This window comes from Manis pentadactyla, chromosome 12 (assembly GCF_030020395.1).
Source record: "Manis pentadactyla isolate mManPen7 chromosome 12, mManPen7.hap1, whole genome shotgun sequence".
NCBI lineage: Eukaryota > Metazoa > Chordata > Mammalia > Pholidota > Manidae > Manis > Manis pentadactyla.
Window position 1 is genome coordinate 89,236,264 of NC_080030.1, and position 126,198 is coordinate 89,362,461.

General features: G+C 35.7%; 2 protein-coding genes across 15 annotated transcripts in view; both read right to left on the reverse strand.

The window, feature by feature from the left end:
* Positions 1-2,224: 2,224 nt before the first annotated feature.
* SNX14 (sorting nexin 14) lies at positions 2,225-110,041 on the reverse strand. 13 transcript variants are annotated; one of them, XM_036899188.2, is made up of 31 exons: positions 109,918-110,041; positions 109,567-109,726; positions 84,443-84,563; positions 83,195-83,271; positions 83,035-83,113; positions 79,435-79,478; positions 77,559-77,646; positions 71,865-71,949; positions 67,440-67,596; positions 66,399-66,474; positions 65,607-65,651; positions 65,420-65,500; positions 65,208-65,322; positions 47,143-47,298; positions 46,670-46,794; positions 46,121-46,179; positions 36,226-36,252; positions 34,336-34,468; positions 29,500-29,701; positions 24,756-24,839; positions 24,102-24,227; positions 23,274-23,374; positions 21,396-21,507; positions 18,607-18,647; positions 18,356-18,475; positions 16,643-16,766; positions 16,208-16,372; positions 15,939-16,034; positions 5,601-5,692; positions 4,754-4,810; positions 2,225-3,798 (listed from the first exon to the last, which is right to left on the reverse strand). In XM_036899188.2, the coding sequence occupies exons 2-31, from the start codon at positions 109,704-109,706 to the stop codon at positions 3,760-3,762; spliced, it is 2,967 nt and encodes a 988-aa protein (XP_036755083.1). In that variant the 5' UTR covers positions 109,707-109,726; positions 109,918-110,041; the 3' UTR covers positions 2,225-3,759. The 13 variants fall into 13 exon arrangements, with proteins under 13 accessions (XP_036755083.1, XP_036755084.1, XP_036755085.1 ...); XM_036899189.2 differs by lacking the exon at positions 109,918-110,041 and having other exon boundaries at positions 83,195-83,268; positions 109,567-109,871; XM_036899190.2 differs by lacking the exon at positions 109,918-110,041 and having other exon boundaries at positions 67,440-67,593; positions 109,567-109,871.
* Positions 110,042-122,100: 12,059 nt separating this feature from the next.
* SYNCRIP (synaptotagmin binding cytoplasmic RNA interacting protein) overlaps positions 122,101-126,198 on the reverse strand; it is a 29,703-nt gene continuing 25,605 nt past the window's right edge. For both annotated transcript variants that reach the window (XM_036899203.2, XM_036899202.2), the window contains exon 12: positions 122,101-126,198. This exon is cut by the window's right edge. The gene's annotated coding sequence lies outside the window, so the exon portion shown is untranslated.

Consider the following 126,198-nt stretch of genomic DNA (forward strand, 5'->3'; position numbering starts at 1 on the left):
ATTTCCTTATAAATAAATTACAGTGTTGCTCATTTTTTCAGACTTCTGAGCCACTTTTTAAAGTCTCCAAATAAAATAACTCGGCAACCCCCTACCTATTTGTGAGGGTTCCTGAGACGTCTTGCACATCCTGGTTACTGCATACTGCTCTAAGACACTCAAGGCTTCTCCGCGATTTCTTCAGGTTACCTCATTATCACAAATCCATGCTGTACCAGTTTTCTCCACTTTGTGTTGACCCAAAATATGGACATAGTACTCTCTTTGCTCCGAAGAGCAGGCTAGCATAAAGTTGTAGTGTTAAAACAAAGCTTCACTATGTATGCATAATTGGAGGGAGTTAAAATGAAAAAGAAAACTTGTAACTCAATGAGAGACATCGATGCTCCTAAAAAGCGTTGGCCAAACTCACATGGAGTCCCTTTTGGGGTTCCTTCTCAGCTCGCTCACTGTTAAGCACTGAAGAGCCCAGTGCAGTCCTTGGACGGTTGCTCTTTTCTATTGATGCTTAATCTCTCAGTGGTTTCATTTAGTTTCATTACTTTACATCAGGATACTGCTGACTCCTAAATTTGTATCTCCAGAATGGATGTCTCCCCTGAACTCCAGACTCCTAAGTACAAGTGCCTACTTGGCATCTCTAGCTGGGGTGGTTAACAGGCTTCTCAGATTTTACATGTCCAAAAATGAATTCCTGATCTTTCCCTTAAACATGAGTCAGTCACAATCACCCTCATCTCAAGGACCCTTCATCCTGCTATTGCTCAGGATGAACCTTGCCCAAACCCACAACCCATCCAATGGTAGATCCTGTTGTGTTATTTTAAAAAAGGCTTCCACTTCTTTACAACTTCCCAAGAACTATTCTGATTCAAATTACTGTCATTTCACCTGGTTGCTGCAAAAGCCTCCTAAATGAGCTTGCTGTCTCTACTTCTGTTCCACTTTTGTCTGTTCTCAACATTCTCAATACAGAAGCCAATGTGATGCTATTACAATATAAGCAAGATCATGTTGTTCACTGCTTCAAATCTTTCCATCACACTCAAAGCAAAAATGACAGTCATCACAATGACCTACAAGAGCCTCTGTGATCTGGTTTCCCACTACCTCTCTGACCCTGTCTCCCCTCCTCACCATGATGTAGCGACACTGTCTCCTTGCTATTCTTCCTACAAAACAGGCACGCTCCCACTCAACCCTTTGTGCTTGCTATTTCTCTGTATGTGGAACATGAGCCCCCAAATATCTGCATGGCCCAATTTCTTCACCTCCTCAGGTCTTTTCTTCAATGTCCCAGACTACACTATTTCAAACTGCAACCCTCCACACATACCACTCTATTTCCCCTCTCAATTTTTCTTTCTTCTGAGTACTTACACTACTTTCTAACATGTTAGAAATACTATTTTCTTATTTATTTTGTTTACTGTCTGTCTCTCAGTTTGAATGCAAGCTTATAAATGCAAATACATCCCTAGCTTCTAAAACTGCTTGGGCACATAGTGAGTGCTCAATATATATTTGTTAAATAAACTGAATAAAAATGCATAGTTCCTTCCCATCTCTGCCACCTTTCTCACTCAGTCCAAAAGCCATAAAATCCTTTTCTCCAACATCACCCCTCTGGAGAAAATACTCAGTTAAGAAAATAATTTCTCTCCCTAAAGAAAATACCCTTTCATTAAGCAGAACAGTTTGATTCCTTAACTATAACCCCTCTGCAGGCAAAAGGCCAATTAAGTCTTCCCCAAGGATAGCTGCCTTTCTCCAAAAATTAACTTGTATATCCTCTCCTCCCCGTTTCCTATTATGGAGGAGATTACAATTTTCCTAACAGTGTCTCTTTTCACTTGCCTCTTTTGTTTTCCTACATCAAGGATTAGCAAACTACAGCCTGACAGCCAGATCCTGCCGGTGTGCTTTATGTAAATAAGGTTTTTTGTAAAACAGCCATATCCATTACCTGGGGAAAAATAATACTTTAATATAATTTGACAGAAAAAAAATCATGAATATTAACAAAACAATAGTGAACTAAAAAAACTGTTTCCCACTGGACTTAATAATAACCATCTTCCAGAGGTCCAAAAGTCTCAGGTTAAAGATTTCTCCTCTGTGTACCCAGCGCTGTTGAAGAGATTACTGAATACAGTAATGCATATTCTTTGAATATGGAAGTATAGTGTACTAGCAAAACCTAATTCATCTGCTCATGCATTCATTGAGTCAGTCATTTTTATTCTAATGTTGACAATATCTGAAATTACAACTTCTGTATATATCATTATACAGTCTAAGAACTGTGGCAAATCAGACCTCTGTTTATAACTTCTATTATAAAATCTAATGAATTTTACTAAGTCAATAAATGATAATTAAAGTGCTTGCCTTCAACCATTTCTCAGAATCTTCTGGTATCTGAAACTATTGTACTTATAACACAATCATATAATGTCCCTTATAAATTTCAAAGTGTCTTTCTATCTAATTTCATTTTATCCCTCCAGTTAGGTGAGATGGCATTAAAAAGGCTTTAAAATACTTTATTTTTCCAGTCCACCATGACATTTTAAATAATAATGTTCAAAATGCTATGGATTTAAATGTGAAGAGTTAGCCTTGTTAATTTTCCACCTGTCCCTAAGAAATTAGTAAATTTTTAGGGCTTAGTATTAAAGCATTGATTCACAGAAACTTATACATATTCTAGAATTTTCAAGGAATTAAAAATAGAACTACTAAAAAAACCTTCTAAAACACCCAAGGACTTTTTAAAACCTTGCAAAAAAATAAGTGAACAGCATCACTAAATGGGTTAGTTTTCCAAACTGTATTAAGATCTCCATTACCCAGTTTAGTGCCTAATACACGGTTGAAACTCATAACTATATTCTGAATGAACACTCCAAAAGTCAAACAAAATGCTGAGTCTTCAAAGCCATATTTGTTTCAAGGAGAAAAGCACAATACAGCAAGGAACTGTAAGTAGAATTCTAAACATTCAATCTTTAAAAACAGCCACTTAAATTTACTTTCTTTAAGGAAGAGAGTTCATTCCATATTTTTCTTTTGGAGAAACAACACACAACACAAACCAAAACTCAAGTTGACTAAACTGTTTATGTATGCTTTTGAAATATAGTTACATGCATTCAGTAAAATGTAGTTGCAACTGAACAATCACAAATATCTGTACTCGTTTTCACACCCAAAAGGACTATAACCTGTCAATACTCCAGCAAAAATAAGAAGTCCCTTGTTCGTTATGAAAAACTGATGAACAATGCCTTCTTTATAGATGCACAGTTAACTATGTAGAAAATGAAAAAAGGGGGGAGGGGTAAAATTCTACTAACATGTATTAACTCTAAATATGAAAGCAAATCAGATCTTACTGCTGTTTCTCCACACTAACCATAACTATTTTCTAAGTGATATAAATAAAAAGGTTATCAGTCTTATCTATTTGCCCAAAGGGGATTATGGATTATCTCTTTAAAAAAAAACAATTAACGAATGATATATGTTCTAATAAAATTTGGGGAACAGATATAAAATGAAAGGCTATGAAACCCAATCACTTTTAATCATTATTAAGTTTGTGTTAGTCTTTATTAAAACAAAAAAAATCATAATTTCAGACATAGAATTACATGATATGTACAAGACTATACAAAAGTAAAAGAAATAAGTACATATATACTACACTAGCAAAGCAGAAATTACAGCTGGTTATTCTATCCCAAATCCAAATGTTTACATCCAGGATGTCACAGAGGTAACTTCCTTTTGTACCTGAAGTAAAAATAAATCTATTTGATAGCAGACAATGAAATAAGGCTCATTTGTGAAGTGCCTAATAGTTCCAGTGTATTAATTCTAAGCTAAGACATAGACATACACACACACACACACACACACTCAAAAGATATTAGCCAGTACATAAAACAGGTAATATTTATGTTTTAGAGATAAGAAAAATGCAAGGTATAGTGGTAGACCTTGCAAAGTTTTCAACAGAAAACTGAAGGCTTACTGATATTATAAAATATCCATCATGGCTACCATGTTTTAATATACATTTAATATTACTATAACTTGAAAGCTTAAAGTTAATAGGTAAAATATCAAAATTTGGTTTCCGCTATGCTACAAAACTGACATTTCATTGCTATACTATAACCTTAAAGTTATTTCATCTGACCAAAGGGATTAGTCAAAAATAAACAGCAAAAAACTGATTTAAATCTTTGCTCAAAACTCAAAAATCTCAAGATTCAATATAATAATAATATTACCATCCTCTAATTCCAATTCACTTTGGGCCCTTGGGTTCATATAAACTCAACTGCTTCAAAAATATTCAAATCGGACTGACACAGCATTCAGTGTTACAGATGACAACCTGAAGAGTTTGGCACATTCTAGTGCTAGGACTTAAAGTCACACCTTCCTCTGAAAAGGCTCTATAGGGCATATAATGTCCCTATCTGACTGTAATCAGGAACGGATGAAGTCAAAGCAGAGGCTATTTAGTTCCTATCCCCCAAAATCCATTCTATGCTTGAGTATGCTAAATAAAGAAAATAAAAAGAACCATTTGTTAAGGTTGTTCATTTTTAAAAGGATCACAGTAACAAGGGTTTCCTTAATTTTTGTGTCCCTAATAAATAAATTAAGATAATAAATTAAAATAAATGTGAACACACCATTAAAAACAGAATAAAATGGCTGTTTTTCAGTTGGTTACCTTATTGAGCTCTGGAAATAGTTCTTGTATCACAATGTCCAATAAAACATAAGTCAGCTAAAGCACCAAAAAAAGAAACAAATATTTTAAGTCATTAGACCAAAAAAACCATAAAAATTTGATAAAGAGAATTCAACACTGAGGTTAACCTCTAAATGGGAAGGAAATAAAACTGACAATTTAAAACAAGCACAAAAGTAGCTTCACTAGTATCAATAATGTTCTACTTTTAAGATGAGTGTTAGATACACACAAGTTCATATGTGGACATTTTATTATGCCTCATAATTTTATGTTAAATATTTTTTATGTAATAAAAATATTAAAGAAACAAGCAGGATATAAAATTGTAACTATATCAAGCTCTCAACATATAGACTACATAATGTTAACTGTAGTTATTTTATGCAATCTGAATAATGGAATTCTCAATTTAAAAAATCTTTATTTCATGAATTTTCTGTATATTACAAAATTTCTACAATGAGTATATTTATTTTAAGTAAAAACTTATAAAGAAAAGAGGTAATCATCAAAAAAGAAACACAAATAAAACTTGTCTTATCTCAATGCTTCAACTGCATTAAGGCAATTCAGTACAGTATTACTACACAGTTAAAAATATGCCAGACACCCCACTGTCTCACTCACCAAACCTGGTCAATACTAGTAAACCTGTTTAATAAATTTTACCTGCTTCTCACTACACTGATGGACAGTGACTGTAGTGGGATGTGTGTGTGTGGGAACTCGATAATATGAGTGAATGCAGTAACCACATTGTTTTTCATGTGAAACCTTCATAAGAGTGTATATCAATAATATCTTAATAAAAAAAATTTTTTACCTGCTTGTTGAGAATTGGCTGCTGTAAGCCATCAAATAGAAGTCTGATGCTTTCATACCTGGCTTCTTCACCAATACACTTGACTATCAGATCTAAACAAGAAAATCACATGTGCAACAATTTTATATTATAAAAGACTCATCATTAACTGGATCATAAAGCAAAATCTCCACCCGGTTTCCCAGATATTATGCAAAAACTGCAAATTAATATTTTTCTATTCCAGTGTTTCTGCTAGAGTCTCCTAGGGAAAAAAAGGGTGCTATGGTCAAGTTGAGAAATGCAATATCCTGTGTCCTCCTTCTGGAGAGTCACAGTGCACAAAGCATATGCAAGCTCTGAGGGATGTTGCAGTGAAGAAATCTGCTTACACTCTTAAGTGATAAAAGATAGTCAGAAAATAACACTTACTGTGGTATCCCACTGGAGTAAGACAAATCCTAAAATTATGTATGTACATTTACACATACACATACAGAAATACATAGAAAAATCCTGTGAGGATTAACACCAAACTAGAGCACATGGCTATTTCTGCACAGTAGGGAGAGAATGGCTTCTACCTTTTACTCTATATATCTTCATGTCTAAATAGCTTAATTATTTTTAAAAAGCTTAATTTTTAACATAGACTTTCCTCAGTTAATATGTCCACTTTAATTTATTTCTGTACTTTTCTTTGGGGGGGGGCATCTCTCATATTTATTGATCAAATGGTTTGTTAACAACAATAAAATTCTGTATAGGGGACTCAACGCACAATCATTAATCCACCCCTAGCCTAATTCTCGTCACTCTCCAATCTTCTGAAGCATAACGAACAAGTTCTTACATAGTGAACAAATTCTTACATAGGGAATAAGTTCTTACATGGTGAACAGTACAAGGGCAGTCATCACAGAAACTTTCGGTTTTGATCACGCATTATGAACTATAAACAATCAAGTCGAATATGAATATTTGATTTTTATACTTGATTTATATGTGAATCCCACATTTCTCCCTTATTATTATTATTATTTTCAATAAAATGCTGAAGTGGTAGGTAGATGCAAGATAAAGGTAGAAAACATAGTTTAGTGTTGTAAGAGAGCACATGTAGATGATCAGGTGTGTGCCTGTAGACTAAGTGTTAATCCAAGCTAGACAAGGGCAATAAAACATCCACGGATGCAGAAGACTTCTCTCAAAACGGGGGGTGAGGTTCTAAGCCTCACCTCTGTTGATCCCCAATTTCTCACCTGATGGGCCCCCTGCAACTGTGCCTGTCTTAGGTTGTTCTTCCCTTGAGGAATCTTACCCGTCTCTGGCTAACCAGTCATCTTCCGGGGCCATACAGGGAAATGTAAAGTTGGTAAGTGAGAGAGAAGCCTTATTGTTTGAAAAGGTTAGCTTTTTACTTCTTTGCAGATTTATGCCCTGTGGCTTCTATGCCCAGCATTTGTCTTGAGGTATCTTTACCACTTGGAAGAATTATGATACTTGGTAAATTCGATATGAGGCACGAATTCTATTTAAGGGTTGTAATTAGGAAAGAAGAAGAAAAGCTATAGAAGTAGCAGACGGAAGAAAACATGGGAAGATTGATTATTTCTTTGACATATCTTCTTGTAGAGTAACTTAAGCATGTATAGGTTTTAAACTACTAATTAAATTGCACAGACACATTAACATAATAGGAGTATAGTTACATAACCAAAGCATACCTGTAATTACCAGCCATCTCCAGTGAAACCAAGAAAACCAGTTAGGCACCCTAGGCATTTGTGAAAATTTATCTATGATATGATGGATGTCCAACTGAACTTGAACAGTCTGAGAGAAATCAGACAAATTAAAACAACCCATCCTGGGGACTGTTCACATCCCATATGTTCTTTTAACAGTAGATAGTCTGTAGTTGTAAGATTTTGGAGCGCTACAACTTGCACTTCTCCTAATTCTTGGTTGAGTTCCAACAGTATAGATCCAGTCAAATTTGTTGTTTTACTGTATGCACAGGCCAGCTTAGATATCTTCTTCTTCATTCCCATGGCAAGTCCAGGAACCGGTGGGATGAATGCAGCTACAACTGTAGCAGCGCCTGGATCTTTGTTGAAGTTTTTTGATGATCATCTTCTGGTATGACGCTTCCAGAGAGTGCTGATGTTGGAAGCTTTTCTTCATATCGTATCTTAGTTCATTTTCTGGGTAGCCAAATTAGGCTTTGATCCTCTGTATAAACACAAACAGACCCTTTGCCCACACATTGATATGCCCTTATACCATTGTGTAGAACTCATTGAAGGTCAACACACAGGAACTGCTTTTTTTTTTTTTTCTTAAGAGAAAGGAATATTATCAGAAAAATGTACCTCCATAGCCGATCATCTGACACCCTTTAAGTGACCAAAATTAAGGATATTAAAAGCATGCATTAATCGTTGATTTACAGTTAGTTTTATCCTATCACGGAGTAATCCCCCTTTTCTTTTTTTTTTTTTTTATCATTACTCTACACTTACATGAAGAATATTATGTTTACTAGGCTCTCCCCTATACCAGGTGCCCCCTATAAACCCCTTTACAGTCACTGTCCATCAGCATAGCAAAATATTGTAGAATCACTACTTGTCTTCTCTGTGTTGTACAACCCTACCCTTTCTCCCACCCCCCCATTATGCATGCTAATCTTAATATCCCCCTTCTACTTCCCCACCTTATCCCTCCCTACCCACCCATCCTCCCCAGTCCCTTTCCCTTTGGTACCTGTTAGTCCATTCTTGGGTTCTGTGATTCCGCTGCTGTTTTGTTCCTTCAGTTTTTCCTTTGTTCTTACACTCCACAGATGAGTGAAATCATTTGGTATTTCTCTTTCTCCGCTTGGCTTATTTCACTGAGCATAATACCCTCCAGCTCCATCCATGTTGTTGCAAATGGTAGGATTTGCCCTCTTCTTATGGCTGAGTAATATTCCATTGTGTATATGTACCACATCTTCTTAATCCATTCATCTACCAATGGACATTTAGGTTGCTTCCAATTCTTGGATATTGTAAATAGTGCTGCGATAAACATAGGGATGCATTTGTCTTTTTCAAACTTGATTGCTGCGTTCTTAGGGTAAATTACTAGGAGTGGAATTCCTGGGTCAAATGGTAAGTCTGTTTTGAGCATTTTGATGTACCTCCATACTGCTTTCCACAATGGTTGAACTAATTTACATTCCCACCAGCAGTGTAGGAGGGTTCCCTTTCTCCACAGCCTCGCCAACATTTGTTGTTGTTTGTCTTTTGGATGGCAGCCATCCTTACTGGGGTGAGGTGATACCTCATTGTAGTTTTAATTTGCATTTCTCTGATAATTAGCGATGTGGAGCATCTTTTCATGTGTCTGTTGGCCAACTGTATTTCCTTTTTGGAGAACTGTCTGTTCAGTTCCTCTGCCCATTTTTTAACTGGATTATTTGTTTTTTCTTTGTTGAGGCGTGTGAGCTCTTTATATATTTTGGACGTCAAGCCTTTATCAGATCTGTCATTTACAAATATATTCTCCCATACTGTAGGGTTCCTTTTTGTTCTATTGATGGTGTCTTTTGCTGTACAGAAGCTTTTCAGCTTAATATAGTCCCACTTGTTCATTTTTGCTGTTGTTTTCCTTGCCCGGGGAGATATGTTCAAGAAGAGATCACTCATGTTTATGTCTAAGAGGTTTCTGTCTATGTTTTCTTCCAAGAGTTTAATGGTTTCATGACTTACATTCAGGTCTTCGATCCATTTTGAATTTACTTTTGTGTATGGGGTTAGACAATGGTCCAGTTTCATTCTCCTACATGTAGCTGTCCAATTTTGCCAGCTCCATCTGTTGAAGAGACTGTCATTTCGCCATTGTATGTCCACGGCTCCTTTATCAAATATTAATCAACCATATATGTTTGGGTTAATGTCTGGAGTCTCTAGTCTGTTCCACTGATCAGTGGCTCTGTTCTTGTGCCAGTACCAAATTGTCTTGATTACTATGGCTTTATAGTAGAGCTTGAAGTTGGGAAGTGAGATACCCCCTACTTTACTCTTCTTTCTCAGGATTGCTTTGGCTATTCGAGGTCTTTGGTGTTCCCATATGAATTTTTGAATTATTTGTTCCAGTTCATTGAAGAATGTTGCTGGTAGTTTCATAGGGATTGCATCAAATCTGTATATTGCTTTGGGCAGGATGGCCATTTTGAGGATATTAATTCTTCCTAGCCACGAGCATGGGACGAGTTTCCATTTGTTAGTGTCCCCTTTAATTTCTCTTAAGAGTGACTTGTAGTTTTCAGAGTACAGGTCTTTCACTTCTTTGGTTAGGTTTATTCCTAGGTATTTTATTCTTTTTGATGCAATTGTGAATGGAGTTGTTTTCCTGATTTCTCTTTCTGTTGGTTCATTGTTAGTATATAGGAAAGCCACAGATTTCTGTGTGTTGATTTTGTATCCTGCAACTTTGCTGAATTCAGATATCAGTTCTAGTAGTTTTGGGGTGGAGTCTTTAGGGATTTTTATGTACAATATAATGTCATCTGCAAATAGTGACAGTTTAACTTCTTCTTTACCAATCTGGATTCCTTGTATTTCTTTGTTTTGTCTGATTGCCGTGGCTAGGACCTCCAGTACTATGTTAAATAACACTGGAGAGAGTGGGCATCCCTGTCTAGTTCCCGATCTCAGAGGAAAAACTTTCAGCTTCTCGCTGTTCAGTATAATGTTGGCTGTGGGTTTATGATATATGACCTTTATTATGCTGAGGTACTTGCCCTCTATTCCCATTTTGCTAAGAGTTTTTATCATGAATGGATGTTGAATTTTGTCAAATGCTTTTTCAGCATCTATGGAGATGATCATGTGGTCTGTTTTTGTCTTTCTTTTTGTTGATGTGGTGGATGATGTTGATGGGTTTTCGAATGTTGTACCATCCTTGTGTCCCTGGGATGAATCCCACTTGGTCATGGTGTACGATCCTTTTGATGTATTTTTGAATCGGTTTGCTAATATGTTGTTGAGTATTTTTGCATCTACGTTCATCAGGGATATTGGTCTGTAGTTTTCTTTTTTGGTGGGGTCTTTGCCTGGTTTTGGTATTAGGGTGATGTTGGCTTCATAGAATGAGTTTGGGAGTATTCCCTCCTCTTCTATTTTTTGGAAAACTTTAAGGAGAATGGGTATTATGTCTTCCCTGTATGTCTGATAAAATGCTGAGGTAAATCCATCTGGCCCGGGGATTTTGTTCTTTGGTAGTTTTTTGATTACCGCTTCAATTTCGTTGCTGGTAATTTGTCTGTTTAGATTCTCTGGTTCTTTCTGGGTCAGTCTTGGAAGGTTGTATTTTTCTAGGAAGTTGTCCATTTCTCCTAGGTTTCCCAGCTTGTTAGCATATAGGTTTTCATAGTACTCTCTAATAATTCTTTGTATTTCTGTGGGGTCCGTCGTGATTTTTCCTTCCTCGTTTCTGATTCTGTTGATTTGTGTTGACTCTCTTTTCCTCTTAATAAGTCTGGCTAGAGGCTTATCTACTTTGTTTATTTTCTCGAAGAACCAGCTCTTGGTTTCATTGATTTTTGGTATTGTTTTATTCTTCTCAATTTTATTTATTTCTTCTCTGATCTTTATTAAGTCCCTCCTTCTGCTGACCTTAGGCCTCATTTGTTCTTCTTTTTTCAATTTCGATAATTGTGACATTAGACCATTCATTTGGGATTGTTCTTCCTTCTTTAAATATGCCTGGATTGCTACATACTTTCCTCTTAAGACTGCTTTTGCTGTGTCCCACAGTAGTTGGGGCTTTGTGTTGTTGTTTGTTTCCATATATTGCTGGATCTCCATTTTGATTTGGTCATTGATCCATTGATTATTTAGGAGTGTGTTGTTAAGCTTCCATGTGTTTGTGAGCCTCTTTGCTTTCTTTGTACAGTTTATTTCTAGTTTTATGCCTTTGTGGTCTGAAAAGTTGGTTGGTAGGATTTCAATCTTTTGGAATTTTCTGAGGCTCTTTTCGTGGCCTAGTATGTGGTCTCTTCTGGAGAATGTTCCATGTGCACTTGAGAAGAATGTGTATCCTGTTGCTTTTGGATGTAGAGTTCTGTAGATGTCTATTAGGTCCATCTGTTCTAGTGTGTTGTTCAGTGCCTCTGTGCCCTTACTTATTTTCTGTCTGGTGGATCTGTCCTTTGGAGTGAGTGGTGTGTTGAAGTCTCCCAGAATGAATGCATTGCATTCTATTTTCTCCTTTAGTTCTATTAGTATTTGTTTCAGATATGTTGGTGCTCCTTTATTGGGTGCATATATATTTAGAATGGTTATATCCTCTTGTTGGACTGAGCCCTTTATCATTATGCAATGTCCTTCTTTATGTTTTGTTACTTTCTTTATTTTGAAGTCTGTTTTGTCTGATACTAGTATTGCAACACCTGCTTTATTCTCTCTATTGTTTGCATGAAATATCTTTTTCCATCCCTTGACTTTAAGTCTGTGCATGTCTTTGGGTTTGACGTGAGTCTCTTGTAAGCAGCATATGGATGGATCTTGCTTTTTTTTTTTTTTTTTTTTAATAATTATTTTTTTATTGAAGGGTAGTTGACGCACAGTATTACATTACATTAGTTTCAAGTGTACAACACAGTGGTAGAACATTTATATACATAATTCGAGGTTCCAGCTATCACCCTACCAAGCTGTTACATTATCTTGACTATATTCCTTATGCTATACATGGATCTTGCTTTTTTATCCATTCTATTACTCTGTGTCTTTTGATTGGTGCATTCAGACCATTTACATTTAGGGTGATTATTGAAAGGTATGTACTTATTGCCATTGCAGGCTTTAAGTTTGTGGTTACCAAAGGTTCAGGGTTAGCTTCTTTACTATTTTACTGTCTAACTTAACTCGCTTGTTGAGCTATTATAAACACAGTCTGATGATTCTTTATTTCTCTCCCTTCTTATTCCTCCTCCTCCCTTCTTCATATGTTGGGTGTTTTGTTCTGTGCTCTTTTTAGGAGTGCTCCCATCTAGAGCAGTCCCTGTAAGATGCCCTGTAGAGGTTGTTTGTGGGAGGCAAATTCCCTCAACTTTTGCTTGTTTGGGAATTGTTTAATCCCTCCTTCATATTTAAATGATAATCGTGCTGGACACAGTAGCCTTGGTTCAAGGCCCTTCTGTTTCATTGCATTAAGTATATCATGTCATTCTCTTCTGGCCTGTAGGGTGTCTGTTGAGAAGTCTGATGATAACCTGATGGGTTTTCCTTTGTAGGTGACCTTTTTTTCCTCTCTGGCTGCCTTTAATACTTTGTCCTTGTCGTTGATCATTGCTGCCATTTTAATCATATGTGTCTTGGTGTTGCCCACCTTGGATCCCTTGTCATGGGAGTTCTATGTACCTCTGTGGTCTGAGAGGCCATTTCCTCCCCTAGTTTGGGGACGTTTTCAGCAATTATTTCTTCAAAGACACTTTCTATCCCTTTTTCTCTCTTCTTCTTCTGTTACCCCTATAATGTGGATATTTTTCCATTTTGATTGGTCACTCAGCTCTCTTAGAATTCTTTCATTCCTGGAGATCCTTTTATCTCTCTCTGCATCAGCTTCTCTGTGTTCCTGTTCTCTGTTTTCTAGTCCATTAATGGTCTCTTGCATCTCGTCCATTCTGTTTTGAAGTCCTTCCAGAGCTTGTTTTATTTCTGTAATCTCCTTCCTTAGTTCTTGCATATTTCTCTGCAAGTCCATCAGCATGGTTATGACTTTTGTTTTGAATTCTTTTTCAGGAAGACTGGTTAAATCTATCTCCCCAGGTTCCTTCTCTGGGGAAGATGTTGCAGATGTTGAAGCTATCTGGGTTAGTCTTGTCTGGATCAAATTTTTTTGCCTTTTCATGTTGATAGGTGCTATTGACTGTCAGCTGGGAGAGCCAAACTTTCCACTTGCTACTGGCCTTTCTTTACTGGGACAACTGCGACCCCTAGTGGCTTGTGTTGGGCAATTGCGTGTAGACTGGGTCTTTGTGTCTTGCCCGGCCGGTATGGAGAAAGCTCTCTTGCTGAGGGTGTGGCCAGCCTCAGGCTGCTTCTCTGCTATGGCCGCGCCCCGGAGGGGTAATGGACGGGGGGCTGTTTGGCTGTTTACCTCCGTGAGGGGTCTCAGAGCTGTTGCCCAGGGGGTTAGTGCGCCCAGGTTTCCCTGGAATTTCCAGCTGCTGGACTGTGACCTGGGTTGTTTCCTTCCAGCTGTTGCGTCCATGTCCCTTTAAGACTTTCAAAAAGCACTCGCTTTTTTTTGTCACAGGGGCATCAGCTTCGGGACCCGCTCAGAGGTCTTGCTGCCCTGTTTCCCTAGTTTCCAGCACCCCACGCGTGCACTGTGTCTGCGCTTTGGTGCGGATGGCTGGGGCTGGGTGTTTAGCAGTCCTGGGCTTACTCTCCCTCCCTGCTCCGACTCCTCTCCTCCCACTGGGAGCTGGGGTGAGGGACGCTCGGGTCCCGCCAGGCCAAGGCTTGTATCTTACCCCTTTCACCAGGCGCTGGGCTCTCGCACGTGTGGATGTAGTCTGGCTGTTGTCCTGTGTCTTCTGGTCTCTCTTTTAGGATTAGTTGTATTTGTTGTATTTTCAAAAATGTATATGTTTTTGGGAGATTCCCACTGTCCTACTCACGCCGCCAACTTCTCAAATACCTGTATTTCTGTACTTTTTGCATAATTATTATTAACCACTTCTCAGAACAATCCTTTTGGGAAATGTTTAAACACCAATTTTGGGTCAAAAAACTCTGATTCATGTATGACTGCACAGCTGTCATATAACACTGCTGTTACCAAAAAGAGTCAATCCTTATTAAAAATATCTGCTGAATGTTTTCCCCCAAGAGGAAAATAAAATTATTCTTAAGTAAACAAGGTGCTCATATATTTGTCCTTTCTCCTCAGTTATAATGAAACTCATAATGCTGTTCATGGAAAATTCTCACTTTATATGTTTGCCTCTATGAGGTAAATCTAACCCTAACAGGCAAAGAGCAAAATCAATTTACAGTAAGCGTAGCAGATCCTTCATATTTTCAAGACATGTGGCACAACATGGATCTTTGTCAATCTTTTAATTCACCAATCCTACGTAGAATTTCCCAATTAACATGTGTGAAGCAAAATGGACAAAAGTAAATGATTCTTTCAGATCCTTCAAGGGTCACTAAAGAAATGAGGAGTTGAGGAATACAGAAAAATATGCCAATCTTACTCACTAGCTAAATTACTCCTTCCCAAATGGAAGTTGTGAAATAGATATGATTCAAATTCATGCCTCAGCAAAATAACAAATTATTGCATTCACTGGCTTTCCACATCGTCCCTGAGTATCAAAACAAAGCCTGCTAAAACCATGAATGCTAAGGGTCACTGTATTACAAAACAGGCAAATTATCTCATCATTTAACTACAGAAGACTACACCAGAAAAGCTTCTGTCCACTTTTACATTCACACCATGGATTTAATTTAACTATCTTCATACAGAGCAGCAGGACTATTCTGAGACTATTTTTCAATGATAAGAATTTTCTAAAGGACAGTCCTAAGCCCTCTTCAATTCTTACTATTTTCTCCCTGGGCATTATTATCCACTCACACATGACTTCCATTTCTCTATCTGGACAATCATTCCTCCAATTCCAAACCTGGAGATCACACTGCATACTTGACATTTCCTCCTGAATAATGGGTAGGCACTTTGACTCTGATATTTTCTTGGATTTCCCATGTCAGTAAGAGGAGACTACTTCTCATTTACTTAGTGACCCAAGCCTACCTCCTTTACAGGAGAGGTGACCATCCTCCTCCGAGATACTCTGTAACTTCAACATGCCCTTATTATCACATGCATGTTTTTCTGCCTGTTTTCCTGCTACAGGAGACTGAGCTACCCAATAAACTTTTTATATCTTTTTTTAAATCCGCATAGTGCCTGGCACATAGAAAATGTTCAATAAATTTAGAATGAAAAAATGAATTCTGATCTTTTAGTAATACACACTAGTGCAGCTCTTACAGTGTAAGTGGGCCAACACGACTCCAACTGTCCCATAAACATATCACTTTGATGATCATTCTGACTATAAGTAATTGTTGAAAGAATCTGGCTATTGTGTGAGAATAGTCCTGTCTTAAATTTCTTAGTACTAATGTCATAAAAAGCAAATTTTATTTAACTAATGTGTTTTTTTAATTGGTCCTTATAACTATTTCTAAAATGAAAACCCAGAGTAGATACTAGCCTTAATAATTACTATACATTGTGACCTCATAGGAGTGCTAATTAAACTATTTCTTAATATTACACCTGGGATGTAATTCATCATTTCTTCAAAAGTCCGTTTAGCTCGTTTTTGCTTGTCTTGGAGAGAGCGAGGTTCAGTGTTTTCACAGAATACAGCATCTAAAAAGACAAAAATATCTGCTGGAATTTTCACTTACTATATACACAGAGTTATTTCCTCATAGTAGAAATATTAATAAACCAAAGAAAAAGAAGACTTCTTACTCTTTTAGATACAATTAAAATCTTTAAGAGTATACAGAACATGAACAAACACATGGAAAAATACGAACCTCTGAGAAGTGTTATGAGTGAGACCAAACGGTGCTCCTGAAATAGCTGTTCTAGCTTACAATGAAGATAGTAATCCGTATACATTTCCAGGGTGTTTTTAAAGAGAATTCGTGTTCCCATTAAGAGATGATGAAGCCAGTCAGGAACTTGGAAAACCACCCGTCCTAAGAGGTAAGATCATATGAAATTCTTAGTTGTTAAAATAAATAGATATTTTGAACATTTTCCAACGTAAAAAAAAAGTCAGTATTTTATTTGTAAACACTAGTGACTTTAACATGTTCAAGACCAGTTATGTTGAAATCTAATGTAAGTAAAATTTTCAATTTTAAAAAGTTACTAAAGTTCAATAATCAGGAGCATTAATTTCCATCACAGAAGAAATAATATGTCGATGAAAAATAGGTTTTTAGCAGTAACCACATAGATCTTACCTACGTACATCAGGTAATCATAGACACCTTCTACAGTCATCATCTCCATAAAATAATTCTGATTTTGCTTTCTTTCTGTATTCTCAGCACGGTTTGCATTATTCTTAAATAGATCACTGAAAAGCTAAAGTCACAGCTGAATTAATAAACACATACATAATTTACTACACCTGCTCATAACAATCACTAAGACTACAATGACACAAAGAAAAGGTTTGTAAACTTTTTCCCATCAAAACAGATCATCAGATAGGTTAAGATCTGCCTCCAAAATTCCACACATATGCCCAAAATCAAATAAAAAAATGAATGGTCCACCCAAAATATATAAAAGTCTAGATTCATTTTAGACACTATAGATAATTCATTATCCATACGGAACCCCTTTTTTTATGCCAAGAGGAACAAATGAATATATAACCTTTGACAAGATTAATCAAGAAAGAAAAAGACAAGAAAAAGCAGACACAATGTCAGGAATAAAAGGAGACATAACTACAGATGTCAGTGAAAAGAAGAAAGGATATTATTAACAACTTCAGGCCAAAAAACTTTCAAATTTAGATAAAATAGAAAATTCATTGAAAAATATAACCTATCAAAAACTGACTCACAAAATAATAAACCTGAAGAATATTACAATCACTAAAGAAATAAACTTTGTTGTTAAAAAGAAATATTCCCACAAATAAAACTTGAAGCCTAGATGACTTTTCCAACAAGTTCTGTCAATTATTTAAAGAACTAATAATTCCAATTTTAACTTGCTATACATAACTCAGTAAATAGGAAAAGCTTAACATAACCTTGATACCAAAACCTGATTAGGATGGAATGAGAATTAACATTAAATCGCAATATCTACTCATAAACATGATGTAAACTTCCTTAACCTCATAAAGGGTATCTATGAAAAAAGCTACACTATGTCATTTAATGGTGAAACACTGAAATCTTTCCCCTTGTATCTTACTAGGTCCTTACCATGAATGAAACAAAACTGCCATCATTTGAAGATTAAGTGTGTAATTCCAAAAGAATAGACATATTATTAAAATTAATATAACTCTAGCAAGATTACTGAATTTAAAAAATCAATACACAAAAATCATCTGTACTTCTGTTTACCAATAATAAAGTAATGAAATGAGAAAAATAAATACTTTCTATACTAAAAAACAATTAAGGTTTTTGAAGGGGGAGAAACCTGTCCTTTGAGCTCACATAGCTCCCCATGCTGGGCACTAATCTGTCACTTAACTGAGCTTCTTGCAGACAGGGAATATATCTTTACTTTCCCAGTGCCTAACACTCAACAGTAGTCACACAACAAAATATTTCTTTAATGAACAGATGAAATATTTTATAAATCATTAAAAGTAAGTAACACTATGAAACATACATGCATTATGGCAATTAGTTCCTTGAGTATAAGTTGCCAATTTACAACCTAAGAAAACCATTTTTGAAGATTCCCCCAAATACAGGAGTGGTAAAAGTTTGCAAACACCAAATTTAAAGAAACATTTACTCCATTAAAGCAAAGAACCAAGCAACTACATACAATACAGTCCTTACACTGTATGACTAACTTCCATTCAAAGGAAATAACAAGTTCTATCCCTTTCATTGACACAGTATCCTCCCTACAGTGGAAAAGTCATCTCAAGTAAGACAACTTAAAAAATGGCTCTTTAAGGCAATGTGCAGTACCTTCTTGTTGTTTTCTGAAGTGGGGCTGAGAATGGTCAGTTCTGGTTTACTTGGTTTAGGCTTTGGAGATTCACAAGAATTAAAGAAATTCATGATGAAAGTTTCCAAATGCTGACCTTTCTGTGGTGACAGAGATCACAGTATGAAAATTGAAAATCAGTATTACAGCTTTCAATACATTATAAACCATTAAAATTCACTGATATGCTTATAACTACCATGTTATAGAATAATATAAATCAGTTATTCACCTCTTTCATTAGTTTCCCAGGAACAGATTTTATAATTTTCCCTGTAATTAAAAGTAAAATATTAATTTTACGAAGGCATAACACACCTCATTACTGCTCATATGAATACTTCACTAGGTAATTTTAAATACTAAACAGCCAAGTAAAAAGTAAAATCGTAAAAAATATTTATAAATGACCATGTCATACTTAACAGAAATTTGCAATAAACATGGTATTCTTTTTTTTTTAATTTTTATTTTTTATTAAGGTATCATTGATATATACTCTAATGAAGGTTTCACAAAAAAAACGATGTGGTTACTACATTGACCCTTATTATTGAGTCTCTCCACATACTCCATTGCAGTCACTGTCCAGTGTAGTCAGATGCCACAGAGCCCCTACTTGTCTTCTCTGTGTTACACTGTCTTCCTGTGATCCCACACACACCATGCGTTCTAATCATGATACCCCACATAAACATGGTATTCTTAAACATTTACAGATACAATATTTGGGATTTACTTTTAAATAATCCAGTGGGGTGGGAGGTGGGGGAAAGGACTGAACAAGCCAAGAGTTGATAACTGTTGAAACAGAGTAAGGAATTAATTATACAAATTTCTCTACTTGTATGTATTCTTCAAATTTTCCATAAGAAATACTCTGGAAAGATTTTAAGCAAGGGTAATAAATATATAAAGATATCTAAAAGTACGCAAAAGTCAGTCAAAAGAAGGTTCCTCAAAAAACTCAAAATAGAAATACCATTTGACCCAGGAATTCCACTCCCAGGAATTTACCCTAAGAATGCAGCAGCCCAGTTTGAAAAAGACAGATGCACCCCTATGTTTATCGCAGCACTATTCACAATAGCCAAGACATGGAAGCAACCTAAGTGTCCATCAGTAGATGAATGGATAAAGAAGATGTGGTACATATACACAATGGAATATTATTCAGCCATAAGAAGAAAACAAATCCTACCATCTGCAACAACATGGATGGAGCTAGAGGACATTATGCTCAGTGAAATAAGCCAGGCAGAGAAAGACAAGTACCAAGTGATTTCACTCACCTGTGGAGTATAAGAACAAAGAAGAAATGGAAGGAGCAAAACAGCAGAAGACTCACAGAACCCAAGAATGGATTAACAATTACCAAAGGGAAAGGGACTGGGGAGGAGGGGTGGGAAGGGAGGGATGGGGGGCGGGGCGGGGAAGAAAGGGGGCCTTGTGATTAGCATGTATAGTGTGGGGGGGGCACAGGGAGGGTTGTACAACACAGAGAAGACAAGTAGTGATTCTACAACAACTTACTACGCTGATGGACAGTGGCTGTAATGGGGTATGTGGGGGGAACTTGGTGATGGGGGGAGTCTAGTAAACATAATGTTCCTGATGTAATTGTAGATTAATGATACCAAAAAAAAAAAAAAAGTCAGTCAAAAGAAAAAAGTTTTAATAATTGCTACAAAATTTAAATTGGCTATCTGAATAGTTTATGTTCTAAATTTAGATTTAGTATATTCTAATCTTGTCTGCCAAAATTTCTTCTTGATCTTATTTCCAGGTTCCCTTATTATAAAATATCAAACATCTTGAGATTTTTCTCAAGCATTCAGAAATGACTTGAAAAATTACTCAAAATTGATAAATACAACTTAAATTTCTTCCAGTTCAATTGAGAAAAAAAGATGTATGGCAGTAGTTGAATACATAAAAATGAAAAATAAAAATAGAGATTGTCTCATGACATGCAAACTATCCACCCTCCCACCAGGCTATTTTATTTCTCTTTTGGCAACCCCATAAACTTCTCTTCCCTCCTTAGAATTTCCCAAGTTCCTTAAATAACAGCACTTCATTCTGTGCTTTCTGTCTTCTACATGCTCTTCCTTAACCAAATTATTTGCTCCATCTGGTTTCACATACTCTCTAATCTCTACTCCATGCCCGTCTCCTGTCTTATAAAACTTCTCCAACTGGATTCTATAAACTCAACAAGTTCAGAACTGCTCTTATTTAAACTCCCTATCTCAGCAAGTACCAGCATTCACACAGTTGTGTAAAAGAAACCTGGATCATCTTTGATTATTTCTTCTCTTTCAGTCAAATCTAGGCAGTAAGCAGGTTTACCCAATTCTATCTCCTCAACACCATATATAACCAAATGTAAAATATCCTCACATTTTTCCTTGATAAGAAGATGACACACACACACACACACACCAAATTATATTAATTCAACTAAATGTATTAATTTAGATAGATCCAGATGCAAGCCAAATGCCCACTTGTAATATTTATTTAGTTAGTTTTATATATATGTAAGAATACATATATATAAAACATATTCAGAAATACTGCTTTTCTTCCATTTGTCTCTTTAACAATTTTATTCAAACTTTTCCAGCTTATATTAGCTTGGTCTGTATTGAACTTGATTCAGTAAGTGTTCATTTTACGAATCTACCACAATTTACCCATTGATCCTATTGCTGATGAATATTTGTCTTAGGTCCAGTTTTGGCTATTATAAACAATGCTGCTATGAACATTCTGAAATATGAATACAAGATTCTCTAGAGTATATTATCTCAGAGAGGAACTTCTGGGTTATTCAGTTCTTTACCAAACTATTTTTCTAAATGGTTTTCCAATTTATTTTCCTACTAACAGTGTAAAAGAAGTCCTTTAGAGTTTGACAATGGCTTCACTATACAAACTATTTTTCTAAATTAATCTGAAAATACTGATTCTTTTCTTTGAAGTTTGTCCTCTATGTAATTCTTAAAATTGACTTACCAAGATTTACATCTGGTAGTATCTTATCAAGGAACTGTGTTTCTCCACCATTGGGAGAGAGAAAATCTGCCAGAAGTTGACTATTACTCAGTTCTGGGTGCTGCAGAAGTTTCTTGAATGAACAAGAAAAACAGTTTAAAAACCTAGAACTGTGATCATAACTATATTAAAATGATTTTTCAAACCAATAAAACAAATTTAAATCCTCAAAAGCTATTTTATGTCAGAATAATAACAAAAGTACATTTATAAGAAAAGAATAGTACTGCGTAGCAGGTAAGACCTCAGCCTCTACAGTCAGACATGAATAGATTTGAATTCTGGCTCTTCCATATGATAGTCAAGGTGTCCCTAGAAAAGTCCCTAAATTGCCTAAGAATCAGTTTCCTCATGTGTAAAATGAAGACAATACTACCTGTTTTATACTGTTGTTATATTTAGCACAGTACCTGTCACATGCAAGGAAGATTAAGCATTAGCTAATACTATTTCTCAGTTTGTCAACTATAAAACAAATAATACATCATACAATTTTTTTTGATAATTAAAAGAAGTTGGCATAAAAGGTTTTGCAGAAAACTATACGTTGAAATGTGAAATAACCTGGAAAATCTGCTGTCTGCTCTTGCAACACTTATTTTCTTACAAGATAAACTGACTTTTTAAAGCCAGAATTAACCCAGTCTTACCTAATATTCAGTTTTGTAACTAGAAACGGTTAAATAACTTTATGAGCAGAAATATACATAAATGAAATACCAGTACTGCAACCTTTAACTCCATATTATCAGAAAATATTTCTTCTAGAATGAGGTACTCTAATTCTCAGAAAGAGTTCTTAGTGGTTCCAATAACGGGTTAATGGTTTCACCAAAAGACACAGATTAACACTAGTATACGTTATGTTCAAATTTCCTCCCAACAGTTAATAGTTACTTCACATTTCAATTTTCAAGCCACCAAAAAATTATGTGAAAAATATTTTCTGGGTTGAAGTACTCAAAAATTCAAACACAGGAAATAAAATGTTAATATACCTTTACACTGATGAATACTTTTAAATTAAAAAGTACTTATTTTTGGCTAGGTGACCTCCAAATGTGCAATTAACTCTTAATAAATTCCATGCCCATAAATAAGACTTTTTTGTAGAAAACAAAAGTGTCCACTCTTTGGTCTTATGTACTTGATTAAAGAAAGATGGTCATTAACTTTAGAGAAGGCTCAAACAAATAACTTCTAAACTAATTGTACCAACACTGGAAATAATATACCAGTTATATCATTAATATAACACAATATGTACACACACACAATCAAAAAAGGAAATTCAATTCCAAGTGGTGAATGGTAGAAAGTAGGAGATTCCAAGAAACTGTTAAAACACCTACAAACTGCAAAAAGAAAAAGAACTGAAGAATAAAATGGAGATAAGATTCCAAAGTTCAGAAAGTAATACACACAAAATCAAACAAAAAACAAGACAAAAATAACAAAACTACCCAGTATTCTATAATATATTTAAGTCTTTCACACTAAAAGATTTTCTTTCTTTCTTTAACGTCCTACACCAAAAATTTAAACTAAGCACAACACAAGACTTTTTTCTTCTAAGAAAATATCTGGTATTTCATTGGTTATCATTTTAAAAAATATATTTGTATATATGTATGTATGTATGTATGTATGTATGTATGTATGTATGTACATACTCTTGACAATAATTCATTTCCACATGGAAAAAAAGATTTTTAATAAAAGAATTTTAGAAATCCACATTGACAGGTATTTGTAAAGCGAAGCATATATACAAGAGAAAAAGAGACAAATCAGAAAATGCTATGATTAGCAATGTTTTAAATTAAGTTGGTGCTATACCTGTAGATATTCCTGAAACTCTTCTCTCTTTGACTTCAAGAATTCATAATTTTTGGGACCAATGATCCTCTTGGAAGGAAGCTGGGCATCAGGAAATGTGCCTGAAATTAATATATATGTAAATTATTACTATGTTCTTCTACTATTTTAAAAACCTAATTTATAATTTACTACAGCAAACTCAGATTCAAAATGCTGCTTGTAGAGATGTGGCATTATCCCTTAAATAATTTTGGCAAAATCAGAGAGCTTCAAGTCAAAAGCCTACACCAAACAACCTGAATCTACTGATACCCAAAAATATCACTCTTCACTGACACAGAGAAGCTTCAAAAAATTACCATGTGATTGTATTTTGAAATTGGTGGGATTCTATCAGACAAAATCTTACTAAAGAAATACCTACTTTCTTATTGGAAAAAAGGTAGCATTTTGCCAATGCTATATAAGCTTAACAATTAAATTTTGAAACCATGGATACGCTTTCTCAGACAGCGTTGCCTTTTGGAAATTTTCATACCAAAAGGGAAAAACATTGTTGGGAATCCAACAAACTTTAGTTGACACATGTTATTAAGTATGGAGATAAACCATCTTCTTTCAACTCTAAACAGTAAGGAAAATTGTCAGAAAAAGAGTAAGACAAGGATGGCACAGCACCAGATTGGCAGAGAAAAAGAGGAAACTATTTAAAGACAAGTACAAACTGAAAATCTAGGCAGAAAGTATAGACCTTGTATTTTTTATCTTCCTATAATCTCTGTCTCATGAGCTTTGCTCTCATAGCAGAGTAAAGAAAGTTCCCTGCTCCTCTCAATCGGAACCAACCTGAATTTAGATCAGGACCACTCCATAGAGTTGTTCTAAAATAAAGTTTCAGAATACACAAATCGTTTTCACTAACCAACATACAAAATGACTGCAGATACTTCATAGCTATGTCCCTCATATTACCTAAAATAGAAAAAAGAGACTTGAGAGGTGACAGGAAGAACCAAAATGGAAAAGTGCTCTCGTTTTCTGATTGATCTACCCTCAAACGAAATAGTCAAATACAAGTTTTGTGTCTCTATCTAAAATCTGAGAGCTAATTCAAAATGCTATGATGAACAGCAAATATGTTTACAAGGAACAACAGAGCAACTCTGAAATGCCTGCTTTAAATTCACCACATCAAAACCAACAAAAATTAAATTGGAAAGAGAATCTTTTCTAAAATATAATTAAAGAATAGCTACCTTTTAGATTTTAATATTATTTAAAAAGCAATGAATGTACACTGTAAAACTGTGAAAGTATAAATAAGCAGAATAAGATTTTTAAAAGTACGTATGTGCATTCCCATTATCAATAGCAGTGAACACAAGTGTTGCTGTTACATTTCCTTGGTACAAAATGATTTAAAATCAAAGAGTCTGGTTCAACAGCTTTCCAGAAGGCTAGTGCTGAAATGTAATGTTTTAAAGAAAAAGAACAACATACCATGAAACTCTGTTAGTTTTGATTCAAGTACATAGAACTCAAGATATCTTCTATAGACAGACCAATGTTCAGGCTCATGCCCAACTGTAAATTGAAAGAATACACTGAGTAATAAATAATTTTACAAACTACTATTAAAAGGACACAGTATTTAAAACATTAAGTATACAAAGCTGGAAATTCTTCCAGTCTTAATAATTCATTATTTCTTGGAATCACATTAATAACATATTTTATCCAGTATTTTAATTTTAAATTACTTAGAAGAGATTAAAATTCACCTATTTATAGTTACTTCAGTAATACATACATTTTTCTACAACAAAATCATAGAGCTGAAACATCAAAATTATGCAATTTTAATTATCTTTAAACTGTTACAAAAATAATGTACTTCATAAAAATGTCTTTTTTGACTCTTTCAAACATTTACCCATTGTCTTGATCTATGTACATGCTACACATATAAAATCAGTGAGTACTTAAATGTTAACTTTTTTTCACTCATAGGCCATGGCTTCCTCAGAACACATTACATTGTCAGTAAAGTCTGTAGCACTGCAGACAAAAATTATTCTTAGAATGTAAGTTTCAAGATTTTTTATTTTACTTTTATGGCTAAATTATTAGGCCAAACTTTTTAAAATAAAGCACAAAAATTAAAGATAGCTGGCCAAAAGGCAAAAACAAAAGTATAGTCCCAAAATATTTAAAAGTATATCACACATAAATCTTCCAAAAGGAGATAAAAGTTACTACAGGCTTATATCAATTTATTCATATTGTTAGGGCTTTGTATCCAAATAGTCAAAAGTTTTAAATAATCTCCTGAGAAATAAGATAGTGTGGAAATAGCCAGATTTTAAATATTAGGCACAGGAAGGACCTGAACCTAGAGGTTAACTCGAGTCTTTCTTTCAATCCTTTCTAGCACTTTAAATGACAATCAGTAGGAAAAACAGACAAAAGATGCAAACAAAACTATTTCTGAAACTGTAATCAGACTATAATTTCAACCATGGTTTGTCTATAAACCTTTTAGAATATGACACAGAACAGCAACTAGCAAGAGTGAATGGAAACCACAGCAAAATCAAGTAGTTCTAACTCAGAATGGGACAGAGCAAGACCCTGTCTTTCCAAAGATTTGAACTTAACTACAATAGGAAAAATCATAGCTAACTACTCCAAGCATCTTTCCCTCTCCATTCCCATGTTTTATGTTCTTGGAATAGGAACAGCATCTGAGAAAAGTCAAAAACCTAATACCTTGTAAAAAATGAACAGATTAGCAGTGACCTTCACACTTGTCACTTAGTCACTCCGCTCTCAAAAACATTTCCTAACACTCCCCCTTTTGTTCCATCTTTCCTCACAGATCCATCCCTCTTCCTAAGCTCAACCTTATTTTTCTGCTTAATCCCCAAAAGGTGTACAACTTTGATGAGCTTTTGTTAGGGGGGCGTTGTTTATTTTCCTCAGTTCTTGTCCCTTCCACAACAAATAATTGAAGGGCAGAGACACAGTAGTGAAGCAGAGTAAAAGTTTTATTTAAAATTACACACTTAGAGAGAAAATGCAGGAGTCTTAGGGAGGGACCCTGAAAGGTTGAAAAGTTTTATTTAAAATTGTTGGGAGGAATTTGGTTTGGAGATGCAGGGAACTCAGAGGTAGAAGGTGAGGAAGGAATTCATTAAAGTCAGAACAGTGATAAAGGAAGTTCACTGAACTGCCTCTCAGCATGGGGCATGTCCCCTGCTAACTCCTCATGCCAGTGTTACCTGGCGTACAGTGTCCTCTTGGATCTATACAGCATGGAAACTGAGTCCCTACCACCCCGAGGTTTGGGGGAGCCACAGAGCACTAGATGGAGTGAGAATAGCAAAGTAACAAAGACACCACTGGAAAGCACACAGACAAAACATTGTAAATTGAGCAGTGATAAGTTTATTTAAGGCAAAAAGGTGCACACTCAGAGAAAGGGGACTATAGGGGAAACCTCAGAGAAGAGGTACACTCAAAGGTTAAAGTTTTATTTAGAGAGAGAATGTGTGGGTGACATCAGAGAGGTGGTGCCTTGAAAGGTTGAGAAAAAGTGTGGACGTCCTCAGAGAAGAGGTGCATTGAAAGATTGGGGCTTCTCCCTTTAAGGATTTTTTCAGGAATGTGACAAAGGGCTATGGGGTATAGACTTGTTAAGTGGTCCCAAGATGTTTATCTTTGATGAGAGACATTAGGTTCTCTTCTTTTCTATTATAAGTCCTCCAGGTAATACTGCAAAATTAAATTAACATAAGAAATTTACTGATCTGGTTCCTCCCCAGGATCCCTCTGGGAACATATCAATCATGACTGCCTGCCCTGCCCTCAAAGTGGGCTGGGTTATTGTCTGTTTGAAAAGAATATGTCAAGAATCTTAATTCTTAACTTCCTAGGTTTTAAAATGCAATCTTAGCTTAAAGATGGAATCTTTCTTGTTTTTACTATGCTGTTTATATCTGGGCTTGTTTAGAAAATTAATCATGTGCTTGTTTCCTGCCCAGGTTGCAAATTACTTGATTAGGCGCTAGAGGAGAAACAATCTTCTTGATAAAGATTTCAAAATAAAAATTATAAACATGCACACAGAGCTACAGAAAAATATTCAAGATCTCTGGGAGGACTTCAAGAAAGAGCCAACACCACACTTAATAGTGAAAAGCTGAAAGCTTTTCCTTTAAGACTGGGAACAAGACAAGGATGCCCACTCTCCCCAGTTTTATTCAACATAGTTCAGGAGGTCCTACCCACAGCAGTTAGACAACACAAAGAAATAACAGGCATCCAGATTGGTAAGGAAAAGTTAAACTGTTACTGTTTGCAGATGACATGATACCATACATAAAAAACCCTAAAGAATCTGCCCCAAAACTACTACAACTAATAACTGAATTGAGCAAAGTTGTAGGACACAAAATCAATACACAGAAATCTGTTGCATTCTATATACTAACAATGAAGCAGCAGAAAGACAAATTAGGAAAACAATTCCATTCACAACTGCATCAAAAAGAATAAAATACCTAGGAATAAATTAAACCAAGGAGGTGAAAGACCTATACACTGAAAACTACAAGACACTCATGAGAGAAATTAAAAACACCAATAAATGGAAATACATCCCTTGCTCAAGGATAGGAAGAATTAATATTGGCAAAATGGCCATCCTACCTAAAGCAATCTAAAGATTCAATGCAATCCCTATCAAAATACCAACAGCATTCTTCAACGAACTAGAACAAGTAGTTGTAAAATTCATATGGAACCACAAAAGATCCCGAACAGCCAAAACAATCCTGAAAGGAAGAATAAAGCTGGGAGGATTATGCTCACCGACTTCAAGCTCTATTACAAAGCCACAGTAATCAAGACAATTTGGTACTGGCACAAGAACAGACCTATAGATCAATGGAACAGAATAGAGAGCCCAGACATAAACCCACACATATTTGTTCAATTAATATATGATAAAGGAGCCATGGGTACACAATGGGGAAATGACAGCCTCTTCAACAAATGGTGTTGGCAAAACTGGACAGCTACATGTAAGAGAATGAAACTGAATTATTATCTAACCCCATACACAAAAGTAAACTCAAAATGGATCAAAGACCTGAATATAAGTCAAGAAACCATAAAACTCTTAGAAGAAAACATAGGCAAAAATCTCTTGACTATAAACATGAGCAGCTTTTTCCTGAACACATCTGCTTGGGCAAGGAAAACAAAATAATGAGATATCACCTCACACCAGTTAGGATGGCCAACATCCAAAAGAGAAGCAACAAATGCCGGCAAGGATATGGATAAAGGGGAACCCTCCTACACTGCTGGTGAGAATGTAAATTAGTTCAACCATTGTGGAAAGCAATATGGAGGTTCCTCAAAAAACTAAAAATAGAAATACCCCAGGAATTCCACTCCTAGGAATTTACCCTAAGAAAACAGGATCACAGATTCAAAAAGACATATGCAACCCTATGTTTCTAGCTGTACTATTTACAATAGCCAAAAAATGGAAGCAACCTAAGTGTCCATCAGTAGATGAATGGATAAAGATGTGGTACATATATAAAATGGAGTATTTTTTTATATTTATAATTCAGCCATAAGAAGAAAACAAATCCTACCATTTGCAATAACATGGATGGAGGTAGAGGGTATTAATGCTCAGTAAAATGAACCAGGAGGAGAAAGACAAGTACTAAATGATTTCACTCGTCTGTGGAGTATAAGAACAAAGAAAAAACTGAAGGAACAAAACAGCAGCAGACTCACAGAACCCAAGAATGGACTAGCAGTTACCAAAGGGAAAGGGCTTGGGGACAGTGGGTGGGAAAGGAGGGAAAAGGGATTAAGGGGTATTATGATTAGTGCACATATTATAGGGGGGGCACGGGGAAGGAAATATAGCACAGAGAAGACAAGTAGTGACTCTGTAGCATCTTACTATGCTGATGGACAGTGACTGTAATGGGGTATGTGGTGTGGACTTGATAATGGGGGAAATGTAGTAACCACAGTGTTTCTCATGTGAGACCTGAGCATAAGATTGTATATCAATGAAACCTTAATAAAAAATGGATAAATAATAATAATAATAAAAATATTTAAAAAATAATAATTAAAAAAAGGAGAGTTTATCATTCCTGATAAATACAGACTAACGGTATCTTTTAAGAAAGTTACTCATAAGGCTTCCTACCTGCTCGTCTATCATTTCTTTCAACATCAATACAAAACACAGGTATTCTCTCCTTTTTCTCCTTCCTTTCAGAGGAGGAATCTTCAAAAAAGTCTACATACGGGATGCTAATTTTCCATGCAGCAAGGTTTCGGGGAGTATTAGGTGTGCTCACAGCTTCCACTGGAGAGTCATCTTCCATTACAACAATCCCTTCTTCAATCTAGGAAAAAAAAAAATCACCAAGAAAAATTTAATATTTTCAGGGCATTTAAACTTACAGCATATGAGATACAACTATAAAGTAATATGCCCATATAAATACTATAATTCTTTAATACTTTTGAAATTAGTTGATACCAAATTTTCTACTGAAAATGCAAAGATAAAAATTTATAACAAGTTACCAGCATTACCTCTCGGTTTTTGTTACATCACCAAAAATGAAATTTCAATAGAAAACAGACACTTAAGAGATTACTGGAAAAGATATTTCATATACACAAAATATAGAAATATGTTTAACACTGATAATAAAAGGCAAAAATTAATGTACTGAAGTTTTTTCATTTAGGAACATAGTATTTAAAAATTATAACCATTGATGGAGACTGCACAGATAAACTACATTTGTGATAAGGTGCTGGTTACAATATAGGTTGCACTACTACCCTTCTGAAAAGTGTTTTGGCAATACGTATTTATAAAACTTGTAAAAGTTTCAACCAAGTACAGTCTCCGACTAACAATGGTTTGACTTAGAATATTTTTACTCTCCCACTGTGCAAAAGCAAAAGCATTCATAGAAGCCATACTTTGAATTTTGATCTAGTCTCAGGCTAGCAATATGCAGTACAATATTCTCTCTTAATGGTACGCAGCAGTGTTGAGCCACATCTTGCAGTCAGCTACACGATCATGAGGATAAACAACCAATACACTTACGATCATTTGGTACCCATACAACCTTCTGTTTTTCACTTTCAGTATAGTATTCAATAATTCTGTATCCAATTTAGGAGCTACTTGACACTTTATTATAAAACAGGCTTTGTGTTAAATGATTCTGCCCAACTGCAGGTTAATGTTAAGTGTTCGGAGCACGTTTAAGTAGGCTAGTCTAAGCTATGATTTTCAGTAGGTTAGGAGTATTAAGTACACTTTCAACTTATATTTTCAACTTACTTTGGGTTTATCAGGACATAACCCCACGGTAAGTTGAGGAAGATCTTATACTTCACTTCCGGGAATGTATTCTAATGAAAATATTTATTCCAAATAAATTTTTTCTTAACTGTGAAAAAGACACAAGTATAAATATATTCACTGCATCATTAAATAACATAAAATTAGAAAAAAGGTCTGAAAGGGACACAACTGTATAGAACTAAGCCTGTTTTCTCATCTCCTGGCTTCTAAAATTTTAATAATAATATAAATGTTCAAAGTATTAAATATATTTTTAAAACAGTGCTTGAAGAAAATTTATTTTTAAAAAGAAAGTTTAAACAAGTTCTAGAAATACAAATGCAGAAAGAAGGAAAAAACTCTCTCTCCCTCATTAAATTGGAAGACAACCTTTGAATTGGCACATTTTAATACCTGGTTACCTACACATCTCTGATTCATATAAAAGGGAGAAAAATATTACAGATAAAACACACCCATCTTGAACACACTTTTTTAAGGCAATGAGTCAAAAGTTACAGATTTCTGAATAGCCTCATCAGAGCAAACTAGCAGTAGAGAGGAATTTCCTTCCAGAATTCTACACCCTAACTTCACTCTCAGTTCTACTCTTAGCCCACATTGACAGCCGCCTCTCTTGTAAGTGAATCAGTTCTGAACTTGGACAGAAATATATTTTCAGATAGATCTAATTTTATAAAGAGGAATTGGGTCCCTAGGCCAGCATACATATGAAAATTTAATCCATAATTTACATTCATATGTTTATGAGAATTGATGGTATTATAATACTGCATAGTACTTACTGGGCTTACTATATGCTAGGCACTAAGTGCTTCATACATATAACTTCTTTAATCCTTACAACACCCCCATATATGCTAGATGCTACCATCCTCATTCCGCATTTGAGAAAATGAAATCAGAATAAAATTAAGCAATTTACCCAAGGTCTCACAGCAAAGAGACATTGCCACCACATGATCACATCAAGGTTTCTAAAAGAAAATGTCTTCCAGGTCCCAATTTTGGACCACAAACCACTTTCGCCTGACAGTGAGATGGGCAATTTCCCCTTCCCCTACTTCTCTTTCCCTAAATTTCCTAAACAAGACAAAGAAGATTCCTCAAGCTCCCACAACTTAAGACTAGCACAGTGCCCTCTAAATCCATCTTAGTCAGGGTCAGCACCGTATTCACCCCTGCTTTTCCTTTTCAGAGTATTAAGAGATTAGTTTGCCCTCTTCTCCTACTTTCCATTATTATAATCTTTGCTTCCAATTAAGAATTTCTTTCTTCCTTGGGCCACATAAGACAGAAAGAACTCTCCCAGCTTTTTAAAGATACCATTTCTAAAGCAAAAATACAACTTTTATTTCAAAGACTATGTTTTAAAATGTTCACAGTAACATGGATAAATGCTTTTGTTATAACATTTAAGTGGGAAGACAGCAGGATAACAAACTATATGAATCATATAGTCTAATCTACAGGGGTAGGAAGGGAAAGTTATTTTTTAAAAAAGAAAATCACCAAAATGTTAATACAAGTGGTTATTGGGTGACAGGATTATGGGTGGTATTTTACATTTTTTTCCACTTTTCTACATTGTTAAAAAATTAAGACTCTAATATGCTTAAAATTAAAATACATAAATAAACAGCATTTCAAAAAAAGATTCCCTCCCAACAGACACATGAAAAGATGTTCAACATCACTAGTCATCAGGGAAAGGCAAATCAAAACCACAATGAGATATCACCTCACACCAGCCATAGTGGCTAATATCCAAAAGACAAAAAATAACAAATATTGGTGAAGATGTGAAGAAAAGGGAACTCTCCTACACTGTTGGTGGGAGTGTAAATTGGAGCAGCCACTATGGAAAGCAGTATGGAGGTTCCTTAAAAAATGAAAAATAGAAATATCATATGACCCAGTAATCTCATTTCTAGGAATCCACACAAAGAAAACAAATAATTAATTCAAAAAGATATTGCATTCCTATATTTATTGCAGCATTATTTACAATAGTCAAAATATGGAAGCAACCTAAGTGTCCATCAATTTATGAATAGATAAAAAGAGATGTGGTACACATACACAATGGAATATTAGCCATAAAAAAGAATGAAATCTTGCCATTTGTTACAACATAGATGAACCTAGACAGTATTATGCTAAATGGAAATTAAGTCAGTCAGACAAAGACAAGTACCATATAATTTCACTTACCTATGGAATGTAAGTAAAACAAAACAATCAATCAAAACAGAAACAGACTCATTAACACAGAACAGACTGGTGGTTGCCATATAGGAGGTGGGTGGAGGGATGGAAAATAGTGAAGAGGGGAAAAGAAATTAGGGAAAATATTTTATATCTTGATCTGGGTGATGATTACATGAGTGTAAACACATGTCAAAGTTCACTGAGGTGTACAATAAGATTTGTGTATTTTATTGTATGCACCTCAATTAAAAAAACAAATAAATTCCCTCCTCTGATCTACCACCTTTCTTCTACCTACACTTTGGAGGAAAAACAAGGATATAAACAAAAAAAGTGCTATATTTGGATTATCTAGAGAGGAAAAAAAGGACTAAATAACATTTTCTTCTACTTAAGTTATGAAGAAACAGTGAATCTTCTGAACAATTTATAAGTACAAAGGGACAGAGACTCTTCTCTCCCTGCTCTCCTTCTTGATTACTGCGAATCCAATCACTACTATTTATCCCTTTTATACCCAGATTAGTGAATTTCTTAAGAGGCAAAGTCTATGTCTTATCTTTTTTACCTAGTGCTCAGGGTCATTAATATGCAAAATGAGGATCCAAGATCTTGCTCAATAAAGATGTGTTAAATAAATGAAAAGTACAAATGAGACACCTTGAGCTTTTATGGAGCTCACTGATTGGTAGGGAAGACAATCATAAACATGTAATCAAATACAATATGGTAGATGATGTAACATATGACCTAAAGGGGCACAAAGGAAGGAATGTTCAATCCTACTTGGGGACTCAAATGCGGATTTATGGGGAGCAGTTAGATTGCAAAAGTATGTATTTTCTAGGTAAATGAGAAGGAAGGGCATTTCAAAAAGGACAGCATGTGCAAAAGATACCAAGAAATAAAATAGCATGCTGGGTGTAATGTGCATAATCAACCGGGGATCTTGTTAAAATTCAAATTATGATTCAGCAGGTCTAGAGTGGAGTCTGAATTTCTGTATTTACAAGTTCCAGGTTAATGCTGATGCTGTTAGTCTACAGACTAACAGTTTGAGTAGCAAGGGGTTATGACATTTACTGACAAGTCTGTATGCCTGGACCATATGGTTGGAAGGAGATAAGATCAGGATATGAGATAAGATCAGGATATGAAGTAAACGCCTAACAAAAGACGGTAAATTGTTTCCCTGTTAAAAGTATCTCAGCTTAACAGAAACCACTCTGCCTTAGTAACGCAGTAACTTAGGGCTAAGAATTTCAAAAACTAGATAGATTATCACCATGAAACTATAATAACTAATGAAAAAATAGGAAATACAAAGTAAGAAGTAAGATCAGGGAAAGGGAAAATAACAAGTGAACATATCAAATTTCTTATGCAATTTTTAAGTCTGAAGTTATACATACATCGAATTAAAGAATTTTTACTTACAAAGTCATCTTCACCTTCAGCTAAACCATAATTGGGCAACATAGCTCCCTCCATTGTGGTGCTCTTGAATACTCCTTTAATTTTGCTACCTATTCTGCTGATTCCAAATGACTCTCCTCTTTTCTGTGTGCTCCTAAATATTAAACAAAAATGTGTCGAGGTCATAGCAAATTTCTCAACAGTCTAGTTTATTATAAACAATAATAAAGAAAAACAGTTGTGAAAAGGGTAAACTGAAGATACATAGCTACCATAACTTTTAACATAACTTTTGAAATTCTCAGTCATAGATTAAGTCTCAACATCTCAGAAGCCCAAAGTGGCAGAACATTTAAAGTTTAAATGTGGAAGTATGAATAAATGGACACTATGTTTAACAAACATTTGAAATTTACCTTCTATTTAACTTTGCAACATTAACGGAAATAAACTGTTTAAAAGATGAGAGCCCCCTAGTGGATATAGTTCTTATTGTCATACATATTTAGAAAATAGATTAAAAATGTGTTAAGACCAGCATTCAAAACAGAATATCCATTTAGAACTGTATTGCTAAGATAACAGTGTAACAGAGAAAAATATAAAACTATGACCTTCTCAGTACCTCATTTTTAGATGGAAATTTAGCAAAAAAATTCTGTCCTATCTGACTGAAAAATTTTAAGCAATAATCATATAAATACTCAAGAGAGGAATGATGTATAAAATACATCTCGCTTAATGCCAAGAAATAAAAAGGAAAGATAAAATGCCAAAGGGAACGGTTAGCAATGAACATAAGGATAAAAGTAAATGTAGCCTAAGGAATCAGCCTGCTCTGCCGTATATATTAAATGTTTGTTTTGTAATTTTTTTTAAAAAGTGGATTCCTAAAAGCAGAAATAGCTGGAAAGCAACAAGAAAAAAATAAGCCAGAAAGCAACAAAAGCTCCTGCAGTGCAGCTTACTATCCCTTGTTTCGACAAATAAAAACATGATGTTTAGCCAATGGAAAACTCATGCTTACCATGTAATACTGCCCTTACAACAGACGACAAAAATAAAAATGACTATTTTAAAATCCAAGAAAGTTTGTTTTGAATGCTTAACTTAATGGAGAGCTAGTATTCCTACAAGCAAAATTTATTTACTGAAATAATGCAACAATTACAGAAATAAAAGTAAACTGGTCAAGTTTCAAATACACCAGATATATTAGTGACATGTTCATTTTAAACATGTTCAGGGAGCAAGTCCAAATTTATTTTAAACTGGAAAAAGTCTGAATAATAAGTAATAATAGTAAGTAGTAAAATGAGTACTTAAACTGGATTATTTTATTTAAACAAGCATGCAATTAGAGTTTTTTAAAAATCCAGAATCGTAAATGAAATTCTGATAAAGTGTATCTTGGAACAAATAATGACAATGTAAACAAAATATTATTAAATCTCTAGAATCTAGATCAATTATTCTAGTCTACAGAGCCTAGATAAAACAACCGGGCTTTTTGAAATGTGACACATTAATAAAAATATCTCACTTGTGATTATGCCCAGAAATACAAAAAATATTGTATTTTTTGCTTTAAAAAAAGTTCTTTACACAAAATTTTAGAAGTAATTTAGCAAAATCATTAATAAAGTGTCAATACCTTTGAAAAGCAAAATGTTGACTTTTTCATTTTATTTTTATTTTATGATATATATTATGCTTCCTAAAAAGAACATATCTAGAATCAAAGTAGTGATTAATTTTAAAAGGATATTCCTAATCACTGATATAAAGGCAGTAATAACATAGGTGTTTCATTTTTTCCGTTTTAGTTGACTTAGGTTGTTTTGGGTATACTTTCTGAACTTCAACAGAAAATTTATGCAGAGAAGAATAACATGCTATCTCAAAACTTACCGAAAATCGTCCAAACTTAGGCTACCTCTGCAATACCAGATACGTGAAATTATATAAGGAAAGGAGAGAGAGAAAGCCCAGATATTAAACAAGTTTCATTTTAGAACATGAAATAAAATTTAAAAGCTTTAAAAGTTACACAGGTGGATAGCATTCATTATTACAAAGGGAAGAAATCCTTATGAATAACATGATAAGGAAAAGAGAAATAAAGTACAATGGCTGTTTTTAGAGTTTGGGATTTAAGTTCTAGATCATTAAAAAAGTAGTTCTTAAAAACTCTGTAAGTCAGGAAATAATTCTGTATTTTTTGCCATCATTTAGGCATGCCATTTGTTTGATATAGTGGGAAGTATGCAGAGACTCTTTAAAAACTTGGCACAAAAAATAAACTAGTATTTTCCAACACAGAATTCATCCCTGTACTAAATATAATTATGCATGCTTCACACTTACCACTTTGGGTATTTTTAAACGTATGTTTTAAGCTAAGAAGCAAAGTTAACAAAGGATACCTATGTATTTTTTCAAATTTTGCTTTGAGTATGGAATGAAACAACAGATTAACATCAACACACATTAAAATTTTACTTTTAAAATATACAATCAGATATAGACATAAAATATATGAATATTTACATTTTTAAAAATCATTTAACAGCAAATTGGCAATGGTACTCTAAATTTGCAATGAAAGAATGTTAAGAAGGACTTTAATTCTACATAGGTAAATGAATCATTAAGTATCACAGAAGCAGAGTCCTGACTAAATACTTAAATACTAAAGTCAGATCAATATAAAGAAAAACACACTTTTTTAAAAGACCATACTCAGTACTCAGAAATTAAAGAACCTGTATTTTCTTCTTTATTTTATATTTTAAAGCTAGCAAAATTAGTGCCTAAATATGCTGAGGACAACTTAGTGTTCTCAAAGTGGCAAAAAAAAGCATTCCATCTCTGAAACTATGACCCTGACTTAGGTTTAGCTACTCAGTAGATGTAAGATTAAAGAACCATTTCCCCTTGAAAGGTCCTATATAGGAGTTTCATTAAGTTCAATAGCTAGTATGTACTCTAAATATCATGACTTTACAAACAGGGACAAATTCCACCTGCTTCTCAAATGATGCTGGGAAATTTGATAGAAGTCTTGAAAAAGTACTCAAATAAAAGAAGAATAATGTGAATTGGGTGACAAATGCTTTTTTAAATAGCATGGATGGGTTTTTTGTTAAATACAGTCAAAATTTCATGGCTGTAATATATAAATTCTTAGGAAAGAATGATATTTTACAAACCCTTCAGAAAAGTTATTACATGTATACTACTTATACTAAGGTATTATATAAAAATATCCAACATTGAAAAAAATCTGAATCTATTTCTACAACCCTTGGTTATGTGAAAAAAATGCAGCATTTTCTCCCACGGCTAAGGCTTTCACATTTTTTCTTGTACTATCTAAAAATCTACTCTTTTTTCTGAACTATCTACCTTTCCTTTTGAACCAAATCTCCAGTTTATTTATATATTTATTAAATCCTTGCTTAAACAAATTGGAAGGTGTTGAGAGCAATGTGACTATTTTGTAGACTTACAGATTTGATATCTGTGTCAACAGTGGAAATATAACAATGTAAGGATAAATCAAGACATTAGTTATGAAGTTTATAAGTGGATAAAGCTTCTTTCTTCTGTTACCTTTCTTTGGATCGTTTAACTGCAAACTTAACATTTCCAGAAAGCCAGAAGGCAAAGTGAGAAAAACCCCTCCACATTTGTAACCAGTAAGTACTCTAATAAAAACTAGTCTCTGGGAAAAAACAAAAACTAAATTTTAAACTACTGACTAAAATTAGAGTTATAGGGTGGAGCCAAGATGGCGGCATGAGTAGGACAGTGGGAATCTCCTCCCAAAAACATATATATTTTTGAAAATACAACAAAATACCACTAATCCTAAAAGAGAGCCCAGAAGACACAGGACAACAGCCAGACTACACCCACACCTGCGAGAACCCAGCGCCTGGTGAAAGGGGTAAGATACAAGCCGCAGCCCGGCGGGACCTGAGGCCCCTCACCCCAGCTCCCGGCGGGAGGAGAGGAGTCGGAGCAGGGAGGGAGAGGGAGCCCAGGGCTGCTAAACACCCAGCCCCAGCCATCCGCACCAGAGCGCAGACACACAGTGTATGCATGGGGTCCTGGATACTAGGGAAACAGGACAGTAAGAAGTTTGAGCGGGTCCCGAAGCCGGTGCCCCTGTGACAAAGAAAAGCAAGTGCTTTTTGAAAGTCTTAAAGAGACAGGGATCCCACAGCTGGACGGAAGCATCCCGGGTCACAGTCCAGCGGCTGGAAATTCCAGGGAACTCCGGGTGCACTAACCCCCTGGGCAACAGCTCTGAGACACCTCACGGAGGTAAACAGCCAAACACCCCCCCGTCTATTACCCCTCTGGGGGCCCCGCCACAGCAGAGCAGCAGCCTGAGGCTGGCAACGCCCACAGCAATGGAGCTTCCTCCATACCGCCAGGCAAGATGCAGAGACCCAGTCTACAAGCAATTACCCAACACAAGCCACTAGGGGTCGGAGTTGTCCCAGTAAAGAAAGGCCAGGAGCCAAGTGGAAAGTCTTGGCTCTCCCAGCTGACAGACGAGTCAATAGCTCACCATTGAACCTATCAACATGAAAAGGCAAAAAAATTTGATCCAGACAAGACTAACCCAGACAGCTTCGACATCTGCTACATCTTCCCCTGAGAAGGAATCTGGGGAGATAGATTTAACCAGTCTTCCTGAAAAAGAATTCAAAACAAAAGTCATAAACATGCTGATGGACTTGCAGAGAAATATGCAAGAACTAAGGAGGGAGAATACAGAAATAAAACAAGCTCTGGAAGGACTTCAAAACAGAATGGATGAGATGCAAGAGACCATTAATGGACTAGAAAACAGAGAACAGGAACGCAGAGAAGCTGATGCAGAGAAAGATAAAAGGATCTCCAGGAATGAAAGAATTCTAAGAGAGCTGAGTGACCAATCAAAATGGAAAAATATCCGCATTATAGGGGTAACAGAAGAAGAAGAGAGAGAAAAAGGGATAGAAAGTGTCTTTGAAGAAATAATTGCTGAAAACTTCCCCAAACTAGGGGAGGAAATGGCCTCTCAGACAACAGAGGTACACAGAACTCCCATGATAAGGGATCCAAGGTGGGCAACACCAAGACACATAATTAAAATGGCAAAGATCAAAGACAAGGACAAAGCTTTAAAGGCAGCCAGAGAGAAAAAAAGGTCAGCTACAAAGGAAAACCCATCAGGCTACTCAACAGAAACCCTACAGGCCAGAAGAGAATGGCATGATATACTTAATGCAATGAAACAGAAGGGCCTCAAACCAAGAATACTGTATCCAGCACGATTATCATCTAAATATGAAGGAGGGACTAAACAATTCCCAGACAAGCAAAAGTTGAGGGAATTTGCCTCCCACAAACCACCTCTACAGGGCATCTTACAGGGACTGCTCTAGATGGGAGCACTCCTAAAAAGAGCACAGAACAAAACACCCAACATATGAAGAAGGGAGGAGGAGGAATAAGAAGGGAGAGAAATAAAGAATCATCAGACCGTGTTTATAATAGCTCAACAAGCGAGTTAAGTTAGACAGTAAAATAGTAAAGAAGCTAACCCTGAACCTTTGGTAACCACAAACTTAAAGCCTGCAATGGCAATAAGTACATACCTATTGATAATCACCCTAAATGTAACTGGTCTGAATGCACCAATCAAAAGACACAGAGTAATAGAATGGATAAAAAAGCAAGATCCATCCATATGCTGCCTACAAGAGACTCACCTCAAACCCAAAGACATGCACAGACTTAAAGTCAAGGGATGGAAAAAGATATTTCATGCAAACAACAGAGAGAATAAAGCAGGTGTTGCAATACTAGTATCAGACAAAACAGACTTCAAAATAAAGAAAGTAACAAAACATAAAGGACATTACATAATGATAAAGGGCTCAGTCCAACAAGAGGATATAACCATTCTAAATATATATGCACCCAATACAGGAGCACCAACATACCTGAAACAAATATTAACAGAACTAAAGGAGGAAATAGAATGCAATGCATTCATTCTAGGAGACTTCAACACACCACTCACTCCAAAGGACAGATCCACCAGACAGAAAATAAGTAAGGGCACAGAGGCACTGAACAACACACTAGAACAGATGGACCTAATAGACATCTACAGAACTCTACATCCAAAAGCAACAGGATACACATTCTTCTCAAGTGCACATGGAACATTCTCCAGAATAGACCACATACTAGGCCACGAAAAGAGCCTCAGAAAATTCCAAAAGATTGAAATCCTACCAACCAACTTTTCAGACCACAAAGGCATAAAACTAGAAATAAACTGTACAAAGAAAGCAAAGAGGCTCACAAACACATGGAGGATTAACAACACACTCCTAAATAATCAATGGATCAATGACCAAATCAAAATGGAGATCCAGCAATATATGCAAACAAATGACAACAACAACACTAAGCCCCAACTTCTGTGGGACACAGCAAAAGCAGTCTTAAGAGGAAAGTATATAGCAATCCAGGCATATTTAAAGAAGGAAGAACAATCCCAAATGAATGGTCTAATGTCACAATTGTAGAAATTGGAAAAAAGAAGAACAAATGAGGCCTAAGGTCAGCAGAAGGAGGGACTTAATAAAGATCAGAGAAGAAATAAACAAAATTGAGAAGAATAAAACAATACCAAAAATCAATGAAACCAAGAGCTGGTTCTTCGAGAAAATAAACAGAATAGATAAGCCTCTAGCCAGACTTATTAAGAGGAAAAGAGAGTCAACACAAATCAACAGAATCAGAAATGAGAAAGGAAAAATCACGACGGACCCCACAGAAATACAAAGAATTATTAGAGAATATTATGAAAACCTATATGCTAACAAGCTTGGAAACCTAGGAGAAATGGACAACTTCCTAGAAAAATACAACCTTCGAAGACTGACCAAGGAAGAAACACAAAATCTAAACAAACCAATTACCAGAAAAGAAATTGAAGTGGTAATCAAAAAACTACCCAAGAACAAAACCCCTGGGTCAGATGGATTTACCTCGGAATTTTATCAGACATACAGGGAAGACATAATACCCATTCTCCTTAAAGTTTTCCAAAAAATAGAAGAGAAGGGAATACTCCCAAACTCATTCTATGAAGCCAGCATCACCCTAATACCAAAACCAGGCAAAGACCCTACCAAAAAAGAAAACTACAGACCAATATCCCTGAAGAACGTAGATGCAAAAATACACAACAAAATATTAGCAAACCTAATTCAAAAATACATCAAAAGGATCATACACCATGATTAAGTGGGATTCATCCCAGGGATGCGAGGATGGTACAACATTCGAAAATCCATCAACATCATACACCACATCAACAAAAAGAAAGACAAAAACCACATGATCATCTCCATAGATGCTGAAAAAGCATTCGATAAAATTCAACATCCATTCATGATAAAAACTCTCAACAAAATGGGTATAGAGGGCAAGTACCTCAACGTAATAAAGGCCATATATGATAAACCCACAGCCAACATCATACTGAACAGCGAGAAGCTGAAAGCTTTTCCTCTGAGATCGGGAACAAGACAGGGATGCCCACTCTCCCCACTGTCATTCAACATAGTACTGGAGGTCCTAGCCATGGCAATTAGACAAAACAAAGAAATACAAGGAATCCAGATTGGTAAAGAAGGAGCTAAACTGTCACTATTTGCAGATGACATTATATTGTACATAAAAAAACCCTAAAGACTCCACTCCGAAACTACTAGAGCTAATATCGGAATTCAGCAAAGTTGCAGGATACAAAATTAACACACAGAAATCTGTGGCTTTCCTGTACACTAACAATGAACCAAAGGAGAGGGAAATCAGGAAAACAATTCCATTCACAACTGCATCAAAAAGAATAAAATACCTAGGAATAAACCTAACCAAGGAAGTGAAAGACCTATACCCTGAAAACTATAAGACACTCTTAAGAGAAATTAAAGAGAATGCTAACAAATGGAAACTCATCCCATGCTCCTGGCTAGGAAGAATTAATATCGTCAAAATGGCCATCCTGCCCAAAGCAATATATAGATTTGATTCAATCCCTATCAAACTACCAACAGCATTCTTCAATGAACTGGAACAAATAGTTCAAAAATTCATATGGAAACACCAAAGACCCCAAATTGCTAAAGCAATCCTGAGAAGGAAGAATAAAGTGGGGGGGTGGGGGGATCTCACTCCTCAACTTCAAGCTCTACTACAAAGCCACAGTAATCAAGACAATTTGGTACTGGCACAAGAACAGAGCCACAGACCAATGGAACAGAATAGAGACTCCAAACATTAACCCAAACATATATGGTCAGCTAATATTCGATAAAGGGGCCATGGACATACAATGGGGAAATGACAGTCTCTTCAACAGATGGTGCTGGCAAAACTGGACAGCTACGTGCAAGAGAATGAAACTGGATCACTGTCTAACCCCATACACAAAAGTAAATTTGAAATGGATCAAAGACTTGAATGTAAGTCATGAAACCATAAAGCTCTTAGAAAAAAACATAGGCAAAAATCTCTTAGACATAAACATGAGTGATCTCTTCTTGAACATATCTCCCCAGGCAAGGGAAACAAACGCAAAAATGAACAAATGGGACTATATCAAGCTGAAAAGCTTCGGTACAGCAAAGGACACCATCAATAGAACAAAAAGATATCCTACAGTATGGGAGAATATATTCATAAATGACAGATCCGATAAAGGGTTGACATCCAAAATATATAAAGAGCTCACGTTCCTCAACAAACAAAAAGCAAATAATCCAATTAAAAAATGGGCAGAGGAGCTGAACAGACAGTTCTCCAAAGAAGAAATTCAGATGGCCAACAGACACATGAAAAGATGCTCCACATCGCTTGTCATCAGAGAAATGCAAATTAAAACCACAATGAGATATCACCTCACACCAATAAGGATGGCTACCATCCAAAAGACAAACAACAACAAATGTTGGCGAGGTTGTGGAGAAAGGGGAACCCTCCTACACTGCTGGTGGGAATGTAAATTAGTTCAACCATTGTGGAAAGCAGTATGGAGGTTCCTCAAAATGCTCAAAATATTAATACCATTTGACCCAGGAATTCCACTTCTAGGAATTTACCCCAAGAATGCAGCACTCCAGTTTGAAGCAGATAGATGCACCCCTATGTTTATCGCAGCACTATTTACAATAGCCAAGATATGGAAGCAACCTAAACGTCCATCAGTAGATGAATGGATAAAGAAGATGTGGTACATATACACAATGGAATATTCCTCAGCCATAAGGAAAAACAAATCCTACCATTCGCAACAATATGGATGGAGCTAGAGGGTATTAGGCTCAGTGAAATAAGCCAGGTGGAGAAAGACAAGTACCAAATGATTTCACTCATATGCGGAGTATAAGAACAAAAGAAAACTGAAGGAACAGAACAGCAGCAGAAGCACAGAACCCAAGAATGGACTAATAGTTACCAAAGGGAAAGGAACTGGGGAGGACGGGTGGGTAGGGAGGGATAAGGGCGGGAAAAAAAGAAAGGGGGCATTACGATTAGCATGTATATTGTGTGGAGGGCCACGGGGAGGGCTGTGCAACACAGAGACAACAAGTAGTGATTTTACAGCATCTTACTACATTGATGGACAGTGACTGTGAACGGGGATGTGGGGGGGCCTTGGTGAAGGGGGGAGCCTAGTAAACATAATGTCCTTCATGTAATTGTAGATTAATGATACCAAAATAAAATAAAAAAAAAAAACTTAGGGCATGGTGTAAATGAAACCAACTTCCCACAGTCCATCTGAACTGAGGTGTTGGGACACAGGAGTGTGGGTTTCACAGTCCATGGAACTGGGTTTGAGTCAACAGTTCATTCCCTCTTCTAGCCAAAAGATTGTGGGCAATTATTTAATACTTCTGGGCCTATTTCTTCACCTATATAATAGATATAATATCACTTGTTTCACAAGATGGTTATGAGAATTGTATGTATGTACGTAGAGCACTTAAACCAGCACCTTGCTCATGAGTACTTTTCTTTACATTCTGATATCAACCTGTCTTCAAGATTTAGCTTATATTCCATTACACCTCTCACAGTTTTTTGTATAAATCACCTTAATGGCTTCCCACACTGCCTGGTTTCATTGTTATATTTTGTTGTGTGATTCTGAACCACCCCCACCAGGTCATGAGCTCCCTGCAGCAGAAACTAGATTCCATTTCCCCCTGTTCTGTCCTCGTAGCTCTAGCCCCAAGAAGAAATGTGATATGAAAAGATGATTCCAGTGGGGTGTCGGACCAATTTTCCTCCCTGGACTTTTGGATGTTAGAGAGAAGGGGGTCTGCCTTCAAGATTTGGGTAGGAAAATATTTGACTTGCACTTGGATTTTTCTCAAGTATGTACTGTGGTCTACTGGAAGGCTGTACAAGTGGTGCTGAACAGTATATGGGGAGATACTGTTGTATATTCAATACTAAGAAGCCTTTTCCCAAACTGGGTCTATAAGCAGAGGAGGCTTTGCCTCAAGTCATCCATTGGCAATCTTCTCTGTTAAATTCTGTGAAACCATAAGCATTGGTGGGATAATGGGTAAGGTGTAAGGGACCCTCCATGGTCACAGGATGACTGAAATGATTTGAACTTACTAATATTAGTAATACTGCATGCCCTTTGAGCACCTTGTATGCCAGGCACTATACAGACACAGTACTTCATTTAATCTTCACAATAACCATATGAAGTAAGTGTTAATACCATCCCATCCTGCAGATGAGAACCTCAAATGTAAAGGATTCTAAGTTACTGACTCATATTACACAGCTGCACCTACTCACGTCTCAGTGTCTCCAACACCTGTGCTTATTTTCTTTTGCTAAATTCTTTCCATTGAAGGGATTCAGAACATGCCATCCCAAGATATGCTGCTTTGGCATATTGACAATTTTGAGCTGAAGGGACTTGAGAAATAGCAGATATGGGAAGTGCTCTGTGACCTCTTCCTTTTCCTCCCAGAAGCAGATCATAAATTTTCCCACAGGAAAGATGCCTTCTGGCACCTATACCAGGAATAGAAGACCATTCTTATCACCAGAGACTGGGAGTTGATGCTGGAAGGGACATGTGCAAGCAAATCTACTAAGATGACACTTATTATCTTCAGTTAGTTTCCATCTCTCATGTACTTCCTGGTCTCTGTCCCACAATTTACTGCCACTGCCCCAAGCCCCATTGCCTTGTCACATCCTCACAAGTAATCATTCTTTATGTAAAAAGGCATGTAACATTTGGACCTAATGGCTTCTTTCGGGTCTCATTTTCTTTCCAAATGCACCCTTGTATGTGTTTATATATATATATATATATATATAAAATAAATTTGTATGTTTTTCTACAGTTAAAAAAAAAATTAGAGTTATATGTGGATTGCATATGTATGCAGTCCATAATCACCAATAAAGCAGGTGATCAAACACTAATATGTATCAATTATAAGATTAACAAGGCAATCTTGTTTAATTTTCTAAAAGAATTTCAGGCATTTTCAGGTTATATATCTATATCTATATCTATATATACATATATATAGTTCAAAAATTCCTTAGTAAAATGTCTTGTTTACTTATGCAGCAATGGAACCACATATTCACAAGAAAGCAATAAAGACAATGACACTTTCACAGAATGATCAGATTCAAAGAAGCACAAAAACAAAACATACATATGACTGAATATACCTACCTGTTGAATTTTGAATTGCGGGTTGGTGATTCTGCACCTCTTAAAAGTTGTCTGAAATACTTCAAAAATAATTATGATTTATTAAACTAATATTTGCCATTGAAGCATTTTATCCTACTTTCCAGTTTAAAGAAAATGTTATTTAAATCAATTGAATATAATCACAATCAGAGTAAGGATTAAAATATTGCAAATGGAGATATTCAGACCACTTGATTTCCACAGGTCTGTAAATAATGTATATACAAGAAGCATGGAGTTTCTGCTTCACTACAGTACCACAAAGCCATTCAGGCATATGTCAAATCAAGTAGACCAATTGGGTCAAAATTCTACCTAGTCATATATATATACAAACATGGTTTTGGTATTGAGAATTAATTTTACAATCAACTTCTAATCTCCATTAAGTTATGTAGTAGAAAAGAGTATTCACTTTCTTAATTATGTTTTGTTTATTTTTTTATTTGAATTATTCATCTCACAACATCAAAGCCAGTATTAAATTTTGAAGAAAACTCCTCAAACAAGATTACTACTTTGACTTACCTCATCACTGTGGCAGAACATAGGAGTAAAAACATTCTCCAAGAGAGAAAGTACATGTTCATATGCTTCAAAAAGACATCTCATAGTTTGAAGTTTCACAACATCTATATATGGGCCTTCAGCAACTATTAAAATATTAAGTCATAGAAACTGTTTATGACTAGCATAAGTAAGTTATATTAACTTAAAATTCACGACAGTAAAAGACAATTCTAAAACTGTTTTGCAGAAACCACAGCAAGTTATAGAAATCACACTGGATTGAGGAATTAGAACAATGAAGCTCCAATTTAAAAAATATTAGTTATATGAACTGTGAATAAGTTTCTTCATTGAAGCTTTCATCTTGTTAGTAAAACAGAATAATGGCTGCCTGTGTATACAGCTATTGTAATAATAAACAGAAAATATATGAAAAAACTCTGAGAACTATAGAAAAGCTACAGAATTCATTATCATCATCTTTGACTCACTTTTTTGAATCTCTTCTACAATGAAGGGATCAAATCGAATTTTGTCAATACTTTCATCCAAACAATATGTTTTATAAATCTTCTGCAATTCTTCATGAAGAGATTGCATTTCATCATTTGATAACTCTGGTCGCAAAATTCTATCATTGAATTCCTCTAACAAATTAGGAAAGAGCAAGAGCAAAATGAATTATTTTATCATAAAACTACTCATGAAAACTTCATATTCCCAGTTTAATTGTAATCAATATTGAAAGCAACAATTATAAACAACCTGTTCATCACTTTAAGCACTTTAAAAAGATTTAATTGGGAGTAAAACACCCAGATGAAAGAGAAACTCAGTCAACCAAATATTTATATACTTACAAAAAATATGTAAATATTTACATAGATATGCAAATATTCTAAAATTCAGAATAGCAAACACATTTCTAAAATTTTCTTTAAAGAACATACTGGATTAATTTCTTATGCCAGCAGTCTTTAGTATTTTGAAATCTGATTTAGTAAATAACTAAAGGGTTTTTTTAGTTGTAGTCAATTTTTAAAAATATTTCCTTCAATCATGGAGGTTACAGTCTAGTACAAGTGAGTTTTTTTTTTCAAATGACAAGTGATAGCATTAGGATGGCCAAAATATTGACTGTCTTTTTTATTATAAGAGCTGTCACTATGTAATTTACCCCTTTTTAGTTATCCAAACTGAAACAGAAGAAAGGAAGGAGTTAAACAAAACAAAACAAAAAAACTAGAACAGAATATATAAGACATTTTGGGCAACAGCAAATTCTCAAAAGGAAAGGAGAAAAAAAAAACAAGGCAGAATATTGAAGAGATAATAACCAAGAATTTTCAAAAATGATGTAAGACACCAACCCATATATTCAAAACTCTTAGTATAAGTCAGGCATAATAAAGAAAAAGAAAGCTAAACATTATAGTCAAATTACTAAAGATCAAAAATAAAGAGAAAACTGTGAAAAACAAGAAAAGGGACATACTACAGGGGAACAGTCATAAGAATGGGACTGATTTCTAATTAGAAACAATGGCATTGTCCAAAAGACAATGGGAGAATGACTTTAAAGTGCTGAAAGAAAAAACTGTCAACCTAAAATTCTATTTCCGTGAAAATACCCTTCAAAAGTAAAGACAAACATCTCAGACAGACAAAAGCTAAGAGGATTTTCATCCAGTAGACTGGTACCACAAGAAATGCAAAAAAGATTTCTTTCAGCAGAACGGAAATGATAGAAGAAATCTGGTTTTGCAGAAAGGAATAAAGGAATGCAATAAAGGTAAATATATCAATAACTTTAAGAGCTAAAGTGTGTGTGTATGTGTAGAAGATCAGGAACAAAGCAAAATCTATTGGCTATTTAAAGAATAACAATGTACTATGGGTTTACAGCCTACACATGATTACAAGGTATGATGATAAGCACAACAGGTAGGAAATGGGTAATCTGAGGTTATACTGAGATTCTTAACATTGTTCCTAAAGCAGTGAAACATTTTTAAACAAAGTGTGTGATATATCAAAGATGCACAGTGTAACCTCTGAGCAACTACTAAAGAAAGAAAATAAAAAAAACAGAAGAGACATCTTGAGTCAACAGAGACAAAATAGAATACTAAAAAATGCTCAATAATCCAAAGAAAGGCAGAAAAGGAGGGAAAAGAACAAAGAATATATGGAACACACTCAAACACTAAGACAGAAGACCTAATGAATGATAAACATATAATAATATATTAATCATGAAGGTACTACACACCCCAATTAGAAAACAAAGATTATGAAAACTAGATTTTTTAAAATAAGGATTCAATTATATGCTGTTTACAAGAAATACATTAAACACTTTAATCATATAAAAAGGCATACAGTGTAAAACCAAGTGTAATGAAAAAAAGCATACCTTTATGAATTATCAAAGTAGACTTCAAGACAGAAAATTACCAGCGATAAAAAGAGCACTTTACAATGATAAAATGATAAATTTTTCCAAAGGACATACAATCTTAAATGTTTTTGCACTTAATAATAAAGTTTGAAATACACACAAAAAAAATGTAACAAAACTAAAGGGAGAAATAGCAAATCTATTAAAAAATCAGAAAGAACACAGAATATGTGAACATAATCCATCAATTTAACCTAACTTACATTTATAGCACACTATACAACACAGCAAAACATTCTCACACATGCTCATGGAACATTAAGACAAACCATATGGATGGGCATAAAACAAGTTTCAATAAATTTCAAAGACTGAAATCACACAAAACGTTACCTGATCAGTATAATACTAAATTAGAAATTAATCAGGTATCTTGAAAATTCCCAAGTGTTTGTAAATTTAACAATATACTTCAAAATAACCCGAAGGTCAAAGAATAAACCACAGAAAATAAAAAAATACTTCAAACTTAAAGACAGTAAAAAACACAACATATCAAAAATTTGGGATTCTAGCTATAACAACTCATAGAGAGAAATGTATGTTTTAAATGCTTATATTAAGAAAGACAGGTGTACAAATTAATCACCAGTCCTTCTTCCTTAAGAAACCAGAAAAGGAAGTGCAAACCAAACTCAAGGTAAGTAGAAGGAAATAATAAAAATAAAGTGAAAATCAGCAAATCAAAAATATTAATAAATTTTTTAAACCTCTAGTAATATATATTAAGAAAAAGTAAGTACAAATTACCAATAAGGAGGACATCACTACAGATCCATAATAAGGGAACATGGGAACATTAGGAATAACTCGCTAACAATAAAATAGGTGACTGAGATGCAATAAGAGCATTCAGAAAAATTCAATATCCATTCATGATAAAAACTCTCAGCAAACTAGAAGAAGGAAGCTTTCTCAATCTGATCAAGGGATCTACAAAAAACCCAGACTGATATCGTAATTAATGGTGCAATACTAAACAATTTCCCCCTAAGATCAGGAACAAAGCAAGAATGTCAACTCTTACACTTCCATTCAACTTTGTAGTGAGGGTCCTAGCCATTCAAAGACAAGAAAAAAATTAAAGGCATAAGGAAAAAGATATATCCACAGATTACATGATTCTGTATATAGAAAATCCTAAGGGAATCTACAAAAAAAGTTACTAGAACTAGTAAGTGAATGTAACAATGCCACAGCATACAAAGTTAATATGCAAGAAATCAATTCTATTTATATATATTAGCAATAAACATTTGAAAAATTATTTTAAAATTTTTCAAATGGGGACTAGCAATCCGATTCTAAAATTTATATAGAAATGCAAACAACCTAGAAAAGCCAAGACAATCTTGAAAAAAGAACAAAGTGGGAGACCTCAGACCACTTAATTTCAAGAGTTACTAATATAGCTCACGTAATGAAGACTGGTCTTGGTCAAAAAAAACAGACATAAAGATCAATGGAAAAAGAACAGAATCCAGAAATAGATTCACACATATATGGCCAAATGATTTGACAAATGCATCAAAGTAATTCAAAATGGGAAAGAAACATCTCTTCAAAAATATAGGTATTGGAAAAACTGGACATCCATAAAGAGGAAAAAATGTACCTTCCCCCCTACTTAATACCAACACAAAAATTACTTCAAGATAGGTCACAAACCTGTATGAATAATATAAAACTATAGTGCATCTACAAAAAGCAGGCAAATATCACTTAGCTTAGGGTAGGAAAAGATTTCTTAAAGAAGTCTCAGAAAGCACTAACCATAAAATTTAAAATATATACATTGAATTTCATCAAAATTAAAATGGTCTGCTCATCAAGACACTATCCAGAAAATGAAAAGACAAGCCATGGTATGAAGGAAACATTCATAATACTTTCATCTGTCAAAAAAACTTGTATCTAGAATAAAAAACTATAATTTAATGATAAAAAGAAAAGTTAATTAAAAATAGACAAAAGACTTAAATGTTCCCATTGAAAGATAACAGAATGGCCAAAAAGCATAGGATAACATGTCATTTGAGGAATGCCATTAAGTCATTTGAGGAGTGCAAATTAAAAGCCCAAGATATGTACATCCATTAAAAAAGCTAAAATTAAAAAGACAGACATCACCAGTTTTAGTAAAGATATAGAACAACCAGAACTTTCATACATTGCCAGGGGAGAAAAATAGTACAACCTTCAGAAACAATTTGGCCACTACTTATAAAATTAAAGACTACTACTTAGCAATAAAAAAGAACGAACTACTCATCTATACAACAATGATCAGCTGTAAAAAGCATTATCCTGAATTAAAGAAGCCAGGATAAGAGAGTACATAGTATATGATTCCATTTATACTAATCTATGGTGAGAAAAATGAGACCACTGATTGTTTTGGCAGAAATGTGAGCAGAGGTGGCTCATTTGCAAAGGCCCTGAAGAAACTTGCTGGGGTGATTTAAATGTTCCATATCTTGATAAAGGTGTAGTTACATGGATGTATAAATTTGTCAAAACTGATCAAACTGTGTTTTGAAGTTCTATGAGTTTCACTGTGTAAATTATACCTTAATTTTTAAAAACTTGTATTTAAAAGAGAAATTATGTGCATTAAAAAATCTTTTCACAAATAGTTCATAAAGTGTCTCATAAATAACATAATGCAAGATGTTCTAGAGCTTATATCAAAATAAAAAATTTTTGTACTTGATTATTTCATCAAAATATTCCTTAACAAAAACTGTAACAAAGTACTATGGATATGGGCTAATGATTGGGTCTTTAATATATTTTCATTGTAATGATTTTTTCAGTAGTTTTTTTTCTGCTAATAGGATTTGGTTGAAGTTAGTTAAAGATTATATTCCAATATGGAAAAGAGTAGACACTTGAGAGACAACACTTCAGAGTTCTTAGCATATCTAACAGATTAAACTTAGTACAATGATAGATGACAACCACAAAAGCAGACTTGATCTAATATTCAATATACATTCTGGGGGAAAAGATGGTGGAGTAGGAAGGCAATGTGGAAACCACCTCCCCACATACACACCAAGGAAGCAACTACAGCAAGTAAATCTAGCCCTGAAAACAATGTGAAGGCATTTACACCTGGTGAAGAAGACAAGATCACACAGAGAGAAGTGGCTAAGTCAGAACTGATAGGTGCCCATGCCCTTCCCCCATCCCTGCCCACAAGAGGGAGGGAGAGGAACGAAGCAGGGAGGGGATAAACACTCAGGAACTGCACACGTGGCCCAGGAGATCTGCTCTGGGAAGACCAATCTACAATGCACTGGGCTTTGGTGATGAATGGGGCTGGACACTATGCAGAGTTGGAGCACTCTGGGAGGCTGAGATTCCCACTGCTTGTTGAGGACAGGCATGCTCTGTGGGTCCCTCTGAGACCCAACAAAGAGGCAACAGTTTGAAAGATTTATCAGCAACAGGAAGGGTCCCAGAGGAGCGAGGGCTGGACGGAGCTCTCTCCACAGGAGAAAGGGCAGGTGGATGACGTTTCCCCAGCCCTCCCTCAGCCCAACTGGCTGGGAGATCACAGAAGCTAGCCCCAAATGCTCCATCCCCTAACTGAAGGCTTAGCCGTGAGGTGCTTCCCTATACACCAGTGCACTCACCTGCCTGCCTGCTAGCACTAGCAACAGTCAGACTTGCTGCCCAGCAGGCAGAGGAAGTCTTTCTCAGCTTTTCCGGCCCTCTGTCAGCCAAACTGGGAAGGCGCCTGTGGAAGCCAGCTCCAAACACTCTTTCCTCCTCCCTGGTGGCAGAACCCTACAGCAAATGCCACTGCACACCTACTCAGCCCACCCCACTGGTCCAGCAGTACCACCACCGCTACCCAGCAGGCAGCGGGTAACCCCACCCACAACGCTCCCAGCAGAAGCAGAACTGTAGGCCCACAGAGGGTCTCAGTGGACAGAGATCAGCCACTGTTGGCAGACAGACAGAAAGACAGCCCTGCCCAGAGCCCACTAACAGCAACTGGGGCAACACACCAAAAAGAACCAGGAACTGGTGAGAAAAGAGTCTTGAGCTTCTGCTCTCCACAGAATACCTGCATAAAGCCATTACTCTCTAGACCAGGAGGCATAGAGGATCCAATATAAAGGAAGAAGAGCAGAAACCCACACAAAATGAGGAGGCAGAGGAACATTTTCCAAACAAAACTACAGGCTAAGACACCAGAAAGAGAGTTAAATGAAACAGAAATAACCTATCTTAGTGATAAAAACTTCAAAGTAACAGTAATAAATACGCTCACAGATCTGCAGGAAGTAATTTATAACTTCAATGAGAACTTCAACAAAGAGACAGAAGATTTGAAAAAGAGCCACGAATGGCTGAAGAATACAGTAACTGAAATGAAAAAGTACAATAGAGGAAATGAATAGCAGACTGGTGCAGGTAGAGGAGACAGTCAATGAGATGGAAATAGAAGAACAGGGAAACAGTGAAGGTAAGGACAAAAAAAAAGAGCATCTACACCTGAGAGGATGCTATGAGAGCTATGGAACAACTCCAAACAAAACAATATTCACATAAAGGGGTGACAGAAGGACAAGAAATACAAAGTTTCTTTGAAGAAATAACTGCTGAAAACTTCCCCAATCTGAGGAAAGAAATAGACACCCAGGTCACAGAAGCACAAAGAGCCCCTAACACAAGGAACCCCAGGAAGACAACGCCAAGACATATGATTAAAATGAAAAAGATTAAGGGTAAAGAGACAGTACTGGAAGTAGCAAGAGAGAGGCAGACAGGTACATACAAGGGGAATCCCATAAGGCTATCAGCAGATTTCTCAGCAGAAACATTACTTGCCAGAAAGGAATGGCATCCTTTGAAATATTTAATGTATTGAAACAGAAAAACCTTCAACCAAAAATCCACTACCCAGGAATGTTATCATTCAGAATAGAAGGAGAGATTAAAAGTTTCCCAGATAAATCAAAGTTAGAAGAATTCACCACCACTACATCAAGCTTACAGGATATGTTAAAGGGACTTCTGTAGATGGAAATGTTCTTCAGCCTAAGTATTTTTCATCAGTGAAAATAAACCCACATTAAACATAGGAGACCAATTACTTACCAAGCAAGTATGAAGTTTAAAAAAAGTAGTAAAATCAACTATACATAAAACCAATCAAGGGATACAGAAAAAATGCATATTATGACATCTAATACATAATACATGGAGGAGGAGGAAGAACAAAGAAGAAGTACTTTTAGATCGTGTTTCAAGTAGAGCAACCATTAACATAATATAGATTGTTACATATTTATGAAACTATCGATGAACCTTATGGTAACCATAGCCTAAAGCCTATAACATACATACAAAAAATTTGAGAAATCCAACCACAACACTGAAGAAAACCATCAATAACAAGAAGCGTATAAGAGAAGGAAGAAAGGATCACAGAGGAACTATAAAAACAACCAGAAAACAATGAATGAAGTGGAAGTACACACCTATCAATAACTACCTTAAATATAAGTGGACAGAAGGCACCAATCAAAAGAAACAGGGTAGCAGAATGGATAAAGAAAAAGACCCATTCTACATACTGCCTATAAGAGACTCATTAAATACCTAAAGACACATACAGATTGAAAGTGAAAGGATGGAAAAGATATTTCATGCAATAAAGAGAAAAAAGCAGCAGCCATACTTATATCCAACAAAATAGACTTCAAAACAAAGAAAGTAAAAGGAAACAAAGAAGAACATTCCATAATGATAAAGAGATCAGTCCAATAAGAAAATATAACCATTATAAATACCTATGCACCCAACATAGTAGCACCTAAATATTTAAAACAATACTAACAGAACTAAAGGGAGAAATAGACTACTATTCAATTGTATTAAGGAACTTTAACATACCACTTACATCAATGGACAGATCAACCAGACAGAAAATAAATAAGGAAACAGAGGCACTATACAAAAAAACAGATCAGTTGGACTGACCAAATATATACAGAAAAGCAGCATGATACGTATTTTTCTCAAGTGTACATGGAATGTTCTCCAGAACAGATCACATATTAGGACACAAAAAGAGCTTCAGTAAATTTAATAAAACTGAAATTGTATCAAGAATCTTAACAGATCACAGTGGTATGAAACTAGAAATAAATTACACAAAGAAAACAAAAAAGCCCACAAACACATGGAGGCTAAATATGCATCTAAATGAAGCAATACACAGGGAAAATGAAAACAAAAACACAACAGTTCAAAATATGTGGGATGCCACAAAGGCGATTCTAAGAGGGAACTACACAATACTACAGGCCTACCTCAAGAAACAAGAGCAATCCCAAGAAGTCTAAACTCACAACTAAAGAAACTAGAAAAAGAAGAACAAATGAAACCAAGAGTTAGTAGAAGGAGGGAAATAAAGTTCAAAGCACATAAATAAAATACAGAAGAAAAAAACAATGAAACAGAGAGCTGATTCTTTAAGAAGATAAACAGAATACACAAACCCTTAGCCAGATATATCAACACAAAAAGAGGGCATAAATCGAGATTAAAGATGGTGGCATGAGAGGAGAAACAGACACTTCCTCCTAAAACTGCATACAATTAGACAATTTAATTGGCGCAACTACTCCTGAGAGAGCAACAGGAAAGAGGACGGCGTCAGACTGCACACACCTGGAGAAAAGAGCAGACCTCAGAGAACAGGGTAACGCACCAGAGCTGTGGCTCCCTGGAACCCAAGCCCCTCCCCCACCCCAGCTCACCGGCGGGAGGAAGACAAACGGAGCAGGGAGGGAGTGGAAGGCTTGGGACTGCTGAACACCTAGCTACGGAGATCTGCGCTGGGAGCACAAACCTACATTTCATGCTGCTTTCATGAGACTCACATGACTACCGGGTTGGAAAGTTAATACAGGCAGAGTTCCTGGGGAGACTGGGATTCCGGCTGCTTGTGGAAAGCAGGGATCCATATCTGGCTGCTCTGGGACAAAAACTTATACCTGTGTGCCCAGCCCACTAGCTCAGGCAGTGGAGACAGGCACAGCAGCTGGGAGGAGAGGAACAGCTCTTTCCTTCCCGCAGGCACCAGTATCACTTCCCTGCGACCCCCGACACTGCTTCAGGGGCTCAGCAGCTCCAGAATAGAGCTTCTGGACACTAGAGGGCGCCATATACAAACATGAAACGCCAAAGGAATCTTGTCCAGAGTAAAATTGTTAATACAACTCCCGAGAAAGATTTAAATGATATGGACCTCGTGACTCTTCCTGAAAGGGAGTTCAAAATAGAAATAATCAACATCCTAATGGACGTACGGAAAGACATCCAATAACTCAGGAATGAATTCAGGTCGAAGATCCAATCGTTAAAGAACACGATGGAGGGTATTAGAAGCAGGTTGGATAAGGTGGAGGAGACAGTAAATGAAATAGAAACTAGAGAAGAGGAATAAAAAGAAGCTGAGGCACAGAGATACAAAAGGATCTCTAAAAATGAAAGAATATTGAGAGAACTGTGTGACCAATCCAAGCGGGACAATATTCGCATTATAGGGATACCAGAAGAACAAGAAAGAGACAAAGGGATAGAAAGTGTCTTTGAGGGGGTAGTTGCTGAAAACTTCCCCAATATGGGGAAGGAGATAGTCTCTCAGGCCATGGAGATCCACAGATCCCCCTACACAAGGGACCCAAGGAAGACAACACCAAGACACATAGTAATTAAAATGGGAAAGATCAAGGATAAGGACAGACTGTTAAAAGCAGCCAGAGGCAGAAATAAGATCACATACAAAGGAAAGCCCATCAGACTAACAACAGACTTCTCAGCAGAAACCTTACAGGCCAGAAGGGAGTGGCATGATGTATTTAATGCCATGAAGCAGAAGGGCCTGGAACCAAGATTACTTTATCCGGCCAGACTATCATTTAAATTTGAAGGAGGGATTAAACAATTTCCAGATAAGCAAAAGCTGAGAGAGTTTACCTCCCCCAAACCGTCTCTGCAGTCTATTTTGGAGGGACTGCTATAGATGGAAGTGTTCCTAGGGTTGGATAGCTGTCATCAGAGGTAGTAAAATCATGGTATGGAGGGTGCAGCAGCTGATTGCGAGGTAAATGCAAAATTAAATTGACTATCCCTTCCTTGGCTTTGGGGATAGAGAAAAAGTACAGATTCTGATACCTAATATATAAAGAATGAAGGAGGAAGAAAAGGAGGAGAAATAGAAAAGAACCTTTAGATTGTGTTTGTAACAGCATACTAAGTGAGTTAAGTTAGACTCTTAGATAGTAAGGAAAGTAACCTGGAACCTTTGATAACCATGAATCTAAAGCCTGAAATGGTAGTAAGTACATACCTATCGATAATCACCCTAAATGTAAATGGACTGAATGCACCAATCAAAAGACACAGAGCCACTGAATGGATAAAAAACAAGACCTATCTATATGCTGCTTACAAGAGACTCACCTCAAACCCAAAGACATGCACAGACTAAAAGTCAAGGGATGGAAAAAGACATTTCATGCAAACAATAGGGAGAAAAAAGCAGGTGTTGCAGTACTAGTATCAGACAAAATAAACTTCAAAACAAAGAAAGTAAAAAGAGATAAAGAAGGACACTACATAATGATAAAGGGCTCAGTCCAACAAGAGGATATAACCATTTAAAATATATATGCACCCAACACAGGAGCACCAGCATATGTGAAACAAATACTAACAGAACTAAAGGAGGAAATAGACTGCAATGCATTCATTCTGGGAGACTTCAACACACCACTCACTCCAAAGGACAGATCCACCAGACAGAAAATAAGTAAGGGCACAGAGGCACTGAACAACACACTAGAACAGATGGACCTAATAGACATCTACAGAACTCTACATCCAAAAGCAACAGGATACACATTCTTCTCAAGTGCACATGGAAAATTCTCCAGAATAGACCACATACTAGGCCACAAAAAGAGCCTCAGTAAATTCAATAAGATTGAAATCCTACCAACCAACTTTTCAGACCACAAAGGTATAAAACTAGAAATAAATTGTACAAAGAAAGCAAAAAGGCTCACAAACACATGCAGGCTTAACAACACGCTTCTAAATAGTCAATGGATCAACGACCAAATTAAAATGGAGATCCAGCAATATATGGAAATAAATGATAACAACAACACAAAGCCCCAACTTCTGTGGGGCGCAGCAAAAGCTGTCTTAAGAGGAAAGTATATAGCAATCCAGGCATATTTAAAGAAGGAAGAACAAACCCAAATGAATAGTCTAACATCGCAGTTATCAAAATTGGAAAAAGAAGAACAAATGAGGTCTAAAGTCAGCAGAAGGAGGGACATAATATAGATCAGAGAAGAAATAAACAAAATTGAGAAGAATAAAACAATAGAAAAAATCAATGAAACCAAGAGCTGGTACTTTGAGAAAATAAACAAAGTAGATAAGCCTCTAGCCAGACTTATTAAGAGAAAAAGAGAATCAACACAAATCAACAGCATCAGAAATGAAAAAGGAAACATCATGACGGACTTCACAGAAATACAAAGAATTATTAGAGACTACTATGAAAACCTATATGCTAAGCTGGAAAACCTAGAAGAAATGGACAACTTCCTAGAAAAATACAACCTTTGAAGACTGACCAAGGAAGAAACACAAAATCTAAACAAACCAATTACCAGAAAAGAAATTGAAGTGGTAATCAAAAAACTACCCAAGAAAAAAACCCCTGGGTCAGATGGATTTACCTCGGAATTTTATCAGACATACAGAGAAGATATAATACCCATTCTCCTTAAAGTTTTCCAAAAAATAGAAGAGGAAGGAATACTCCCAAACTCATTCTATGAAGCCAACATCACCCTAATACCAAAATCAGGCAAAGACCCTACCAAAAAGGAAAATTACAGACCAATATCCCTGATGAACGTAGATGCAAAAATACTCAATAAAATATTAGCAAACCAAATTCAAAAATATTCATACACCACGACCAAGCTGGATTCATCCCAGGGATGCAAGGATGGTACAACATATGAAAATCCATCAACATCATACACCGCATCAACAAAAAACGACAAAAACCACATGATCATCTCCATAGATGCTGAAAAAGCATTCGATAAAATTCAACATCCACTCATGAAAAAAACACTCAACAAAATGGGTATAGAGGGCAAGTACCTCAACATAATAAAGGCCATATATGATAAACCCACAGTCAACATCATTCTTAACAGCGAGAAGCTGAAAGCTTTTCCTCTGCGATTGGGAACAAGACAGGGATGCCCACTCTCCCCACTGTTACTTAACATAGTACTGGAGGTCCTAGCCACAGCAATTATACAAAACAAAGAAATACAAGGAATCCAGATTGGTAAAGAAGAATTCAAATTGTCACTATTTGCAGATGACATGATATTGTACATAAAAAACCCTAAAGACTCCACTCCAAAACTACTAGAACTGATATCGGAATACAGCAAAGTTGCAGGATACAAAATTAACACACAGAAATCTGTAGCTTTCCTATATACTAACAATGAGCCAATAGAAAGAGAAATCAGGAAAACAATTCCATTCACAATTGTATCAAAAAGAATAAAATACCTAGGAATAAACCTAAGCAAAGAAGTGAAAGACCTATAACCTGAAAACTGTAAGACACTCTTAAGAGAAATTAAAGGGGACACTAACAAATGGAAACTCCTCCCATGCTCGTGGCTAGGAAGAATTAATATCGTCAAAATGGCCATCCTGCCCAAAGCGACATACACATTTGATGCAATCCCTTTCAAATTACCAACAACATTCTTCAACAAACTGGAACAAATAGTTCAAAAATTCATATGGAAACACCAAAGACCCCGAATAGCCAAAGCGATCCTGAGAAAGAAGAATAAAGTGGCGGGGATCTCACTCCCCAACTTCAAGCTCTACTACAAAGCCATAGTAATCAAGATAATTCGGTACTAGCACAAGAACAGAGCCACAGACCAGTGGAACAGATTAGAGACGCCAGACATTAACCCAAACATATATGGTCAATTAATATACGATAAAGGAGCCATGGACATACTATGGGGAAATGACAGTCTCTTCAACAGATGGGAACTGGATCACTGTCTAACCCCATACACAAAAGTAAATTTGAAATGGATCAAAGACCTGAATGTAAGTCATGAAACCATTAAACTCTTAGAAAAAAACATATGCAAAAATCTCTTGGATGTGAACATTAGCGACTTCTTCATGAATATAACTCCTCGAGCAAGGAAAACAAAAGCAAAAATGAACAATGGGACTATATCTAGCTGAAAAGCTTCTGTACAGCAAAGGACAGCATCAATAGAACAAAAAGGTACCCTACAGTATGGGAGAATATTTTCATAAACGACAGATCTGATAAAGGGTTGACATCCAAAATATATAAAGAGCTCACACTCTTCAACAAACAAAAAACAAATAATCCAATTAAAAAATGGGCAGAGGAGCTGAACAGACAGTTCTCCAAAGAAGAAATTCAAATGGCCAACAGACACATGAAAAGATGCTCCACATCGCTACTTATCAGAGAAATGCAAATTGAAACCACAATGAGATATCACCTCACACCAGTAAGGATGGCCACCATCCAAAAGACAAACAACAACAAATGTTGGCGAGGTTGCGGAGAAAGGGGAACCCTCCTATGGTGGGAATGTAAATTAGTTCAACCATTGTGGAAAGCAATATGGAGGTTCCTCCAAATGCTCAAAATAGACTTACCATTTGACCCAGAAATTCCACTTCTAGGAATTTACCCTAAGGATGCACCCCTATGTTTATCGCAGCACTATTTATAACAGCCAAGAAATGGAAGCAACCTAAGTGTCCATCAGTAGATGAATGGATAAAGAAGATGTGATACATATACACAATGGAATATTATTCAGCCATAAGAAGAAAACAAATCCTACCATTTGCAACAACATGGATGGAGCTAGAGGGTATTATGCTCAGTGAAATAAGCCAAGCGGAGAAAGACAAATACCAAATGATTTCACTCATCTATGGAGTATAAGAACAAAGGAAAAACTGAAAGAACAAAACAGCAGCAGAATCACAGAACCCAAGAATGGACTAACAGTTACCAAAGGGAAAGAGACTGGGGAAAATGGGAGGGTAGGGAGGGATAAGGGTGGGGAAGAAGAAAGGGGGTATTTTGATTAGCATGTATAATGTGGGGGGTGGGGAAAGGGGAGGGCTTTGCAACACAGAGAAGGCAAGTAGTGATTCTACAACATCTTACTACGCTGATGGACAGTGACTGTAATGGGGTTTGTGGGGGGGACTTGGGGTAGGGGAGAGCCTAGTAAACATAATGTTCTTCAAATAAATATAAATAAATTTTAAAAAGAGGGCATAAATCAACAAAATCGGAAGCAAAAAAAAGAACAATTACAACTGACACCACAGAAATACAAAGAATTATTAGAGAATTCTATGAAAAATTTTATGCCAACAAATGGGACAACCTAAAAGAAATAGACAAATTCTTAGAAAAGTACAAACTTCCAAGACTGTCCCAGTAAGAAGCAGAAAATCTGAACAGACCGATTACCAGTAACAAAATTGAACTGGTAATCAAAAACCTCCCAACAAACAAAAGTGCAGAATCAGATGGCTTCACAATGAATTCTACCCAATACTTAAAGAAGAGCAAATACCCATCCTTCTTGATGTATTCTGAAAAGTAGAAGAGGAAGGATAAAAATTGCAAACTCATTCTATGAGCCTGGCATCACTCTAATAACAAAAACAGACAAAGGCAATAAAAAAAAGAAAATTATAGACTGATGAATATAGATATAAAAATACTCAACAAAATATTGGCAAAAGAAATTTTTAAAAAACATCAAAAAGATCATTTATCATGACCAAGTGGGATTTATTTCAGGGATACAAGGATGGTACACTATATGTAAATCAATCAATATCATACATCACATTAACAAAAAGAAAGATTAAAAACCACATGATCATCTCAATAGATGCTGAAAAATCATTTGACAAAATTCAATATCCATTCATGATAAAAACTCTCAAAAAATGGGTACACAGGGTATGTACCTCAACATAATAAAGGCCATTTATGACAAACTGGCAAACCCACAGCCAACATCATACTTAACAGCAAAAAGCAAAAAGCTTTTCCTCTAAGATGGGAAACAAGACAAGGATGCCCAGTCGCCCCACTTTTATTCAACAGAGTACTGGAGGTCCTAGCCACAGCAATCAGACAACACAAAGATAAAAGGCATCCAATTTGGTAAGGAAGAAATTAAACTGTCACTATTTGCAGACAACATATTATACATAGAAAACCCTGAAGACTCCACCAAAAAACTATTAGAACTAATAACTGAATTCAGCGAAGTGGCAGGATATAAAATTAATACACAGAAATCTGTCTTATATATTCTTATATACTAAAACAAACTTCTTCAGCATTTTATTAAAAATAATAATAATAAAGAGAGAAATGTGGTATCCACATATAAATCAAGTATAAAAATCAAATGAGTATTCATATTTGAACTGACTGTTTATAGTTCATAATGCATGAGCAAAACCGAAGGTTTCTGTGATGGCTGCCCTTGTACTGTTCACCATGTAAGAACTTATTCACTATGTAAGAATTTGTTCTCCATGTAAGAACTTGTTTGTTATGCCTCAGAAGATTGGAAACTGACAAAAATTAGGCTTGGGGTGGATTAATGATTGTGTATTGAGCATTGACTCCCCTATACAGAATTTTATTGTTGTCAACAACCATTTGATCAATAAATATGAGAGATGCCCTCAAAAACAAAAAAAAGTATACACTTCCAATGGTAAAATAATAAGTAACCGGGATGTAATGAACATAGTCAAGATACTGTAACAGCTTGGTATGGTGATAGCTGGTACCTAGAATTGTCATGTATATAAATGTTGAATCACTATGTTGTACACCTGAAACTAATGTAATGTAATACCATGTGTCAACTACCCTTCAATAAAAAAATAATTATCTAAAAAATAAATAAATAAATAAAACAAACTTCTATACTAAAAACAAACTGAAAGAAGGAGAAATCAAGAAAACACTTCCATTAACAATTGCATCAAAAAGAAGAAAATACCTAGGAATAAACAGAACCAAGGAGAAAGACCTGTACTCTGAAAATTTTAAGACACTCATGAGAGAAATTAAAGACACCAATAAATGGAAATCTATCCTGTGATCATGGATAGGAAGAATTAATATTGTCAAAATGGCTATCTTACCCAGAGCAATTTACAAATTCAATGCAATCCCTATCAAAATACCAATGGCATTTTTTAAGGAACTAGAGCAAATAATCTTAAAATTCATGTGGAACAACAAAAGACACCAAACAGTCAAAGAAATCCTGAGAAAGAACAAAACTGAGGGCATTATGCTCCCTGACTTCAAGCTATACTACAAACCTACAGTAATCAAAACAGTATATTAGGGGTAGAAGAATAAACCCATAGTTTAATGGAACAGAATAGAGAGCCAGAACTATAAACCCATGCATACATGGTCAATTAACATACAATGAAGGAGCCACAAACATACAATGAGGAAAAGACAGTCTCTTTATTAACTGGTGTTGGGAAAACTGGAAAACTACACACAAGAGAATGAAACTGGATTGCTGTCTATCCCTACACACAAGCAAACTCAAAATGGATTAAAGACCTAAATGTAAAACATGAAACCATAACTCTTAGAAGAAAACATAGGCAAAAATCTCTTGAACATAAAGCATGAATAATTTTTTTCTGGACACATCTCCCCACACAATGGAAACAAAACCAAAAATGAACAAGTGGGACTACATTAAACTAAAAGGCTTCTGTAGAGCAAAGGAAACCATCAACAGAATGAAAAGGTAACCTGGAGTGTGAGAGAATATATTTATAAGCAATTTATCCCATAAGGGGTTGACATTCAAAATATATAAATAACTCATATTACTCAACATGAAAAAAACAAATAACCTGATTAAAAAATGGACAGATGACCTGAACAGACTCTTTTCCCCAGAAGAAATACAGGTGGCCAACAGGTACATGAAAAAATGGTCCACATCACTTATTGTTGGGGTAATGCAAATCAAAACCAAAATGACATATCACCTCACACCAGCTAGAATGGCCACTATCCAAAAGACAAGAAATAACAAGTGTTAGTGAGAATGAGGAGAAATGGGAACACTCCTACACTGTTGGTAGAAATGTAAAGTGGTGCAGATACTGTGGAAAGCAGTACAGAGGTCCCTCAAAAAATGAAAGCAGAAATACCATACGAGCCAGTAATTCCACTTTTGGAATTTACCCAAAGAGAACAAAATCCCTGATTCCAAATGATACATATACCCCTAATTTTTTTGCCACATTATTTACAATAACCAAGACCTAGAAGCAAATAAAGTGGCCATCAACATATGAATGGATAAAGAGGATACGATACATATACACAAAGGAGTATTAATCAGGCATAAAAAAAGAAAGGCATCCTGCCATTTGCAACAACATGGATGGACCTAGAGGGTATTATGCTAAATGAAATAGGCCAGGCAAAGAAAGACAAACACTGTAAGAGTTCACTTATCTGTGGAATCTAAAAACAACAAAATGAGTAAAACAGCAGTGTATTCACAGACACTGAAAAGTGACTGGTGGTTACCATGCAGGAAGGTTTAGGGTGGGTGAGTAGGGAGGTTGAGGGAGATAAAGGGGCACAAAAATTCTCAATCATAATGTAAGTTGGTCACAGGGATGGAGGTACAGGATAGAGAATACAGTTAATGATTCTGTAACATCTTCCTGTGTTGACAGATAGTAACTGCACTAGTGGTGGTGAGGATTTAATAATGTCTGTAACTGATGATGAACCACTTGAAAGCAATATAAAAGTGTATATCAACTATGCTTCAATTAAAAAAAAAATCAAATACATTAAAAAGCTTAAAAATGACTTTGGTAAAGTACACAGGTAAGCCTCACCCACAGTCAGACAAATTTGCAACACATGCACTGCTCCTTCCTGTTTCAGAAAGTTCATAAAACGAAATAAGAGATCTTGTTGCTCTCGGATTTGCTTCAATTCTAACTTCAGCACCTTGACACAATATAAGAGGAAGAGTACATTAACACTCTATAAATATGTGATAAAATTGTTTATGTCAAAAGTAATATATCATTGCTATAATACTTACAGATGGCTTTTTATTTCTAGGTTCTGCGAACTTTTGCAAGAATGGAACCAAAGGGGATGGTGGTTCAGTTGCTTTTTCAGGCTTTGAAGAAGAATAATTAAGTAATTCAATAAAATTGTCATTTGAGTTGACAGATATGAATCAATTAATGCAATCTGAAGTGTTTTCTAGTATGTTCAATACTCACTGGACTGTCATCTATGAAGATTATAAGCAAGTGATTCACAGTATCCTAATGGAAAATAATAAACATAGGTCAAAATAATCCCATTACTATATTGTCCCCAGAATTCACAAAGCTTTTACTATATTATGGAAGTTTCTAGAAAAATGAAGAAACAAAGCAATGGAAGTGGATTTGCACTTAGGTAATACAGAAGGACTTTAAAAAATCTGTAATGCAGGGTGGGTCTCACCTTTTGTGAAGATGGGAAAAGAAAAATCACTCTGCTTTTGGATTTAAAACGTTTATACATTATTCCTGTTTCTTCAAATTCTTACTGGATCAAAAGTAAAGGCAACTCAAGTGTTCATCAATGGATGAATGAATAAGCAAAATGTGGTATATATCTACAATGGAATATTATTCACCTTGAACAGGAAGGAAATTCTATGCTACAATGTGGATGAACCTTGGTGATGTTATACTAAGTGAAATAGAAGTCAGTCACAAAAAAACCAAATACTGCATGATTCCACTTATATGAGCTACCTACAGTACTCAAATTCATAGACAGGAAGTAGAGTGGTGGTTGCCAGGGGCTAGAAAGAAGAAAGAATGGAGAATTATTGTTTAATGGGTATAGAGCTTCAGTTACATAATATGAAAAGAGTTCTAAAGATGGGTAGTGATGATGGTTGCTCAATAACATGAATGTACCTTAACACCACTGAACTGTACATATAAAAATACTTAAGATAGTAACATATATTTTATACATTTTACCATAATTAAAGAAAATTATTTTTAAAATCTTACTGGATCAGCTAGAAAATCCAAAGAAGGAAGGAACACTGAGCCAGACAGGATCTCTCTTAAAAGTAAGGTCAGGGATCTGGAAAAAGAAACAACATTGTATAGTTAGTGATTTATATCACTTCTTATCTGAGGATTTTATTAAAATGCAGACTATGATATCAGTAGGCCTAAGGTATGCCCCAAGATTCTACATTTCTAAACAAGCTCCCAGGTAATGCTCATGCTACTGGTTCACAGACTACACTTGGGAGTCCTTAATTGGCTAAAAGACAATACTATTCAAGAGAGAAAAAGCATTTCCTTAGCAGGAGGGACTTGGGTGACCATTAGAAAATACTTCCCACCTCAGAATATTTTAAATGTTTGATATATTTTTTAATTAGTGTTTAAAACTAATGTGTTTAACAGTATAATGACTGTTATTATTTGATATTAATATAATATTTAAATTAATGTAATTTGTTTAAAATTAATATTTTAAGCTTTAAGGTATTTTAAATGTTTATAAATAATTTTAAATAATATTCCAAGCACATCACTAAAAATAAGCCATAGTTTTTTCTCTACAGATTATTAGAATAAGAGTAATGAGGTAACTTTATGGAATAATCTAAACATGCTCCTGCCAGAACAAGGGAGGATAGACTATGTGAACACTTAATTATTCTTCCCAGTGACCTAAGCTTGTCTGTATAGTTTGCTCAAAGTGTTTCTTCCAGGGCATCAAAATGTGAATATCTCTAAAAAGGAACACCAAGGAAGTAACAAAATATAATGATCTCAATAGGAAAATTAACTTTATTCATATTTATCTTGATTGCCCAAGATCAATTCCAAGAAGTTACAAGCAACACAATACATCATGAATACTTAGCACCTAAAATAACATTTCAAGACCTGACAAATTGTATTTCTTAAAAAATTAATCACATCATAGGCTAAATCTCAGGTTTTAGTGTACTTCTATTATGATCAAGTAGAGTAATATACATATGGGCCAATATGCAAATACTGCTACAACATTTTTCAGACTATTTATACCTGCAGTCTGTTGCTTTAGGAGGCAAAATATAAGGAAAAAGCAGTTCAGTAAGTTTCCTTAAATAGTGTAATTCATCTCTTCGACTCCTCAAAGCCACATGAAGTTCTGGACCATATTCTTCTAAAGCAGCTTGCTGTAAAAACTCTGTATTTTCTACTACAGCAATAAAAAATAAATATTGAAAGAAGTTAAACAAGATTAAATAACTTCAGTCACTTCCACTAACAAACAGAAAATCATTTAATGTATATTCATTCTTCTCCTAGCCCTCCTTTCTTTCCAAGTATTCTGAAAGTGATTTTCCTCTTTGCTAGAATTTTAATTTTGTAATAAATTAATAAAAATACCCTTTCCCCCTTGGCAAGTGACTTTTTAAGATTATGTCACTACTTTACAAATTTTAAAAAAAAAAGTTTTTTAAAAAGTGAACAAAAACTATAGAAAACATCTAGCATATACAAAGCTTTTGTTATCAAATATTACATCTTGTTAATCTTCCACAAATACAAAAAAAAAACCTTAAAATTCTTTGTTGTCTTTGCTGTCACATCAAAATCATTCAGATAGCCTTTTAAAGCAATCAGGGTATAGAAATTGGCTTCCTTGGTTAAGTTCTGTATCTTCTGCCCAGAGCATAGGGCACAGAGGTACAGAGCTGTTTAAGGTGGAAGTCTATGAACAGATAATTACATAATAAATATAACCTAATGATAAAGTTATATTAACAAAGTTTTCTTAAAGGGCCAAGCACTAAACTAATATTTTAAAATATAAAAGTAAAATTACTTCCACTCATTTTTTTTATTAAGGTATCATTGATATACACTCTTATGAAGGTTTCATAAGAAAACAATGTGGTTATTACATTCACCCTTATTTGCCACTCCTTTTTATAGACCTCAGAAGACTAGGAGAAAAACAATTCATGCTTTCCCCCATCTGCAGTCTGTGCCACATTTTAAAATAATTGAGTCTGCAAAGGGAATCCTAACTCTAATTCAATGGCATTTATTTTTGACTACTTAATTCTATTTTATTTAAAGAGAATGCAAGCACTTTTACTAAAAAAAGCCAATACATGCATTGTAATGGTGTGAGTACTAAGATGGTAAATGAAAGCTAATATGCCCCCAAGGTACAAAAGAAGAATTGGCAAAGAGGGACCTCTGTTTCATAAGAAACGCGTTTTATTATATAATTATGCAATTATTTGCTAAGCATTTTTCCCCCAAAAAACTGGAGCACAGGTCTTTTAAAGATTTCTATCACAAGCAGATATTTAAAATAAGAAGACTAAGCTACTCTAAATCCCAGCTCTTCTTTACTAACTGGTATGATCTTGAACAAATGATATAAACTCCTTGAGCCTCAGTTTGCACATCAGTAAATAGTTTTTAAATTTACTGATAAATTTAATCTGAAAAGTTACCATGTAAATGCATAAAAACTATAATATTTGGTATGATTAAGCATTCACAGATAATATGTAAGTTAAATCACTAGACTGGAACCTACTCAATGTCTCTCAGATTTGAGAGATTTTTGTAGTCACAGGTAATAAGAAAATAAAGGAGTCAGGCAAAAGATAAAAAGAATATAGTGGGGGGATAGCCTTAACTGGGAATCTAATCAAAATACAGATGCTAGAAAACAGGGTATGGATTAATCCCACTAACCACCTAATTATTCAGCAGTTTTCAGAACAGCTCCAGAATCCAAGAAAGAGAGATATCTAGGGGTTAAAAATGGAGTATGCTCCTTCTGCACAAGTATTATTGAATTTACATTAAACAAATGCTTCTCATATATATGTGTGTTTAGCATTACTAAGGACCATGTAAGTTCAGACATAGACAGAAAACATCTATATAATCCTACTCTCAAGAGGCAAATTACCAAGAGAACACCAAGACAATAAAGATGAGCATAGATAAAGAAGTGAACATTTAAATTTCCTGAGTTATGCATAATTTTGATGCCAAAGAACTTAGAAAAAACAAATTTTGTGCACTAAAGAAATCAAAAATCAAAAAAAAATATTTTACAAGTCTATATCTAGTTCACGGTTGTAATATTTAGGACACTAGAACCTTTGGATAAAATGAGTCTTCTAAGTCTCTGGCTTTTTAATTCTATGGATTTAATTAATTACAATGCTACTTATAAATCCAATCTAACATTTTATGGCGATTTTATAATTGAGGACAATTTTTTACATAAATAGTAGCAAATTAGCAACCCCTCTCTTGCAAAGACTCAACAATAAATTTCAAACTGGCCTGTCTGTATATATAACATCACTTTCATAGAGACAAAATAATCTTGGATGTTACTAAACTGATCAAACTAAAAATTGAAAAAGATGACTCTATTTACTCATAGTCTGAGTTCAAAGTATCTTTAGAACAAAATACTGTATTAATAACTATGTTCCCCATACAAAAACCTGCACATACATGCTTACAGCAATTTTATTTATAATGGCAAAAACTTAGAAAACAACCAAAATGTCCTTCAATAGGTAAATGGATAAACAAATTGTGGTATATCTATATAATAGAATATAAATGAGTAATAAAAAGAAATGAGCTATCAAGCCATGAAAAGATATGGAGTAGCCTTAAATGCATATTTCTAAATGAAAGAAGTCAGTCTGAAAAGGCTATAGTAAGGTATCAACTATATGACATTCTGAAAAAGGCAAAACTGTAAGAGACAGTAAAAAAGATCAATGGTTGCCAGGGATTCATGAAATAAGGAAGGAGGGAGAGATAGGTGAAACACAGGGGATTTTTAGGGCAATCAAATTATTCAGTATGACACTGATGGATACATGGCATTATGCTTTTGTCAAAACCCACACAATGTCCGATACAAAAATAAACCCTAATGCAAACTGTGAACTTTAGTTAATAATAATGTATCAATATTGGTATACTGACTGTAACAAATGTACCAATAATGTAATATGTTAATAATGGGAGAAATGTGAGATATATGGGACTTCTCCATATTTTCTGCCCTATTTTTTGTGAACTTAAAACTCCTCTAAAAAATAAAATTTACTAATAAAAAAAAAACCCCACTTTACCTGTATTTTTTTCTGACAGTAAACTAGCCTTAACAAACTGGTTACAACATTACTATTTTCTAGTGTTTTTGCCAGAGACAGAACAATGATTAAGTTAATTTTTAATTTAAAAATTAAATTATACATATTCAAACTCTTCCACTTTTAACTAATGTTGAAGGTACTACTGCTTTTACTTGTTAAAAATCAGATAAACACAGAAAAAAATTTGAATGTATAATTTAAACTGCTTCTCTTAGCTGAGGAATTATTCATTCCAGAGGACAAGGAAACTAATAATTTAATTTAGCTTTAGCTCTACCTGGAACATAATTTCCACAAATGCACTCTGATTATATTAATTGATATTATGAAGGAGGGAAAGTTGGTCCATGCTCAAATGAGTTTGGGATGTGCTGGGTTAAACAAAATTAAAGCTATTTCTTTGCTGCAGGACTGACTAATCAGAGAGTTTGGTATGCTAGTAGTTACTGGGAATTTTTAGAAGGGGAATACAATATGTAGAAATTACCATAAAATATGACAATGAAACTTCTTCTGCATGGTCTGCACATAAAGTAGTATACTGCAGAACACACGTGGGAAAGCAATGACAAATACCAAATGCAAATACAGGAATCTAAGTTTCGCAAAGAACCAAGTATACAGCATTAGAAATAACATTAAAAAGAACGTCAGTTTGACCTAAGAGCAAGAAAAGCCCCAAATTTAGAGTTCATTCATTCCAGAAAACTTCTGCTGAATACATGCTAAATGTAAATCATGACAGTATAAAGGCCAAGACACACATGAGAAGTTGCCAATAGCTCATCCTGGCTAAAGCATAATCCATAGTCAAAGAAAAGAGTACATCAAAATATTTGACTAGATAGGAAAGAGTTTAAATATAAGTTGAGACTCTATAGCAGATCACTACAAAAATTTTTAGAAGGGATATAACATATGAAAATTGTGGCATCATGAAATTAACATGTTATCAGTATAAAGGATGGGCTTGAATATGCCAAAACAATTGAAATCTTTAAGGAGAAAGGGAGAAGAGATATAAGAGATACATCAAAGAAAGTAATGAAGCCAACAGACTGTTCATTCAAAAAAAAGATGAGAATCATCAATAAAAATCTAAAAGTTAACTATTTTAATATCCACAGACTGAGTTTTCATAATCATTTATATAATTAACAAATTACTGAAAAGGATTTCAATTTAAAAGAATATTCTCACAGCATTTGTGAATTTATTAATTAATGCATCAGTATTTATACTTAGGTATTCAAGGTGAACGTTGGTGTATAAAAACAATCACTCAAACTTTGTAGTAGAAAACTGTTACCTTTCTGACTGGCTTTAACTATCACTTCTATATGCTTCATTGCTGCTTTTAATAGTTTCTTGGTTATAACAGATGGGATATCCACCTAGAAAAATTCAACATTAAAATAAAACTTTTAAAATAATTATCACTAAGCTACAATGGCAGAAACACTATATTTACAATATTGGAACATTTGATCTTAAAAAGGAGAGGAATTATTTGAAATCTTTTGAAAATATAATTTAAAAGCACTTTATATTCTTGGATCATTTTAACTACATCTTTACACAGTTTTTCTACCACAGTAATGAAAATATATCTTAATATGCATTGACATACACACTAAATTTTTCTCACAAAATAGTATCCTTACTCTTACTTTTTAGTGTGTTTGTTTTGAATTCATTCAAAGAAAAATCTCAAGTACTTTATCATCCCTGTGAGGTTGTAAATTTGTGCTTACTAAAGTTACTTGAAAATTAATTTTTCCATTCAGCTTACAAGATAAATCCTGGTCCCAAGATATATGGAAGCATATTTTGGAATAACACAGTTTCATCATTCCTCACAGACACTTTTCAATTTAAAGGCTGGAAACTGTAGTGACTATAGTCGATTAGTGAGAAAGGGTTGAGGACTTATATGTACAAACATATAAGAGACAAAAAAAAATAACTAAAAACAAACTGTAAATAAAATGAATCACCAAAAATCATGTTTACTGGACTTCAACCAGCATAGTCTTCTACCACAGAACTCAGCACACTGTATTTTCCCTTCATCAAAGACATGAGAAAATTGTATAATAATAGTGTTGTTTTGTGTTAACTGTTCAATTCTTTTTAAATTTTACAATAAGGAAGAAATAATCACAGGCTAATAACATAATAAAAGTGGTAGATCATAAACCTCCAAATTTTTATAGTAAAACCTATAGCAGTTTACAGATATCTATGGCTGTGTAGGATCAAACAAGTTCAATTAGAATAGATATTTTTTGCTATAAGTATGCCTTGTTGCAAAATAACATTATTCTTCATTTATCCCTAGCCTCTTGTTACCCAATGATTATAAATTATTTTCACATTTATCAAATGTTTTCATTTTCAAACATTTTATTAAATCTTGTCGTCTGAGAATGCTCATGAAAATTTTAATTTTTTTTCCAAGGGTTTTTTGTTTGTTTGTTTGTCTGTTTTATTTATTTATTTTTTAATTTTGTTATCATTAATCTACAATTACATGAAGAACATTATGTTTATTAGGCTCTCCCCTACCCCAAGTCCCCCCCACAAACCCCATTACAGTCACTGTTCATCAGCATAGTAAGTTCCACTTTAAGACTTCAGAATCAAAATGGCAAAATAATGGGTTTGTCACTAAACCTTGATTAAAAAAAAAAAACTATACACTTTAAATAATTATTTGTTTTCATTTTCCGTGAACAGCCAATTTACATTATTCAGGCAATGGTATCAAAGACAGAATAATGTACTAGCATAAGATGACCTAATCCTTTGCCCATCAACTACCTCTGACACTTTGACAAAGCTACTAACTTTCTATAAAATGGGTATGATAATGACCCATTTATCTCCCAGGATAGTGATGCAGATAAAATGAAAAGAACATACAGCATAACAATCCAGAAAATGGAAGAAAATAAAATTTGCAAGTCATATATCTGATAAAGGACTTGTATCCAGGATATATAATGAATGCTCACAACTCAATTTTAAAAAGACTAAAGTTCCTCAAAAAGTTAAACACGGAGGTACTATTTCACCCAGCAATTATACTCCTAGGTATATACCCAAGAGTAATGAAAACACATATCCCACCAAAAATCCTTGTACACAAATGCTATTAGAGCATTAGTCATAATAGCTGAAAAGCAGAAACAATCCAAATATCCATCAACTGATGGATGGATAAATAAAATGTGGCATATCCATACGATGGAATATTTATTCACATATAAAAAAGAATGAAATACCAATACATGCCACAACATGACAACATGAATGAACTTGAAAACCATAAGCTAAATGAGAATGACCAGTCACAAAAGGCTATAGATTATATGATTCCATTTATATGAAATGTCCAGAAAAGACAAATCTTCAGAGACAAAAAGTAGACTGGTGATTGGCTAAGGCTAAGAGAATGAGGGAGTGGGTGGTTATGGGTGGTAAAAATGTTCTAAATTGATTGTGGTGATGGTTGTACAACTCTGGGAATATGCTAAAAACCACTGAATTATACATTTTAAATGGGTGAATTGTATGATATGTAAAGTATATCTCAAAACTGCCACCAAAAACAAATATATATATATATATATATATATATATAGAGAGAGAGAGAGAGAGAGAGAGAGAGCACTCCATGTATTAGGTGCTATATTTAAATCCACTAGACTATCTCAAAGCCTAACATAACAGAGCTGTTCTACTACTAATTTTTATAGATGAATTTACTATAATGAGTCACCTTTTTGATCAATTTATTTGATTTAATCTAAATTGCAATTTAAATTATCATCAATGAATTGATATTTCTTACTAAACCTTTTATGTCACTTACATGATCTTTATGCCTTGTCAATGTACTATGAAATAATGCTCCCAGAACCTTTTTAAAAACACGATTGTTTAAACTTTTTTCTATTTATAATAATAGTAAATACTCAATATAAAAAAAAAAGTGAACAGAAAAAATTCATGGAAAGAAGCATCAGCCCACTACAATAAGTGCTAACAGGGTAAGAATATATTATGCCCTTAATATACATATTAACAAGCTTTAGTATGTGAGTTTGGTTTTCAAAGTGGAAAAATACCACATATATTATTTTTCATCCTCTTCCACTTGATTATGTAAGATAAATAATTTCTCATGTAAATTAGTACTATTCTACAAAATTATTTTTCACAGCTGCATAGGATCCTATGGTTGGCATGTGTTATATTTAATCAACCAACAGTCCTATCATTGGACATCAGTTTTTCTTTTCAGTTGTCCTTATTATAAATTACACTGTAATGAATCTGAACATACATTTTCACATATATCTCTAATCATTCCTTTAATATGTATTATTTTAAAAATTGAATTAAATTTGGGAGTATAGACATTTTTAAGTCTTTTAATAAAGAAGACAAACTGCGTTTCAGACAAAGAATTACCACAATTTGGATTTGTACAAGCTTTGCCTATTTCCCCACAATGACCACGACTAAATATTACTTTTCTTTTATCTTTCCTAATCCGATAGACAAAAGAAGACTATTTCATCAAAACACTATATTTATTTGAAGTGAGACAACATATTTTCAAGTATTCATTGGCTAATTTATATTTTTCTTCTGTAAACCATTTTTCCATACTTTTTGCACAGTTCTCTACAGTGGTTGACATAGTGTTCATTTTTTTTTTTTTTGGTTTCATTAATCTACAATTACATGAGGAACATTATGTTTACTAGGCTCCTCCCTTCACCAAGTCCCCCCCACAAACCCCTTCAAAGTCACTGTCCATCAGCATAGTAAGATGTTGTAGAGTAACTACTTGTCTTCTCTGTGTTACACAGTCCTCCCCGGGCTTCCCCCCACATTATACATGCTAATCACAATGCCCCCTTTCTTCCCCCTGCCCCTTATCCCTCTCTTCCCACCCATCCTCCCCAGTCCCTTTCCCTTTGGTAACTGTTAGTTCATTCTTGGGTTCTGTGAGTCTGCTGCTGTTTTGTTCCTTCAGTTTTTTCTTTGTTCTTATATTCCACATATGAGTGAAATCATTTGGTACTTGTCTTTCTCTGCCTGACTTATTTCACTGAGCATAATACCCTCTAGCTCAATCCATGTTGCTGCAAATGGTAGGACTTGTTTACTTCTTATGGCTGAATAATATTCCATTGTGTATATGTACTACATCTTTATCCATTCATATACTGATGGACATTTAGGTTGCTTCCTTTCTTGGCTATTGTAAACACTGCTGTGATAAACATAGGGGTGCATCTGTATTTTTTAAACTGGGCTGCTGTATTCTTAGGATAAATTCCTAGAAGTGGAATTTCTGGGTCAAATGGTATTTCTATTTTGAGCTTTTTTAGGAACCTCCATACTGCTTTCCATAATGGTTGAACTAATTTACATTCCCACCAGCAGTGTAGGAGGGTTCCCATTTCTCCACAACCTCGCCAACATTTGTTGTTGTTTGTCTTTTGGATGGTGGCAAACTTTACTGGTGTGAGGTGATATCTCATTGTGGTTTTAATTTGCATTTCTCTAATGACTAGCGACGTGGAGCATCTTTTCATGTGTCTGTTGGCCATCTAAATTTCTTCTTTGGAGAACTGTCTGCTCAGCTCCTCTGCCCATTTTTTAATTGGATTATTTGCTTTTTGTTTGTTGAGGAGCGTGAGCTCTTTATATATTTTGGATGTCAACCCTTTATCGGATCTGTCATTTATGAATATATTCTTGCATATACTGTAGGGTACCTTTTTGTTCTACTGATGGTGTCCTTTGCTGTACAGAAGCTTTTCAGCTTGATACAGTCCCTCTTGTTCATTTTTGCTTTTGTTTCCCTTGCCTAGGGAGATATGTTCATGAAGAAGTCGCTAATGTTTATGTATAAGAGATTTTTTGCCTATGTTTTTTTCTGAGAGTTTTATGGTTTCATGACTTACATTCAGGTCTTTGATCCATTTCAAATTTACTTTTGTGTATGGGGTTAAGACAATTCTCTTACATGTAGCTGTCCAGTTTTGCCAACCCCAACTGTTGAAGAGGCTGTCATTTCCCCATTGTATGTCCATGGCTACTTTATCGTATATTAATTGACCATATATGTTTGGGTTAATGTCTGGAGTCTCTATTCTGTTTCACTGGTCTGTGGCTCTGTTCTTGTGCCAGTACCAAATTGTCTTGATTACTATGGCTTTATAGTAGAGCTTGAAGTTGGGGAGTGAGATCCCCCCAACTTTATTCTTCCTTCTCAGGATTGCTTTGGCTATTTGGGGTCTTTTGTGGTTCCATATGAATTTTTGAACTATTTGTTCCAGTTCGTTGAAGAATGCTGTTGGTAATTTGATAGGGACTGCATCCAATCTGTATATTGCTTTGAGCAGGATGGCCATTTTGACAATATTAATTCTTCCTAGCCAAGAGCATGGGATGAGTTTCCATTTGTTAGTGTCCTCTTTTTTTTAATAGGTATAGAAACAGTTAACAAGGTTTATCTTTATTTTATTTCTAAGGCAGATATCATATACCCATTTATTGTCAGTATATTCAATTCTACTGAATTGTTAACGCAATAGACTAGTATGTGTGTATACAGCCAACACACTTTAAGAATATATAGGCAAAAGCCCAAATATGCTCCAAAATTATTTTTAAGTGTAGACCATAGTCACCACACTTTACCTAGTAAATTCATCTAACAGGCATATGACCTTTTTTTTCCTATTGTCTTTTTATTTCTAATTGCCACAAACCAACATATCCAAGCATTAAATTAAGGAAAGCAAAACATTAATGAATCTAAAGTGATCCATTCTTATATATATACATATATAAATCACCAGTGAAGGAAAAGAAAATACATATAGACAGAATAAAATAAAAAAAAGATTTGAAAGAATCTCTTTAGTAAAAATAAAGCCTCCAATTCCCAAATTTCTCATGATATGTTTATATATACCTTGTGAATCCTTCGAATCAAGACAGATGCAAAAAACCGTAATGTAATTCTCAGTTCATCAACAAAGGACTCATCATCTGTTATATCCCTTCAATTGAGGAGAAAAGCAAGCATTTAGAAGTTCAAAGAAATATACAGCTTCCCTTTCTAGAAACTGAGGGAAGTCTACAACTTCCTCTTTTTTATTTAGGCTATTTTTCTTCTCTAACAAAGAATGCACTACATTTACAGAATAACAGATAGAAATGTACAAAGAAGAAAATAAACATCTCCCATAATTCCAGTACCAAGTCTTAATCACTAATTAGCTAAACTGCATTATTTTCCTGCAGACACCCACATGTACAGTTATATATTTATTATACTAAGATTATTTTCTAAGCATCAAAGAAATTTCCAAGAAGCAAAACAAAGAATTTTGGAGAAGCAATAGAATTAAATTAATGTAGATTTTAAATTAGTTTTAAATGTTTATAGATTAATAATATAAACTAATCCTAAAAGTAAAAGAAAAAAAATGTGTTCTATTTGAAAAAGAAAATAATAAACTGAAACTCAAATGTTTTTAAACAGAAATTTGATGACCTTCTTCTGAGGAGCTACTTTTCATTTTCCTGAAGTCTTGAGGCCCCTAGAAGAATTAGGACACCTTCCTAATCAAAGCAAGAAAGAAAAGTATGTACAGCGATGATATTCTAAATTTAAACATGGTGCTTTAATAAAGCCCCTTGGTAGAATAAGGATGTAACTGTATCAACCATGCTTCTTTCTATTAACCCCAGGAAGGGGATATTACAGCAACAGTAGATATACTGAGGAGAAAATACTACTTTAACATTTAGAAATACACCCAGATTTTATGTCTGAAGACTTAATATGCAGTAGGAGTGAAGAGTCTTGACAACAGTATTCATTTGACAAAAGGCCTCACCCATCAGCTTTATTTAAATGGCAAATGCCCCATTTTTTAGATGGAACTCAACATAAGAAATTAATTTACATAGCTTGTCAGGAAAATAAGACATATAAACTGGATGTTATATTTGTTTAACATATTGTAGAGCAACTCAACTACTAGCATTATTTAATTAGAAAACTCAAAATATATTGAATCAACATAAAATTAGGATAGATGTCACTAAATATTACATATATGTCATTAGATATTATTTAAATATATAATTAAAAACATGATGCTTATGTAAGAAAATGTGTATTTATTAAATAACCTGGACTTCTGATTTTCAAGCTAGATTTTTCTTTTTCTGATCTAAGTATTTTCTATATGCTGCAACACAGAGGGCACTTGTATACCCATAGCACATATGAAAAATAAAGTTACTTTGGAAATAAACATATTAATATTCCAGGGAAATTCTAATGAAATTATCTTTCACTTAGTGAAACATCAATATGAAATTTTCCTCTAAATGCACAGTTTTTTTCAAATTTGAAAAGTGCACAGAAAATATGCCACTTGAGAAATTCTACAAATTACTTTTCATCCAAAAAGCAGCCTAGGTTATTTTCCCCTTTGCTTTCACTAAACTGTTAATTGACTACCTACATCAGTGGTTTTTAACTGGAGCCAATTATGCCTCCCAAGTAACATTTGTCAATCTGAAAACATTTTTGCTCTTCACAACTAATGGGAAAGGGGTGCTACTAGCATCCCCTGGGAAAAAATTAGAGGTGCTGTGAAACAACCTACAATGCATAGTACAGCCTCCTGCACCCACAACAAAGAATTATCTGGCCAAAAATGTCAATAGTGTCAAAGGGAAATCTTGGACGATACTGAAAACATATCATTAGCATGCTTAACTTAATGGTATTCACTATACTAAAGGAAAAAGGTCTTACGGAAAGAACATACCTGTACCACGGATAAACAAAGTTTTCCAACACTAATTCAAGAACCTGCATAAAAATTTTATTAAAAAAAAATCAAATTAATTACCAACTCAAGGAAAATAAACTGTACTACTAATATAGAATATTATCAAGAACCAATTTTATTATCCCAAATACTGACATCTAATATCATACTTTCTTTTGATAAAATGTACATATCCATCTTAGCTAATCATTGCAATGACAAAGAGAACATGAGAAAACACTTTAAACCCAGAACTCCAAAAACAGAAAAATTACTATTAAAATGACACACATTTCTAAATATTCCCATAATAAAACAAACAAAACTCAAATTATTCCTGACTATGAAGCCAAAAATGTTCTATGAAAAGAAGGAAAATAATAGCCCAGTCTTTTGCGTTCCTAACTGTGGGGAAGTTGGGGTTCCAATGGCCAGGATTCTCACTGAACTTAAACTACCTGATGATGTAACTGGCCTGTTGCTAAGCTACTGCTTCCACATCTTTAGGCAATAAGGTATTATTGCACTATACAGAGAGCATGGCCCAGTACTCTGGGCGGAGGCAGAGACGCTAGTGCTCGACCTACTGCCAGGAGAACAAGCCGGGTAATAAACCCTTTTACCCCAAAGAAACATTCTACTGTCATTTCTTTGGTCACACTGAACCCACAGTGAACTTGCCGGGGGCTGAAACCCATTGGCAAGACACTAACTCTCTCTGTAAGTCATTATTCCTGGAATTAAATGAAGAAATAAGTCAGTAAGACTTGTATAAAGTGGCCAAAATTAGGTGTCAGTGATTTCCTTTAAAGGGAGGATTGTGACTAGAAGGGAAAATGTGAGGGACTTCTGGGGTGCTGACAATGTTTCATTCCTTTATCTGGGTGCTGATTATATGGTTATGTTCACTTTGTGAGAATTGTAGCTGTATTAAAATCAGTATATAAGTTACATGTGAAAATGTAACGAAACAAAACAAATCTGGTGTTAAACCTTCCATTTCTTCAGTCTGGGTATAACAGTATGTTTTTTTTCTTGAAAGGACTTGCAGCAGAGAGCAGCAACTTTGAAAAGGACTAGGGAGCAGATGAGGCAAGTATCTAATCTGACAATATACCTAATACACCTTCTCTTGCAGCAGTAACCAAGGTTGCAAATTCTCTAAAGCAACAAGATTTGGATTTTTTACTACAAAAGCTATGCATTAGTGATACCAGCTAGGAAAATAAAATACATATGAACAGGAAAATGATACAGAAAGACTAAAAAACTTACCATTCAACATTTGGTCTTACTTTATTCCCCACATCCAATCATCAAATCCTACTGTTTTATATTCAAAGTAGCTCTTTTCTAGAGCCCCACTCTCCAGGTCCTTATCTTCTTACCTCTACATGGTTGCAAATAGCCTCTAGTGTCCCTGCTTCTAAGCTAGCTCCTTTCCATTCTCCATGGAGCTGCCAAAGTGATCTAAAACATCTATTCGACCACATCATTCCCTTGCATGAAACTCTCAATATATCAAACTACACTATATCAAAGTAAGACAAGTGGAGTAGCCTTGATTGTGAAGGGGCCAGAGAGAACTGTATGCCAGCAGCTGTGACCATTTACCTCCTTTTCACCTCCCACTGCATCCTGTGAGTCACATCTGAAAACTCTAGTCCCTCAGTTTGAGAATCACTGGCTTCCATGCTCAGTTAAACTCCTGCAGCATTGCCCTTTAAGTCTGGACGATCTGATCTCTACAGGGCCATATAAAAATGGTTAAGAACCTAAGCCAAATCTGAGTTTTAGACTGAGTTCTGCAATTAACCAGGTATGAACTTTGAGAAAATCATTAAAACTCTCTCAACCCCAGTTGTAGTAAAATTGTCAATAATAGCATCTACTTCATAAGGTGTGTGATTATATGAAATTACAGTGATTAGCAGAGTGCCTAATATACAGTAAGTAAGTGATAAATATTAGCTACTAGAATATTGTCTCTTCATTGGCCACATCCTCCCTCACACTTTTCACTGAAACATTCCACCTTGTTTCAAAGCCTCTTTTCTTTTCAAAAGCTCTTGCTAAACACTGAAATACCCTTTCCCCACACTGTCAGTCTAGCAAACTTCTAGTTATATCTCCTGACTGCCTCTCACAACAGTTATGTACTTCTTCCTCTGTACTGACAATATTCCTTGTATATTTCTTCCATTATTGGAATTACACTACAACATAGTGTAATTGCCTATTTATATGTCCACCTCCTAAACTGAAGTTCCTAGAAAAAAAAAGCACCATATTTTATTTCTCTTTTTTTATTCTTTGTGCCTGGTCCAGTTCCTGCCTATAGGAAGAACTCAAAAAGTGCTTGAAATGTTATAGTGAATATTTATTGAACACCAATACGTGCCAAGCACTAGGCCAAAAGCTTTCTACAGTTAATTTTCTTCCAAAGAAATAAATGAAATAATACTCTTGCTAGAGGTCTTGTCCTCAACAGACCTCAAATCAGCACTCTCCAACAGAAATGTAGTATGGCAAACTTTCTAGTATCTACATTTGTTAAAAAGAAACAGTTGAGATTAATTTTATGGTACATTTTATTTAACCTAATATATCTAAGATATTATTTCACATGTAATCAATATAAAACATAAGATAGGACATTTTACATTCTTTTTTCCTTACTAAGTCCTCAGAATTCAGTACATATTTTACATACATAGCACATCTCCATTTGGACTAACACATTTCAGGTGTTTATTAACAGCCATATGTGACTAGTGGCTACTATATGGAACAGCACAGTCTTTAATCAAGGAATCCTGGTGATAAAAAAGGCCTTACAGAAAAAATGAAAAAGAAAAATGCCTGAAGTTTAGCGTTTATGCAGCATACTTCCAGCCAAACAAGGAAATAAGCTGAGAAAAAAGACAGGATTCAGATGCCTAATGCCATTCTTCAACTAATTAGCATTCAGTTTAATTCAATACCTATCAGCGGCCAGCAAAGTATCTGGTCCTGCGCTTGGTGCTGGAAACCAATGAGACCCCACATCCCCTGTCTTCAAGGACTTGACTACTTTCTCAGATCAAGAGAGAAGACAAGTCTCAAAAAGAAACAACTAAAACATATCATGTTACCAAAGAGGTATATATAAAATGTGACTGGAACAAAAATAACATGCTGTCTATTCCTTCGTTATGCAGAAACAGTGAAAAGTATCCCATTCCTGGCTCTCCCCTTCCATAGTATCAAAACTGGAGTCATCATACTGGAAGATACACATTTGCCCCTAGCAGCTCAGGTCTCCTTTTGGAATTACAAAATGACTACTTCTATTGCCCTATCATAAAATGACTCTTTTTATAACAGTTAAGCAATAACTAGATAAAGGAGGGCTTTCTCTGGCTAAAATGTTCATTTAAATTAGACATGGGATCCAAAATGTTTTTAGTTTAAAATGCTGCACATTTCACAATAATCAACTATCTTGCCAAGAACTGATTAGGTGGCATATAATAAGATGCTCGGTGATTAAATTTTCCATAGGTATTTATTATCTTCTGCTCAGATATATTTTGCAACATTAATTAAATCAGTTACCTCTGAGAGAGATGCATCAACCTTGGAAGAAATTTTCAGGTCTAGCCATGGCTGGTAGTTTTCAAGTAACAAGGCAGGCCTAAAGAAAATCATACAACTAAATTGCTTGAAATCCAAAATGTAATTGGAAGGATCAATGAATGAAAAATGTTTAACTTACCTATGTCGTTTACATTTCACTTTACCACAAACAGCACAGCTACGACCTTGAGGAAATAATTCTTGGAGTCCTAACTGCTAAAAAAGGAAAATGGGGGAGTGAGAGGAGGAAAGATGAGAGGTCATCTTTACATATCATCTTTACTAACGAGAATCAACTTTTCAAAAGCTTGTTAGTCAATATACAAATTTAGATGATGTTCTTTACTGTTGTCTGCTTTAACACTGAAACCAATCTACTTACTTGCTAAACTGCCAAAGAGAAAAAATACCTGATGAAAAGTTTTACAATACTTAAGCCAAATTTTCAAGCTTAAAATTAAAATCAATTGTTAAGCTTGTTAATTTAAAAAAAGTCAATCTATATTTGAAAAAAATACTTTACTGCAAAGATATAAAAAAACCTATTTTCTATCTCTTCAAACCCTTGAATTCAACAAGGGACAAGACATGTGATGACTAGTAAGGTTCCTGACCAAATATGGGGCACCACTTTCAGCTACGTTTCCTGCGAGTAGAAATACCAATGAACCTGAGATGAGGGACTGCATCAACTTGAAAAATTATCAAGTAAGAATTTAAGATACCTCACTAAAATAAATCCTGATTTATTTGCCAATAGGGAATTTGCCTACCAGAGATAGATCCTACAATATCTATCAAAATTTCAGAAGTAAAAATAAGTTTGTTTAAGCAAACTGCCTAATTATTTCTCTGTTTTGTTTCTAAGGAGCAAATTTATATTTAGAAAATTACCAGGGTTAGGTAATTTAACCCAGAGTTCCCTAACTGTGTCTGTAGTTCCCTGTGTCTGTACCAAAGAATTTCCTGCAAAGCTTTTAAGAAGTACTGATTACAAGATCTTAACCCAGAACTATTCAATCAAAATCTGGTAATGGGGCCCAGGAATGTATAGTTTTTAAAGACTCCCTAGGTGATTCCAACTTTGGGAACTTCTGTTTCAATTTATTGTCCTCATAGTTAATATGTAGTTACAAGACATTCTCATTTGTGAATCCCAACTTTCTAAGAATTTGGTTTTCTTTTTATAGCTCCTCCTAGGAGAACTATGTACCTTAAAAATATACACGTGTAAATTTCCCTCTAAAAATACTCTGATCTGTTCCATCATTAAATAATAGCCAATGCATTTTTTTAAATCACTGCTTTCACATGCTTTCAACAGAGATATCAAACAGCATAGGGTCATATATTATGACTCTTAAAAATAAGAACATACAAATTTTACCTTGGGTTTATATTTCATTGTGAAGAATATATTTGGTAAGAGAGAATCAGGTCCTAATGAGCAGTAGAATGTGACAACCCCAGCAACAAATGACCAGAAGATCATTAAAACATGAAGATACCTTAGAAATAAATGAAAATTATCAGAACCAAAAAAAGTATAACACTTAAGTTGTCCCTTCATTGTTTTAATGTGCATCAATTAAGCATCTACCATATCAGAATTAAGCAATTTCTCTAATCATGAGTTTCTATAATGTATTTATTAATTTTAAGAATCATAGAATGTATGCTATGAAATGTATATTTCATTTAAGATATAAGGAAGTATAATTTCTCAATGTATCATAATTTGGTACCTCGACTGTCATGTTTAACTAGCCTATATACTACATTCTTCAAGAATACCTTCTACTGATATTATAATATTCATACCACAACAAAATTCTGATTATTTTTCATTAAATTAAAAAATTTACTCAGCATCTGTTTTTGCTACATAGTACTAGGCTCTGGGGATACACAGCCATGGTTCATATTGCATAGAAAACAGTCTCGAATTAAAAACCATATGATAACCCTTAAGTGAAACAGGTAATGCTGCGAGTAAAGGGTGAAGTTGGCATAATCAGAACTTCTAGAAAATTAGAGAAGCTCTAAAACAGCTGCTGGAGAGAAGCAGAGAAGGGTATTCTGGGAACTGCTGGGCAATACTGAAGCTGAAGAGTTAAATTAACAGATTTTTTTTTTTTCTCTAGCAGGATTCAGTAACCAGTATACAAACACCAAAAAAGTAAGCAGCAACACTTATCCACTATTTGGATTTTGTCAGGTGAGTGGAATTGAAGGAAAAGGAGTTAAGGATAGTGGCAACAGAGTGGCTGAAGTGATGGACCATGTGATCTAAGCTAGAGTAACTCTAAACTACACAGAAAGTACATGACAGCAGAAGAGGGTCAGTGGGTAGGAAGAAAGCAGGGGAATCAGGAGGCTCAGAAGTCAAGAAGCAGGTGTGACTGAATGAGAGAAGTAGACAATGGTCAGCAAGTTGGACATATGATTTTTAAGATTTCAGAGGGAGAGCTCTTTCTGATGATAAGGGCCACCATATGGTGAATCCAACTAAGAGGCTGAAGAGGAATCACCTTGAGATAGACTAGAGTATTCAGTGAGTTACTCACACAAACACTGAAGTCACCTAGAATGATGGCAGAATTTAAAATGGAGATAAAATCTATAAGCCAGAAGCCAAAGTCTTCTATAAATGAGTACCAATGACCTAGAGATTGATATCAGTGAGAAAACAGACAGATGGCATATATTTCAAAGGAATAAGGGACTTGTGCTTGACAAAGTAACTGGTACTAGACTTGCCTTCCCACCATAAACAACTATAAAACTGGACAGAACATAATCGGCAGCACCTGTTTCCAGGCATTAGAAAACAGGCAGTACAGGACTGTAATCGTTAAGGAAAGAAGTTTGAGTTTCATCTCTCTGACTGCGTACAATTTCGAAGTGCAGCATGGAATAGAAAGGGTTACAGAATATACTGTAAAGACCAGGAAGTTCAGAATTAGGGAAAACAGCACCAAGTAGTAAGAAGAGGTGAAGATGATTAGAGGTGCTTACATTTAAGAGACAGTAACCAAGTACAAAAGCCATGAGACAAAGATTGAGCCACCCAAACAGATGAAATTGCCTGTTCTCCAGGTTCTCAGGGCAAGCTATACTTGCAAAACATTCACAGAAAACCTATTATTAAATGCTCTCACTAAGCACTTAAAACATAAACATGGTTACCACCACTCAAAAAACTGCTATGGCTTAACATTTCCTGCACAGAGAAATAGAAACCTCTTAAACCTTTATGGTTCCATTCAATCTGGCCCCAACTCACTTTCCACCCTTATCCCATTCCTTTATACAAAGCTTTACTCTAACCAGAATAGCATACTTGAGTTCAAGCTTTAAAAACAACCCTATGTCTGGAAACTAACTGAAGTTATAGAGCTATTCAGAGAAAAAAATCATGAAATTCATTTCCATAGCCACTTACTGAAAATCATTCTAAGCCTGACAATATGACTCAGAATTCAGAATGTTTAGAATTCTTGAACAATTATATAGTATATATTTCATATATAATTTCACACCCTCAATGAGGTCTGAGGTAGTATTCTAAAGTCAGATGTTAATATTTATGCAGCAAAACATATAAACAATAAAAAATAACTAAGTCAGAAATAAACAGTCTCATGTATGTTCAGGGTCAAATTTTGTCATCACATAATTAGTGCCAAGTTAGAGAAAGGGTAACTTCTTTAGAGCTTTTTTATTTCAGAATTATACTTTAGGAATTGTAGACCTGTACTTAGGCTAAATGACAATAAATACTACACACAATATGTGTGGGCTATATAACTAAGGCAAGAAATAACTAAGGCGTGATTTAAGAAGGAAATCATAACTTTAAATACATTAACCCTGTGATTAACCATGTGGTCCTCCACCAACTTCACCCCCCAGGGGACAGCTGGCACTACAAGGAGACATTTCTGATTGTCACAACTGTGCGGAGGAGGAAGGGAGAAGTGCACCACTGACATCAAGTGGCTAGAGGCCAAGGCAGCTGCCATCCTACAAAGCACAGGACAGAATTATCAACCTATATCATCAGTAGGGCTGGGGCTGAGAAACCCTGCATTAATCAGAGACAAAAAAATTCTGAAAACCAAAACCAACAAGCTAAGAATTCAGAAAGTTGAAGGAAAAAAATAGCAAATCCAAATACATAAAAAGGAAGGAAACAGTAGAGAGAACAGAAATCAAGAGACAACAGTGACAAGAGAAAAATCACAAAATAGAAGCTGGTACTTTGGAAAAATTAATAAAATAAGCAAACCACTAGCTGGATACTAGCATGTACCAATTATTACTCTAAAAACTGATAAATAAGAGAAAAGTAAACATTTCTCCTGTTTTTCAAACTTGTGCTGTATAGGCTTACCTCATTTTATTACATTTCACATTATTGTGCTTCGCAGATACCGCATTTTTTACAAATTGAAGGTTTGAGGCAACCTTGCACTTAGCAAGTATACAGGTGTTATTTTTCCAACAGCATTTGCTTGCTTTGTGTGTCTCTGTCATATTTTGTTAATTCTCAAAAAATTTCAAACTTTTTCATTATTATTGTATTTGTTATGGTCATCAGTAATTTCTTGAGACGGAATCTTCTGGTGAAGATTATTGTGATGACAACGGAAGATTTAGAATATTACATAAACTTAGTTATAAAGTAGCAACAAGGTTTCCAAGGATTAAATCCAATTTTGAAAGAAGTTCTGTGCGCAAAATGCTATCAAACACCATCGTATACTACAGAGAAATCATTCATGAAAGGAAGAGTCAATCAATGCAGCAAACTTCATTGTCTTATTTTAAGAAATTGTCATAACCACCCCAACCTTCAGCATCCACTGCCCTTATCAGTCAGCAGCCATCAACAGAGGCAGGACCCTCACCAGGAAAAAGATTACTAGCTGAAAGCATAGAAGATGGTTAGCAGTTTTTATCAATAAAATATTTTTTAATTAAAATGTGTTTTTTAAACATAATAGTATTGCACACTTAAAAGACTACAGTGTAGTAGTGTAAACATAACTTTTATATGCACTGGAAAAAAAAAATTCACTGACTTGCTTTACTGCAATGCTTTGGAACCAAGCCTTCAGTATCTCCAAGGTATACCTTTACTTTACAGTAACTAAATAGATCTAATGGATGAAATAAAGCAATTCTACAAAAAATTGAATAATTAATTAGAATTAAAAAATATAGAAGATGAAAGAATGAGCAAATCATCATACAACCTATAATGAAGCAACTGATTCATAGAGTAAATAAATGGTCAAACCAGAGAGAAAGTTAGTTGGGGAAGATAACAGCTATTATTACCTAAATCCACAAAACATGAGGTAACCCCACCTTATATGAAGTTATCCTCTATGTGATGTAATAGGATGTACAGAGCATTACTGCAATATTCTTGCACCCCCCAAAACAAATCTAAAACTAACTGAGCCTATAAATCATATAGATTTATGAAGGTAATGATAAAAGACAGCATGAGGAAAGCATCAACAAATGTGTGAACTAACAACCCACTTTCTTCAACAAGTCAATGTCAAGGGGGAAAAAAAAAGTAAGGAGAAATGTTCTAGATCAGGGTTTAGACACTATGGCTTGTGGGGAAAATGCCACCTGTTTTGGTATGGCCCTCAAGCTACAAAAGGTTTTTACAGATTTAAAGGGCTCTTTAAAAAAAGAAAAGAATATGGAAATAGAATAGAAAAAAGATGGCAGAGTAGGAGGGCAAGGCAGAAACCACCTCCCACATACACACCAAGGAATCAACTACAGCAAATTCAACTAAGCCAGAAAACAACCTGAAGACTGCAAAACAGACCGCCTACACCTGGCAAAGAAGAGAAGACCACACAGAGAAGGGTAAAGTGGTAGAGCCATAATCAATCAGACACCAGTCCTTTTCCCACCCCAGCCTACAGGCTAGAGGAAGAGAATAGAGCAGGGAGGGGAACAGGTGTTCAGGAACATACACCTGGCCCCAGGGATCTGCTCTGGGAACACAAGTCCACACTGCCCTGGGTTCTGGTGTCAGCAGGGCTGGACACCAGGGAGAGGTGGAGCATTCTGTGAGGCTGATGTTTTTGCCACTCATGGTGGACAGGCACACTCTGCAGGTCTGCTAAGACCCAAAGCAGAGGTGGCAGCTTGAAAGATTTGCCAACAGCAGGAGGGGTGCCAGAGGTGCAAGGGTTGGACAGTACTCTATTTGCAGGAGAAAGGGCAGGTGGCCAACACTTCCCCAGCCCTCCATTAGCACCACAAGTTATGCACTCTCAGGAGCCCCAAATGCTCCATTGCCCTCACAGGCAGCTCAGCCCTGAGACGTTTCCCTGCAAACTCAGCCCAGCAGTGACAGACTTTGCTAACCAGTAGGCAGAGAAAGGCTTTCCCAGCTTTCTCAGCACTGTCTCAGCCCAATTAGAGAGGTGTCAGCAGGAGCCAGCCACAAGCACTCCTCCCTTCCCTCTACTTTCACTAAGGAAAACTGCTATCCTTAGTGAACTAAGATAGACCACTGCAGGCAGACAGACAGAAAGTTGGCCCCACCCATAGCCAACCAAAAGCAACTGGGATTCTACCACAAAGGAGAACTAGGCACTGGAGAGTAAAGAGCCTTTAGCTTCTGGGTACCACAGGACACTTTCTTCATAAAGCCATTACTCTCTAGACCAGGAAACACAGCACATTCATTGAATAAAAGGAAGAAACACAGAAATCCTGACAAAATGAGATGGCCAAGGAATTTGTTCCAAACAAAATTACAGAATAAGACACCAGAAAGAGGGCAAAATGAAAAAGATCACCAATCTTCTTGATAAATATTTCAAAGTAGCAGTCATAAATATGGGTGCTGATATGCAGAAAAGAACTGAAGATATCAGGGAGGACTTCAAAAGAGCTGAGTTGAAAAAAGAGATACTCAGAGATAAGGAATACAGTAAATTAAATGAAATATATAATGGGGGGAATGAATAATACACTGCTGCGACTAGAGGAGACAATTAATGAGATGGAAATTAGAGAACAGGAACAAAACAAAGCTGAGGAACAGAGAAAAAAACAATCTCTAGGAATGAAAGAATAAGAGCTGTGTGAAAACTTCAAATGAAACAATAGTTGCATAAGAGGGGTAACAAAGAGAAGAGACAAAGGGATAGAAAGTCTCTTTGAGGGGATAATTGTTGAAAACTTCCCAAACCTAGGAAAGGAAATAGATACCCAGGTCATAGAAGCACAGAGAGCCCCTAACAAAAGGAACCCCAGGAAGATAACACCAAGACATAAAATAATTAAAATGAAAGAGTAAGTATAAGGAGAGAATACTGAAAGCAGCAAGAGAAAAAAAAATTATTTATAAGGGAAAACCATCAGGCTATCAGCAAACTTCTCAGCAGAAACTTTACAGGCCAGAAGGGAGTGGCAGGAAGTATTTAATGTACTGATACAAAAGGACCTTCAACCAAGAATCCTCAATCCAGCAAGATTATCATTCAAATTTGGAGAGATTAAACTTCTCAGATGAACAGAAGCTAAAGGAATTTATAAACACTAAACCACTAAAATACAGGATATTTTTAAGGGACTTCTGTAAACGGAAATGTTCCTAAGCCTAAATAGCTTTCACCAGTGAAAATAACCCCACAGTAAAGGTAGTAGACCAATTACTTACCAAGCAAGTACAAGAACTTTAAAATTTTAGAATAAATTTTTAAAAAGTACTAAAACCAACTATACACAAAATAAGTCAAGGAATACACAAAAAAAATGCAGATTATGACTAATACTTCAAGTGGGGAGGAAGAAGGAAAAAGAAGTACTTTTAGACTGTGTTTGAAGTAATCATTATCTTAATATAGATTATTATATAGTCATGAAGCTACCCTTGTACCTTATATTACCACAAAATGAAAGCCTGTAAGAGATACAAAAAATTTAAAAAGAGAAATCTAATCACAAAAGAAAACCATCAATTAACAAGAGAAGGGTATGAGAGAGGAAAAAAGGAACTGCAAAAACCAGAAAACAAAGAATAAAATGGCTATAAGTACATACCTATCAATAATTACCTTAAGTGTAAATGGACTGAATGCACCAATCAAAAGACAGAGAGTGACAGACTACATAAAGAAACAAGATCCATCTATACCTGCCTACAAGAGACTCATTTCAGACCCAAAGGCATAAACAGACTGAAAGTAAAGGGATAGAAAAAGATATTTCAAGCAAATAATAGGGAGAAAAAAGCAGGAATAGCCATACTTAGACAAAAAAGATTTAAAAACAAAGACAGTAACAAGTGAAAAAGAACATTCCATAATGATAAAGGGATCAGTCCAAAATGAGGATATAACCATTATAAATATCTATGCACCCAACACAGGAGCACTAAATACATAAAAACAAATACTAACAGAATTAAAGAAGGAAATAGATGGCAACACATTCATTTTAGGAAATTTCAACACATCACTCACATCAATATAGTGACCGACAGAAAATGAATAAGGAAACAGGAACCGTACAACACATTAGATCAGAGAGACCTAACAGATATCTACAGAACAACCCAAAAGTAGCAGGATACACATTTTTCTCAAATGTATATGGTATGTTCTCTAGACTAGATCACATACTAGGCCACAAATAGAGCCTCAAAGAATTCAGAAAGATTGAAATTTTATCAAGCAACTACTCAGACCACAATGGCATGAAACTAGAAATAAATCACACGAACAAAACAAAAAAAAGGCACACATAGAGATGCCAAATAACATGCTTCTTAAAAATCAATGGATCAATGAACCAATCAAAACAAATCAAGCAATACAAGGAAGCAAATGAAAACAAAAATACAATGGTTCGAAATTGGTGGGATGCCACAAAAGCAATTCTAAGAGGGAAGTACATAGCAATACAGGCCTACATCAAGAAACAAGAACAATCCCAAGTAAACAGTTCAAACTCACAATTAAAGAAACTAGAAAAAGAACAAATGAAACTCAAAGTTAGTAGAAAGAGGGACATAATAAAGATCAGAGTAGAAATAGACTACAGAAGACTGAAACAATAAAAAAAAAAAACCCAATGAAACCAAGAGCTGGTTCTTTAAGATAAACAAAATAGACAAATTTCAGCCAGACTTATCAAGACAAAAATAGAGAGTACATAAACAAAATCAGAAATGAAAATGAATTGATACAAATGACACTAAGGATATACTAAGAATTATTAGAGAAGTCTATGAAAAATAATATGCCAATAAATCAGACTACCTAAAAGAAATGGACAAATCCCTAGAAAAGGACAACCTTCTGAGAATTACCCAGGAAGAAACAAAATCTGCACAGACCTATTAAATTTGTAATAAAAAAAACTCCCAAAAAACAATTCTGATACCAGATGGTTTCACAGCTGAATTCTACCAAACATTAAAAGAAGAGCAAATACCCATCCTTCTTAAATAGTCCAAAAACTAGAGAGGAGAGAATACTTCTAAACACATTCTAGGAGGCGAGCATCATTCTAATACCAAAACCAGACAAAGACACTAAAAAACAAAAGGAATATTTTAGACCAATGTCCCTGATGTACATGCAAAAATCCTCAACAAAAATTAGCAAATTAGATTCAAAAATACATAAAAAGATCATCCATCACAACCAAGTGGGATTTATTACAGGGATAAAAGAATGGTACAGTATTAGTAAATCAATCAATATTCTACACCACATTAACAAAAAGGTCAAAAACCAGACGATCATCTCAATAGATGCTGAAAAAGCATTTAACAAAATTTAACATCCATTCATGATAAAAACTCTCAACAAAATGGGAATAGAGAGCATACACCTCAACCTAATAATGGCTATATACAACAAACCCACAGCTGACCTCATACTCAGTGGCAAAAAGCTGAAAGCTTTTCCTCTATGATCAGGAGCAAGACAAGGATGTCTACTCTCACCAATTCTATTCAGCACAGTTCTGGAGGTCCAAGCCATGGCAATCAAACAACACAAAGAGATAAAAGGCATCCAACTGGGTAAGGAAAAAATTAAACTGTCACTATTTGCAGACAACATGATACCACACATAGAAAAGCCTAAACACTCCACCAAAAAGCTATCAGAACTAATAACTGGATCCAGCAAAGTTGCAGGATGCAAAACTAATACACAGAAATCTGTTGCATTCCTCTATACTAACAACAAACGAGCAGAGAGAGAAATCAGGAAAACAATTCCATTTACAACTGCATCAGAAAGAATAAACTACCTAGGAATAAACCTAACCAAAGTGAAAGACCTGCACTCCAAAAACTGTAAGACACTGATAAGAGAAATTAAAGAAAACAAAAGTAAATGGAAATCTATTCTATGCTCATGGATAGGAAGAATTAATATTGTCAAAATAGCCATACTGCCCAAAGCAATTTACAGATTCAGTGTGTAAAGAAAATGGAAGTTCCACAGCCAGGATTCTTACCTGACCCTGGTCTGCTTGCCCACTGCGCATGGGCAATGTTCACAGGTTCAGACTTGCACACGTGTGGGCAGTAAGTTATTTTTGACTCAATATAAAGAGTTCCACCCAGTGCTCTAGAGCTCAGGGCTGTGAGGCGGTGGAGAGGTCCAGAGGCAGAGACCAACTTGCTGCATGCAAACCTGCCCTGAGATGGATGGGATTCTAGCACTTGACTTGCTACCACACAAGAATGCAGCTGGGTATAAACCCTTTTACCCCTAGAACATCTATGTTGCCATTTTTTTGGTCTCATCAAATCCAGAGTGAACTTTCTCAGGGCTGAAACTTGCAGGTAAGACAACAATCCCTATCAAAATCCCCATGGCATTTTTCAATGAAGTAAAGCAAATATTGTTAAAATACATATGGAACCACAAAAGAACCCAAACAGCCAAAGCAATCCTGAGGAAGAACAACAAAGCTGCGAGTATTATATTCCCTGACTTGAATCTATACTACAAAGCTACAGTGATCAAAACCATGGCACAAGAACAGAACCATAGATCAATGGAACAGAATAGAAAGCCCAGATGTAAACCCAAACATATATGGTCAATTAATATATGATAGAGGAGCCATGAGTATACAATGGGAAAAAGACAGTCTCTTCAATAACTGGTTCTGGGGAAAACTGGAAAGCTACATGCAAGAATGAAACTAAATCACTGTCTAACTCCATATACAACAGCAAACTTGAAATGGATCAAAGACCTGAATGTAAGACATGAAACCATAAAACTTAGAAGAAAACATAAGCAAAAATCTCTTGAACATAGCATGAGCAATTTTTTTCTGTAAATATCTCTTCAGGCAAGGGAAACAAAATGAAAAATGAACAAGTAGGACTACATCAAACTAAAAAGCTTCTGTACAGCAAATGACACCATCAGCAGAACAAAAGGCAACCTACAGTACAGGAGAATATATTTGTAAACAATTTATCTGATAAGGGATTAACATCCAAAATACATAAACAACTCTTATGCCTCAACACCAAAAAAACAAGTAACCAATAAAAAAATGGGCAGAGGACCTGAACAGACATTTCTCCAAAGAAATACAGATGGTCGACAGACACATGAAAAGATGCTCCACACTGATAATTACGAGGGAAATGCAAACCAAAACCATAATGAGATATCACCTCTCACAGATAGAATGGCCACTATCCAAAGACAAGAAATAAGTGTTTGCAATAATGTGGAGAAAAGGGAACCCTCTCGCACCATTAGCTGGAATGTTATTTGGTGCAGCCACTGTAGAAAGCAGAATGGAGATTCCTAAAAACCAAAAACAGAAATACCATATAACCCAGTAATTCCACTTCTAGGAATTTACCCAAGGAAAGGAAAATCCCTGATTTGAAAAAATACATGCACCCCCGTTTATTGCCACATTACTTACAATAACTAAGTTATGGAAGCAACCTAAGTGTCCATCAATAGAAGAATGGATAAAGAGGCGGTACATATATACAACAGAATATTATTCAGCCATAAAAAAGAAATTCTACCATTTGCAACAACATGGATGGACTTAAAGGGTATTATGCTAAATGAAACAGACCAGGTGGAGAAAGAAAAATACCATATGATTTTACTTATTTATGGAATATAAAAATAAAACAAAAAATGAACAAAATAGCAATAGACTCATAGACACTGAAGAGTGACTGATGGTTACCATGGGGAAGGGGCTGGGGTGGGTGGTTTGGGAGGGTGAAAGGGAAAAAGGGGCACAAAAATTCTCATCGTAATATAAGTTGTCATGGGGATAGTAGCAAGGCATTGAGAATATAGTCAACAAACGTGCCACATCTTCCTATGTTTACAGGTAGTAACTGCTCTATGGGGTAAGGATTTAATAATATGGGTAACTGTTGAACCACTGTGTGTATACTTGAAACCAACAGAAGACTGTGTGTCAAAAATAATTCAATTAAAAAAAATTATAAAAATTAAAAAAAATACAAAACAATGAATCCTCTTGATCTAACCACTAATTTACAGGGAACAAAGAGTGACAAGAACAAGTCCAAAAACACTACAAGAATGGAATCATCAAAAGCTCTACAGAACAAATAGCTCAGTTTCTTGCACAAATAAACCACAAGGTTAAAAAAAAGCCACAGGTGGGGTTAGGCAGGGGAGGCAACTTTCAGATTAAAAGATGATACTTTATGTTAATTTGATTAACACTAAAAAGCTGTTTATAAATGAGACTCACTATGGTTGGAGTGATGGATAGATTCACACCTGATAAACTGTAAACTTAATGGTACAATTAAATATATTTAAATAAATATAATGGTACAACTGCACAATTATGGTTGCTTTTCATCACAAAATGTTGGGGGTAAGTTCTATCAAATTCAGGGAATCTGAATACTGAATGAATATTTGATAAAAAATTTTTCTTAATGTGAAATGGTAAATGATTATGTAAGAAAAAGGAACTCATATATTAGAGATACACACTGAAATATTTATTATAAAATATGTCATAGGATTTAGTTCTAAATAATTGGAGGATGGACAATATTTAACTTAGAGCTGATAATTTTTGAAGCTGGGTTATAGGTATTTACAGGTCTCCTTATACCATTCCATTTTTCTTTCATATGTGTTTGAAATTTTCCATCATTTTTTTCATTTTTTTAAGTGAGAAAAAAAACTATTAAAAGGACATGAGAACATATCTGAATGAGTGGAGAAATACTTATGTTCATGAATGAAACCATTAAATACTGTGAAGAGATCATCTTCACCTAGATTAATTATTAAATAAAATAGGTGGTATTAAATATGACTGCAATTCTTTGACACTCTTCACATTAAAAGCAGGAGTCCAAAAGGAGATTGACTCAAATATGGTGTCGTGAGAGGTGAGATAGAAACCTGCTCCCACAACCACATATAATATGGATATATAGCAAATACAACTAATTCTGAAAGAGCAACAGGAAAGAAGGCTGTGGCAGACTGCCTACACCTGGGGAATAGAGCAGACCTTATGGAAAAGGGTAAAGTACCAAAGCTGTGATCCAGAGGGACCCAAGAAATTCCCCCACCCTAGCTCACCAGTGGGAGGAAGGAAAGAGAACCAGAGGGAGGAGGGAGTAGAGGCCTCGGGCTGCTGAACACCCAGTCCTGGAGATCTGCTCTGGGAGCACGAACCTATATTACATGGTGCTCTGGACATTAGTGAGGTTGGAAAGCTAAGACAGGCAGAATACTTGGAGAGACTGAGATTCCAGCTGCTTGTGGAGAACAGGTACCCACAACCAGCCTCTCTGGGACAAAAGAAAAGCGGGCACTCAGAGAGACTTCCTAACAGTGAGAGGACAGCTAAAGGGGCAGGGACTGCACAGAGCTTGCTGCTCAGGAGAAAGGACAAGTGGACAAAAGTGTCCTGGCACACTTAGCCCAGCAGGCTGGGAACTGTCAGGAGCTTCAGGTGCTACATCCCCTGGTTGGCAACACAGCTATGAGGCCTCACACCACAATACACAGCCTGCCACTCCTTCCTCCAGGTGGACACTGGCTCACAAACCAGCTGCCCCTGTCATTGCACCACATCATATAGAGGGCGTCCCTGCCTTACGGCAGCTACAAGTGCACAGCATAGAGGCCTGCTGGCCCTGGCAGTGGAGGTAGGCACTGAAACCGGGAAGCAGGAAAGAGCTCTTTCCTCCCAGCAGGCATTGGCACCACTCACCTGAGACCCCCGCCATCACTCCAAGGACTAGGCAGCTCCAGAAAGTAGAGCTTCTGGGCACTAGAGGGCTCCATGTACAAATATGAAATGTCAAAATAATCTGGTACAACCCCAAATCCCACAAACACCAGAAAGGACCAAGTGAAAATGAACTCACCAATTTTCCTGAAAAATGTATCAAAATAAAAATCATAAACATGTTCACAGAGCTATCAGAAAAATATTCAAGACCTCAGGGAGGAATTTAAGAAAGAGACAGAAAATTTGAAAAATACAGAATCTAAAATGAAACATACCATGGAGGGATTTAAAAGTAGATTAGATAAAGTAGAGGACACAGTAAATGAAACAGAAATTAGAGAACAGGAAAACAAAGAAGCGGAGGAAGAGATAGGAAAAAAGGACCTCTAGGAATGAAAAAATACTCATAGAACTGTTTCACCAATCCAAACAGAACAACATTTGCATTATAGGAGTACCAGAAGAAGAAGAGAGAGAACGGAACAGAAAGTATCTTTGAGAAGGTATCTGATGAAAACATCCCCAATCTGCGGAAGGAGGCAGTCTCTAAAGTCATGGAGGAGCACAGATCTCCCAAAACAAGGGGCCCAAGGAAGACAATACCAAGGCATATAATAATTAAAATGGCAAATGTCAAAGACAAGGACAAATTATTTAAAGCAGACAAAGAGAAAAAAAACATTACGTACAAAGGAAAACCCATCAGACTACCTTCACACTTCTCAACAGAAACCTTCCTGGCCAGAAGGGAGTGTCATGATATATTTAAAGCAATGAAAAAAATGACCTAGAGCCAAGAATACTCTACCCAGCAATATTATCATTTACATTTAAAGAAGGATTAAACAATTTCCAGATAAGCAGACGTTGACAGAATTTAACTCCAAGAAACTGTCTCTACAGTGTATTTTGGAGGGACTGCTATAGACTGAAGTATTCCTAAGGCTTAATACCTGTTACCAGAGAAAATGAAACTACAGTAAAAGAAGCAGAACAATTAATTACTAGCAAATGCAAAATTAAATCACCTACCCCCAAAGTCAGTCAAGGGATACACAAAGAGTACAGAATATGATACATAATAAATTACGGAGGAGGAAGAAAAAGGAGTGAGCCGGAAAGATGGCAATGTGAGAGGAGAGACAGAGGCTTCCTCCTAAAACTGGATACAATTAGAAAATTTAATTGGCGCGACTAATCCTGAGAGAGCAACAGGAAAGAGGACAGCGTCAGACTGCATACACCTGGAGAAAAGAGCAGACCTCACCGAACCAAAGGGCTAACGTACCAGAGCTGTGGCTCCGCGGGACCCGAACCCTTCCCCCACCCCTGCTCACCGGCAGGAGGAAGAGAAATGGAGCAGGGAGGGAGTGGAAGGCTTGGGACTGCTGAATACCTAGCTCCGGAGATCTGCTCTGGGAGCACAAACCTACATTTCATGGTAATTTCATGAGACTTGCATGATTACCGGGTTGGAAAGTTAATACAGGCAGAGTTCCTAGGGAGACTGGGATTCCGGCTGCTTGTGGAAAGGAGGGATCCATATCTGGCTGCTCTGGAACAAAAACATACCTGTGTGACTGGCCCACTAGTTCAGGCAGTGGAGACAGGCACAGCAGCCAGGCCATGGGGAACAGCTCTTTCCTGCCCCCAGGTACCAGTACTGCTCCCCTGTGACTACCGACATTGCTTCAGGGGCTGAGCAGATCCAGAGACTACAGCTTCTGGACAATAGAGGGCGCCATATACAAACATGAAACGCCAAAGGAACCTTGTCCAGAGTAAAATTATTAATACAATTCCTGAGAAAGATTTAAATGATACGGACTTTGTAACTCTTCCTGAAAGGGAGTTCAAAATAAAAATCATCAACATTCTAATGGAGGTACGGAAAGACATCCAAGAACTCAGGAATGAATTCAGGTCGAAGATCCAATTGTTGAAGAGCACGATGGAGGGTATTAAAAGCAGGTTGGATATGGTGGAGGAGACAATAAATGAAATAGAAACTAGAGAAGAGGAATACAAAGAAGCTGAGGCACAGAGATAAAAAAGGATCTCTAAAAATGAAAGAATATTGAGAGAACTGTGTGACCAATCCAAGCGGGACAATATTCGCATTATAGGGATACCAGAAGAACAAGAAAGAGACAAAGGGATAGAAAGTGTCTTTGAGGGGGTAGTTGCTGAAAACTTCCCCAATATGGGGAAGGAGATAGGCTCTCAGGCCATGGAGATCCACAGATCCCCCTACACAAGGGACCCAAGGAAGACAACACCAAGACACATAGTAATTAAAATGGGAAAGATCAAGGATAAGGACAGACTGTTAAAAGCAGCCAGAGGCAGAAATAAGATCACATACAAAGGAAAGCCCATCAGACTAACAACAGACTTCTCAGCAGAAACCTTACAGGCCAGAAGAGAGTGGCATGATGTATTTAATGCCATGAAGCAGAAGGGCCTGGAACCAAAATTACTTTATCCAGCGAGATTATCATTTAAATTTGAAGGGGGGATTAAACAATTTCCAGATAAGCAAAAGCTGAGAGAGTTTACCTCCCACAAACCGTCTCTGCAGTCTATTTTGGAGGGGCTGCTATAGATGGAAATGTTCCTAGGGTTGGATAGATGTCACCAGAGGTGGTAAAACCATGGTACAGAGGGTGGAGCAGCTGACTGCGAGGCAATTACAAAATTTAATTGACTATCCCCAAAGTCAATCAAGGGATAGACAAAAAGTACAGAATCTGATACCTAATATATAAAGAATGAAGGAGGAGAAAAAGAAAAGAACCTTTAGATTGTGTTTGTATCAGCATACTAAGTGAGTTAAGTTAGACTCTTAGATAGTAAGGAAAGTAACCTGGAACCTTTGGTAACCACGAATCTAAAGCCTGAAATGGTAGTAAGTACATACCTATCGATAATCACCCTAAATGTAAATGGACTAAATGCACCAATCAAAAGACACAGAGTCACTAAATGGATAAAAAACAAGACCTATCTATATGCTGCTTACAAGAGACTCACCTCAAACCCAAAGACATGCACAGACTAAAAGTCAAGGGATGGAAAGAGATATTTCATACAAACAATAGGGAGAAAAAAGCAGCTGTTGCAGTACTAGTATCAGACAAAATAGACTTCAAAACAAAGAAAGTAACAAGAGATAAAGACGGACATTACATAATGATAAAGGGCTCAGTTCAACAAGAGGATATAACCATTAGAAATAAATATGCACCCAACAAAGGAGCACCAGCATATGTGAAAAAAATACTAACAGAACTAAAGGAGGAAATAGACTGCAATGCATTCATTTTAGGAGACTTCAACACACCATTCACTCCAAAGGACAGATCCATCAGACAGAAAATAAGTAAGAACACAGAGGCACTGAACAACACACTAGAACAGATGGACCTAATAGACATCTATAGAACTCTACACCCAAAAGCAACAGGATACACATTCTTCTCAAGTGCACATGGAACATTCTCCAGAATAGACCACATAGTGGGCCATAAAAACAGCCTCAGTAAATTCAAAAAGATTGAAACTCTACCAACCAACTTTTCAGACCACAAGGGTATAAAACTAGAAATAAATTGTACAAAGAAAGCAAAAAGGCTCACAAACACATGCAGGCTTAACAACACGCTTCTAAATAGTCAATGGATCAACGACCAAATTAAAATGGAGATCCAGCAATATATGGAAATAAATGACAACAACAACACAAAGCCCCAACTTCTGTGGGAAGCAGCGAAAGCAGTCTTAAGAGGAAAGTATATAGCAATCCAGGCATATTTAAAGAAGGAAAAACAAACCCAAATGAATAGTCTAATGTCACAGTTATCAAAATTGGAAACAGAAGAACAAATGAGGCCTAAAGTCAGCAGAAGGAGGGACATAATAAAGATCAGAGAAGAAATAAAATTGAGAAGCATAAAACAATAGCAAAAATCAATGAAACCAAGAGCTAGTACTTTGAGAAAATAAACAAAGTAGATAAGCCTCTAGCCAGACTTATTAAGAGAAAAAGAGAATCAACACACATCAACAGAATCAGAAATGAGAAAGGAAACATCACAACGGACCCAATAGAATTACAAAGAATTATTAGAGACTACTATGAAAACCTATATGCTAAGAAGCTGGAAAACCCTGAAGAAATGGACAACTTCCTAGAAAAATACAACCTTCCAAGACTGACCAAGGAAGAAACACAAAATCTAAACAATCCAATTACCAGAAAAGAAATTGAAGCGGTAATCATCAAAAAACTACCCAAGAAAAAAACCCCGGGGCCAGATGGATTTACTTCAGAATTTTATCAGACATACAGAGAAGATATAATACCCATTCTCCTTAAAGTTTTCCAAAAAATAGAAGAGGAGGGAATACTCCCAAACTCATTCTATGAAGCCAACATCACCCTAATACCAAAACCAGGCAAAGACCCCACCAAAAAAGAAAATTACAGACCAATATCCCTGATGAATGTAGATGCAAAAACACTCAATAAAATTTTAGCAAACCGAATTCAAAAATATATCAAAAGGATCAGACACCACGACCAAGTGGGATTCATCCCAGGGATGCAAGGATGGTACAACATTTGAAAATCCATCAACATCATCCACCACATCAACAAAAAGAATGACAAAAACCACATGATCATCTCCATAGATGCTGAAAAAGCATTCGGCAAAATTCAACATTCATTCATGATAAAAACTCTCAGCAAAATGGGTATAGAGGGCAAGTACCTCAACATAATAAAGGCCATATACGATAAACCCACAGCCAACATCATACTGAACAGCGAGAACCTGAAAGCTTTTCCTCTGAGACAGGGGACAAGACAGGGATGCCCACTCTCCCCACTGTTATTTAACATAGTACTGGAGGTCCTAGCCACGGCAATTAGACAAAACAGAGAAATACAAGGAATCCAGATTGGTAAAGAAGTTAAACTGTCATCATTTGGCAGATGACATGATATTGTACATAAAAAACCCTAAAGACCCCACTCCGAAACTACTAGAGCTATTATCGGAATTCAGCAAAGTTGCAGGATACAAAATTAACACACAGAAATCTGTGGCTTTCCTATACACTAACAATGAGCCAATAGAAAGAGAAATCAGGGAAACAATTCCATTCACAATTGCATCAAAAAGAATAAAATACCTAGGAATAAACCTAACCAAAGAAGTGAAAAGACCTATACCCTGAAAACTATAAGACACTCTTAAGAGAAGTTAAGGAGGACACTAACAAATGGAAACTCATCCCATGCTCTTGGCTAGGAAGAATTAATATCATCAAAATGGCCATCCTGCCCAAAGCAATATACAGATTTGATGCAATCCCTATCAAATTACCAACAACATTCTTCAACGAACTGGAACAAATAGTTCAAAAATTCATATGGAAACACCAAGGACCCCGAATAGCCAAAGCAATCCTGAGAAAGAAAAATAAAGTGGCGGGGATCTCACTCCCCAACTTCAAGCTCTACTACAAAGCCATAGTAATCAAGACAATTTGGTAGTGGCACAAGAACAGAGCCACAGACCAGTGGAACAGATTAGAGACTCCAGACATTAACCCAAACATATATGGTCAATTAATATACGATAAAGGAGCCATGGACATACTATGGGGAAATGACAGTCTCTTCAACAGATGGTACTGGCAGAACTGGACAGCTACATGTAAGAGAATGAAACTGGATCACTGTCTAACCCCATACACAAAAGTAAACTCAAAATGGATCAAAGACATGAATGTAAGTCATGAAACCATAAAACTCTTAGGAAAAAACATAGGCAAAAATCTCTTGGACATAAAGATGAGTAACTTCTTCATGAATATATCTCCCCGGGCAAGGAAAACAAAAGCAAAAATGAACAAGTGGGACTATATCAAGCTGAAAAGCTTCTGTACAGCAAAGGACACCATCAGTAGAACAAAAAGGTACCCTACAGTATATGCGAGAATATATTCGTAAATGACAGATCCGATAAAGGCTTGACATCCAAAATATATAAAGAGCTCACGTTCCTCAACAAACAAAAAGCAAATAATCCAATTAAAAAATGGGCAGAGGAGCTGAACAGACAGTTCTCCAAAGAAGAAATTCAGATGGCCAACAGACACATGAAAAGATGCTCCACATCGCTAGTTATCAGAGAAATGCAAATTAAAACCACAATGAGATATCACCTCACACCAGTAAGGATGGCTACCATTCAAAAGACAAACAACAACAAATGTTGGCGAGGTTGTGGAGAAAGGGGAACCCTCCTACACTGCTGGTGGGAATGTAAATTAGTTCAACCATTGTGGAAAGAAATATGGAGGTTCCTCAAAATGCTCAAAATAGACTTACCGTTTCACCCAGGAATTCTACTCCTAGGAATTTACCCTAAGAATGCAGCACTCCAGTTTGAAAAAGACATATGCACCCCTGTGTTTTTCGCAGCACTATTTACAACAGCCAAGAAATGGAAGCAACCTAAGTGTCCATCAGTAGATGAATGGATAAAGAAGATGTGGTACATATACACAATGGAATATTATTCAGCCATAAGAAGAAAACAAATCCTACCATTTGCAACAACATGGATGGAGCTAGAGGGTATTATGCTCAGTGAAATAAGCCAAGCGGAGAAAAACAAATACCAAATGATTTCACTCATCTGTGGAGTATAAGAACAAAAGAAAAACTGAAGGAACAAAACAGCAGCAGAATCACAGAACCCAAAAATGGACTAACCGTTACCAAGGGGCAAGAGACTGGGGAGAATGGGAGGGTAGGGAGGGATAAGGGCAAGGAAGAAGAAAGGAGGTATTATGATTAGCGTGTATAATGTGGGGGGTGGGGGAAATGGGAGGGCTGTGCAACACAGAGAAGACAAGTAGTGATTCTACAACATCTTACTATGCTGATGGACAGTAACTGTAATGGGGTTTGTGGCGGGGACCTGGGGTAGGGAAGAGCCTAGTAAACATAATGTTCTTCAAAAATAAATAAATAAATAAATAAATAATATATTTTTTTAAAAAAAGACAAAAACAAAAACAAAAACAAAACATCAGAAGCACAGGCACAGCATATCCCCTGTCACCATCCCACCAATCAGAAAAAGCCTAGAGAGCTGACAGCTGTCAATCGAGGACCTCTTTGTCCGCCCAAAACCACATAAATGCAGATGCTCAGAATGAGCATCTGGGCCTGTCTTATCTTACGCAGGCCCGCTCTTTTACTCTACGCAGAGTGCATTAAACCTTACTATCCTTTCTTGACTTTGGTCTCTCATCTCACTGTAACTGACTTCTGTGTGGCACCAAGCTGAGTCCTTTCCTTCATAACATTTCCAAAGGCTACAAAAACACTTAACCCAAAAAGGAGGTTGCTCACCCATGTTCCTTGCAGCATTATTTACAATACCTAAGACATGGGAACAAGCTAAGGTGAATAGATAAAGAAGCTATGTTATATACATATATGTGTGTGTGTGCGTGTGTGTGCTCACACACACGTGCACGCAATGGAATATTTTTCAGCTATTAAAGAAAACAAGGAAATCCTAACATTTGCAACAATACGGATGGACCTTGAAGGCATTATGATAAGTGAAATAAGTCGGAGAAAGACAAATACTCTCTGTTCTTATATGTGTGATCTAAAAAAAAACTGAACTCATGTAAAAAGAGATCTGACTTATGGTTACCAAAAGGAGAGGGCTGGGAAAAGGGGAAATGGAGGACAGTGGTCAAAACGTAAAAACTTCCAGTTATAAGTACTAGGGATGTAATGTACATGATGACTATAGCTAACACTGATGTACGATACTGAGAAATAATGAGTCATAAGAAATTCGTATTTGGTCATCATATAACCAAATATGTGTTTCCCTGGTGTATTTGGTCTTCATCCATAGTTTCTGAAAACAGTGCAGTCGTAAGGGTGAAACAGGTGTTTTGTCATGTTAATGAAAGACTTTTGGATCCCCCACCCAAGGGCAGGGGCTGGAGGCTGAATCAGCCAAATGCCTGTAATTTAGTCAATCATGACTATGCAATGAAGCCCTCACAAAACCCTGAGAAGAACTAACCACTCTCAGCTCTCAGATCTGCCCTGCTTGGTTGGATCCTGCTTCTCAGTAAGAGAAAGCTTCTAAGCTTGGGGAACCAGAATGCCTCCATGTGCCACCAAGCCAGGCCCCAAGCCCCACAGGGATAGAACAGAAGCTCCTTTATTTGGGACCTTGTCCTATCTATCTCTATCTGGCTGTTAACTTGTATCCTTTAAGGTATTATTTATTAAGCTGGTAAACTTTAAGTGTTTCTTGAGCTGTGAGCCACTCTAGCAATGAATCGAAGGGGCAGGTCATGGGAATCTCCAATCTGCAGCCAGTAGGTCAAAGCACAAGTTAACTGCCTGGGGCTTGAGACCGGAGTCTGGAGTTGAGGGTGGAGGGCAGTCTTGTGTTACACAGAGCCCTTAACCTGGGGAATCTGGTGCTAGCATCAGAATTGAGTTGAGTTCATTAAAACCCTCCTCCTGTTTGAGAAGTGCTTGGTGTTATGTGTGGGAAGACTTCGGAATCGGGTCCAAAAACCCCAATGGAGTTATGCTATTATTACAGCTGTGTATAATATATTATATATATATATATATGTAATACACATATAATATATATATGTAGGAAAAAAATACAAAATTGCATTTAGTGTCAGAGGAGTGGGATTTATAGAAACAAAGGAAAGCTGTTAAGAGTGTAAAACCTATGATTCTCATCACAAGGAGAATATTTTTTTCCCTGATGGACATTTAAAAAGATGGATATTTAGTTGAATCTACTGTTGTAATTATTTCACAACATATGTACAAACCATCATATTGACTTAAACTTTATACTTATACAGATAGTGATATATGTCAACTATTTCTCAAAACTGGAAAATCTCAAAAAAAGCAATAAAACATTTTTAAAAACAGGCTCTATATATAGAAGAAGGCTATATATACAAAACAATCTCAGATTATAAAATAAAATTATTAGTTGCAGATAAAAGTGACTAGAATGTCAACAACTGAATGGAGTACTTATGAGTTATTTTTAACATCTTTATGTTTATCTGTATTTTCTGACTTCTTTATAATTTATATGAATCAATATTGTTTTAAAATTATAATAATAAGTATCTTTCTTAGTAATGCCTTTTTAATGTAATTTTTAAAAGGTTGGACTTCTGAATCAGAATGACTGCAACAGAATCCCATTCTGCTACTTAACTGTCTATGAGCCTGAGAAAGTTATTTAAGAACTCTAAGGTTCAGTTTGCTCATTTGTAAAATAACTAATAACCACCAAAGAACTGCAACTTAAAACTACAATAAGCTACCACTAAATACTCACTACAGTGACTAAATTCAAGCTACAGACAGCATCAGAACTGTCAATCATCTTTTAGCAGGAGTGTAAATTTGTACAACCACTTTGGAAAACAGTCTGGCAGTATCTACTTAAGTTAAACAAATGTATACAGTATGACTAAGCACTGCCAAAAGAAATAAGTATACATGTTAATCAAAAGAAATACATATAAGAATATCCACAGCAGCATTACTGATAACAGCAAAAAACTGTGAACAACTCAAATGCCCTTCAACAGCAGAATGGATAAACCAAGTGTGGCATATCCCAATGGAATACTACACAATAACAAGGGATATGAAATGCTGATATATACCAGAACATGGATAAATCTCTAAAAAATAAAACAGTCAAGAGTTTGGAGAAAGAAACCAGACACAAAAGGGTCTATATGATTGTGCTAGAAATGTTTTGTATCTTGATCTGATGATTACCTAGGGAGTCACATTTTTTTTTAAATTCTTACTATACACTTATGCACTTTTCTGTAAGTTACATCTAAAAGAAACTGAGGCTAATAATAGTACCTATCTTAACAGTGTGAGGATGAGACAAAAATAACTGCTAACATTTAAAGACAGCACACTCAATGTGCTGAGCACACTTTTCTAAACATTTAATCATCAAAATAATCACATAATGTAGGTAGTAGTAGTATTTTACAGATGAGGGGACTGTGACAGGTAAAAGATCGTTTATCTAAAGTCACTTAATGAGTAAACACTGAGTAAAATTCTTACAGTCAAGCTTCAGATGCAAAATTTAAACTACAACAATAAATTGCCTCAGTAATAAATGAAAACTCTTAACACAGTACCTGGGCCAAACAAAACACAAAATGTTATTAGCTATTAGTACTACTACCACTATCATTATTAGGATTAACTTAAAATATTTGTCATTATAACACTCAAAATACTCAACACTATGGTAAATACACAATCTTTATAATTGTATCTATGCTCCTAGTTTATTCTAACAATACTGTACAAGTGAGATCATAAATAATTTGAAATATATAAAGCAAGTCACTATACTCTTCCCACAAATCAAAGGTCCAAAGATTATATCCATTCATGTTTCCACAGATATGATTCATACTTTTAATTCATACTGAAAGAAAAATGTATATGCTAAATAACACCTTGAAAGATCTTTAGGAGTTAAAGTTGCAAGAGAAAAAATTAATTTCAAAAAACAGCGGTTCAATCTACATTAACAGATAGAGGCAAAGCTTCAAATCTCCATACTAACAACCAGCGAATATATTAAATTTCTTTTAAAGTTATTTCTAAAATTTAACTGATGAAATGCCTGTGTAGAAATCAAATATTGAAAGTATGTATTGAGCAGTAACAAACGGAAAATACCAAATGCTGTATGCAAAAACAATCTCTCATAAACCCAACTACTCAAATACAACATTTATGCATTACTTCCTTCTTTCCTTGCACAATACAAATATACCGAGTACAGACCAGATGGTACCCTTTAACAGTATAGAACACTGGATGTTCTAATTAAATAGACTACCTCAAAAATCTAGTTCAACCTGCTTCTACATGGTTGTTATACCTTGGAGACATAAACTGACCTGTCTCCCAAAGGAGATAGATAAGAATCTCCGGACAAAACTTAACAGTCCTATAAAGTTCACATGTCTCATACTAAACCTGTTAGTCTAGCTTGTAATACCTTACCGATGACAGAAAGCTAGTACTTAGTTTCCACTCTCTTAAGGACTCCACTTCTTCCACACTCCTACAAACAACTTACCCTCACAAAGCACATTTTCCAGTAAAATAGTAATCGTTATTTACACCTAATACTATAGAAACCCAGAGTCAACTAACGAGAAAACAAAGTGGCTAAGGAAGAAACCTAACTTCAACATAGCCACAGGAAATGGTTACCTTCGACCAAAATTAGGTTACCTAATTCTTGGTGAATGTTTCCCCGTTCCTGTCCGTGGGGATCAACCCAGAGAGTACGAATGGTTCCATGTTAAAGTAACCGAGAAAAACCTACTACAAACGCTGTCCCTGACAAGTGTCTCAGACTTATTTCCACCAAAGCAAATCTGGAAATAATTCAGAAGGAAATCTTCTCTACTACCTATTTCATCGTTACCATTTCTAGAAATAGCAAAATGAAGGAAATCTACACGTTTATTTCAGGGACAGAACCTTCCGATTTCGAAATGTCATCTGAATTTACCAATTTTAGCTTTCAGGAATACTCTATAAAGAATGTTGAGGCGGGTGTTATTTTGGTTTCTGGCTTCGGTTCAGAGGATCTTTACCACAGTCTGTGTTTACCAACATCACTTCAGAGCCGGCCTCGGCTCTGAGGCCGAGTGGGCGCGGGCGGGGGCCCGGGAGCCGGCCTGAAACTGGGGCTGCGACGGGGCCTCGCACCCTCCCCCGTCCGCTTCCCAGACTGTCCCCGTGCGTTCTCACATTGGACTGGGCGCACATCGATGATGGAGAACCCGGTTTTCAGAAAAGACTGAGGCCGCCTGGCTTAGGAGACGAGGCCTTCAAAAGGGGGCACTTGCGTCCACCCATGGCCCACCCTCACTTCCGGGCCCCGACGCTCGGCTGGGTTCCCCGAACCCGCTCTTCCCACAGGCCTCGCACCCGGCCCCAAGCCCAGCACCTGCGCAGCCCAGGCGGGCTCCACACAGCGAAGCAACACGGGCCCGCGTCCGCAGCTCCGGAGAGAGGCCCTCTGCCGCCGGCTGCGAAGTTACCTGTTGAGGAGCAGGGAGGCGACGCTCAGGCAGAGCAGCAGGAAGCAAAACAGCGGATATTGGCGGCAGACTTCGCGTCCCACGTCCAGCCGCAGCCTCTGCTTCAGCTTCTTCCCCATCGCACGCACCCAGGACACCATCTCCGTTGCTGTGACTGCAGCTGCACGATAAACTGAGGCTGAGATCAGGCGACACCCATCAACCCGGCGCCTCCGCCCCGCCGACCTGGCGGCGGACCCACACAGCCCCCCACCGGCGGACTAGGCGCCCGCGGCTGCCGCCCAACGCCCCGCCCCAGGCGCCCGTCGCGCGTGCGCGGCCGCGGACCCAGGGCATAGCCGTAGTACGTACGGGAGGTCGTCACCCCGCGCGAGCGCCCTCGCGTGCCTGAGGGCGGCACTCCGCAGGGACGCTGAATCCACAGAGACCGTCCTTTTTCCGAAATCCGGGGAAAGCTGCAGCACCCCGTAACCGCCTGTATTGCGAGGAGAGAGAAGAGGTTATACCCGAGCACAGGGATAACTACAGTACCCCACAGCTAACAGGCCCCGCTGCAGGGCACCCCGAGCTCGCGGCGCCCGCTGGGGACTGTAGTCTCTGTAACGCGAGCCCGTGGAGCGCTGGAGCGTAGGGCCGCTCCCCTACCGCCGTCCACTCCTCACCGTCGGCTCAGCTGCGAGTGGAGACACGTCCGAGCTTTGAGCGACTACCCAGGGCGAGGAGGGAGGGACGCCTCTGAATCCTGACTTTGCGGGTAGGGGCGGGGTCCGCGGGTGAGTGAAGCACTCTAGAATACGGAAGAGTCAAACCCTGGGGGTCGCCACCCCTGCGAGAAGGACCTTGGAAGCTCAATGGCAAGGTGGAGCTCAGTTCGCAACAGCCTCAAAATCCAAGTGTTTGGATTGGCAGGTTAGATTAAATCCGTTCGCTTACTAAATTATCGCATTTCTGAATTTTAATTTCCGAATGCTCGACACTGAAAGATGCCCAAGACCTCATCCGAGTAAGTAATGTCTTTAGGCGGCGCTCTTCAACACTTTTCATTTAACCTTCACACATTCACCTCAAGTAGGTTCTCTGCCTTCTCCCATTTTATAGCTGGATAAATGAGGTGCAGGGCAAGTTGCTCAGAATCCTATTGCTAGCGAAACCGGGATTTGAAGCCCTTCTAATCCCTGAGCCAGCGGTCCCCTGTCGCCTATTATCTTCTCTCTCTTCCCTAGGACCCCCCAAGGTACGGAGACAGACATATTCAGAAATTATTAAAAAAACAAACCCATTATGTATGCAGTTTCATGAATATTTCCAAGTATAAGAATCATCTTTAATGATGTATTACTTCGAATACACCATCTTTAAATGCTAATTTCAATGGCATTATAATGTTTATTACCATCCTTGATCATAAATCTATACAAATTTCTAACTAGGATTAACATCAATACAATTGCTAAGTCAAATAGCTGTCAAATTTCTCCGAGAATGGCTTACCAATTCCAGTGGTATATAAAAGTATCCATTTCACTGTTCCTCATCATTATTTATTTAACTCAAATATACTATACTATTACTGTTTAAAATACTGTGTAATATCGGAAAGCTTAGTGTTTTTAAAAATATTTTGAGATACACATTTCAGCCTTTTATTTAGGCATCTTTGAATTATCTATACATAACCCTTAGTTTATAGGAACATTCCAGGGCTATACTAAAGTATAAATAAAAGGTGTATGTTAATACACATACACATGCACCAAATGTCTGCTGTGCACTTGAGTACTTTTATACTTGGGTAAGTTACTTCATTAAACTTTTCTCAAGAAGTTTTTTTGCCGATGTTTTTTTTCTCTGCCTTAAGAATTTTGCTTCCTTCAAGGGCTATTATGAAATTACTGTTCAACTTTTCACTGAAAGCCAGTACATTTTAAAGATACAATGCTTTATGTTTTGTTCAAATTAGACATTTACAAACTAAGACTTTTCTCCTTATGATTTTACTAGGGGCAATCAGAATAAACTAACCAGGCAATAGGTAATTTAACATTTCATATTGCTCTAATGCTCAGAAAAAAAATTTCCACCATGAGAATTCTTTAAAAATCCACAGACATCTAATAAAATGCTTTTTATTTCGTTAAATGTTTTCTATTTAATCTTTATGGTCTATTATCCACTTCAACACTCACACACAGAGCTTGAAAAATATTTTTCCCACCTTTTATTAAAAGTTTTGAACTTCCTAGCAGAGATATGAGAGATACCCACAATTCTTATTCTGAAACCAGCTTCACCTTCCACTAACAGCATTACACTGAGCAAGGTTAACTTGATCTCAACCTCTGAATCAACTCTAAAATAGGTATGCCCTGCGTAACTTTTAGTGAAGATTAATTGGATGGAAAATGCCTATTAAATGTGCCCCATACAATGCTTGATACAAAAAAATTTATTTTATGGATTTATGAATGTGACAAAAATCAGCCTAACCAGTTAGCTGTACTTGGATAACCTAAAATGACAATGATACCTTATAGGAAACAGAACCAACAAGGTATATATATTGCCTGCCTTAAAGTTGTAGTCCTGCACTATCCAACACAGTAGCCACTAGCCATTATCTGGCTATTGAGCACTTGATATGTGGCTAGTTTGAATACATGTGCTCCAAGTGTAAAAAATACAGCAGATGAAGACTTAGCATGAAAATGAACATAGCTATTTACATTTTTTAAGACATGTTAAATGATTATTTTGAAAGTAATGGGCTAAAAAACAATCTCATGTTTCTTCTTCTGCAATGTGGCTACTGGAAATCCGAAAATACATGTGTCTTGCATTATAGTTCTACTAGACAGTGCTGCTACAGACTAACGTTAGCCATGGAGAGCTGGTACGATTAAATGTGTAAAATTTAGATAAATGCCACAGTTACCACATGTGCTAGGGGTACATTTTCAAACTATAAAAGGTAAAAAAAATAGTTGATAATGCACCCACCTAGTGGGCTCATAAACATCAAACTACAATCCAGTATCTCCATTATGAGTATTTATTGAATTAGCAAATAAGTGTAAGGCACTGTACTAGATGTGGTGGCAGATACAATGATTTCGATGCATTTTTCTGACCTCCGAAGGCTTACAATCTAGTGAAGGAGACATGTTGTCACAAATGTAAAGTAATATATAATTCAGGGCTTATTTATATTTAAAGGCTGTAATAGTTTTTTAAAACAGGTGATGGGAAAGGAAAATTTTCAACTGATGAGGATGTGGGAAGACAATGTGAGCAAAGAGTAGGATTTATCCTTTCCTTTCACTTAATTTTCAGAAGTCATGCAGCAGTAGGCAATGTTAAGTATTTAAAATGCTGTTACCTAATTAAACCTGATCATCCCTACCCCACAGCAAACTACAGAAATTGCTCTTTATGTTGGCACAGGAATTTGAAAAGATGGTGTTGATAACTGAATCTCAGTAATTGGGCCTACTTAACTTTGAGGACCCAGTAAGTATATATACCAAATTTTAACTGTTGAGGGCCATTTATTGTATGTATGGCATGGGTTTATCAGGAAGGATAGATGAATATATACATACACACTACCCCTCAGCTATTTCAGTCCCTCTCTCTGATACCTCCTATAACTTGGAGCATATCTCCTATCAGAGGATTGACACTTCCAAAACTATTTCTCCCTATGTCTCAAAGCATCAAAGTTCATATTTTACCTTTTGTGATATGTCTTTTTAGTCTCAGTTTTACATTTCATAATATCCTCTTCTCCCCACAACCTATCTCTATATAATCACCTCTGGATATAAAACCTATTAAAGGAACTACCAAACTGCCTTTCTATTTCAAGAAATGTTCCTTTCCTTGGTTTTCAAAACAGAAACTCATTACAATGCAGAATATGTAATTCAAAAAGCATTAAGGGATTTTTATTGGTGGGAGTTTGAGATGTTCAAAATGCAGTTATTACTTTCATATTTAACCCTAACCAGCCCCCCAACCCTTTTTGTGTGTGTGGCCATGAGATAAAACCTCCAATGGGAAGATACAAATAGTTGCAACTTTATACAACCAACGGTTCAAACACATCCTCTCTGGATAAAAACCTGTTTTTGACCATGAAACTCTGGATGGTCTTATTATCTGAGCACCAAAAAATTAAGCTGAAAATATACTCACATGCCTATTGATAAATACTAAAGATTGGAAAAGGCACTTATAATCTGATTGTAACACCTCCATTACTTGTATAAAATAGCCAGTGTTTTTCCTACTTTTTGAAGTTAACTTTTAAATAAGTAAAACATTCCACCTTGTTTATGTGCCTATAAAGATGGTGACTTCCTTTCACTAAAAAGAAAAATGCAAACTATTTTCAGATGTTTAAATAAATACACCTTTCAACTAACATCAGTAACTTCTGTTTTTTGGAAAAGCTTCGCAATCCTTCCCTTAACTCTCAATAGGCTATTTTCTAAAATATTTTTTAAAAAGCACTTTGAGAGGGTATCTATAAACCACTATGCAACAAGGCTTGGGTCAGAAATGTGAAATTCACTAATATTGTACTTCAATTCCAATTCTATTAAGTCTGCGACCAAATAATTAAAATCAACTTCTATCTTCACAAAAAGAAAATTTTCCTGTTTTGGTAAGCTGATTCTAGCTGTAAGAAAACATTACAGTATATCCAAAGTAGAAATCTCAAGGTAATTTTGGAAATTGTTATTTTTAAAAATTTACTAGGAAGTTTTCCCTATATACTGATAGTTACCATTTAAGTTTCTTTAGCTCAGATGAACACCAGATTTTAAAACAATCTGAATTTTGAGCATTAACATAAGGTCTGTACTCTTCAATTTTGAGTTCAAGATTAAACCTTATTTCTTCATACCCCAAATGTTCAGACAACAGTTCTACATTTTTTTTAAAAGCATTATTATTAAAAAGATTATCTCATTTGCACTTATTTCTTGAGGCTAAGCAGAAAGCTTCTCCAGGAATGTTCACAGAAATATCCTATGGCAGGATTGAAGCAATTTTTGTACTGCTTGAGTTAAAAAACAATAAATATCCCTATGTAAATAGTCCTTTTCATGTACTGGGTTTTCAAACACTGATAACACACCATGTTGAATCCTAGTTGAATCCTGTTTACATTTCAAGCTCTGCCAACTTTACATAGCTTTATTTTTATCCACTGCATAAAGCAACATATGAAATGATTATTAATCATGGTGGAAAATGGCAATTCGCAATTACCACATACATTTTGGCAGAAAATGAATTTGAAGGGTAGAAATAATGATGAACATAATTTAAATGATTCTGAAGATTCTTCTTGCAACTACATAGAAATAACAGATTTTCACGTTACCAGGTGTTTTGAAACCATAGTTTTGCTCCCAGTTACCTTTAAGCAGGAGTGATTTTGATTTTTCACTCATATAAATAGCTGTTATTAACCTGTAACACAAGCAATAAAGAAAAATCAGCTAATAGCCATATTTAAATCCCAGAAAACCACAGCCAGGATTTTTATCTTGATGTTCTTCTAATTGCACATGATCTCAGGGATACTTTGTTGGTAGTTTTAATACTCTTACAGCAAAGAGTCTTTACTGTTTTGGCTGAAGAGGATTTTTTTCAGGGGGTTGGCTTGGAGTGGGGTAGAACTAAGACAGCATAAATGTGAAGTGAGCCAAAGAATGAAAGGCAAGAAGTCTGTTTAGCAATAATAATCAAAGTTAAGGCTGGGATTAGCTGAAGCTAAATTGTAAAATTCGAGATTATGTATGTGGCTTGCATTTTACTTCTATTTGACAATGCTGTTATAGGCTCTATGCATAGAAATGGAGAGCCACTGTAATTAAATGTGCCACTTATAAATCTCATCTTTAGGAACCACATAAGGTATTTGTAAATATGAAGTTCAGCCAGACCTTAACTTCCTAAAGGGTAGAGAAGAATGTGGATAAAGACCTTGAAGGCCTATTCAGTAAATGAACAAATATAGCTGGAAGTGATGACAAATTAACATTAATTTCTAACGCAGCTGAGCATTCTCATATGCACAGAGCACTTGTATTAGTGTTTGACTTAGCACTCCAACATGTATAGCTGAAACACAGACCTGCATGTAAGAGATCAAGCCCTGACATTAGAAGGAGTCCATGTAGATGTGACACGCTGTGAATGCAGGTTATCTGATAAAGACGGTATAGAGGACGTAAGGACACATAAAAATGGGAGCAGTCAGAGATTAGAGAACCAGCAGAGTGCCAAAGAAACTTTTCACGAAGATAGTCAATGTAACAAACACCTTAGAGAGGCTAAAGATTTGAAGAGTATCCTGTGAACAGCTCTTGAAAATAGGAGAAGAAAATCACCGTTAAGAGGCATCATTCCCAAATCGCCAAGCTGCCTAGGAAAGGGAGCTTTAAATAAAATGCTTTGTTTTGGTAACATGTGCACTTTCAACCTAAAGAATTTTCTGGTGTGAGGTGGGTAGGTGGGGATTGCTGCTGTTTAGCATAATATGCTGACCCTTTATTTTCAGGAAATAATTGAACTATCAATAAAAATTTAAGAGGTTGGTTTAGCAGTTTGACTGCCTTTTATTTCATGTTAACATTAGAGAAAATTATAGAGTTTTGCCTAAAACTTCAGGAGACTTGAGATAAATGAACACTAATTTATAAAGATTAAAAAGGATAAATACAAGGTAGACCCATGTTGTTCATACATTAGTTGACATGTAATTTAGGAGATTTTGGGAGAACTTGAATAATGCTTTGCTAACTATATATAGGGCTTGATAGTTCTCAGAACACACAGGCTCCAATGTTTCCTTAACTGTAACAGAAATATTTGTCCTACTCTAAGAGTATCACAAAAATAATGTACCAGGACATGTTCACACATGTAAGGTATCAGTGTAAATGAAATATTCTAATGTAGTATTTTCTGTATTTTGTGAAAGAGTTCATGACAAAAGGATTAACAACATGATGGATAACATTATTTTCCCTATAAAAGAATAGGAAAGTCCTATGGATATGATAGTAGCATGTCTTGAATAGGTCTAGGAATATTCATCTTTCTCTCCCCCTTGTGTCTGTGTCCAGTGTGTGTGTGTGATACTGCCACTGAAAAATTAGCCAAGATTAGTGAGATTAGCATGTCTTGAATAGGTCTAGGAATATTAATCTTTGTTTCCCCTTCTGTGTCTGTGTCCAGTGTGTGTGTGTCCGTCCAGATACTGCCACTGAAAATTTAGCCAAGATTTGTGTGTGTGTGTCCACATACTGCCACTGAAAATTCAGGCAAGATTTTTGGTACCAAAAACCTTGAAAGTCTGTTTCTTCCTTGTTATCAGCTAATATCATAAAACCCAACTTTTTAAGACCTGGAAGAGGTCCTTAACAACAGCCAAAATAATGTTTAAATCACCAATATGTAGAAAAATTTTTAAGGATTTGGACTCTACTCAGTAAAGACAGAGCATATGACAAAAGTATGAACATTTTCCACAAGTAGATTAATGTGAACTCACATCAAATCCTAAAACATCAAATCTCAGTAAGGTAAATTTGAGATCCCTACCAAAATAAAGCATATAGTCTCATTACCTGGTAAAACAGCATACATGAAGCTGTTATTAAATGTAAACGAAAAAAAAAATAATGCTCAATGGTTTAATGTTCAGAAATTTTATGCTAAAACAAAACTTATCTTACTATTATCAAAAAGGTCTCTCAAAATAATCTTTGTCCAGTCAAGAATGTCACTAAATGTGCATCCATAGTCACAAACTGTCTTCTATGTACCCTTTTAGCATGCTGGGTTCTGCTCTTGATCAAGCTTTATGCAACCTTTTCCTGGGCAATTTATTTCAATGAAATCAATAATACTGCAACATGAAATCAATAATACAAATAAAGGTGGTTTCTTCTAATAAATCCAAGATAATATACTTCATAGTGTATTTTACTACCCAGTTGTTTAAAAAACTAGCAAATTTGATGTTAATTTGCACAATTTAGATACAAAAGATGAAGAACTGAGATACTAATTTTGCACTCAAAGGGATACAAGGAACACAAGGAACAGGAGCCATTCTTCATGGGAAGGAAAGGCAAGACCTCTAGTTTGCTATAGTGAAAGGGGAAGAAATTTAAGTGATTGACAGTTATAAAGCTGCCTTCAGGTCTACCCCCATCCTCAAAGTGAGTAACTGCCTGGGAGGGGTCAGAACTCCTACAATTGGGCAGACTTCTTTCTATAATTAGTGGGGACACCCTGCTTGCCTGCCTGCTCCCAAAGAAGCTAAAACACAGCTTGTTAGTCCTTATGTTATTCTCATACACAGAAACTACAGTGAGCCATCTCAGTGGATAGGCCTAGTAACACCAGAATACTTTTATCAACATTTTTCATAAATATGAATAGTAATCACCAAACATTTCAGAAAAATCATAACAGAAGCCAAATAACCAAAGTGAATATTATTTCAATGCATCCTATCAGAAACTGCTCATTTAAAACGATCTCCAGAATTCAGAAAGAGCCAAATAGTCCATACATAAATGAGAACAGATTGTTCTACTGCTGAAATTTACAGTTAAAATATGCCCTGGGAAGAAGGAAAAAAGTGACATTTTCTATTAATTATAAAAAGCTACAGTGATAGATGAGAAAAAAAGATTAAACATAAGAGAATCAATCCAATTCTTCCAAGCACCAAAAAGAAAAACTGAAGCACAAAGTAAAATTATCAGCAATAAACCCTTAAGAATTCAAGTTAAAAAGCAAAATAAAAATCTATGCATACTGTCTCATGGAACTTTAGACCGAGAAAAACCTGAATGCTTAAGAAAAGTTCTGATAGTAACACTGCAGCTAGAATCCTGTCCAAACTGTCAATCAAGAGCAAGGGTGGAAGGCATTTTCTATGCACGACTATTTAGTCTATGTACCCTTTCTGAAACTATCACCGGAGAACTTACTGCAGCAACAACAAAAAAAGAAAGCTTCAGAACCTCAGAACAATGGAACCTAGCGATAGAATGGAAAAAAGAATCCTAGGATGACTGGTGTACACAGAGCATGTGACCAAATAAACCAGAAGAACTCAGTAAAGAGAAAGGTAATTAAAAACTCAAGAAAAAATCAGTCATGGTTCCTATTTTAATATGAATCTAAGCAAATGAAGGAAAAATTTTAAAATTCATCGTTTCTACTTCCAAAGGGCACAGGTTTTGTCAAAATAGGTTCATCTATGAATCCAAGAATAAAAACCATTATAAATAAAAGATGAATTAGTGTTATAAACCTAACAGCAGAAAAGTAAAGATAACACCAACAAGAACTGGTAGATGAAGGAAAAGAAACCGAAGTATTGAGTTTGCCGCTTCCTTTTTTTTATACAGAGGAGAAAATAGTGTAGTTTGAGTAATAAAGGCAGTCAAATGAATTTAAAATAGTTCAGCCAAAGGACAGGACTAGTGTAGGCTAAATTCCTCACAAGGGATAAAGAAATTAGTACTAATTAAAAGAGATGTTAAGATGTAACCACTGTAAGAACTAAGGAGAGTCATCTCTGTGATTTAAGTAGGGTGTTAGCAGACTTTAATATCCTGTGCTATTTGAATGCTCTTTCATATCCTGTGTTGTATCCTGTTTTTACAAGTACAGGTCTTTTAAATTTTCTTTAAGGTACTATGAAGTTAAAATATCAAACATGTATGAGCATAAATAATACCTTTTATCCATCACTACTCAAAGTAGGAGGCATAGTGTCTTTAATTCAGAGCCACCCTTTTCAAGTGATTTAATTTCAACCACCTATCAACTGGAACATAAGACTATTCACAGATTCAACTGTTGTCTGAAGATATTTTAAAATATAATATGAACTACTCTTAGAAATGACTGTTTTCAAGAATTTGTATTTATCTAGAATAGACTTCATGCTTCTCTCAGGTAACATTACTTATCCTCTCCAAAGTGCTCTGCAAAAGAACCTTATACAAACTTTATGGATTAAAAACCAAAACAGATTCTCCATCAGCATAACAAGATTTCAATCTTTAAGTACCCCTTCCTCATAAAGAAATTAGTATAGAAGGGATTTGTAGGTGGATGTTTTGTTCAACAACCTGAAATTAAGCTGAACATCAGCATAAAGGAAAATTACAGGGCTGGGCTGTTGTAATTATGATATAAAATACATAAAGCAGTGTATAAATCACAAGGCGAACTGTTCCCTTCCCTTTAGGACACTCAAACGTCAGACAATTTAAACGTGGATCTGCATGATCTTAAACATTAGCATTTCATTCTTGTTAATCTTTAAGATTTCCATGTTGTAAATTTAAGTGGCTCAAAAATGATTTTTCAAGTTAACATTCCACAATTAATCCTAATTCAGCAAATAAAACTTATTTCCACCAAGCTGAAAAATACTTTGAATATTAGTAAATACCTGCCTATCCCCATTAAGATTTCCCTGTCCTGGAGGAACTTCCAATGCAACAGGAGGCAAAAGACACCACAGAGAAGAAACTAACTTTAAAAAACTAGTCGAATATTTAAGTAGACTGATCCAAGACACTAAGCAGGGACTGGACTAGTCAGACACCGAAGTTAACTTACAGCAGCTGCTGCAGGGCCCCTGACTTTGCTGTTGCTATCCTTAATACTAAATGGATCTTCAGGAAACCAGATCAACTAAGATATCATTTAATTTTATAATAGAAGCCTCTTCATATTTTTCTATTTGTAAGTGAATCTGAAGTTAGGCAGGATACCTAGTGGTAACTGCACAAGTCCTTAATGGTGAATTCCTAGGAATTCAGGTCCTGTAAATTCATGTGAATTTTTACTCTTTCTACAGATGATCTTCAACATATTAGTCATCAATTCAAATATTAAATATACTGAGGAACACAATTAGTATACAGGCTTTAAAAAATTTTCGTGACACATTGTTAAAGCAATCTTAGAGCCTTAATTTAAAACAACCTACCACCAATATATTGAGAATGTTTTAAGTTATAAGGGTTTGTTTCTTTGCTTATCACATAAAATAGATGCAACTTGTTTCACCAATTTTGTGTTCAAATGATGTAGTATCAGCATTCTTTAATTCCCATGGGGGAAAAAATGGGACACAAATTCACATGCAAAATTGTTACACAGATATCATAATTACTCAAATTTTTCATCTCATTTAAAGTTGACAGCATTAAGAGAGCCCTACTAGTGGCTCATCTACATCAAAACCTTTGTTCTTCTGCCTTGAAAAAAATTAAAAATGACTAATTCATAAGTGACAAAAGATGCCAAAACCCTCAGGTATCCTTAACTCTCCAAAACAAGTTATTTTGTCACAATAATCTTTTCAGAATAGAGATCAAAGTCTGAAAGTAAAAAAATGGCCATTCATAACATTAGGTAGCAGCCTTTGTAACTCCCCTAGAACTTGTTTTAAACTACTTCACAGACAAAGTAATTGTCTTCAGGTATCAGTGAATTAATATATTCATGAAACTTGTTAGTATTCTAAAATAACCTTATCTTCATTGTACAAAGCTTACTGCTTGTGCTGTTAGAACACATTTCAGGAAACTTTGACACTTTAAGACACATTTCCAAAATGGTTTATCAGGACTTCTGCCTCAGCCAGTTAAGTCTTATTCAGCATCCTTTATTTCAACCAGAAAAAAAGCGACATCTGCACAGGGGAGCAACATAAATGGTTTTCAAAGTACCTAGTGATGCACTAGGATCTTTCAGGTATAAATCCACTGTGACTGAACTGAAATGTCAAAAGTTTATTTTCATTGATTAGTATAAATTTGTTATCCTAAATAATAATAAACTCTACAGTAAGTGACCTAAAAATATTTTTGTCCTAAGTGGCCAAAAAAACTCGTGCCCCCCCACTGTTAAATCCTAGGACTGTAAGTCAAAATTCTCCAAATGTTATTCACAAGTTGCTCATTCAATAATGATCTGCCAACTTAGCTTAATAAAACACTTTCATGCAGAGTTCACCTAACTTCATTTGCGCAGTCATCTAAATGTGCAACATTTATAAAATATACCCAGTTGTTCATTCCCCTCTCCTGAATTACTTGCAAACTCAATCTCATTTCTAAACCTTTGGAGAAAGATAGAGAAAATGAAGAACACAGCATGGTGGGTACATGCTCCCAGAAAAGCAGAACCAAATTACTATTTTCTTCAAGTCCACTGGTATGTGCATGACCACAGAATATTTTCACCAATTAAAGTAAATGGAGACCAACGCTATACATTCATTCCATACATCTCCCCATCATGTGCTTGATTTAGGGATCTTGGGGAAACTTGTTACCATTGGCTTAACTTTGAATGTATGGGTAATCTAAAGGTGAAAGAGCTCTCAAGATTCCAAATGTCTAGGCTGTTAAATGAAAACCGATAAAATGGAGGACACCCACAATAATTCTTGGACTCCTGGAGATCCTAAGACATGCTACAAAAATAGGTCTTTATTCTTAGGAAAATATAGTCAGAGCTAGCTTCCTTATGCTATACATAAAATCTTAACATCAGAGGCAGTACAGATAGTACAGATAGTTTTTGAACTGATCTCCAAACAAGCACAAACCCACTACGTTGAAAAGAACAGGTAATTTGAGGTTTTTGGCAAAAGACAGTACTTCACATATCTAGTCCAAATCAAAGAGCCTGCAGACAGTTTTCAGTGAGATGAAAGGAATGAAATAAATATAAATTCTATGGATAAATAAATGTAAGAGACAATTTAAATAAGCTAAGACCACTAATTTTTTTTAAATAAAAATACTAGTCAGGTACAAGCTTTTGTTTCTCAATACCAGACTTCTAAATGTTTATCAGACTACTGTTAAAATCATTAAAAGTCTAATCTTGGGCCAGAGCATTAGTTATAATACTGTTTTGCATTCATAAAAAAGGTATTTCCGACTGAACGCTTCTGGTTCTGAAAAATATTTTAGATATGTTACTGAAGGCAGACTGTGGTGCTAATATAACTTTTATCTAAAGAACTTTTTAAAAAAGTGACAGACCAAAAAGTCCGTCTACTAATTTGCCCACAGTTAAAAGTCTTTGAACTTTAGTTTATAATTAGGATTTTAAGAAAAGTAGTGGCATGCCCTATTGAGTGGTATGATTACTAATACTAAACTTTAAAACACCACCCCAGACCTGTTCATTTTATGCTTTGCTATGCTTTGCTACTTTAAAGTTCTTCATTCATTCATTTTGTACCCACAACTGAATTCCTATGGTCAGATAAAAATTTCATGGAATATATCACTGGGGGGAAAACAGTCATGGTGGGTACTCTTAGAAGTTTCAGGAACCTGAGCAATCATTTTACTCTAGGATTAGCTCCCTCTCCTAAATGCATTAAATGCTTTTTAATTTCTCCCCTCAAAATACAGACATGTCATACTCTGTAATAACAAGGTGATCTTTTGCTGTTCCTGATCAAGCAACTTTAAGCGTAGCAGTCAATAGCTGTCCAGAATGCAGTAATTTTGCCCATCTAGCATGATGTTCACCCTGATTCTTTTCAAATATCTTATAAACAATACCCGAGATCACTCCATCAATCCATTCCTGTTGTTCCTATTTTATCATGAGGAAAATGTATTTGGTTAAATCAGACTTGCAGTAATTGGTAGGTTAAGTTTCTCATGATGCTACAACTGCCACCATGTGTGTGCAGCTGCTTTTTGTGCTCAATCCCCACTTCAGTTCTAACATCTGATTCAACTGTAATGGCTAAAAACCTTCCATAAAAAGCATGTTTGGGAGATTATATAGAACACAATGTTCTCACAAAACAACTTTCTGAAAACTGATTAAATTGATGCATCACTTTTTGATTGCCAAGTAGTCTGCAGAAACAAAATCTTGCGTCTGTTTTGGTTAGATAACTCTAGTTTTCTTGTTTAACAATCAAACTGTTTTAAGGATACATTTTTCACCCCAAGGAAGGGACTTGACTCTTGGATTTAAGACCCATTCCTTGACAATCTATACAAAAATTTTTAACTTGTCATCTGTCCATTCTTTGAAGCTGTCAAAGCCAAGAACCCATAAACAAATCACAAATAGCAATAACCTACATTAGTTAACATTCCCCTTTTAACATGTTGACATTTTTACTAAAGGATTAGTTATTTTTGCATTTCCATTTCTCATATCCCATGACATTCCATATAAATTGCATTATTGCTTTATAGGCCACACAACATTCAAAAGTATGTTTATATGCATTGCCTGTTTTCCTTGATCTCTGTTAAGTTTGATACTGATTTTACTACAGAAATTTAAGTTTGAAAATACCAGTTAGTATTTCTTCCCAGAACTTAATTGTTCACATCACTAATCACTCCATGCATATTTAGCTCTGATTATATTGCTCAAAAACTGCACCCATTATCAGAACAGTGCAAATGATATTTAATTTTAAAATTATAATGGCTTGAATTCAAAGTTATTCAAATGAACACTGTCAAGTAATTTCACTTGAGTGTGTATATATTTCATCACCACTGTTTACATTACCCATCAATTCTTCACAATTTCTTTTTATCATGTGTTCCCTCCCAATCCCCAAACTAAGAATGCCAAATAGTCGTGGAAACCCCACAGCTCCTTATTTTAATGTTTTCTCAAGAACACATTTGTGAACTCACAAAAATGTTCATCTTTTAACTTTGACAATGCAGTTAAGTCAAACAAACCTGTCCTCAAATCCCAACAAATAATTCTGAGAATTAACTTAAACACCTTGACAGTGTCCCTTAAAAAGGGTATGACAGTAAAGTGCCAATAGGCATGGCCATGACCTCTTTGATGGACTCATTTTACTCCTTGAACTGGGAAATGCCAGCACGAAGGATTACACTGAGATTCAATTTTACTGAAGGCTACATTTTGTTTACCCACTTTCCACAACCTATTATACTCATTGTATGTTAAAATGAAATGTAAATGTTTTGTGTAGCCCTCAAACTTACACTAAGATTTGAGAGATGTACTTTAAAAAAGCACGGGGTAATATATAAAATCAGTGGCAGAAAGTTTCATTAAGCACCAGGAACTAATTTTTGTCACCCCATACTCATTTTGTAGGTAAGTTTCAATAACCGGCAAGGCACATTTACATATATTCCAATGAATACTTATTGACAAATTTTAAATTACACTCTATGTCCCAGCTATCCCAGTAACTGACATACAACATACTAACATGTTTTATTAAGATAACATAAAAACCAATTAATGTGAAACATACAGCAACCACTATTCTAAAATTATGTAAGTACAAATAAACATACTGAAATGTGTGCAATTCTAAGTTTTTAAACCAGAATATCTCTACACTAACACACATTTATATTAATGACACATAAAAAAAATAAAAACTTTATTACAAAAATAAGTTACACTCGCCTCCAGCTTACAGTATAAAACAATTTTATTTGCAGGAATGCAAAATGATTGTTTGCCATGAGCATTTTGAACATATGACATATCTAATTTTCTTGTTAAATTTGCATTTACTGGGGGAACTGGTGTGTATAAAACCTTAATTAAGTATAATAAGCTCTGATTTTCATCGTGGTGCCTATTGGGTATGTGATATAACTGCAGTATCCCTTTGGGGAAGGGGAAAAGGGATTTCTTTACACCAAGTCCTAATTAAATTATAATTTCACGTTTGACTTTAAGCTATCAATTTAGGACTTGGCAAAAATTTTTTGAGGGTGATTCAATAGAGGATGCTTCACCACTGAACACTCACTGTCATCAAGGTGCTTTAGAAAATTAAAAACATAGCACAAATGATTGTACTCTATTCTACAAGTTATCATGACCTGCATAAGAAATGGAAAGCTGATTCACATTTTTGCAGTGATCAGCAATAAGAAATGCACTAATGAAACATACCTTTTACCTAAAAAGCTAAACTACAGCCATATACTAATTTCTATGATTTATGAAAAAACTTCAAAATATCCAAATGTCAGGCTTCGCTGTACAATTGTCAGTTTTAGTCTGACTTTTTATAAAGGGACACTGCAGTATTTAGTACAAGTTCGGATGCACTTTTTTTGAACATCTGATGTCTTACAAAAGTAACATCTTGCTAAACTATTATACATCCAAATAACTACAATATCTGAAGAAGCAAGGCTGCTTTTTCAGCCACAAAATACGACAAAAGCAAGGCCTGTTATGATGGTCATGAGGAAGTCTTACAAGCCTCTGAAACTAAAGGCAACTAAGAATGTTACATTTGGTTTATTAAAATCTTACCCTCATATCATTTAACAAGCCTTGCTTTTATCTACAAAGATTTTCTATTTACAGTACAGACAGGGTATAGTTCAATCCTCTGCTACTGAGGTAGTTAACCAACCCTTTAAAAAAGGTTCTGAAAAGAACCACTATCTGGAATGCCTGACTAACCAGCTCTGATGATTACACCTGAAACTGCATATCTGAACACAATTCAAAAGTGATTACTATAAAAAAGATATAGACAATCATGATTAACCTTGGTGA

Bases quoted from the DNA above. Each gene is read 5' to 3' on its own strand.
- SNX14 (XM_036899188.2), bottom strand. From the start codon at position 109,706: ATGGTGTCCTGGGTGCGTGCGATGGGGAAGAAGCTGAAGCAGAGGCTG. The intron at 34,469-36,225 runs GTAAGTTTTGAG...TTTAATATTTAG, and splicing joins CTAAGTTTGGACGATTTTCG to GAGCACACAGAAAAGAGGAG. The intron at 18,476-18,606 runs GTGAATAACTGA...CTGTCACCACAG, and splicing joins CTGGGAAACTAATGAAAGAG to AAAGGTCAGCATTTGGAAAC.